This window comes from Canis aureus, chromosome 19, assembly GCF_053574225.1.
Source record: "Canis aureus isolate CA01 chromosome 19, VMU_Caureus_v.1.0, whole genome shotgun sequence".
NCBI classification, from domain to species: domain Eukaryota; kingdom Metazoa; phylum Chordata; class Mammalia; order Carnivora; family Canidae; genus Canis; species Canis aureus.
Window position 1 is genome coordinate 49,464,610 of NC_135629.1, and position 133,946 is coordinate 49,598,555.

A 133,946-nucleotide genomic window follows, 5' to 3' on the forward strand; every position below is an offset into this window, starting at 1 on the left:
TAATTCACAAGAGCAAAAATGTGGAAGCAACCCAAGTGCCCATCAACAGATGAATGGATAAACAAAATGTGGTGCATTCATACAACGGAATATGGTTCAGCCTTAAAAAGGAAGAGAATTCTGACCTAAGCTGCAATACGGATGAACCCTGAGGATATTATGCTGAGTGAAATAAGCCAGACACCAAAGGACAAATACTGGTGATTCCAGTTAGAGGAGGGACTTAGAGTAGGAAAAATTATGGAGACAGGGAGTAGAATGGTGGGTGCCAGAGGCTGGGGGAGGGGGAATGGAGAGTTAGTGTTTCACAGGACGATCACACAGTCCTGTGACTGCCCCTGGACGCTTAGAGATGGTGAAGATGGGGTGCCTGGGTGGCTCAGCCATTGAGCATCTGCCTTTGGCTCAGGGCATGATCCTGGAGTTCCAGGATGGAGTCCCGCATTGGGCTCCCTGTGGGTAGCCTGCTTCTCCCTCTGCCTGAGTCTCTGTCTCTCTCTGTGTGTGTCTCTCATGAATAAATGAATAAATAAATAAATAAATAAATAAATAAATAAATAAATAAATAAATAAAATCTTAGAGAGAGAAAGAGAGAGAGATTGAGAGAAGATGGTGAGGCCCTGGTGGCTCCATCGGGTAAGCTTCTGACTCTTGATCTCAGCTCAGGTCTTGATCTCGGGGTCATGGGACTCCTCATCAGATCTGTGTGCCTTTCACATATCCCCAGCTTCTCAAGAACTTTCTAGGGATGGGAAATCCCCTTCCTGCCCAGATACGGAACCACAAAGCATTCCTCTTTGCCAGCTGAGGGTGAACTTGGAGAACTCAAGAACCTGGCTTGAGCCTCATCCACTGGGGCTCCCGTGTTGCTGCTGCTTCTTCTTCTTCTTCTTCTTCTTCTTCTTCTTCTTCTTCTTCTTCTTCAATTTTATTTATTCATGACAGAGGCAGAGACACAGGCAGAGGGAGAAGCAGGCTCCCTATGGGGAGCCCAGTGTGGGACTTGATCCCAGGACCCTGGGATCACAACGTGAGCCAAAGGCAGACGCTCAACCACTGAGCCACCCAGGCGTCCCTCCGTTGTTGCTCTGCAGCTGCCTGGACACCCATGCAGGGGCCTGGGCATTCATGTCAGGAGGGACTATCAGCCCTGGGGACCCTGTCCTGTATGAATCACACTTTGGACGTGTCTCTGACAGCCGTCCTCCCATCCTTTGTTCTTTACCCATGGATTTATGAGCCACTACAGCGCCCAGCAGGCCCCCACTCTGCCCTCCTGCCCTTTATGACACTGAGAAGCTCCCAGCCCAGTTGTGGGCTCGATGTTCTTCCATTCGCCCAGGTACAGATTGCTTGTGTTCCTCCAAAATTCCTATGTGGCAGACCCTAGTCCCCAGTGTGACTGTGTGTGAAGATGGGGCCTTTTAAGGAAATGATTAAGGTTACATGTGGTCACAAGGCTGGAGCCCTGAGCCCATAGGACTGGTGTCCTTATAAGAAGAGCAGAGACCAGAGATCCCGTGCCCTCTCTGCACACATCCAGAGCAACAGCCACATGAGGACACAGCCAGGAGATAACTATCTGCCTGACAGGAAGAAACCCCTCACCAGGAACTGAATCTGCCAGGCCCCTGACCTTGGACTTCCCGCCTCCAAAACCATGAGTTGTAAATCTGTTATTTGTTTATGTATCTGTTGTTTGTAAGCCAGTCAGGCTATGACACTCTGTTGTGACAGCCTGAGCTGAAGTAGGATAGTGACAGCTCCTGGCTGCTGGCAGCCGTGGGGTTACCTCACCTCACCCTGTACTAGTTTCCCTGGATGCGGCCCACACCTTCACTTAGGCCTTGCTCCACTGTCCCCTTTTGCATGCACCACCACCTGTCGCCTATCATCGGTCTCAACCTTGGTTGAAAATTGGGATCATCGGGGATCCCTGGGTGGCTCAGTGGTTTAGCACCTGCCTTTGGCACAGAGCGTGATCCTGGAGACCCGGGATCAAGTCCCACGTTGGGCTCCCTGCATGGAGCCTGCTTCTCCCTCTGCCTGTGTCTCTGCCTCTCAATCTCTCTCTCTCTGTCTCTCATGAATAAATAAATAAAATCTTAAAAAAAAAGAAAAGAAAATTGGGATCATCAGGGGAGCTTTATAACCATGATGACCTCTGGCCCCAGGCCTAGAGGGAGTGGGAAGTAATTGGGTGGGTTTGGCTTTAGGGAGTGTTCAAACTTCCCTGGGTGACTCCACCATGTACACAGAGTGAAAAATCACTAACCATGGCAATGTTTCCTAATAGGAGGCAATTGTGACCTCCCGGGGGACATTAAGCAATGTCTGGAGACATTTTTGGTGGTCGCAATATGGGGCATAGGTTTTATTTATTTTTTATTTTAGTTTTTAGTTTTTAAAGATTTAGTTATTTATTCATGAGAGACACAGAGAGAGGCAGAGACACAGGCAGAGGGAGAAGCAGGCCCCCCACAGGGAGCCCAATGTGGGACTCCATCCCCAATCCCAGATCTCAGGATCACACCCTGAGCTGAAGGCAGAGACTCAACAGCTGAGCCACCCAGGCGTCCCTAGGGCATGGGTTTTATCAACATCTAGTGGGCGGAGGCCAGAGATGCCCCTAAACATCCTACGAAGAACAGGATGGAATGTGCAACGAAAACTGACCCAGCTCCCAGTTGTTAGTCCTGCCAAAATCAAGAAACCCTGCCCTAGAGGTACACAAAGCAAGGGTTCCCTCTGCCAAGGCGCACAATAGCCTGTCAGGGGCAGGTGCTATTCTACTCCCATTTTGCAGAAGGAAACACTGAGGCCCAGAAAGGGGAAGTGACTTGGCCTGGCTCAGACAGCAGAGCTGGGTGCTCACACTGCTCTTTAGCACAAAAAGCAGAGAAGACGCCCCTGACATCGTACGGAGGAGGAGAATCACAGGATCGAGGAGAGCGTTGGTGAAGCCCAGTGGTTGAGCATGCAGATCCAGTGGCCAGCCTGTCACCCTCTGGCTCTGTCACTTTAGGCATGGGTGAGCTGGGAAGGTGCTGGCTACTTAGGGGGCAGGGCCAGCAAGAGGGTGAGATGAGGTCCACTCGGAGCAAGTTGGGGAGACTCATGTATCATCTGGGAAAAGAGTGTGCCAGGCTGGCGGAGGGAAAAGCGAGTGTGGTGGCCCTGGAAATAGAAGGAGGGAGGGAAGGCCTGCCTCCTCTTCTCCCCCTCTCTCCTTCCTGAGCTAGATTTGGAAAAGCACCAATTCCAGGCCTGCTGATGACACACAGTGGCTCCCAGGAGCTGATTCTGCACACCTCTTCCTGGCTTAGGGCTTAGGGACACCACATTCAGGGCTCAAAATCCACCAGGGTGGGAAAAACTTACACCATGGAAATTGGCAAACCTTGCGAATCAGGTCCCCTGGCACCCACTGGTATCCCAGCACCCTGCAGTTTACAGCCCTCTGCACAACCCCCCCCCCCCCCGTCTCTGTTCTGGCTGCTATAACAAAATGCCATGGGCTGGGTGGCTTATTAGCAATAAGTGTGTATTATAATAAGCTGGGGGAAGGGGCTGGAGCTACAGGATCAAAGCACTGGCAGATACAGTGTCTGGTAAGAGCACTCTCTTAATAAATGGTGGCCTTCTTACAGCGCCCCCACGTGGCACAAGGGGGCAAGGGAGCTCTCTGGAGTCCGTTTTATTTATTTATTTTTAAGATTTTATTTTAGAGAGAGAGAGAGAGAGCAGGGGGAAGGGCAGAGGGAGAGGGAGAAGCAGACTCCCCACTGAGCAGGGAGCCCCACCACCCTGAGATCGTGACCTGAGCAGAAGGCAGATGCTTAACCGCCTGAGCCCCCCAGGCTCCCTGGGATCCCTTTTATGAGGGCCCCACCCTCACGATCTGATCGCCCCCCAAGGCCCCACCTCCTCATACCATCCCTTTGGGGGTTCAGAGTTCAACATCTGAATTTTGAGAGGATGCAAACATTCAGCCTGTAGCACTGGCCTCACCCCTAGGAGGTGATACCACCTTCCCAGCTCGAAACTGACCTCTGTGGGAGAATTTACACTATGGAAATCGCAAACATTGCAAATTCCAGCTGGTTTACCTGCCCGGGAGGCGGGGACCCTGAGGAGGACCCCTCCCGGCTGACCTCTTCTCCGCCCCCCCACAACCCTTCAAGACTGAACAAAGCCCCTCGCCCCCAGGGAAGGCAGGTGGCCAGTCTGGTGGAGGAGACAGAAGACCAACATCGCATGGAAGAGTGACAGAAGTCTTGAAGAAGACTGCAGTGGGGTAGGGAGGAAGTGAGGGAAGGGGGCTCCTCTTTAGATTGAGGGGGTGGGAAAGGCCCTCTCCGTGGCTCCCTGTGCAGCCCCTGCATCCTCCTGCCTCCTGCCTCCCCCATCAGTCCCTTGAATGCCCTGAATCTTTTTTCTTACAGCTCCCCTCCCTTCTCCCCACGACCCTGCCTGATGCCCAGGGTCTGCCCTGCTCCTAGAATTTTCATCATGCAGAAATTTCTCAGCTTCAAGCTCATTTCTGCTCATTGAACTCATCTTTCACCCGAAACTGGCTTTGCCTCCGGCTCTGGGCAGCTTCTTTGCTCCTGTTAGAGAGGTGACAGGGGCAGTGACTTGGAGGTCACCCTGCCCTTCTGCGAGCTCCATGGTCACCACTCACTCTGGCCACATCCATCCCAATGTAGGTGCCATTGAGGGTGGCAGCTCCACCCACCCCGCCCCCAGCCCAAGGCTGACCCAAGGCTTGTCTGTCCCAGCATGAAGGTGGGTGAGGGAGGGTGCCAAATGCGCATCCAGTGGTCCCGCCTTCCTCTCTCTGCCCTCTCTTAGTTTTTCCATCTCCTCACTTCAGACTCTCCTGGAGGAAGCTCTAGAAAGAATTTCCAGACACACAGGATGAGGCAAAGCAGCCTCTCTCTTGCTCCTGCTCATGCCAGCTTGGGCCCAGCCCCACTGAGCTTGGATGAAGACCACTCCCATCCTCCCAGCAGTTGGGGGCCCCCCCAAAATCTTAGACACCAGCTGCGTCCCCACCCCGCTGTGCCCCCCCACCCGCCCGCCCCCCAATTCTGGGGGCTGGAGCCAGAAGCCATGTCTTCTGTTTATAGACTGAGGAGGGGGAGAGGGGTTGGCAAGTTTTAAAAGCTCATTAAGGCCTGAATTCTTTTTATAGATGAGGTTTCCTGCGACGTTTCTTCCCCCCACCCCCTCCGCCCCTCCCTGCTTTCTGAATGCCGTATTTATTTGAGTTAGAAAAATAATGAGGTCCCTGAGGTCGTACACAACACCTCGGCTCTCTAATCAAAGTATTGCTGTGGAATTAGAAATATATAGAAATCTCTGCGTGTTGGCCCGCGGGCCACAGGCTGCGGTCGCGGGGCGCGCTCACCCAACGCCACCCAAGCCCCACCAGACTGTCTTTGGGGGAGGGATATAATTAGCTGTTTTCCAGCAAAGTCTCTGCGGCGGAGAGTAGGATTGAAATGCCCACGGTGCTCCCCGGTGGGGGCCGCGGCCGGGGCGCAGCCACTGGAAGAGGTTCCTGGCTGAAGGGAAGAAGGGTGGAGGGCTGGGGGCCGCCAGGCCGACTGCAGGGGGGGACACACCGGAGGCCGAGGCGCTCAATCAAATATGCAAAATGAATCAATGACCGAGCAGTGACAAGGACTGGTCCGCCTGGCCGGTGCTGGGGTTGGAGGCAGGGGGCTTCGGGTTTCCGAGGGGCGGCTCTCTCTTTAAATCTGCCCAGCTCAAAAGCAGACAGATTGGGGAGCTTGTGGGGAGCTGAGTGGGGGGAAAGGGGGGGGATGTCCGGCCCACTGCTCGCCTCCGCCCCGGCCTCCCCGGCCTGCCTAGACCAGAGCGGGCAGCCGGTGACATTTACAGAGTCTTAGGGTGGCTTTGGCAGAGGGGTGGGGGGCGCCGGCGGGGGAGCCAGCAGTGTTTGCAGAGCCTCGGTGTGCGCGTCTGTGCGTGTGAGTGTGGGGGACAGTCGTGACCATGTGCGGCCACATGTGAGAGTGAGAATGTGTGACTGGGAGAGTTTGTGTGGATGGGGGTGGGGGTGGGGGGTATGGGGGTGTGTGTGGGTGGATGTTGGAGGGTTTGAGAATGTGTGTATGTGCGTGTGTGTGGCTGTGTGGGAATCAAAGTGGATGTGAGGGTGTGTCATGGGGTGAGGGTGTGAACGTGTGTGCAGGAGCACATGGAGGTGTGAGAACATGAGGGTGTGTGTCTGGATGTGACTGCGGGTGTGTGAGTGTGTGTTTGGGGGCCGGGTAGCATTCTCCCTCAGGCCGGACATGCACCCCAGCATCTCAGGTGAGGGCCCCTCCGTCTGTGCCACCCCACTGCCCCTGCTCCTTCCCCCCAGTCACCCTGGGCTCCCGACAACGTGCTAGCTCTTCCTTGGTGCAGCCTCTGCAACCTTCTTCTGTGTGTTTGGACTTGCACTTCACACGAGAGGTCCTGGGGCCTGTCCACCTCATCCTGGGGCAGGAGGGTTGGGAGGCTGGATCACCTCAGAGTCCTCTGCTCCCTGGAGGTCCTGGGTGGGTGGGTGGGGGGGTTGGCTGGGGGAGGAGGAGGCCCAGAGAGGCCGCAGAGGGTGCAGGGAGGTGGAAAGGGGATCCTTCCACCCCTTAGTTGACAGACTCCTCCACTGCCCAGAGAGGACCAGAGTCCTGCAGGGAAGCTCTCAAGTGGCTCTGCTGTCCTGGCTTCTCCTGCCCATCTCTCCCCCGCCCCTCCCCCGTGGCGGCACCCCTAGCTGGAAGTAGCTGGAAGTACAGGGCTCCCAGTCAGGACTCTGTTGGCATTGGGACCAGATCCTTCTTTGCGGAAGGGGGGCCATCCTGTGCCCTGAAGGGTGTTGAGTGGCCTCCCAGCCTCCGCTCACCAGATACCAGTGGCACCGCTCCCCCCAAGTTGTGACAACCCAATATATCTCCAGGCATTGCCCCTGGGGGGCAGAGTTGCCCCCGTGAGAACCCTGGGCTCAGGGGACAAGCGGGCCTTGGATGGGCACCATGATGCCAACCCTTCACTGTCTCCCACTGCCCTCAGAGATCTCTGGTGCTTTCTTTTTGCCACATTCTCCCCCTCAGCCCCTGGGGCAGGAGGGCCAGTGGGGAAGCAGAGAAAAAGGGGGACACGGATTGTGGGGGGGGGACTGCGGGCTCAGGACTATCAGAAACGGGGTGGGGGCAGGGATCGGGGCTCCTTTCAGATGCCCGGGGCTCTGGCTGGTGCTGAAGGAAATGATTTCCACCTGCCTTCTCAGCAGCGCTGCCCCAAGGCTGCAGATTAAGAATCAATTAAGAGCGGGAAGAAGGATTTGCCAAGCAGAGGCGGTGAGAGCCGGGGGCTCTGGGCCGCAAGATGGATGGGGGTGACTGGCAGGGGCGGGCTCGGTGGGCCCAGGGGCTCAGAGGGAGGCTCCCTGAGAAGGCAATCCAGAGTAGGTGGTAAAAACAGGGCCCGCCCCCTAGGTTGCTGTGCAAATTTAAACAGGTACAGCTCTAAGAATAGTGTCTGGCTAGGTGTTTGCTAAATAAAAATAAGATGAAGATGGGGCCAGGCCTCCCCTAGCTGCATGTGGCTGGTGGCCCCTGCAGGGAACACTGCTGGTGCCGCCACCCAAACCACATCCCCCTTTCTGGGCCAGCACACTCGTCTTCTGCCCGCTTTGGGTGTTGGGTGCTGATGACTCACAGCTGCCTCTTCTCTGGAAGTGTCTTGTCCTGAGACCCCCACCCCCACCCCGAGATGCCAGGGAGCTATTCCCTCCCACTAGGTGCAGCCCACAGCCAGTCGCTGTCTGATAGGGGGCGGCTAAAGGCCAGCCCCCCTGCCTCAAGTTGGAGCAAAAATATTATGCAGTTCACACCCCACCCCAGTGCTCCATGTAGGATCAGGCTGGGGCTAGATCCAGCTGAACCCACGTCCTGGCTGAGCCCCTTCCTTTGCCCATCCTGCTTCCCTCACTCTTTCTCCTGAGAGTTCTCCCCCCAAAATCACGGACATCAAGTCCCTGTCTCAGGTTCTGCTTCCACGCAGCTGCTGTGGACTGAATATTTGTGGTCTCCCCAAGCTCATAAGTTGAAACCATACCACCACCACCCCCAGCTGCCAACACGATGCTGGGATTAGGAGCTGGCACCTTTGGGAGGTGATTAGGTTTAGATGAGATCATGGGGGGGGGTCTCCATGATGGGATTAGTGTTCTTAACAGAAAAGGTAGAGCCCCCAGCTCCTGTGTGCGCTGGCTCCCTCCCTCCCTCCCTCCCTCTGCCATGTGAAAACACAGAAGGTGGTTGTTTATAAGCCAGAAAAGAGCTGCCACCAGAAACTGAATCTGCTGGCACCTTGACCTTGGACCTCCCAGCCTCCGGGAGGGGGAGAAATAAATGTCTGGTGTTGAAGCCGCCCCCCACTGTGTCCCTATCCATGGTGTTTTGTTATAGCAGCCCAAGTTGAGATGGTCACCTTCATAGTAGGCAAACGCTGAAATTCAGCCTTAAAAACTGAACCCCATTCCCTATGAGCTCCAAGCCAACCTCCCCCTGCCCCCACAATTTGAACTCCTGTTTCAAATCATATTATACTCCTGTCCCCCTAGCCTCGCTTCTCTAAATTCCCCCGTGTCCTCAATGGCCTAGATGATCCTTTTTTGATTTCTAATTATTTGATCAGTAGTGTATTCATATGTTCAAAAAATTTAAATACACAAAGAGGTGTTCTTTGAAAGGTTTCCCTTCTTACCCCCAGGCCTCCACTGGCCCAGTTTGCAAACCCTCAACAGATGCCCATTATTACCAGAATCAGATGTATCTTTCTATAGTGTCTTTATGAAGTACAGTCTCATATGAATATATCTTTCTGTCCCCTTTGTACAGGAGAGGTAGCAGACTCTACGTTCCATTCTACATGGAGAAATCTTTTAAAAGAACAAATGAATCATGGATCATGGTTTATGGTTCTCCTCTGTTCCAACTTCTATGTCTCGATCTGGGCATTTGAGGCAGGGCAGTTCTTCATGATGTGTGACTGGTTGTCACAGTGCAGGATGTTATATGTCCCTGCTTCCATATCCAAATGCCATAAGCAATCCCAGGCAGTGGGATTACACTTATTGGGACAACACTAAACTCATGCATGTTTCTACCCCCAACCTGAGGGGGGGAGGGGTGTCCCTCACTGAGAACTACTGTAGCCCTACCTGACCTCTCTCTGGCCTTATTAGCCTCATCACTGTTCTTTGAATACCCTAGGTGTGCTCCTACCTCAGGGCCTTTGCACAGATCTTTCCTTTTCCTGGGAACCTTCTTCCTTAGTTACCCCCATGGCTAATTTCCTTCTGATCTCTGTTTAAATGTCACCATTTGAGAGAAGGCTTTATTGACCACACATTTAAATAAACTCCCTCACCCATCATTATTTATTGCTGTCATGACAAATTACCCTAAAACATAGTGGCTTCAAACGACAAATATTTGGGGTGCTGGGGTACCTCAGTTAGTTAAACATCAGACTCTTGGTTTTGGTTCAGGCCCTGATCTTAGGATCGTGAGATCAAGTCCTGACTCAGGCTCCATGCTCAGCGCAGAGTCTGCCTGAGATTCTCTCCATCTCCCTCTGCCCCACCCCTGCTCTCATGCTCTCTTTCCCTCTCTAAAATAAATAAATCTTAAAAAAAGATATTTATTATCTCACAGTTTCTGAGGACCAGGAATCTTTTTTTTTTCTTTTAAAGATTTTATTTATTTATTCATGAAAGACACAGAGACATAGGCAGAGAGAGAAGCAGGCTCCATGCAGGGAGCCTGACATGGGACTTGACCCCGGGACTCCAGGACCACACCCTGGGCTGAAGGCAGGCACCAAACCACTGAGCCATCCGGGGATCCCGAGGACCAGGAATCTGAGAGTGGCTTAGCTGAGTGGTTCTGGGTCAGGGTCTTTCATGAGTTTGTCAACAGGATGTTGTTGGGGCTACAGTCATCTGAAGGGTGGGCTTGGGCGCCTCTTCCAAGATGGCACACCTACATGGTTGTTGGTGGTGGAATCCTTGGCTCCTCCCTATGCAGGCCTCTCCAAAGGGTTACTTGCATGCCCTCACAACTCGATGGCTGGTTTTCCCTAGAGCAAGTGATCTGAGATACAGGTTGAAGCTCTGCCATATTCTATCACTTGTGTCACACTATTCACTAGACGATGGTCACTCAATTCAGCCACACGCAAGATGGGGGGTAGATGGGGCTCTATTTCTTTTTTTTTTTTTTTTTTTTATTTATTTATGATAGTCACACAGAGAGAGAGAGAGAGAGAGGCAGAGACTCAGGCAGAGGGAGAAGCAGGCTCCATGCACCAGGAGCCCGACGTGGGACTCGATCTGGGGTCTCCAGGATCACGCCCTGGGCCAAAGGCAGGCGCCAAACCTCTGTGCCACCCAGGGATCCCGGGCTCTATTTCTTGAAAGAAAGACTATCAAAGAATTTGTGGATGTATTTATTTTAAAATTCTTTTTATTGTGATATAATTGACATAGAACATTTCATTTTTAAAAAAGATTTATGTATGTATGTATGTATGTATGTATGTATTTATTTTAGAGAGTAAGAAAGAGCACAAACGGTGGGGGCGGGCAATACAGAGGGAGAGGGAAGGAGAATCTTAAGCAGACTCCATGCTGGCCGTGAAGCCCAATGGAGAGCTTGATCTCCAATCCTGAGATCACGACCTGAGCTGAAACCAGGAGTTGGTCACTCAACTGATTGCCCCACCCAGGTGCCCCATAAGATTTCATTTTAAGTGTATCACATAATGATTTTATATATATAGATATGTCATGATCACCACAATAAGTCTAGTTAATACCCATCAGTACACATAGTACCAATTTTTTTCTTACGATGAAAACTTTTAAGATCTGCTCTCTTGGCAATTTTCAAATGTGCAGTACAGTATTGCTAACTATAGTCACCATGCTACACACTCCAACCATGGGGCTTATTTATAGTATATCTGGAACTTTGTGCCTTTTTGGCACCTTTACCCGTGGGCGAAATGGGCGTGGGTGGACATAACCACCACACTCTGCCGTATTATTTCTTCTCTTCTCATGTTGAAATGATATATATCTCTCGTCTCCTTATCTGTGGGCTCTCTCATCTATAACTACCATGTAAGGTCCCCAAGAGCAGAAACTCTCCTCTCTGTTCCCCAGGACAGAGCACCTGCCGAAGAACGAGGTTTTAGCTTGGCCTTCTCCGAAGCAGAGCCTGAGGTGAGGATTCAAAGGCAAGTCGTTTATCTAGGAGGTGACCCCAGGAAACGCTAGTGGGGGGAGCAGGGAAGGGAAACAGCTGGTGATTGACAGGTGTGTCATGTGTCATCAAGCCAGTTGCCACTGGGGGTGACAGATGCTTACTTGTGCTGGGGGCCCCTGGGAGGCAGTGTTGACGTTGCCAAGAGATGGAGATGGCCCATTTGCCCACGGAGTCCTGGCAGGAGAGGGAATCTGGGGTAGGGGGATCATTTCAACCTACCATGCTCAGGCCTGAGGGGCCTTCAAAAGCTTTGGAGAGAACCCTCTGGCCACGAGCTGCTGCAAATGGCAGCAGCTGGACCACAGCAGGAGCCCCCTGAGATGGTGAGGCTGGAGGGGTATGAATGGGGCATCTTCTGCTACAACTATTAGTTGAATAATTGAGTACAAATTTTTCAGTAGTTCCCCGTAGCCTAAAGGACACTTTGGAGCTGGCACATAAACCCGCTGTGACCCAGCTTCATGTCCCAGCTACATCAGGGATGGCAAGCTCCAGCGTCTACAGAAGCCACCGGGGGGGAAAGACAAAGGGCAAAGCCAGCTGGGGGCGAGAAACATGTAGTCCTCCTGCATTTCTTTCATTTTTCCTTTGTGATACAGAGATGGGAGTATGGCTAGAGCTTGCTCTATCAGCTTGCTTTATCAGGGAGAAGCTGCAAACTGTGAGCAAAATGGTACAATGGTTGGGAACCCTTGGCACGGCATTGGGGGGCAGTAGGGAGTGGTGCAGACTGTGGCCAGTAGGAGAGCACATTCCCATTAAGCTCTTGTCAGTTCCTGCCTTGTGGGAATGCAGGCCCTGGGTTACCAGATTTTTTGGGTCTTCTTGGAAGGGCAGATATCTGGATTTTTGTGTAAAATCATTAATTATTTAAGCTTTGGGGATTAATCCAAATCTTTCTTAAAACAGAGCACACCAGTGGGCTGGTTTTTGACCAGTTGTCACCCTCTGCACTGCCCTTATGGAGCAAGTTACAGCTCCAAGAACCTGGCATATCCTTTAAAAACCCCAAGCCAGGGTGCCTGGGTGGCTCACTGATTGAGTTCTGACTTTGGCTCAAGGCGTGATCCTGGGGTCCTGGGATCGAGTTCTGCATCGGGCTTCCCACAGGGAGCCTGCTTCTCCCTCTGCCTATGTCTCTGCCTCTCTCTCTGTGTCTCTCATGAGTAAATAAATAAAATCTTACCAAAAAAAATTACAACAGGCCCTGATGTGTGTAGCATCTGCTAGTTTCCATGGTGTAAATACTCCCACCATGGCTGACTTCAGGCCATGAATGTGACGTCACTTAACATAGAGTAGGAGAGACACGTGGGCAACATGAGCCAGCTCCAGCTCAGCAGCACCTATGTTTCTATCTTCCGCCTAGTGATGACAGCCTCTCTTGCTTCAGTGACAAAACAGAAACCCCCTACCCCCCACATCCTTTCTCCTCAAAGTGGCCAGAACCATCTTTGTTGTTGTTGTTTTTTAAGTTCTAAAAATCTTTTTTACTGGAACGTGGCAAACATACCACATAGTGTGCATAGCATAAGCATACAATACAATGACATTTTTTTTTTAGCAGGCTCCATAGCCAGCACGGAACCCAATGCTGGGCTCAGCTCAGGGCTCAAACTCACGACCCTGAGATCAAGACCTGAGCTGAAATCGAGTTGGATGCTTAACCGACTGAGCAACCTAGGAGCCCCCAGTGCAATGAATTTTCGTAAAATGAATGTTCCTGTGTTACCAGCACCAGATCAAGAATTCCCAGCCCCCAGAGACCCCCTCTATCATATTTACTTCCAGCCACTACCCCCTTGCCTAAGGATAACCGTTATCCCAATTTCTATTGTCATAGAATATTTTTGACTGTCCTAGAATCTCATATAAATGGAATCAGAAAATATTTCTTCTTCTGTATTTGTTTCTTTTCTCCAATATTGTTTGTGAGATTCATCTGTGTCATTGCAGATAGCAATGGCTTGCTTTTTTGCTGCCACGTAGTATTCCCATGTCGGACTATCCCATGATTAGTGTGTCCATTCTACTCTTATGGGAAGTTGGGTCATTTCCAGGTTGGGACTATTTACCCAGGAGCAGAATTGCTCAGTTGTGGAGGGGGGGAGTGTCAGCTTTCGTAGATGTAATGAAACAGTTTTCCAAAATCTTTTTTTTTTTTTAAAGATTTTACTTATTTATTCATGAGAGACACAGAGAGAGTGGCAGAGACATAGGCAGAGGGAGAAGCAGGGTCCCTGTGGGGAGCCCGATGCGGGGCTCGATCCCAGGACCCCAGCATCATGACCTGAGCCAAAGGCAGATGCTCAAGTCCTGAGCCACCCAGGTGCCCCAGTTTTCCAAAATCTTGTCATTTATGGTTATATTCTTAAAACGTATATCAGACCAAAAGCCTTTAATGATTCCCTGTGGCTTTTCAAATAAGGTCCAAACTAACTACCATGACCTTTGGCCTCTGCTGGCCTCTTCCACTCCGACTCCAGGTCACATTCCCTGACTGTGCCACATTCTGGCCTATCTTGGGGCCTTGCACTCACTATATGCTCTCCCCAGAAGGCCACATGTCTTTAGTGCTCACCAGCTAACTTCTATGTCCCCATAACTCAAATCAAGTACAGTGTCTTGAAGACCTTTCCCGACTTCCCTCCCAATCTAAATGAGCTCCCTGGGTTATTCCAGTCGCTTCCTGTTCTCTTCTTTCAAGGCATCTATCATAGTTTAAGAATGACAAATTGGTGTGATTTGGCTATTTATTTCATCTATGCCAAGGTATCAGTCATGTTCTATTCCCTAACCGGGGTTGCAGGGTATATGGGTGCTTGTTTATGAAATTATACATTTCAAAATATACATATATATATATATATATATATATATATATATATATATATATTTTTTTATTTATGATAGTCACACACGAGAGAGAGAGAGAGAATGGCAGAGACACAGGCAGAGGGAGAAGCAGGCTCCATGCACCGGGAGCCCGACGTGGGACTCAATCCCGGGTCTCCAGGATCGCGCCCTGGGCCAAAGGCAGGCGCTAAACCGCTGCGCCACCCAGGGATCCCTTTTTTTTTTTTTTTTTTTTTTAATTTATTTATGATAGTCACAGAGAGAGAGAGAGAGAGGCAGCATTTCAAAATATATTGAACACACAAAGAGCCCTTAGGCTCCTGTTAGGCACTGTTGGAGGTATTTTTAAAATATTAATTTATTGAAACGAATTAATTTCATTTTTCAAATATTAGTGAAAATTAATTTCAACTTTCAAAAGTTAATTTATTTCATTGGATCCTCAATATAGCGAGGTGGTTATTATCCTATTGATAGATAAGAATACAGAGATACAGAAACACCATTCCCCTCAACCTCTTCAGAGGCTCAGAATCCACTCCTTCATCCTCCACCTCTGATTGTCTGATGCAGGACAAGAAAAGATAGCGGAGGATTTGGCAGGATAATTTAGGGTCTGGTGCTGGAAGTAGAAGAGTCACTTTCTCTGTATCCCATTGGCCGGAACTGAGGCATGTGAGCCTGCCCAGCTACAAAGGAGGCTGGAAATGCAATCTCCCTGTGTGTACAGGAAGAGGAAATGGGTTTGGTAAGCCATGGGGCTTCGTAGCCACCATATTTCATGAGTGCCTACTAAGTGGTAGATACATTGTGTGTGTGGGTTTTTTTAAATTTGTGAAAGATACAGAGAGAGGCAGAGACACAGGCAGAGGAAGAGGCAGGCTCCCTGCAGGGAACCCGATGTGGGGCTTGATCCCAGGACCCCAGGATCACAACCTGAGCCAAAGGCAGATGCTCAACCACTGAGCCACCCAGGCGCCCCTAAGTGGCAGATATTTTATCTATGTCCTGCTGTTCAGTGCTGGAAAGAAAGAAAGAGAGAAAGAGGGAGTGGGAAGGAAGAAAGGAAAGAACAAATACAACTTTAAAAATAAAATTTTAGGCCAGCTGGGTGGCTTAGCCAGTTAAGCATCTGCCTTCAGCTCAAGTCATGATCCCAGGGTCCTGGAATCGAGTTCCTTGCTCAGTGGGAAAGCTGCTTCTCCCTCTCCCTCTTCCTGTTCCCCCTGCTTATGCTCTCTCTCTCTGTCAAATAAATAAAATATTTTTAAAAAATAATAAAATAGCCGTGGGCTCAGGTTGTGATCAGGCCCCCCCACCATGTTGGGCTCCCTGCTCAGAGGGGAGTCTATTTCTCCCTTTTTCTCTTCCCCTCCCTATCACTCATGCTCTCTCATAAATATATAAAATCTTAAAAAAAAAAAAAAAAAGAATTTTAAATTAGTAAAAAAATTTTAGGAGTGCCTGAATGGTTCAGTAGGTTGAGTGTCTGACTCTTGATTTTGGCTCAGGTCATGATCTCAGGGTTGTGAAATGGAGCCTGGCACCAGGTTCCACACTCAGCAGGGGTCTGCTTGAGACTCTCTCTCTCCCCTTCCCTCTGCCCCTCCCCCTGCTCTGTCTCTCTAAAATAAATAATTTAAAAAAATATTTTAAAAAACAAACTGGTAAAAATTGTTTAAAATTCTAAATAGGGGATCCCTGGGTGGCCCAGCAGTTTAATGCCTGCCTTTGGCCTGGATTGTGATCCTGGAGTCCCGGGATGGAGTCCCATATCGGGCTCCCTGCATGGAGCCTGCTTCTCCCTCTGCCTGTGTCTCTGCCTCTCTCTCTCTGTGTCTCTCATGAATAAATAAATAGAATCTTTAAAAAAATAAAAAATAAAATTCTAAATAGATAATATTTTAAGATAAAGCATAATAAATAAAGTGATCAAACAATGTGTATGCAAGGAGAGAGTGTGTGGGGTATGGAGTGGGGATGACCCTGTCCCTCTATATGGGGCCAATAGTCCTGGATGGCAGATCCCATTCCCTGATGAAGCAGATTCAGTCAGCGAGGTGAAATACCTACTGTTCCCTGGCATCCATTCTCCTCTTTCCTTTTGGGTATTAGGATCTTCTCCATTTAGCTGGGCACATGGCTCCTCTCTTAGAGACTACATATCCCATATCCCAGTCTCCCTGGCAGCTAAGTGTAGCCATGTGACTAAGTTCTGGCCAATGGGGTGTGAGCATCGGTGATGTGTGCAATTTATGGGTATGTCCTTCAAGGAAAGTTTTTGCATTCCATTTCCTTCTCTCTGATGGTCCTCAAAACTCCAGAAGGAGCCCATAAGTGATGTGGATGGCCAAGCTGTCCCACCAGCCCTGGACCTAGGCTAACCTCTGGACACTTACATGAGCAAAAAATAAACCTTCATCTTGTTAGAGCCACTGAAGTTTCAGGCCTCTTCGTCACAGCATCATGGCTTGTGCAGGACTAACGCAATACCAGCTCCCTCCAGGCTGCTTGGTTGCCGACCTAGCTCCTCCATTCCCGTCACCGCAGTACCTCTCTCCCCCTTGTGACTCTGATGTCCTGAACAAGAATGCACAAATCTCCCTAGATTGTGTCCTGAGTAAACATCAGTACATGAGAGATGAGAACCAGATAGACAGGTTACGTTCAGACTTCATTTGTTCAAGATCCTATTGCTCTGGGCTTAGGGTGCCTTCTGTTTCAGCCTGTAGGGTCTAGGCTCGTAGAAGTCTGATGTTTTGGTTTCCCTGGCATCCCTTTCCTTTTCTAGGGTTTTCCTTGGAGGAACCATCTCAAATCCACTTTTGGTTGGAACACGGAACCCCCTGGCAGGGTCAAAACCCCTCACCTCCAGTGATGAGCATGTGGCCTAAGATGGGCCAGTCGGAACATTTCCCCCCTCCTGGTTGGTCCAGGGATGGATGTGACCCAAGAGGAGCAGTTGAGAGACAGTCCTTAGACTTTTGCTGCAATTGTTGGGAAAGAGGTACTTTCTGTCAGGGTTGCTAAGGTGTTGGGACGTAGGCCAGGAATGCAAGGGGCCATCTCGCCACTACTTGTTGAGAACTGGCCCGTGAGAGAGGCTAACACAGAGGAAATATGAGTTACGAAATGGACAGAACCAGACTGCTGGTGACATCATCGAGTGCCTGGATCCAGCCATGCCTGAAGTTATACTGCTGTTGTACTTTTCCAATCGTATGAGCCGATGTTTTCTCTTTTTAAGTAAGCTATGGCAAGTAAGGGTTTTCTTTTTCTTTTCTATTTTTTTTTTAAACTAAGGGTTTTCTTATGTGCAAACAAAAAATGTTTTGGCAGCTGCAAAGACTTCACCTCTGACCTCACCCAAGGGTGACAGCCCAGTGTTTACTCCATCAGACTGATCATCCTCCTCCCACTCCAGGTCTTACCTTCTATCAGAAGAGAAGAAGAAAAGCCCTACTCAAGCTAACTTAAACAATAATAATAGTCACCATTTTATAGAACAATAAGTTCAGAGTCAGGGCAGCTCCTGGGTTGATTAATTCAGTAGCCTGATGGCATCATCAATTCAGGTTCTTTCTGCCCTCCCTGCTTGTTAGCTTTGTCCTAAGGTAGGCTCTCCTCGTGGTCTGAAGACAGATTCTAAAACTCCAGGTGTCATGTGCAGAAATAACAGATTTCAGCAGCAGAAGAAACCATCTCTTAAATGTGTCTCTTGTCCACAGGAAGGAGCCCTTTCCTGGTTCTCCCTAACTTGAAATGCTGTCTTGGTTTGGGGTTCCTTCAGAAGCACACACTGCTTGCACAGTTTGAGTGCAAGCAGTTTATCTAGGGAGTAAATCCAGGCAACACTGGTGGGGAGAAGCAAAATGATATAGGAAAAGGAGGGCAATTGATGCAAGTTATAAATAAGCAGTTACTGCCAAGAGCACCTGGGGTCCAGTTCCACTGGGGAACGCTGCAGAGACTATGTGGACATATATATCTTAGGTGTCGCACCCAAGTGGAACAGGACCTACAAATGCATCCTCTAGTTGGCATCTTTTTTTCTTTTTTAGATTTTATTTATTTATTCATGAGAGACACAGAAAGAGAGGCAGAGACTTAGGCGGAGGGAAAAGCAGGCTCCCTGCAGGGAGCCTGACACAGAACTTGATCTCAGGACCCCAGGATCATGCCCTGAGCTGAAGGCAGACGCTCAACCACTGAGCTGCCCAGGCATCCCAATCTCCAGTTCCCATCTATCATGGACTGAGGGCTGTTCCCAGGGTCACCTCCGACCTGTCCCCCGTGTGGATCAGGAGAAAATCCCCAGGTGGAAGGCTTCAAGTGATTAAGAATGCTGTCAGCATACACTTGCCCGGTGGTCAGCAAACTCTGCTAATTTCCCAGATAGAAGAGCTTTTGGCTTTTCAGGTGGGCCAGTCTCTGTTGCCACGAAACCACTCTGCCCTTGTAGCGCAAAAAGCAGCCTGCAGAAGATATGTAAACAAGTAAGCATGGTTGTGCACTGATAAGGTTTATTTACAAAGACAAGAGGCAAGCCGAACTTTGCCCGCCCCTGCGCAGGAAGAGGGAAGAGGTGCACGGAGCTGATGTAGCAGGATGCCCACAGCTTCAGGACCGTGCCCCAGCCAATCATCAGTGAGGGGAAGGGCCCACCACTCACCCTGCAAGTGGATTGGCCACTACATCTTCCGAGATTGTTGAGGGTCAGGGGTGTTCAAGGCCAGGAGGAGACGCCAAGGGCTCGCAGTGTGGAGGCCCACTGAGCAGGCACTGGACTCTGAGATTTGGTTTGGCTTTTTTCCCCGCACAGATGGTGGATGCCTGGAGCAGGAGCCTGAAACTGGTGCCCTGACCCAGGCACACGCCTGTCCATCCCGCTCAGGTGGGGCTGGCCAGACACTGGGTCCGCGTGGGTTTCCCAAGGCGCAGAGATGGGAGAGGAATTGGAGTGTGGTCTTCCATCTCATTAGCTCAGGTCCGGGACTTCCCGGCGGAGCGTTCCAGACAAATCCTTTCTTGCTCTGAAAGCACATCTTCCAATACTCTACAGTCATTAAACAGAATGAGGCGGGTCTGGATGTGCCGATTTGGGGAGGGTGTCCAAGCTATATAATTAACTGGAGAAAAAGCAAGTGTGGAACAATGCGTCTGCAATGATCCCCATTTGTGAAAGGCAGGGGATATCCATGCAGATGCTGGAGCGTGAATACAAAATTTCAGGGCGGATACACCAGGCAGGTCTTAGCAGGGCTATATAGAGGCCAAGCGAGGAGCAGCACAGCAAGGGGTACTCAAGTCAACCTGCTCCCCCTCATAGGCCTTGCGTTCTCCTCATTTAATCATGAGTGCCTCTTGCCTTTCTGAGAAAAGAAACTCTGCTCATTCTCCCACCCGTTCATGCTTTGTTGCTGTAGAGATTGGAAGGAGGTGAAAGAGGGAATTCCATAAACTGGGTTTCCCCAAAGCAGGCCCTGAGACAGGGATTTCGATGCGAGCAGTTTAATCTGCAAGGTGATTCCAAGAAACACAGCTGGGGGCAGGGGTGAGGAGTGAGGCAGAAAAGGGAAGGCAACCAGTACAGGGTGTGTTCTTTTTTTATGATTTTATTTATTTATTCATGAGAGACACAGAGAGAGGCAGAAACACAGGTAGAGGGAGAAGCAGGCTCCATGTAGGGAGCCCATCATGGGACTCAATCCCGGGACTCCAAGATCAGACCCTGGGCTGAAGGCGGCGCTAAACCACTGAGCCACAGGGGCTGCCCCAGGGTGTGTTCTTGAGCAGGTTCCCAATGTGGAAACTGGGATGCAGTTCCTCTGGGGACCTCCAGGAGGTGGCAGAAGGCATATAGTTCAGTTATTTACTGGGAGAGGGAGCTGGGGTATTTATCCCTCCAAATTCTGCCTCTTGGTGACTGTAACACTTTCTGCCTGCAGACCCCGCATGCTTGTATTAAAGCTTCAGGCAGGAACACCTGGGTGGCTCAGTGGTTGAGCATCTGCCTTTGGCTCAGGGTGTGACCCTGGTCCCAGGATCGAGTCCCGCATAGGGCTCCCTGCAGGGAGCCTGCTTCTCCCTCTGCCTGTGTCTCTCATGAATAAAATATTTTTTAAGGGCAGCCCTGGTGGCTCAGCGGTTTAGCACCACCTGCAGCCCAGGGCATGATCCTGGAGACCCGGGATCAAGTCCCCACGTCAGGCTCCCTGCATGGAGCCTGCTTCTCCCTCTGCCTGTGTCTCTGCCTCTCTCTATCCTCTCTGTGTATTCTCATGAATAAATAAATAAAATATTTTTAAAAATATTTTTTAAAAAGCCTCAGGCAGAGAGATGCAGGGCTGTATGGACCAAGGGGATGTAGAAATAGCACCAACCATACTTGCTTTCCTGTAATACAAAACAAGAGTTTGGAGTTGAGCAGATGAGATGGTTGGATTTTATGTCAACGTGGCTGGGCTGTGGTGCCCAGATATTTGGTCAAACGTTATTTGAGAAGTTTCTGAGAAGGGGACTTTCTGAGAATGAGATTAACATTTAAATCAGCGGGCTTTGAGGAAAGCGGATTGCCGTCCATCACGCAGGTGGGCCTTATCCGATCAGTTGAAGGCCTCAAGAGAACAAAGACTCATGTCCCTGAGCAACACAGAGTTCTGCCAACAGACCGCCTTCGGACTCAAACTAAAACTCTTCCCTGGTTCTCCCGCCTTCTGGCCAACTCTGCAGATTTTGGATTTGCCAGCCTCCAAAATGGCAAAAGCCAATTTCTTGAAATAAACCTCTCTCTCCACATACATATGAGAGAAGTCACTCTGTAAGTGACTTGGTTTGAGTTTAAAATAAAGGAAAGTCAATTTTGTAAATAAAGTACAAAGGCATGAAGGGGAGCTCCTGGCAACTTGGTGTGTGTCTCCCTAAGCCACAGTGGCAAAGGCTTGAGCTGCAGGGAATCAAGTGCCTTTTGGTTTTATGGTTGTCTTTTTTTTTTTTTTTTTTTTTTTTTGGAGTGTGGGATACGGGCCTTAAGTGGCTCCTTCTTTTGCTTGCCATGAAATATCTGTTGGGATTTAAAAGTGGTCCGTTGTGTTTCTACCAGGTAAATCTGTCAGGCTGTACCTGGGGTGTGCCTGATGAGGTGGTGTGCAGGACCTGGAAACAAGTGACCCAACTTTAGGGGATGTCAGGTTGCCAACCTGGGCTGCTTTGCCCTCACACCTACTCTCCATTGTTCCTGATCTGCTTCTGTTGGGTGTGGATCTAAATATTCTAGATCCAGTGCCCCCCAAGCACCCCACCCCTTCCTCTCTCTGTGCCCTCTCTCTTGCCCTCTTGCTCTGTCATCTGCCGGCTGGACAGAGAGAGGGTCCCGCGGAGGGCTCTGGAGCCCTGGAGGGAGGTGGGGCCACCGCACAGAGGCAGGCTGGGTTTCCAGGCGGAGCAGAGCTAGGTGCCATGTGAGCGAGAAAAAAGTCTGAAGTGTGTTAAGTCACCAGGTTTGGGGATTGCTTGTCACAGCCACTGGGGTGTACTTATTCTATCATTTGAATTTGCTTAATCCTCCAAAACAGCCCTCTGAGATAGGTTCCATTGTTATCCTTGATCCATAGATGAGGATCTGGGCACAGAGAGGGCCAGCCACATATCCAAAGTCACACAGGAAGTGAGAAAGCTCAAATTCTAACCCACACCAGTGGCCTTCACAGCTCCCTCTGACCCTTCACGGTAGCGCTCCAGAAGGTACGACTGGGGGCAAAGACATTTCCCCTCCCTCGGCCCTGACGTCTCTCCCCCTACAGTGGATTTCCTATTCCCGTGTGTGTGTTGGGTGGGGGGGGGGGGGTTGTGTACAGTCTCAGATCCCAGCCTTGAGCCTGAGCATGTCCTCTGTCTTCTAGCTCAGATGTGGCCTGACCTGCTCCTCTTCTATTTTTTTAATAAAATTATTTTTTATTGGTGTTCAATTTGTCAACATACAGAATAACACCCAGTGCTCATCCCATCAAGTGCCACCCTCAGTGCCCGCCACCCAGTCACCCCCACCCCCCGCCCTCCTCCCCTTCCACCACCCCTAGTTCGTTTCCCAGAGTTAGGAGTCTTTCAGGTTCTGTCTCCCTTTCTGATATTTCCCACTTATTTTTTCTCCTTTCCCCTTTATTCCCTTTCACTATTTTTTATATTCCCCAAATGAATGCGACCATATAATGTTTGTCCTTCTCTGATTGACTTATTTCACTCAGCATAATACCCTCCAGTTCCATCCACCTTGAAGCAAATGGTTCTGCCCCTCTTCTAAAAGGAGCCCACCCTGGGATGCCTGGGTGGCTCAGCCGTTGAGAGTCTGCCTTCGGCCCAGGGCGTGATCCTGGGGTCCTGGGATCGAGTCCCACATCGGGCTTCCTGCATGGAGCCTGTTTCTCCCTCTGCCTGTGTCTCTGCCTCTCTCTCTCTCACTGTGTGCCTATCATAAATAAATAAAAAAAAAATTTTTTTTAAAAATCTTTAAAATAAACAAACAAATAAAAGGAGCCCACCCTGAGATGACACGTGAGGGACTTGGTACAGTGCCAGCACCTAATAAACTCTCAATAAACGCTTGAGATCATTATCGTAGATGGCGGTGGGCCCTGGCCAAAAAGCAGCTCAACTCAATGGCTAAACTGGACAGGCTGGGTTCAAATCCCACTGCCACCTTTTACTAGCTGTGTGACCCTGGGTAAGTCACTCTACCTCTCTGTGCTTCAGCTTCTCCATCCATAACATGGGACTAATAATGCTATCAATTTCATAGGGTTATTGCAAGAACTAGGATATAAATAAGAGGCTCCAGCAGTGTCTGCCACTGATGTCAGGTGTTCCTGTTGTTCTTTCACTTCCCCCTATCGGGTCTCATCTCCAGGTCCCTAGGCATGGCAACAGCTGGTTCTCTGACCAGAGCCTCCCCAGGCTGCCCACTACCTGCGGGACTCCCCTGCCTTCCCCCTTTCCCTGGGTCCTGGCTGCACCTGTCCCAGCCTGGGTTCCAGCGCCATCTCGTCCCCTCTCATCTGCCCCTCAGCCCCAGGGTGACCAGAACCCCTGCCTCGTGGGACAGCTTTCTAGCACTTTCCCCTTTTTAAGAGATTGACTGCAATTTCTATAATAACATCACATTAGCTAGAAATTAATGTCCTCATTAAGACAGCAATTAGGCACATTAGCGCGGCAATAAAAGAGAAGCTTATGAAATAATTGCTGGTTCCGAAATGCCTTTAATTTAGTGTTTTATATTGCGCCATGTTATTAATTTTTTCCCTCGGCAGAAGATAATAAGAGAAACATTTGAATTGTGGGAAGGTTTAAAATAAAAAAAAATTTTTTTTTTAAAGGCAAGCGATGTTGATGCCTTTAGACAGATGATGTTTCTTCTCCCCAAAGCCCCCAGGGATCCCCGAAGCCATTGGATGGTGGTGGTGATGGAGGTGGGCGGAGGCCGAGCCTGGAGTCCAGAGGAGGCCAGAGCTGGGCAGTCTGATCCCAGAAGCACGAGGAGTGGTGCCAGGTTTCTTTGCCCTGGAAAACAAATACCTGTTTGTTTGATTTTTTCCCCCCAACAGTTTTCATCTCCAGAATTCAAGTACTTTTAGCAAATGTTTCCTTGGTACTGAAGTAGCTCTATCGCTAGCATCCGGAGGTTGCCAGCCCGGTGGAGAAGATGGATATATAAATGAGATAATGCCCAGGTAGACTGGGAATAGCAAGATGCTGCAACCGGTAATGAAATCATGCACCTGGGACATGCTCATCCATGGATGAGGAAATCACTGGGGAAAAGGCAGATGAGGCGTGTATCTGTGGAAGGTTCTTCTGCACCCATCTGAGCCCCAGGTCAACCTTAGCATCCCTAAATGTGGCACAGCTGGACACAGTGGCTCCTGGCGGGAGCAGCACAAGTACCCAGCACCACTGAGTGTCCTTGCCACAAGTCTAGAATCTTCTGTAGCTATCCTGGGGCAAGTTCCCTCCAGAGGCTGACCTGGAGACAAGGGTTGGAGAGCAGATGTAGTTTATCTGGGGAGTGGCCCTCAGGGAAGCATGGGGTTGGGGACCAGGGTAAGTGAGACAGGGAAGGGAAGGAGACATGGTTTCAGGCAGTGGTAAGTGCTGTGAGGAACAACCACAAAAATTAGAGGAAGGAGCTGATGAGGCACCAGACAGCAGTGGCATGCTGGTCTGAGGTAGGGATGGTCTCTCTCTCTCTCTCTTTTTTTTTTAATTTAAATTTCAGTTTGCAGGGGATCCTGGGTGGCTCAGTGGTTTAGCATCTGCCTTCGGCCCAGGGCGTGATCCTGGAGACCCAGGATCGAGTCCCGCATTGGGCTCCCTGCCTGCTTCTCCCTCTGCCTGTGTCTCTGCCTCTCTCTCTTTCTCAGTGTCACTCATGAATAAATAAATAAAATATTAAATAAATAAATAGATAAATAAATAAATAAATAAATAAATAAATAAATAAATTCAGTTTGCCAATATATAGTATAACACCCAGTGCTCATCCCATCAAGTGCCCTCCTCAGTGCCCATCACCCAGCTACCCCATCCCCCTACCTGCCTCCCTTCCCCAACCCTTTGTCTCCCAGAGTTAGGAGTCTCTCATGGTTTGTCTCCCTCTCTAATTTTTCCTGCTCAGTTCCCTTCCTTTCCCTTATAATCCCTTTCACTATTTCTTATATTCTATGTATGAGTGAAACCATATGATGATTGTCCTTCTCCGATTGGCTTACTCCACTCAGCATAATACCCTCCAGTTCCACCCACGTCGAAGCAAATGGTGGGTATTTATCCTTTCTTTCTTTTTTTTTTTTTTAAAGGTTTATTTATGGGCAGCCCTGGTGGCTCAGCGGTTTAGCACCGCCTTCCGTCCAGGGCGTGATCCTGGAGACTCGGGATCGAGTCCCATGTCGGGCTCCCTGCGTGGAGCCTGCTTCTCGCTCTGCCTGTGTCTCTGCCTCTCTCTGTGTCTCTCATGAATAAATAAATAAAATATTTAACAAAAAATAAATAAAGGTTTATTTAATTGAGAGAGAGAGCATGGGGAGAGAGACAGAGGGAGAGAATGTCAAGCAGACTCTGTGCTGACCGCAGAGCCTGACATGGGGCTCGATCCTAGGACCCTGAGATCACGACCTGAGCTGAAACCAAGAGTCAGACGCTTAACTGACTGCGCCACCCAGGAGCCCCGTATTCATCCTTTCTGATGGCTGAGTGATATTCCATTGTATATATAGACCACATCTTCTTTAGGGAAGGATGATCTCTTAAAGGGGGGGGACACTGAGCAGGGACACATGAGGCTGGGGGAGGACCCCTGTGAAGATCTAAGGGAGGAAGTTCCAGGCCAGGAGGAGCACTGGAAGAGGGTACAAGCTTGTGAGGATCAGCTGATGTGACTGAAGGAAGAGAGAGGGGAAGAGCGGAGGCGATGTGGCTAGAGGTCAGGAAAGGAAGGAAGAGGGAAGAATTTATAAAAAAGAGAAGGAGATGGTAACCACATGTGGGCCTGTAAGATTTTTTTTAAAGATTGTATTTGTTTATTTGAGAAAGGGAAAGCGAGAGCAAGCACAAGTGGGGGCCTTGAGTGGGGAGAGGCTCTGCAGGGAGCCAGACACGGGGCTTGATCCCAGGACACTGGGATCATGACCCCAGGGGAAGGCAGATTCTTAACTAACCGAGCCATCTAGGTGCCCCTCTGGGCATGTAAGATTTGAGTCCAGTTCTGTGAGCAAGGGCAAGTCACACCTAAGGCACCCATGTGCTGGTTGGGCCCTGTGTCAGTTACCTATTGCCCACTATGCTGCATAACAAACAAGTCCTGTGGCTCAACCAGTCAGCCTTAATTATGGCTCCAGCTGGACAGTTCGGTCTTGGCTAGGCTCGTTCATGAGTCTTTGGTCCGCTGTGGGTCTGGGAGAGACTCTATTCACCCAGGTTGGACTCTGTCACCTGCTTGGGACTTGGCTGGCCATATGTTGGTCTAGGATGGCTTCAGCTGGGATGACAGGGCCCCCCTTGATGCCTCTCCTCCTTCAGCAGGCTAGCCTGGGCTTTAGCCGGATTTCCAGTGAGCAGAAACATGCAGCATCTCCTGAGCCCCAGATTCAGAACTGCCCAGGCACTTCTATAGCATTGGATTGGCCAAAGCAGGTCACAAGACAAGCCCAGATTCAAGAGGTGCAGAAATAGGTCCCGTCTCCTGTGGAAGGAGCTACTCAGGGCTGAGGTATAGAGTGTAGATGGTGAGGGCATTGAGCTGGGTCCATCTGGCAGTCATTCTATACCAGCTCCATCACTTTTTTTTTTAAAGATTTTATTTATTTATTTAATAACAGAGAGAGAGAGAGCATGACATGGGACTCGATCCTGGGTCTCCAGGATCATGCAGTGGGCTGAAGGCAGGCGCTAAACCGCTAAGCCACCAGGGCCGCCCAGCTCCATCACTTCTTCGGAATTTTTGATAATCACTCTCTGACCCTCTCTGGCCCCCAAGTCAGTCTATGGTCCTTGACTCTATCTCTAGCCACTCTAGAATTCTTCCTACCCATGTTTGCTCTCTTAAGGTCCCAAAGGACCTGTAGTTTGTATTGTCTAAAACCTCAAATTTCTGACAAGACTTGCCTTCCTTCTCTGCTTTGGGGTGTAACTGGAACTGAAATTTGCTATTGAAATAATTGGCTCTCTTTAGAATGAACCAAGAGTCAGTGTCAGCTACAGCAGGGCAGAGGTTAGTCCATAGGGTGCCCCTGAGCAAAAGAGAAGTAGGCATTCACAGCATGGTTTGACTTCACACTGTGTCCCTTTGTGCAGTGTCCAACCTGCCCAACCATACCAGCCTACCCTGATTATGGGATTGGAGAGGAAAAGGGAAGAGAAAAAGAAAGGGAAAGAAATTCCACTGGGACCCAGGGCACTATTTAACCTTAGCACTCTGGCCAGATGAAGAACCTTCCTTAAATGGATGAGGGACCCAGTGGGGAGCTGCAGCCCAGCAAGCCAGAATGTGTATTCAGATAGGCAGTCTCATCTCTTGTGGACCAAGGCTGGACCAAGCCCTATGAAGGAGAAGGATCAGAAGAAGTGGAAGAGGATAGGAAGGTCCCAGTTGAACCCACCCATCTACTTCCCCATCTCCTGCCCACCCCCCCATCCTCTATCCTGAGGAAATAATGTGCAGCTGGGTTCTTGGTTGCCATAGTGACTGCCACAAAGAATTTTGGGGGGAAAAACACCCCGGGGGCATGAAGAAGCAATTCGCTCTCAGCTCTGGGAGGCAGAGGGTGGGGGGAGGAGACCAGGATCAGAAGCTCCTGGGGAGAAAAAGCTGAGAAAGCCTTGCCAGGGTAGGTGGTGTCAGGGAGCCTGGAACCTTCCGTGTCTGCCACCCACCCCCCACCCTCCCTGCCAGCTATCCAAAAGGAGAATGGGTGGAGGCAACCCTGGCTCTGGTGCAGGGGCTTCTAAATCTAAGCCCCCACTTCTGAGGCCTACCTGGGCAGCTGCCAGCCCCCTACTCTGGGTCCGTGGGGACGGGGCCTCCATATGGATTTTTTTTTTTTTAATTTCCAATTCCACCTTGGGATAAGGTGCTCACTGGGGAATCTCACAGGCCTGGCACCCCTCAAATCCCTCAAACTCAAGAAAGCGCCCAGCCTCACTGCCCAGCCCCTCCCCCCTCAGCCTTCAGGCTGTGATAGAAAGGTCTACACGACCTGGGGTGCAAGGAGGAGGGTGGATTTAAACCCCCAGAGGGACCCTGCAGCCCGTTTTTCCTCCCTCTAGCTTCTCTAAACCTCCAAGAAAGCAGAGAAGGCACAGTGTGGTGGCAGCTGCGTGCTTTTTTTTTTTTTTAATCTGTTAATAAAACGCAAGTGAATCAAATCCGCTCCAAGGGAAAGGGTGGGGGGCGGCCAGGCAGGGGCCGTGGTGTTTGCAGAAGTTGGAAATTTAATAAGAAGGGAAAATAAAAATAGCCACTGTGCTGAAGACACAGAGAGAGGGTTGGGAGAAGTCTGAGGGTGTGGGACTCCAGGCTGGGTGGAGACCCTGCAGAGGAGGGACGGTGGGGCGGGGGCTGCGGAACATGAGGGTCCCCAGAGTCTGAGAGGCAAGGGAGGCCCAGCCAGGGGCAACAGGACGGAGGGGCTTGGAGCACCACCCACAGTGGCCCAGTTTCCTGGCAGATCTTCTGCAGGGGTAAGCAGGCCATAGAGGTCAGGGACTGGCAGCCTGAAAGCCCAGGTGAGGAGGTGCAACTCCCAGTTACGTGGTCTTTGAGCTGGTCAGGTACGTATGGTACCGTCAGGGCTGCCATGAACAGCTGTGCAGGTTGCTCATTGCACAAGAGTGCCAGACAGAAGCCAGAGCAAGAGCCGATCTCCTCTGTTCCCCTCACCACGCCCTTCATTGGCCCAGAGGAAAGGGTGCCTTTTAAAGATCCACAATAGAGGTGGAAACAACCCAGATGTCATCAACAGATGAATGGATGAGCAAATCCATACGCTGGAATATTATTCAGCCCTGACAAGGAGAACTACTGGCACGGGCATGTGCTCCAAGGAGCATGAAACTTGAAAACATATGTTCAGTCAAAGCCAGACAGGGCAACCCGGGTGGCTTAGCGGTTTAGCGCCGCCTTCAGCCTGGGGCCAGATCCTGGAGACCAGGGACCCAGTCCCAGTCAGGCTCCCTGCATGGAGCCTGCTTCTCCCTCTCCTGTGTCTCTGCCTCTCTCCCTCCCTCTCTCTGTCTCATGAATAAATAAATAAATAAAATCTTTAAAGAAAACAAAAAACAAAGAAGCCAGACACACGGGCAGCCCGGGTGGCTCAGCGGTTTAGTGTAGCCTTCAGCCCAGGGCCTGATTCTAGAGACCCTGGATCGATCCCACGTCGGGCTCCCTGCAAGGAACCTGCTTCTCCCTCTGCCTATGTCTCTGCCTCTCTCTCTCTCTGTGTCTCTCATAAATAAATAAATAGATAAATAAATCATTTTTAAAAAAGAGAAGCCAGACACAAAAGATCACACATGATTCCTTTTACTTGAAATATCCAGAATAAGTCAGTCCATAGAAAAGAAAAGAAAGCAGATTAGTGGTTGCCAGGGGCTGGGTGGGGGCAAGGAAGACTGAAGAGTGATTTAATGGGTATAGGTTTCCTTTTGGGGTGATGGGAATATTCTGGAACTCGGTAGAGGTGGTGGCCGCACAACGCTGTGAAGGTACTAAATGTCGTTGCAGTGTATACTTTAAAGTGGTTGATTTTATGTTAGGGGAATTTGAAAGAAAGAAAAGATGAAAAAAAAAAAAAAAAGAAAAGATGAGAGAAAGAAAGAAGAAAGAAGAAAGAAGAAAGGAAAGAAAGAGAAAGAAAGAAGGAAGGAAGGAAGGAAGGAAGGAAGGAAGGAAGGAAGGAAGGAAGGAAGGAGAAGAAAGAAAGAAAGAAAGACAGACGCCTGGATGGTTCAGCAGTTAAGCATCTGCCTTCGACCCAGGGCGTGATCCTGGGGTCCGTGGATCGAATCCCACGTCGGGCTCCCTGCATGGAGCCTGCTTCTCCCTCTGCCTGTGTCTCTGCCTCTCTCTATCTCTCTGTGTCTCTCATGAATGAATAAAATCTTGAAAGAAAGAAAGAAAGTCAGTCGGTCCACATAAAGATGATGGAAGAAGCTGGTCCCCGCACAAGACTGATCACACCCCCTGTACCCCCAGAAAGCCCAGCATTGCTGACAGGCCCAGGCCACAGCAACCTTGGAATGCATTCATTCATTCAACAAATATTTTGGGTGTTTACTTCGTGCCAGCTGCTGTGCGGGGCGGTGAAGGAACACACCTCTGCCCTAGGCTGACGCTCCAGCGGGGCAGACGGACCGATGGACCCAGCATGCACAGACTACAGCTGCGCTGGCCACGGTGGGTGCGCACTACGGAAGCAATAAAACAGACGGCTGGGGCAGGCAGGGGTGCTGCAGGCGCGGTTAACTGGGTGACGTCACTGAGGAGGGGTCTTGTGGACCAAGCTCTAAAGCAGGCAAAGAGGAGTCCTGTGGTATGTGGCAGAGGAGCGTTCCAGGCGAGGGAACAGCCAGTGCAAAGCATTGAGCCTTGTTATCTGAAATGAGTACCACTAAATGTGGGTTGCTCAGCGGTAGTTAAGGTTCTGCTAGAGGCCTTTTTAAAAAGATTGTATTTACTTATTCATGAGACACAGAGAGAAAGGCAGAGATAGAGGCAGAGAGAGAAGCAGGCTCCCTACAGGGAGCCCCATGAGGGACTCGATCCCAGGACCCAGGGATCACATTCTGAGCCAGAGACTCAACCACTGAGCCACCCAGGCATCCCAAGGCTTTTTTTTTTTTTTTTTTTTTTTTCCAATTCTGTCTTGGGTGAGGCACCAGCTGGGAGATGGCACAGGGACACAGGGACAATCCCCATAAATGCCCCCCCCACCTCTGTGTCTGTGCAGAAACCAAAAGTCTTGGGCTTCTATGATCCCCAGTGAGTGCTAGGAGCGGGACCGCAATCACAGCAGCACATCCTAGAAAGGACTTAGGAGCCAGATACTACCATCCTATTCACTCAGGTAATCCTCACAGTAAACCGCAATGGCATAAAAAATATTACCTCCAGGGCCCAACGGACGGACTCTTGATCTCAGGGTTGTGAGTTCCAGCCCTGCTAGGTGGAGAGATTACTTAAAAAAAAAATCTTTTAAGGGCAGCCCAGGTGGCTCAGCGGCTTAGCGCCGCCTTCGGCCCAGGGCGTGATCCTGGAGTCCTGAGATCGAGTCCCACATCGGGCTCCCTGCATGGAGCCTGCTTCTCCCTCTGTCTGTGTCTCTGCCTCTCTCTCATGAATAAATAAATAAAATCTTAAAAAAAAATTTTTTTTAATGTTATTACCACTATTGTCCAGGTAGGGAAACTGAGGTACAGAGCGATGAAGTGGCTTGCCCAGGCTGGCAAGGGGCAGCTGGTGGATTTGAACCCAGGACGGCTTTCCGTGGATCCAGGGAAGCAAGGCCTGTGAGTTTCCCCCGAGGCCCCACCGGCAGGGTCTGGAGGCCGTTTCAAAGCTGCCTCTGCTCCCGGGGCTCACCGCCCGGCCCCACAGAGGGTCCCAGGTGCTAGGGTGTCGGCCCTGGCAGGTGATTGATGGTTTAATAGCTCGGGCTGGGTCCCGGGCCCGGTCGCCCACGCCGCGACGGGCAGCTCCCAGCAAGAGGTAGATATGGGATTATTTGATTATGGTAAAGACAACAAAAATTTCAGAGAGAGAGATGCACAGAGCAGGTGGGGAAAAGGGAGCTGGTCTGGCTGGGCCCGGATGGGAGGGAGGAGGCAGCTTCCCAGTCCTGCTGGGGGTCAGGGCCCTGGCAGCCTCAGCCCCTCGCCAGCCTCAGCTGACTTCTTGTCTTGAGAATGGAGAGGCCGAACGCCAGGAGCAGGAGCGAGAGCATCTGAGAGCCTGACGCATGGGGGGGGGGGGGGCGCGGGAGGGAGGCAGGGGCTGGTGGGTCAGGGGCCCGAGAGGACTGGGGGCCCTACGCACCCAGGTCAGAAGCCTCAAGCCGTGACTGCTTCCTGTCCCTCTGTCTCTGTCTCTCTCTCCACTCACATCCAAACCTTGGACTTCGCTTCTCCCCCTCCACGGCCCACCTGGCCCAGCCCAGCATCCTCTACCTGCACCTGCAGCCGCCTCCACCCTGCCACCTCCCCCCCCCCCCCCCCGCGGCCTCACCTGGAGGTCTATTCCCTCTTGGTCCCCAGGGGGCGCTAGTGAACACCTGAGCCGGGTTCTCTTCTGCTCAGAACCCAGGCGGCTCCCACCTTGGCCTGGTTTCCTGCTGCTGGGGTCGGGAATTCCCACAAATGTAGCCACTTGAACATACGTGGATCATCTCAGGTTCTGGAGGTCAGTCTGCTTTAGGTCTCCCTGGCCTAAGATGTCAGCTGACCGGGCACCTGGGGGGCTCAGCGGTTGAGGCCATGATCACAGGTCCTGGGATCGAATCCCACTTTTGTCTCCTCGCAGGGAGCCTGCTTCTTCCTCTGCTTGTGTCTCTGTCTCTCTCTGTGTCTCTCATGAATAAATAAATAAATAAAGTCTTAAAAAAAAAAGGTGTCACCTGACTGCGAGGCTCTAGGGAAGGAGTCCTTACCTCATTCGGGTGTGGGGAGAGTTTAGTTCCTAGGGATTGATTGTAGGACCTAGGTCCCCATTTTCTTGTTGGACATCAGCTGAAACAGTGGCCTGCACTCATTGGCTTCTGGCCTTTCCCACCAGCTTCAAAGCCCACCAGCAGAGTCCTCGTCCCAAGGCATCTCTCTGACCCCCCCTTCTGCCCACCCCTTCTGCATTTAAGGACTTATGTTATTAGATGGGGCTTGCCCCATAATCAGGACAATCTCTTTGTCTTTAGATACTTAAAACCTTTTTTTTAAAGTTTATACAACTTTTTTTTTTTTTTAATGATAGTCACACAGAGAGAGAGAGAGAGAGAGGCAGAGACACAGGCAGAGGGAGAAGCAGGCTCCATGCACCGGGAGCCCTACGTGGGATTCGATCCCGGGTCTCCAGGATCGCGCCCTGGGCCAAAGGCAGGCGCTAAACCGCTGCGCCACCCAGGGATCCCTAGATACTTAAAACCTAATGACATCTGCAAAATCCCTTTTGCCATGTGAGGTTACATATTCACAAGTTCTAGGTATTAGGATGTAGACATCTTTGGGCGGCCCTTCTGTCTACCAACCCCACTCACAGCAAAACCCCGAGTTCTTCTGGAGGCCACAGGACCTTGCACACCCCCATCCCCTCCTTGCCCTTGTCTTCCCACTTCCTTCCTCTCCTTCCCTCTTGCACATGGGCCTCCTCACTGGGCACATCCCTGCCTCAGGGCCTTTGCACAGGCTATTTCCTGGGCCTGGATTATCTCCGCCCGGGTATCTGCAAGCCTCCTCCCTCACCTCCTCTAAGTCTCCCCTCCCATGTCCCTTCCCCAGGAAGCCCTTCCCTGGCCCCCTCCTCCCTCCCCCATTTATAACCACTGCAACCCCCATCACTGCTTCATCTTTCCCCATTGTGCTGGCCTCTCTGGGATAGACCAAGGATATTTACTCCCTTATCTTGTCTCTTGTCTGGCTCTCCCATCCTAATGTCAGCTCCACCAGGGGGGGGTCCCTTGTCCCTGCTGTTCTCTCCTGACTCTACTGTGCCTCCCCACCCTCTGCCCCTGGCCCCCAGCCGTTGCTCCATAAGTGTTTGTCAAATGAATGGAGGGTGGGCAGGCCGGACCCCAGTGGGAAGAAGGGGCAGGTGGAGAGAGGTCAGTGTGAGAGGGAAGAGCAAAAGACCTTCTAGAAGAATCTTAGAGTCAACAGGACCCAGTAAGGAATATGAACCAGCACAGAGCCCGACTTCTCATGGGGTGGGATCAAATGCAGTTCTAGTTTGGCTTCCTGCTGCTCCTCTAACGTGCTTTCACAGGGGGGAGGTGGTGGCAGGGGTGTTAACTGGATAAACTCTTAGCTTCCTGACTGTTTCACGCATCTCAGATCACAGATGCTCTTGTGGTCGCCTTAAGTCACAGGCAGCTTAGGCACGATGCAAAGCAAGAATTGTCCAGCTCTGAGCTCGGATGGTGGTTTAGACCAAAATATTCTCCCCATTCCCCGGGGCCCGGTTCTGGGGCCCATCCTTCCCTCCTTCCTTCCTCGCCTTTCTTATCACACTTAAAGAAAACCAGAGCTGGACAAATGTTAAAGCGATGAAGATAAATTTTGTTTTTTAAAAGCCTTTGCAGTAGGGGGGAAAGAGAGCTCAGTGAAGAACCGGCTCGGTTCTGATTTACAGCCAAGGAGCAGGGTCGGGGGCAGGGATGGAAAGTTACTAGGAGCAAACGTCAGGAGGAGGGGAAGGTTCTAGCTCCACTGACTTAGCAGGATTCTTACTAAAACTGGATTCTATAAGGAAGGACACAGAGAAGCCCAAGGTTGAGGACGGAGGAACATTTAGGATCTGAGCTCAGGGAGGGAAGGGAAGTGCGTGTGTGCGTGTGTGCCCCCCCCCAAGGTCAAGTGGTGGTCCCCCAAAGGATGTGCCCCACATCCTCATCCCTGGAACTTCTGACTGTGACCTTATTTGGAAAAAGGGTCTTTGCAGATGGGATTAAGAATCCCGGGATGAGATCATCCTGGATGTCTGGGGGAGCACAAATCCAGTGACGAGTGTCTGCTATAAGGGACAGAAAACGAGAGGGCAGAGACAGCCCTGGGAAAGACCCTGAGAACACAGCAGAAATTATGGCAGTGCAGCCACGAGCCAGGGCGTGCCTGGGGTCCCTGGAACCGAAGGAAGCCAGGGAAGAGTCTGTCCTGGAGCTCTTGGGGGGGGGGGCTGGCCTAGCCCCCACCTGCATTTCACATCCCCAGCACCCAGGGAGAGTAAATTCCTGCTGTTGTCCTTGAAGTCTGTGGTCCTTTGTTGTGGCAGCCCCAGGACACCAGGGGGCAGCTGGTCCTGGTGGAACTGGTTCCGCTGTCGGGATGCGGAAATGGGCCATTCCCCGCCTCGCAGGTGTTGGGGCCCAACCTTCCTTTTGTATAAGCTTTTAAGGAACCCTCTCACCCAACCCTGCCTCTCCCTTAGGACCTGCTCCCTGCTCCGCCTGACTCCCTCCCCTTTGAAACCAATCGTCGGCTTGCAGTTGGAGTCTGAGCACCTCCTCCAGAAAGCCCTCCTGGAAGTACCCTGTCTTTTGATCAACCAGAGCAGCCATCAGCCCCTTTCTTCTGCCCCCCACAGGCCACGAGGTCTCCAAAGTCCAGGGGACCCACGGTAGATTCTCCAGGACATCCCACTGGATATCCTCCTTCCTTGGCTTGAGGGGAGAGGGACCCCTGCTCTGTCCCTTTTCTCTTAATGAGGGACAGCATGAAGCTCACGGCACAGGGGCCTCTGAAGAAATCCTCCTCATAACATTCTTTCTAAACCTGTCTTCCCCCAAGCCCTTCAGACCCTAGTGGGGGTGAGAGCCGTGAAATCCATCGTGAGCCATCGACGTTAGAAATCTTCACTGTGGGGACGCCTGGGTGGCTCAGTGGTTGAGCGTCTGCCTTTGGCTCAGGGCTCAGGGCGTGATCCCGGGGTCCGGGATCGAGTCCCACATTGGGTTCCCCCCAGGGAGCCTGCTTCTCCCTCTGCCTGTGTCTCTCATCAATCTATCATCTATCTATCTATCTATCTATCTATCTATCTATCTATCTATCTATCTTTTTTTTTTTAATCTTGGAAAAAAAAGAAGTCTTCATTGTGGTCTGATGCCTCTCACTAGCCACTGTGCCTACTTTTGGGGGGCCTGAATGAAAACGTCCATCTTCGCACCCAACCCTGGGGCCACTGATGTTGCTCCTTATATATTCCCAGCTCTCCACCTTCCAGCACCTGATGGGCGGCACTTCCTGGTTCCCCTGTGATTGGCTGGAGCCATGAATCCTGGCCAATCAGCTGCAAGCAGAAGCGATGACGTCACTGCGAGGTTGGCACTTTCCATTACTGAGGCAGAACCCTCTGTTCTCTCTCTCTGCTGCAGTGACTAAGAACATTCCAGATAGTTGCTGCCTCATCAGCCTGTGTCCTGCCATGAAGACGACCCCAACAGAGGCCCCAGGTGGTCCCAAATGGTCATGAAGCATGAGCAAGAAATAAGCTGTTAAGTCGCTGAGATGTTGGGGGTACCCCCCGCATGACCCGGTATCTCAGCAGGTGTATTAGTGTTCTATGGCCCCTGTAACAAATTACCGCAAATTTGATGGCTTAACACATTTATTTCTTTACGGTTCTGGAGGTCAGAAGTCTGAAATTTGTTTCACTGCACTGAAACTGGGGTGTCACCAGGACCCTGTTCCTTTGGGACGCTTTAGGGGAGAGTCTGTTTCCTTCTCTTCTCTGCTAGAGCTGCATCGCTGGGTACCTTGGCTCACGGCCCCTTCCTCCACTGCAAAGGCTGCGGTGTAGCATCTTCTAACCTCTCTCTGCCTTCTCTCTTTTAAGGACCCTTGTAATTGCATTTAAGGCCCTATCAGATAATCCAGGATAATCTCCCATTTCAAGAGCCTTAACCTAACCCCTTGTGCAAAATCTCTTTTGCCACAGAAGGTCACATTCACAGGCTCCAGAGCTCAGGGGTTAATATCTTTGGGGAGGCCATTGTTCAGCCCACAACAGTCTCACCAAGAAGCAAGGATTCAAGTGTAAATCATTTATTTGGGAAGTGACCCCTAGAAGGAGAGTGAGGAAATGAGGAACCCAAGAATGGGCGCATTGTTGAGATCACTGCTGTGAGCAACTGAGGCCTAATCCTACAGGAGAACTCTGGAGGACATTGTAGACATGTGCAGTAAAGGATTGACCTCATCCAAAATGAGAGGTGTGATCTCTGCCTTTTGCTCCTGGGAGGTGACCTCTAAACCTTGGAATACTTGGTAAGAGTATCTTTGTTTACCTGGGGCCTTGGGCCAGACAGACTATTCTAACAATGCAATTTATCGTGGGGGCCTTGAGCCACCCACTGTCAGCTCAACCTCTGGAGGGACTGTTCAACCACGTCTATATGACATAGACCCCATAAAAACTCTGGACACGAAGGCGGGGGCGAGCATCGCAGGTTGGCAGTACACCATGAGTGTTGTCGTGCATTGTTGCTGGAATAAGTTAGCGCTGTTCACACAACTCCACAGGGAGGGGACCGCTAGAAGATCATGCCTGGTGTTTCCTGGATTCTGGCCCATGTGTCTCTTCCCTTGGTTGATTTTAATTTGTATCCTTTCCCTGTAACAAACCATGATGTTGAGAATGAGAGCTATCAGTGAGTCCTAGAGAATTGTTGAACCTGAGATAGTCTTGGGAATCCCAAATTCGCTGTTGACGGTAGAAGTAAGGGTGGTCTTGGGACTTTTACACCCTATAAGAACACACAGCAGACTTGTTCCACTCAAGGCAGGGGGCATCTGTTGTGTTTATCCTGCAATTCTTATCTTTCATTTGCCAAAGCTGCTCCTGGGGGCATTAGCTCCCTGGTGCTTTCTCCTGAGAAAAAGTCCTCAAGCAGAGATGCAGGTTCCAGCAGTACTGTCACAGCAAATGTCATGGGACAGGTGCAGGGAACCTACCATGTTTGCTTCATCAAGCCTGTCCTGATTGATACTCTGACATTTGCTGAGAGCTGGGCATTGTCCAAGCTCTTTATTTGCCTCTGGAGCCTCAAGATATCTTTCTTTTGGGACCCTGGGTGGCTCAGCAGTTGAGCGTCTGCCTTCAGCCCAGGGCATGATCCTGGCGACCCAGGATCGAGTCCCACATCGGGCTCCCTACATGGAGTCTGCTTCTCCCTTTGCCTGTGTCTCTGCCTCTCTCTCTGTGTCTCTCATGAATAAATAAATAAAATCTTTTTTTTTTTTTAAAAAAAAGATATCTTTCTTTTCTTTTACGTTTTCCTTTTTTTTTTCTTTTTTTAAGATTTTACTTATTTGACAGAGAATGAGAGAGAGAGAGAACAAGTTTGGGGAGCTGCCGAAAGAGGGAGAGGGTGAAGCAGACTCCCTGCTGAACAGGGAGCCTAAAGTGAGGCTCCATCCCAGGACTCTGGCATCATGACCTGAGCCAAAGGCACAGGCTTAACCAACTGAGCCACCCAGGCACCCACCCCTCTCTTCTTTAAAGGATACTAATCATATTGGATCAGGTTCCCTCCCTTATGACCTCATTTAACTATAAATATTTCCATAAAGGCCCAATCTCCAAATCCTTTCACACTGGGGGTTGTGGATTCAACATAGGAACTTGGGGAGGACACATCCAGTCCATAGGATCACAGAGCTATTTAGTGCTGGAGCTGAGATTCCAACCCTGACTACACGATCCAAGCTCTCCCCACTGCTCCTTACAGCCAACAGAGAAGGGAAAAGCCTGCAGAGGGGAAGAGAGATTGGATAAGGGAGATCAGATGGGAGCCATGGGAGGCCTGGGCTATCCTCAGGAAGCCTGGGGCTGGGGACACCCGAATTTCAGTCCTCTCAGGGTGCTAAGAGCACCCTAAGGTTTAGCAGCTTGAGTGACTGCTTTAAAACCTAAATTGGACCTGGTTGCTTCCATGGTCAGAATCCTCTATTGGTTTCTTAGAAAAAAAATCTGGGCTCCTCCCCACATCCTATAAGCCTCTGTCACCTCCCTGCCCTCATCCCTTACCACTATCACCCTCTCCCACCTCACTCCACCCTCCTCAATGTTTCTCAAACACACCAAGCAAGTTCCAGCCACAGGACCTTTGCATATGCCTTTCCTCCCTCCAGGAAAAATCTGCCCTCTGACATTTGCATGGTTTGCTCTCTCTCCTCACTCAGGTTTCTACTTGGGGCATAGACTATTTCCCAGTGTCCCTTTTCTTGTCTTTTTTTTGGAGATAAATTATTTTTTATTGTGATAAAATACACACACTCTAAAGTTTATCATTATAACCATTTCAAAGTACACAACTCTGTGGCACTAAGTATAGTCGCAACATTGTACAACCACCACCACTGTCTAGTTCTGGAACTTTTTCATCACTCTCAATGGAAACCCCAACCCCATTAAGTGGTCACTCTTTGCTCTCCTCTCAATTTTCCTTGTCTCTTGTGTTCATAGAACAAGAGATTTTTAAGTTGGGCACATGGTGACCCAGGAAAGAGACTTCATTTCCTGGCCTTCCTTGAAGTTATGCCATGTGACCTTGTTCTGGCCAGTGGCAGGTGAACAGTAGTGACCTGTGCACATTCTGGGCGATGCCCCAGAAGGGGAGGAGTGGAGGGATGGAGCCTCTCTCTGACCTTTCTCCTCCCACTGGCTAGAAAATGCTCATGCTGGAGAGTCACCCTGGTCCACCCTAGAAGTAGCAGAACAGACGACAGAAAGAGCCTACATCCTCACCACAATTCAGCCAACCACCCCAGCCCTGGACCATAACCCTCAGACTATTAAGTAAGTACTAAATAAAGTTATCTCTTGGGACACCTGGCTGGCTCAGTTGGAAGAGTATGCAACTCTTCATCTCGGGGTTGTGCGTTCGAGTTAAGAGATTACTTAAGGGATGCCTGGGTGGCTCAGCGGTTGAGCTTCTGCCTTCAGCTCAGGGCGTGATCCCAGAGTTCTGGGTTCCGGTCCCACATCGGGCTCCTGCATGGAGCCTGCTTCTCCTCCCTCTGCCTGTGTCTCTGCCTCTCTCTGTGTCTCTCATGAATAAATAAATAAAATCTTTAAAAAAGAGAGAGATTACTTAAATAAGTAAAGAAACTTTTAAAAAAGTTATCTCTTGTTTGAGCCACTGTAATGTCGGATTTCTGTTCCAGCAGCCGACATGATTATGCAACTACAAATTTGGTAATAGAATCTAGGATACCTGGCATTATCTTAGCAGGTGGGGAGCTGGTGAGGACTCACACATGACAGGCTGGGAAGCTGGTGGCCCTTGTTGTGCAGGGACAACACAGGTAGCCGGCTGCTATAGATGGAATGTGTGTCTTCTCTCAAATTCAGATGTTGACACCGAATCCCCAGTAGGATGGTTATTGCAGGTGGGGCATTTGCGGGTGATAAAATCAAAAGGATAGAATCCTCACAAATGAGATCACTGCACCTATAAAAAAGACCCCAGAAAAAAAAAAAGACCCCAGGAAGCTGGCTTATCCCTTCCGCCATGTGAGGACCCATTGAGAAGACAGGATCCCTGAACCAGGAAGCAGGTCCTCACCCAGCACCAAATCTGCCCACTTCTTGCTCTTGGGCTTCCAGATCCTAGACCAAGAAACGAATGCCTTTGGCTTATAAGCGATCCAGTCTATTGTGATCTGTCCGAACAGCCCAAATGCACTGAGACGCCTGGCGTCTGTGAGATCCTTGAAGACAGCCTGTAGCTCTCGGGAGACCAGTTGTATTTGCAGAACACAAGCCATGCAGCTGCTACGTGCATCAGAAATGACCTGTGTTCTTTAAGCCACAATAATACTTCCCTCTGATCGGCATCCTTTCAGTTCCTCAGTTCAGATGGCAAGAGTCTGGATGTCAAACTCAGGTAGTGATGGAGGCCGCATGGCAAACATTTGGACAGTGAGGGGGACCTACCCTCAGGGGCCCTGGCGCTACAGCAGCCTAACATTTGCCTTAACTAACACCCACAGAAGAAAAATGCTTCCTTCATCAACTGCTCCGGGGATTGCAAGAGACATACACATAAGGAGACAAGCATGTGCCTAGCACACGGAAGGCGCTCAATAAACGTTCACTGTTACCCCGCCGCCACCTCGGGTTTGGGGAAAGAGACGCCCCTCCCCAAACTGCTGGGGAAGCTCCCATGGTACGTTTTTTTGTTGCCAGACAAGAAGCCTTGTCCCCAGACTGGTTTCCTCTGCAACCACAGCTCCTGTCTGGCAGCCCCTGGTCCTGGTACCTCTGTTCCCTCCCGGTTGGCTAGTTCCTTTGCACCTGCCCACCTGGCTTCCTTCAGTGCTCCTCCACCAACCCCCACAGCACACCGCCAGCCACCAGCTGCAAGGGGTCGGGCCGTTTCCTTGCAAAACTTTTTATGATCCTCCCCTGACTACTAAGTGGTTAAAAATATCCACTCCGCCCAGGCAATTTTGCTAAGCTGGTGTCAGGGGGAGAAAGGGAGACGAGGGAGAGCTCACAAATGAAGCAAATTGCTGAAAATCGGATTTTTACTGTCTTATCTAGGAGCCACATGAGAGGAGAGGAGATTGCAATTTCTGCCGGAACTTTCTCACATCCCTGCGTCTGGGGCAAGCAAGTGGCGGAGAGCAGGGGAGGAGCGGGCTGGAGGAGCCTGGGAGGAAGAAGAGAAGGAAGACAGGGGCTGAAGAAGGAGGGAGTGGGGAAGGAGGGAGGGAAGAAGGAGGGTGAACAGGAGGAAAGGACAAGTGTGAGAAATTAAGGGCAGCCCTGAGAAAGGCTGGGAGTCCCCAGGGGGCTCAGAAGCCCAATCCCAGCCAGGGGCTCCTGCAGGGGCTCTAACTCCTTCAGATCCCCCCCCCCCCCACACACACACACACAGAGTCTGACTTTAATTGCCCAGCAAGGACAAGTGTCCTTCTAAGGAGGAGAAAGGAAAACAGACACGGGGTAAAGTCCACATGCAGACGTGCAGATGGAGCCAGACACTAGAGTGATGTGGCCACAAGCCAAGGAATGCCGGGCACCCCCAGAAGCTGGAGGAGTCAAGGGGAAGGTGGCTTTGGAATGACACCTTGTTTGTGGCCCAGCAACAGTGACTTCAGACTTCTCACCTCCAGAACTGGGAGAGAACATGGACATTGTTTTGAGCCCCTCGGGTTATGATGGTGGGTCTGTCACAGCAGCCCTAGGACACTCCTCTGTGCCTACAACACTGAGCAATTGGTCAAGTGGAAATGCACCAGGGGCTTAGGAATGTGCCCGGCACTGAGTCAGGAGGCCCTGGAGATTTGTTGAATGGGTGAGGAAATGTTCAGTAAGCACCTATCATGTGCCAGGTGCTGTGCTATGCACTGGAATAAAATGGTAAGCAAAGCCCAACCTGGCCTTTAGGCTCCTGGCAAATAAAACCTAGTTAAGGGACAGATGTGGATCAAATCAACACCCTGATAAAATGTAGTTACATACCGAGAGACAGGCTCCAGAGAAAAGAACCAATTCTCAAAGATACTTCTTCTTTTTTTTTTTTAAGATTTTATTCATTCATTTGAGAAAAAGAGAGAGACAGAGAGAGAGCATGAACAAGGGGGAGAGACACAGTGAGATAGAGAAGCAGACTCCCCGTGAAGCTGGGAGCCTGACATGGGGCTCAATCACGGGACCCTGGGATCATGACCTGAGCCAAAGGCAGATGCTTAATCAACTGAGTGAGCCATCCAGGTACCCCTTGAAGATACTTTTCAAAAAGATTTTATTTTATTTATTAATGAGAGACACAGAGAGACAGAGACAGAGACATAAGCAGAGGGAGAAGCAGGCTCCCTGCACGGAGCCCCATGCGGAACTCGATCCCAGGATCCCGGGATCACAACCACTGAACCAAAGGCAGACGCTCAACCACTGAGCCACCTAGGTGCCCCGAAGATACTGTAAAAGCAGAGTGGAGGGCACCGGGCTGGTTCAGTCCATGGAGCGTGCAATTCTTGATCTCAGGGGTGTGAGTTTGAGCCCCATGTTGGGTGTCGAGATTACTTAAAAATAAAATCTTCAAAAAAGAGAAAAATGGAGTAGTATCCAGTGAGCAAAAGAAAAGAGCTATCAAACTATGAGAAGACATGAAGGAAGCCTAAATGCATATTGCTGAGTGAAAGAAGCCAGTCTGAAAAAGCTACACACTGTGATTCCAACTATATGATATTCTGGAAAAAGCAAAATACAGAGACAGTCAAAAGAACCATTGTGGCCAGGGTGGAGGGGGGGGAGGAGGGAAGAAGGGAGGATTAATGGACCATGGGGGATCTGCAAGGTGGGGAGACTATTCTGTATGATACTGTGATGGTGGATCCATGAAATCTTGCTGTTGTCTAAACCCATAGAACATGCAACCCTTAGAGTGGACCCTAATGTAGACAGTGGACTGAATTGATTTTGGTTCATTTATCATAGTAAATTTGCCACAAAAATGGAAGATGTTAATGATAGGAGAAATTAGGGACACCTGGGTGGCTCAGCGGTTGAGCATCTGTCTTCAGCTCGGGTCGTGATCCTAGGGTCCTGGGATTGAGTCCCACATCAGGCTCCCCACAGGAAGCCTGCTTTTCCCTCTGCCTGTCTCTCTCTCTCTCTCTCTGTCTCTAATGAATAAATAAATAAAATCTTTTAAAAAATTATAGGAGAAATTGGTGGCAAGGAGGGAGGGCTATCAGGAAACTGTACTACCTGTACCATTTTCCTGCAAACCTAAAACTGCTTTTAAAAATATAATCTAGGGCAGCCCTGGTGGCCCAGCGGTTTAGTGCTACCTTCAGCCTGGGGTGTGATCCTGGAGACCTGGGATCGAGTCCCACATCAGGCTCCCTTTATAGAGCCTGCTTCTCCCTCTGCCTGTGTCTCTGTCTCTCTCTCTGTGTGTCTTTCATGAATAAATAAAATATTTAAAATATATATACATAATCTAGGGGCACCTGGGTGGCTCATTTGGTTGAGGAGCCAATTCTTGATTTCGGCTCAGGTCATGATTTCAGGGTCATGAGATTGAGCCCCATGTTGGGCTTTGCACTGGGGGTGGAGCCTACTTAAGATTCTCTCTCTCTCTGGGACATCTGGGTGGCTCAGTGGTTGAGCATATGCCTCAGTGGTTGAGCATATGCCTTTGGCTCAGGTCGTGATCCTGGGGTCCTGGGATTGAGTCCTGCATCGGGCTCCCTACAGGGGGTCTGCTTCTCCCTCTGCCTATGTCTCTCTGTGTCTCTCATGAATAAACAAATAAAAATCTTAAAAAAAAAAGTTTCTCTCTCTCCTTCTCCCTCTGCTTCTCTATCCTCTCTCTCTCCCTCTCTCCCTCTCTCTCCATATATATATATATATTATATATATATTATATATATATAATATATAATGTAAATATATATATATAATGTAATGTAAATCCATTGATTAAAAGAAATAAAACAGTGACTTCTTGGGGCTGGATCATGTTCCAGTCTATGAGTAGCCTCTGATGAACGGAGAAAACTGATTTCTAGAGCTGCCACGAGTGCATTAAGCATTGAGCTTCCAGCCCCTGTGGCTGGCAGCTGTGAACCTCACACTTCTGGTAGGCTAGGGAACTAGCCTGGCCTGCTTCCTTGGTCAACCTTGAGAGTCTATTTCTAGGATCTGAGACTCTCTTGGCAAGAATCATCTTGATCTCTCCTGGATTAGTAAGCCAACGGGGCCTCAATTTCACCATCTGTAAGTGGGGATGTAATATGTAATAGTTATCACAGCCTCGATTATGCTACATAACAAACAAGCCCAGATTGCTGAACTGGAAAAGGCCTTGTTTCTGGAAATGGGACTCTTAAAAGATACGCAGTTATGATACGGCAGGCCCAGGTTTGCAGCAGGTCAGCATGGCGGGGACAGATATTTCTGAGTCTTGGCCACAGAAGCTGCCAACACGCAGATGCCGACACTTTTGCGAACGCGGCTGCTGGCTGCCCGCTCTGTGCCCAGAGCCAAACACTGTTCTGTCCTTCTCTCTGCCCCACATTCCTTCAGAGCTGGAGGTTAATAAACTCATCACTGATGAGCAGGGAACATGTCTGCAGAGGTTTTAATTACAGCAGAAAATTGGCCCAATTGGTATTTAATGTAGAATAAGTGTCGAGTTAACTGGTCAGGGCAGGAGGAGCTGAGGTTTGCATGGAGGTGTCCTCAGCCCTGCCTGCCTGGTTTTCCCTGAGAGTCTCCAAGGGCAGGGGGTGCTGTAGTGCTGGCTCTCTGGGGGGCTGCATTGGGACCTCAGACTCCCCAGGAGGGAAAAGGAAGAAGCCTGAGGTGAAGAGGTAAGAAGACACTTCTGAAAGCTCAGCTCAGGGCTCCGCTCTCTGGCCTCAGGGCTTTTCTTCTTTGCAATGTTTAACTTCCCTCTCTTCCGGGCAGCCTTGGAGGGAGTTGCTGGGGCTCCAGTGGACAGGGTATAGGAGGGGCTGGGGCACGGGGTGGAGGGAAATTGATCCCCAGGAGTGGGGTGTGGGTGGGAGGGGCAAGGCTGAGCTGCAGGAGCTAAACTTTCTAAGTGAAGAGTGGAAGAGGAGAAAGTTTTCCGCTTCTCCACCCAGCCTCCCAGGTCTGCTGCAGGGGAGCTAGTGCAGGCAGCTAGTGCAAGGAAGCTAGTGCAGGGAGCTAGTGCAGGCAGCTAGTGCAAGGAAGCTAGTGCAGGGAGCTAGTGCAAGGGAGCTAGTGCAGGGAGCTAGTGCAAGGGAGCTAGTGCAGGGAGCTAGTGCAGGGGAGCTAGAAGAGCCAGGGCTCAAGAGAGAGAGAGAGAGAGGAAAAAAAAAAACCTTTATAGCCCCAAACAGAGGCAACAGGCTAGCAGAAGCCAAGCCCACTCAGAATCCACTAGAGTTTATGAATTTCCTGAGACAACTGTGTCCAGAGAGACCCTTTAGAGATAAAAGCACAGGAAGCACAATTCTCGGCCAGCAGCACTGACAGGCTCCACCTTAACAGGCTGTCGTAAAAATGAAGCAAGGTAGTGAATGTGAAGTGCTTAGGGCAGTGCCTGGCATCCATCGAGCACAGAGCCCGCTTTTGTTCCTGATTTTGTGTTTTACTAGGAAAGGTGACCCTACTCAGATCTCTGATGCTGATCGAGCAGGACCAAGATGGACCAGTGGCTGGAAGCCTGGAAGACGTGCTCTGGGTACGCTCCAGGTGTGCTCTAGGCATGTTCCGGGTGTGTACCTGGTAGGACATCCAACCACTGACACACAGGCCAGGGCGCATCCGTGCCTGACCCTGAACTCAGACAATACCACAGAGCTCCATCATGCCTTCCAGGGAGGGAGATGTGAGCTGGAGCCTGTCCAGACCCTCCAACAGGCACCCTCTGTCCCCAAAGTGACCTACCTTATGCCCATGCCATCCATGTCACCCTGGGTGAGCGCAAGTGCTCATGTCAGCTCCAGCATGCAGCCCGGGACCTCCAGAAGGTAGGATGTCCTCCAGCCGGCCACCACCCCTCGTCTGTTGGCTGATAACCCTTCCTCTTGGCATGGAGGAGCACTGCACTAACTCAGAACCACTTCACTAACCCAGTTCTTGACCCAAACAGAGGAGGTGACGAATAACAGGCGAGGAAACAGACGCCCAGAGGCAAAGTCCCTTGCTCAGGGTCTCCCAGCAAAAAAAGTGGTGGAGGCAGGATTCAAACCCAGGCTGCTCTGTCTTCTCAGCTTTAGAATGTCACCAGGCCTCCTCTCTGAGTCTGTCTGCGCCCCCCACCCCCCAAATCCCACCAGCCTCCAACAACCTTTCCCTCCTGGCCCCCGCCCCTGGGAACCACGTAGCTGTGCACAACCCCTGTTTTCCCCACCATCCAAACAGAGCCCACTTCAAAGGTGAGAACTGAAGGCTCGCAGGAGCCCAGGGAGCCCCCTGAACAATCGACATGGCCCAGGGGCCGGAAAAGCACTGGCTACTCCGGATAAAGCCGGGAGCCCTGCGCCGACCCGGGTCACCCCAGCAGAGCCCAGCCAGGCCCGCGGCGCCAGGCGGCCTCTCCCAGCAGCTTTGGCTTCTGCAAGGAGAGGGGGGCAGCAAAGCAGGGCCCTTCGCCAGCTCCCAACACCTCCTCCAGCCCTCGATGCGGACGGTGGGGGTACCGGTGCCCAGGAGGGGCTGTTTCCTAGGTTTCGCAGGCACAGCGGTAGATTCCCAGACCCGAGAATTGGAGGGTGGGGAGCAGTGGGCGGTGGGGAAGAAGCGCGGGCCTGCCCACCCCCACCCCCACCCGGGGGACGTCCCCGGGGTACGCATCGCGCTGTCCATACTCCTATGATGGGCAGAGATGTCCCCCAAAGCGCTCCGGCTTCCCAGCCCTCATTCGCTGCGAGCTAAGCCCTGCCTGGGGCCTCCCTGCCCAGCGAGGGCAGGAAAGGCGAGTTGAGGAGGATTTAGAGACCCGCCCGCCTGCTGAGAGATTAGATGAGATCAATATACAGAGGGCCGGGTGCGATCCCACTGAGGGCTCCTTAAGACCCGTGACCCTGAGAGGTAATTAACAGGCTTGCTGGGGTCGGCCAGACCCCTCACCTCCACCTCGACCTTATTTGGCAGCCCCTACCACGCCGGGGGCTGGGGTCCTCGCTCCCTCTTACCCCTCCACGCTAGCCCTGCAGGTTCAGAATCGGGGTCCTGTCTAGCTACCTCTCCAGGGACCCTGGAGGGATCATTGTCGGAGTCTCTATCACTTACGGAGTGCTTGCTATGTGCCGGAAGCTGTCTAAAGCTTTATAGAGCTTTGATTTTTTTCACCGCAGTTCTAGAAGGCAGATTGCTTTCATGAGCTCTACTTGGCAGATGGAGAAACAGAGGCATTGGGAAATGAGGAGGCTTGTCTAAGTAACTATGAGTCTGGGGTTCAAATCCAGACATTTGGGGGCCAGACCTTAGGCCGCTAACCTTCTGGACTATAATTTCCTTTGCTCTTCCCCTGACATCCCCCCACACTCCCCCAGCTGGTTTTAACTCCTAGACAAGGCCAACACCAATAACCCCAATGTATTGTTCCCCCGGTCATTTTTTTCCAACACCTTGAACCACCTGAACCTCATCGGAGCATCCAAATGCAAAGGGAAAACTCTATGAATGGAAGCACGGGGCAGACAAAGTCCATGCATCAATGAAAGCATGTGACCCAGACAGTCTGAAGGCTCCAGAAAGAGGGGGGATCCCATTAATCTTGTCTTGAGAAGCATAATGTCTGGCATATAGTGGGCGGCCAATATATTTTTGTTGAGTTGAATCGGATCGCTGGTCATGGCTTTTACTTACAGCTCCTTCACTCCTAGTTTAGACACAGTAACAGGATCAGCTACGTTAAATGCGCACAGGGAGCTCCTTGAGGTGGACGGTCCAACAGTGCCGAAGGCAAGGAATGGGAAGAAATCCTGCCTCCGCCGCTTACTAGCTGTGCCTTCATTCTTCCTTCTGTAAAATGGGTTATTGTGAGGGCGCCCAGTAAGTCCTAGATAAACATTAACTTGAATTTTTTAGGGGGCTAGCAGAAAAACGATATAAACAGACATAAGACCTCACAAAAGCATGGCAGCCTAGGAGCAACCTTGCCAGGTTCTGGGACTGTAGAAATGAGAGCAGAACTTGTTTTGGCCACAAAAAGGATGGCTGAGATTCTGTTATCTGGAGAAAGCCTGAATGGGGATTTAAAGATCTACCTGTAACACCGATTTATGTAATAAGAGCTGATGTTTATCAATCCTGGGCATTGATTCAGCAAGCCCATGAAGCGGGTACTATGATTATTGCATTTATAGACGAGGAAACAGAAGCTCAGCGGGGTTAAGAAACTTTTTTTTTTTTTAGATTTTTATTTATTTATTCATGAGAAACACAGAGAGGGAGGCAGAAGACACAGAGGGAGAAGCAGGCTCTCTATGGGGAGCCCTATGTGGAACTCGATTCCAGGACCCTGGGATCACAACTGAGCCAAAAGCAGATGCTCATGGGGATCCCTGGGTGGCTCAGTGGTTTAGCGCCGCCTTCAGCCCAGGGTGTGATCCTGGAGACCCCGGGTGTGATCCTGGAGACCCCGGATCCAGTCCCACGTTGGGCTCCCTGCATGGGGCCTGCTTCTCCCTCTGCCTGTGTCTCTGCTTCTCTCTCTCTCTCTCTCTTTCTGTGTGTGTCTCTCATGAATAAATAAATAAAATCTTTAAAAAAGAGAAAGAGACATGAGTTGGGCTCTATGTTCAGTGGGGAGTCTGCTTGGGATTCTTTCTCCCTCTCCCACCCCTTCTGCACCCCACCCCATGCTTCCTCTTTCTCTCTCTCTCTCTCTCTCTCTCTCTGTGTCTCTTGTGAATAAATGAATAAAATCTCAAAAAAAAAAAAAAAAAAAGCAAATGCTCAACCACTGAGCCACCCAGGTGCCCCAGGGAGGTTAAGAAACTTGACCAAGATCACACAACAGGTAGCAGCCCGGCTGGGACTCAGCCTCAGCTCCCACAAAGTCCCGCCCCAAGAAAGACTAGAAGAATCAAGAGTGATTTCCCCAAGGCTGGAAATTTGGGAGAATGTTGTCTTTTGGTGCGCTGAGTGTGTTTCCTGCTTGTGCTAGGAACAATAATAATAAAGCTAAATATTTTTAAATTCTTTCTAAATATAATCCTTTAGGTAAGAGGAAAAGCTCAAAAGGAAAAACCCTTTGTGGTTAGGGTCCCCACGGGAAGTACTTTGTTAAGTAGGTTACTTGAGGTCTGTTATAGAAAGAGAGAAGCTATAGCATACAACCCTGGGGCCCTGTGAGGTTGGGAAGCCATTACCACCCACCCCTAGGAGCTGTGGTCCTGCTCGGGTGAGTGACTACCTTGCAGGACAGACTCCCCTTCTGCCCTCTATCTTCTACCAGCACCTCCTTTTGGCTAAAGCCAAGGAAGCCAGAGGACCAGGGAGCCCCCATTCCCCCTAGCACACTGAGAGGGGTGGAGGAAGGTTAAGGACAGAAAGCTCCTTTTTTTCTTTCTTTTTTTTAGAGAGACAGAGAGGGGTGGGGAGGGGGAGGGGCAGAGGGAGAGGGAGAGAGAGAATCTCCATGCTGGGCATGGAGCCCAACACAGGGCTTGATCCTACAACCCTGAGACCTTGACCTGATCTGAAATCAAGAGTCCAGTACTTAATTGACTGAACCATCCAGGTGCCCCAATGAAGAGGTCAGTCTTGAAGGCCACATGAAAACTATCTTATCCTACCCTCCTTCACTTAGAATTCAGAACCAGCCGGCTTTTCCACTGGAACACCTTGGGAGAAATATATATTCTCTTGGACAAGATGGTACAAAGACTTTGGCAAGAACAAAAATTTGGTAACAATCTAAGGTATAGCCATGGAGAATGATGAATTATTAAGTGAATTATGGCCCCTACTATGGGAAACGAGTCCAAAAAAAAAAAGTGGTGCAAAAAAGCACCCAAATCTATTGGGATGGTAGTACATCAAATTGTGCACCTCCCCCCCCCAAAAAAAAGCATGCCCAAGTCCTCTCCCCCACTACCTGTGAATGGGACCTTATTGGGAAATAGAGTCTTTGCAGGTGTAATGAGGTAAGGATCTCAATCATTCTGGATTTTAGAGTGGGCTCTACATCCAGTGATGGGGGTCCTTACACAAGAAAGGAAAGGGGTTATGGGAAAAACACAGGGAAAAAGGTCAAGGAACATCAAGAGCCCTGGGAGCTGAAAGAGGCCAGGAAAGATCCTCCCCCAGAGCTTTCTGGGGGACTGTGGCCCTGCTCACCCCTTGATTTCAGACTTCTGGTCTCCAGAACTGGCAGAGAGCACATTCCTATTGCCTGATGCCTCCCAGTTTGTGGTGCTGCTTTGCAGCAGCCAAAAGAAGCCAATACAGTGATGCAAGTTTCAGAACAATGTGTGCAGTGTGATATAATTTATGTTAAAACTGTAAGAAAGCATGTAATGTGGTGGTCAATGCCCCGCCGATTGCCCTGGGGCCAGCTGGGGTCATCTGATGCTTTCGTGGACAGTTTCCATATAGGCTTGTAGCACCCCAGCCCAAGCAGCCGCATCCCCTGGGGGGCTCTTCTCAGGGGTGGGAAGGCTGTTACTGGCCCCAGGAGCAGCCTTCAATCAGGGAGGGATGGGAGCTGGTGGATGTGCCCCAACTCCCTCACCTGGGGGGGCGGGCAATTTTGACATCTTCAATCCACACGCAGAGTCTTCCAGATGTCCCCAGTAGGACGGAGCCCCCAGTGCCCACAGGGTCACCTGCTCGTTAATGCCCTACTCCGGTTGGCTTCCTACATTCCCTGTTGTATTAATTATCTAATCCTGCTTAACAAATTATCCAAATTCAGTGGCTTAAGATGATGATCATTTATTATCTCTCATGTTTCTGTGAATCAGGAATTCTGACAGCGTGTCTCTGCTCCTCAACGTCGAAGACTGGGGCTGGAGTCATCTGAAAGGGACCACTCCTTGCATGACTGGTGGCTGACTCTGGCTGTTGCCTGAGGACCTAACTGGAGCTGTTGTCTATACCACCCACATGTGGCCTCTCATGCGATCTGGGCTTCCCTACAACATGGCTGGGTTCCAGGGGCAAGCACTGAGAGAAAGAGAAGAGGAGGAGGAGGATGGATGGGAAGATGAGGATGGGGGGAGGAGGATAATGGGGGAGGAGGAAGATGGAAGGAGGAGAAGGAGAGGAAGAGGAGGAGGGGAAGGAGGATGGGGAGGAGGAAGATAGGAGGAGAAGGAGGAGGGAAATGGGGAAGGAGGAGGATGGGAAGAAGAGGAAGATAGGGAGGAGGGGGGAGGAGGAAGAGGATGGGAAGAGGAAGAGGATGGGGAGGAGGATGGTGGGGAGGAAGACAATGGGGGGAGAAGGAGAGCTGGGGAAGAGGATAGGGGGAGCAGGAGGATGGTGGGGAGGTGGAGAATGGAGGGAGGAGGAGGGAGAATAAGAAGGAGGAAGAGGAGGGGAGGAGGGGAAGAAATGAAAAGCAAAGCAAGAGAGGAGAGCCAGGTGGAAGCCATCCTACCTTCTGTGACCCAGCCCCCGAAGCCTGTCAAATGGCCCCCTTTGTACTCTTTGGTCGGAGCAGTCCCAAGCCCCGCCTAGATTCCCGGCGAGGTGCGCAGACCCCGCCTCTTGTAGGAGGAGCCTCAGCTTATTGTAAAAAAGAGCCTGTAGGATGGGATAAACAGGAGTGGCGGTCTTTGGAAATCACAATCTGCTCTTTTGACTTCCCGAATCCCCTACAGGTGTTTCCTCTACAGGTGTTTCCTCGGATCACCTGGGACCAACGACTTGCCCCCAAATCCTTGCTTGGCTCAGGCGTCCTTGCTTTGAGGAAACTCAGATTAAGACATCACACAAATACTGCATTCATATAGGTGGGTATAGGTGTGTGTAAATACTCAGGATAAATTTGGATCCCTGGGTGGCGCAGGGGTTTGGCGCCTGCCTTTGGCCCAGGGCGCCATCCTGGAAACCTGGGATCGAATCCAACGTCGGGCTCCCGGTGCATGGAGCCTGCTTCTCCCTCTCCCTCTCTCTGTGTGACTATCATAAATAAATAAAAATTAAAAAAAATATATTCAGGAAAAATTCTATAAGGATGTAGCCCAAACAACAACAGTAAGACCTCTAATGAGGGAACAGGGATGGTGGACAGGAGGGTTTGGTTTGTTTTTAATATCTAGATTTGATTTATTCTTATTTTTATTTTTTGACCCAAGGAGGGATTTCCTGCATCCCCTGTGCAACAAAACAGAGGGGCAGGACCAAGAAGCACTCGCGACTTACTGCTTATCATAACATTAGCCCTGAAGCAGCTATGACTCTCTTGGAAACATACACAGGCAGCAGAAAGACGGGAGATAGAGGATTCCCTCTCTGCACCCTCAGCAGGGAACCACTGACCCATCTTACAGCTGAGCCAAGGGCTTGGGGTGGCTCAAGGGTCCAGGATTTCTGAGAGACTGGAGAATGCCCTCTCTATAAGAATACTTGAGCCTCAGTTACCTAATCTATGAAATGGGTATGATAATGGCTATCCCACAAAGCTGTGGGTTTGTGAGGGTTACATACATGATCACACATGAAAGTGACTGACACAGGACCTGGCACCTAAACACAGTAACAGATGTCTTGAGTAACGATAACTCTACCCCAGAAGTGTTTTGAAGCACTTTTTCATGTGTGAATCACATAAGTCCTGACAATAAGCTATGAAGTAGGAGCTATCATTGTCTTGATTTTGTAAAAGAGGAACCTTTCTGGTAAGGCCACATAACAAGGCTGCCAGACCCTTGTCCTTCCTTTCCCTCGGACTCCAAACGAGGTATCCTTTCTACCCATCACCTCACATTTCCTGTGCAAAGAACGAATGAGCCAACAGGAAAAGAAGCTAGAGAAAGACTGCTTTCTTGGGCTTTTAAAGGGCTGGGAAGGCTGGTATAACCCAGGGAGCAGATATCCCTCCCCCTTCCATCCTTAACCACAGTCTGGGCTCCACCCAGACCCTCCTCTCCAAACCAGGGGTTTGGGAGGAGGCTGCTGGGGCAAGCATCTCCTTTAGGATCAAAGGAAAGGGGTTCCCCCTCCCACGACTCCCATGTCACTTTAAAGGGGGAAAAGCTCCCCATGCAATGAGGCAGAGCAGCGGGTTCCTGGGGGCCTTGCAGCCCTGTTGCCATAGCAACCAGACTCACTCGCAGTTTCTGGTACAGGAGGTGGCTGGGCCCACAGCTTGGGTTGGAGGGGATGAAGGGGTAGGAAGGAGACCTCAAGGGCATCCCCTTGCCCTCAGACTGGACCGCCCACACCCCAGTGCCAGAGGAGGCTAGGAGCCCTCATCATCCCAGAGACACAGGGAGGGGCACTCCCATCCTTGAACTTCCATCCTGAATCTGGGGCAGCTGTTTAAATTTTCCAACTTTTGTCACTCTGGAAGACTATTGTGAAGCCTCAGAGGAGGAACATGTCAGGATTCACGTAGTTTATGGTCCATACACAGCTTTAGGGGGACATTTTCTTTTTCTTTTTCTTTTTTTAAAAGATTTATCTATTTGAGAGAGACAGAGACAGAGATACCAAGAGAGAATATGAGCAGTGGAGAGGAGAAGGAGAAGCAGCTTCCCCCGCTGGACAGGGAGTCCAATGTGGGGCTCGATCCCAGGACCATGGGATCATGACCTGAGCAGAAGGCAGAGACTGAACCAAGTGAGCCACCCAGGCTCCCCTAGGCGACATTTTTTTGGTCCCCCCTCCCCCTTTAATTGAGGGATTGGATAAGGTGAAGTGCACAGATCTTAAGTTTCAGCTCAATGGATTTTTATGCATGTATATACACCACTCAAACCAAGAGAGAATAGGTCTGTCCCTTGAGAAAGTGCCCTTATGCCCATTCCTGGAAGTCCATATCTCCCAATCTGACTTTGTCATCATGATGAATTTTGCTTGTCCTTGAATTTCACATAAATGCAACCATACTGCACACCCTCCTCTGTCTGGTGTCTTTCACATAACACTGAACCTGTGGGAATCATCCTTCCCATCACAAGTATTATTACTCTGCCCTTTTCCTTTTTTTTTTTTTTAAGATTTATTTATTTATTCATTCAGAGAGAGAGAGGCAGAGACACAGGCAGAGGGAGAGGCAGGCCCCATGCAGGGAGCCTGACGTGGGACTCGATCCCGGGTCTCCAGGATCACACCCCGGGCTGCAGGCAGTGCTAAACTGCTGCGCCACCGGGGCTGCCCTCTGTCCTTTTTCTTTGTTGTGTAATATTCCATTGTAAGAATGTGCCACAATTTGCTTATTCATTCTACCATTGATGAATATTTGAGTTGTTTGGAGATTGGCTCTTGTGGTAAAGCTGCCGTGGACACATACATGAGCACAGTGTACATTTCTATTGGGTGAATACCCAGGAGTGTGCCTGCTGGGTCACTGTGCGGGTGTGTGCATTTTTAGGAAACACCGCTAAACAGTTTTCCTAAACAGAGTAGCTTTGCCATTTTATATTCCCAACAGAAGCTTATGGAAGTTCCAGGGGGGCCTGGCTGACTCAGTCGGAAGGGTCTGGATCCTAGGTCCAAGCCCCAAGTTGGGTGTAGAGACCACTAAACAAAAATTGAAAAAATAAGAAAGTTCCGGGATGCCTGGCTGGCTCAGGTCATAAAGCATGACTCTTAACCTCAGGTTCGTGAGCTCAAGCCCCATGTTAGGCATGGAGACTACTTAAAAAAAAAAAAGTTCCAGTTGTCCAAATCCTTGCCAACATTTGGTACCATCAGGCTTTTTCATTTTAGCCATCCCAATTGGTTGTGTTGTGGTATTTAGTTGTGATTTTATATGCATTTCTCCAATGACTGATGGCATTGAGCATCTTTTCATATGCTTATTGACTACTTTGATACTGTTTTGCTAATTGTTCAAGTCTTCTATCATTTTATAAATTTTGTTGTCTCTTCCTTACTCATTTGTAGGAGCTCTTTATATATTATGGATATGCATCCTTTGTCAGATATACCTATTACAAACATCTTCCTTCTGGGAGAATATTTCAAATTATCTCCCCACATTCTGGACTGGGAAAGGACACAAGAGCAAATAACCACGAATTATTCTTTTTCTGTTCCTTCTTCATGAAGAAGGCAGGTGCCCTGTTTTATTGAATGCTTGTGACATGCCAAGGACTTTCCATCAGTTATATCAGTAAATAGTTATAACATTCTTATTTAATTCATTTATCCAACCTATATTTGAAAGTCAAATAGATGCCAGATATTGTGGGATGCACTGAGAACAAGAGTCAAGGTCTAAAAACAGACTGTGTTCCAGTAGGGGGTGGTGAGGCTGACTGTAAACAGGGAGACAGACAATCAAGGCCCTATCAGAGGGGGAAGTGCCAGAGAGTTGGTGGATGGAGTGACTGGGGGTGATTACGGACTAAGTGATAAGGAGCTGGGATGCGAAGAAGGAGGCAGAGCTAGCCATGTGACATTTAGGGGGAAGGGTGTTCTGAGAAGGGGAACAGCTAGTGCAAAGGCTCCGTGAAGCCGAAGTGCAGGAAGCAATGGGGAGAAGGATCCCGAAGAGGCTGAGTGAGGGGGTTTGAATTGAATCCAAGAGCCATGGGGATGGATTACAGTGTTCTGAACAGACTGGCATCGTGAACTTCTTGTCTTTTCAAAGATCCCCCTGGGCACCTCCAAACACTGATAGGAATAAAAGCAGAAGCTGGAGTCCAGGGCAGAAACAACAATAATACAGGTGAGCCATGATGGGAGCAGGACTAGGGTGGGGATCATAGAAGTGTGAAGAAGTGGGTGATGTCTAAGGAACATTTTCTTTTCTCTGTTTCCTTTTTTCTTTTCTTTGAATGAAGTATTACAAGGATAAGGTAAAGTACACAGATCTGAAGTTTCAGTTCAATGAATTTTTATGTGTATATATCTATGTATCCACCACCCAAACCAAGAGAGAATATGTCCGTCCCTCCAGAAAATGCCCTCGTGCCCATTCCTGAAAGTCCATATCCTCCAATCTGACTTTGTCATCGTAGATGAGTTTTGCTTGTCCTTGAATTTCATGCAAACACAACCATACTGCGCGCCCTCTTCTGTCTGGTGTCTGTCACCTAACACAGAACCCAGGAGAACCATGCTTCAGGTTGGTTCTAATTGAAGATGGTTATTATCATCCTCAACTTAGAGGCAACTGAACCTCAGAGAGGTCAAGTGACTTGCCCAAGGTCACACATCTAAGACATGGGGAAAGGGCCTGAAAATCCGAGTCTGACTTTTCAATTCTATGAAAGATGCCATGTTGTGGGTGACATGGCCTTAGACAACCTAGAGATATGGGGATTCCAGAAGGTGGGAGGCAATGGTGGAGGGAGGACCTACAGGCCCGGAAAATCTACTTGTCTTTATGGTGGTCCCTACTTGCTCTGGGCTGCAGGAGAGGCAAGCAGCAGGCTGCAAATTGAACTGAGACCCAATGGGGCCTGAGGTGCCCCCCAAACCAGCCTGGGCCCTGTATGCCCAGCAGGACCCATTCAGAGAGACGACAAGGATCCATGGGCCCTGGGGAGAGCCAGGAAGCCCTGGGTGGTTGTTGAGTGTGTGTGTGTGTGTGTGTGTGTGTGTGTGGTGGGGGGAGCTGCGGCTGCCAGCCCCATTAGCACCACAGTCATTATCCCAGATTTATGTGTGTATGATTCTTCTCCCCCCACCCCGATCGCTCCAGCTTCTCCCCTGGCTGCAAACCCGACTCCCCCGGAAACAGCCGTGGAGCCGCCTGCCACCGGGCCATTAGCACGCAGGGAAGGGGGTGTGGGGGGAGCGAGCAGTCAGCGGGGAAGGGAGAAGGGGGGGCCCGGGAGAGGACGAGGGAGGAGGAGGAGGAGGAGGGAGGCGGGAACTGGAAAGGATGGGAGTTCGGTGGCAAGATGGGGGAGCTGAGAGGAAGGAAAGCTCGCGGGGAGGGAGAGCGGCCCAGGCGGGTGTGCGCGGGGGGAGCGGGCGGCCGCGGGGAGCGCGCCCCGCGCGGGGGCTCCCTCCAGGGCCTGGCTCGCCGTCGGGGGGCGGCCCCGGGCCGGGGGCGGCGCCGCAGACCCCCCGGGCCCCTCCTCCCCTCCTCCCGCCGCGCCCTCCAGCCCCTCGGGGGGCGCACGAGAGGCCCCTCGATTCCGCGGGAAATCAATGTCGCGTTAACGCGAGGCTTCCGGGCGGGCGGGGGGCGCGCTTCATAAACGATGCATTGTTCCCCCCGCCGCCCGCGGCGCCCGCCCGGCGGCCTGCAAGATGGCGGCCCCGGCGGAGGGCGCGGAGGAGCCCGGCCCGCCGGCCCGAGGGGGCGGGGGAGAGCGCGGCCCCTCTCCGCTGCCGGGGAAGGTGGGGACAGAGGCCGGGATGAAGGAGAGAAGGCGGGGAGGGAGAGAAGAGGGGGCTGGGAGGACGGGAAGGGGGAGGCGGGAGCCAGTCGGAGGGGGGAGGACGGGCTGGCGGGGGGAGGGGAGGGGAGGGGAGGGGAAGGGGAGGGCTGGGAGCCGGGAGGAGGGCGGGGAAAGGCAGCCCGAGGAGGTGGCACCGCGGGAGGCTGGAGAGCCGGCCCGGGAGCTGGGAGGGGGCGGAGGTAGGGGGGAGGCTGGGAAGAGGTGAGGGGGAGAGGAAAAGGCAGTGAGCGGAGCCTTCAGGAAGGGAACGGACCTCCCCCCACCCCGAGCTGTCCAGGGCTACACCCCCCTCCGGCCGGGTCCCTGGCCCGCTGTCTCCTGCTTCCTGCGCACCCCCCTGGAGATGAACCGAGGAGCCCCATCCCCCCAACACGGAGGTGGCTGCACCCCCTTGGCCTGGCTCCCCACCCTCTTTCCTGCCCTGGTACCAGAAGTGCCAAACTGAGAGGGAACACACCTCCCCCATTTGTCTTCTTCTGGGCAGATGGGCAGCCTCCTCCCTCTGCTTTGCTTCCCAGGCTTCTGACAACCTCCCTCCCCTATGGCCCGGCTGCCCTGCCCACGGGTTGGCATGGGGCAGGACCCCCACCGTGTCCCAACTCGGGGCCTCCAGTGTGGACCCCGAAGAGCCCCCCCCCCCCCCGTCCCCGCCCTCCATTAGCAGGATGTTTAGGTACATCCGCATGGGTCCTGTTTTCTGGAAAGGCCTCGTGATGCACCAGAGAGGGGAAACTGAGGCAGAAGAGAGCTTAGAACCCAGTGACCTCCTTACTCCCCAAAGGTCCTATCCTTGGCCCCCCAACCACCCCGAGTCCCTCCTCTTTCTTGCCTACTCCCCCATCCTCCAGCGGCAACCACGATGAGAGTTTCAAGCCCCCCCCATTCCAACCTTCCTGCTTCACCATAGGGGAGCTCCCAAACGCCTGAAAATATCTTTAAATTAGGAAAAAGAGCTAAGCCGCCAGGGTCCTTTGGTCTATTAAAGGAGGAGCAGAGGCCACCGGCGCCCCCACCCCCTTTACTCTGGTTTTGCATTTGAAGCCCTGACGGCGGCTCCAGCTGGAACAATGATGGGGCCTGCCCAGCCGGCCCCAGCTGCTTCCTTTTCAGTGGCCCTGTGCCCCCTGCCAGGTGTGCCAAAATTAGGACGGCTCCCTTCTTGGGTCCTTTTCATCCCCCCAGGGCTGCTGGGGCCTCTGAGGCGCTAATGAAGCCCCTGTAGCTGCCTGCCTTTTGCTTCGCAGAGCTGGCCTGGGGGAAGCCAAGGCAGGGCTGTGCCTGGAAATCTGTCCTCGAAGAACTGTCCCCAGGAACTGTTCATGTCCCATGCTCAGTCAGAGTGTTCTTGCACTACCCTCCTCTCCCCCTCCCTGCTCCTCCAATCCCTTCAAGTCCTGGTGATGGTCACCTCCTCCAGGCAGCCCTCAAGCCTGCTGGCCTTTGCTCCTCACTGTTTCTCTGGTGGGGCAATGGGGTCAAGGCTACCTGGGCCTCACCTCTTTCTGGCTGTGTGGTCCCGGGGTGGCTCAGTTAACTGCTCAGAGCCTCAATTTCTCCATCTGTCAAATGAGGATAATAACAAAAGCCTGTGTCATGAGTCTTTTATGATGCTGAAAGGGGGTGATATGTGTAAAGTGGGTATGACAGCCCCTAGTCCAGTTGCTCTGGCCACGCTGGCCCCCACTGAGCCCCCAAACACACCCGTGTCCCACCTGTGACTTCCCACTAGTTCTTCTTTCTAGATATCCGTACAGCTCCTCCTCCCTTTATTCCCATCTCTGCTCATTTGTCCGCACCTCAGAAAGAACTTCCCTGGCCACTCAGTCCTCCTCACCTGTATTATCACCCGACATTCTATTACTTACTGGATCTCAGGCTCTGGAACCTGGATTCAAATCCTAGTCTCACAGTTACTGGCTGTGTGACATTAGGCATGTTACTTCACTTCTCTGAGCCTCAGTTCTGTCATTGGGATGGATAAGTGACTCAGTGAATGGGAAGCCCTCAGAGCAGTGCCTGGCCTACACTAGGGGTTGTTCCCAGAACTAATATTCCTTTTTTTTTTGTTTTTAAGATTTTATATATTTATTCATGAGAGACATAGGGAGAGATGCAGAGACATAGGCAGAGAGTGAAGCAGGCTCCATGTGGGAAGCCTGATGTGGGACTCGATCCTGGGACTCCAGGATCACACCCTGGGCTGAAGGCAGGCACTCAACCACTGGGCCACCCAGGCGTCCCATAATATTCCTTGTATTATTTCTGGGTACCCCCTTTCCCTCCTTCCCTCCTGAGGGCTAAGACTTCGGGGGCGATGTTCAGTTCATTCACCATTGTATCTTCAATGCCCAAAAGGCCTGGCACACAGTAGATGCTCAATAAATATTTGATAAATGAGTAATTCAATGAGGTTCTACTGGTTCTGTCCGAGCCTCAGGTTTCTCATCTGTAAAATGGGTTGCGAATAGCATGTGCCTCATAGATGTTCAGGATTCTGGGAGATAAATACTGCAGTTTCTAATTTTTATTTCTTTTCATTTTTTATTTTTAAGGATTTTATTTATTTATTCATGAGAGACACAGAGAGAGACAAAGAGAGGCAGAGACACAGGCAGAGGGAGGAGCAGGCTCCATGCAGGGAGCCCGATGTGGGACTTGATGCAAGGACCAGGATCATACCCTGGGCTGAAGGCAGCACTAAACCGCTGAGCCACCCAGGCTGCCCTATCTTTATTTTTTAAAGATTTTATTTATTTGTGTGACAGAGACAGCAAGAGAGCACAAGCAGGGGGAACGGCAGACAAAGGGAGAGGGAAAAACAGGCTGATGTGATGCGGGGCTTGATCCCTGGACCCTGGGATCATGGCCTGAGCTGAAGGGAGATGCTTAACAGACTGAGCCACCCAGGCATCCCTGGTTTCTAATTTTTAGAAATTCAAACTGCGCCCACAGCATAACGTGTAGTCTGTTGAAAGCCTCCATATACCTGGCCTAGGCAGGGAGGATTGTGGGAGACACGTTTTATTGCCACCAACACTCTCTCTTGCTTTCTTCCTTTGCAAACAGCGCTCGCTTGTTGAGTGGCAGTGTGCCCTGCTCCGTACAGTGTCTCCCAGCCCGCCTTGCTTCTAGAAGTAGCCGAGTGGCACACTCTTCTGGTTCCGATGAGGCCCAAGCAGAGGTCTGTCAGCAGGGGGTTTCGGGGACAGGTAGGCATGTTATTATCTGAGCTTCAGTTGCTTTGGCTGCAAAATGGAGATAAAATAACGACTCAGTGTGGTCAGGGTCTCATAAGTGACCCAGAGAGATAGCTAGGTGACCTGAGGAACTGGATGGTACTGGCCCCCGTGCCGTGTAGCTGCTGGCCTCTGGCAGCACCGGGTGCCAACTCCAGACTGTTCACGGAGGGAAAAGCAACTTTTTTTGTTGAAGCCACTACAGCTAGATATTTTGAGACTTGCAGCCCAGTGCACCCTAGAATGATGATATTGAATTTCTCTGGATCTCTAAAAGTGCTCCAGGCAGTGTAGCAGTTCGTTGATTTTTTTTTTTTTTTAAGTTAGAATATAGAATGAGGCTTGGGCACTGCCACATAAAAAAGTGCAGGAGTGGATGCCTTTAGCTCGGTGCGGCCCAGAATGAAACTATAAGGAAAGGAGAATGTTATGGGGTGCATTGTGTCTCCCCCAGAAGATAGAGGTCTCGACCCCCAATACCTCAGAATGTGACCTTATTTGGAAATAGGATTGTTGCAGATATATTTAGTTAAGAAGGGGTCATACCAGAGTAGGGTGAGGCCTTAATCCAGTATGACTGGCTTATAAATCTATTCTGGAAAACAACACACAGACACAGATATGTGAGGGGAGAATGCCACATAAAGACGGAAGCAGAGGCTGGAGTGATGTGTCTACAAGCCAAGGAATACCAAGGATGGCTGGCAGCCCCCAGAAGCTAGAAGCAGCAAGGAAGGATCCTCTTGTAGAGCCTTCGGGGGAATGGGGCCCCTCTGATGGATTTCAGACCTCTGGCCTCCAGAACTGTGAGATGAGACCTGTCCTTATAAGGCTCCGGTTTCTGGACCTTGGTTGTGTCAGCCACAGGAAATTTATACAGGAGAGATGACAGGCAGCAAGACACAATGCCCAAGGCTCCCTGGAGCTTCCGGTTACCTGACCTGGAGCAAATCATTTGCCCACTTCTGGCCTTTGCATGCTTTAGCACCCTCTGCAGGCCCAGGGCACAAACATGAACAAGGAGTGTCCTCCATCAATGGGCATCATCTGGAAGCGTTTCCAGTTGTCCAGAATCTCCCCCCAGAATTAACACCTCTTGGCTGCTCTGTGCACATTGAGGTGGCTGCTGTCATTACCATGGATTTCAGGTTATCGGTGCCCTTGGCCCAGAGGGCAGGGAATGGCCCGTTCACCGTGCAAGATAGATCTATGTTCTGGACAAAGCCTATGAGTGTAAGTTGGTTTAGGGTTCCAGGCACTCAACAATGCCCTTCTGGTTAAAGCTGGAGAATTGGGGCACCTGGGTTGCCCAATCAGTTGAGCGTCTGCCTTGGGCTCACATCATGATCTCAGGGTCCTGGGATCGAGCACTGTGTCAGGCTCCCTGCTCAATAGAAAGTCTGCTTCTACCTCTCTCTCTCTGCCCCCTCGCCCCCGCTTGTGTTCTCTCTCTCCCTCAAATAAATAAAATGTTTAAAAAGAGAGAGAGAGAGAGAGAGAGAGAAAGGAAGAATGAATTAACACATGAGATACAGGAGCTGAATCTCAATGAACACCCCAGTGCTAGCATTGAAACTGCCTGGGTCCAAATCCCAGCCCTGCCCGGGACTGGCTGAGTCACCCTTAAGCAAATGGCTTTGTTGCTCCATGCCTCAGTTTTCCTGACTGTAAAATGGGGTAATGAAAACCCTACCTTGTAGGGCCACTTGGAGTATTAAGTCTTTAATCAATTTCAAGCCCATTTTTATGTGGGTGGTGTAAGAGAGAGGAGTCTAATTTCATTCTTTTGCATGTAAACATCAAATTTTCCCCAGCACCATTTATTGAAGAGATTATCTTTTCCGTATTGAATCTTCTTGGCTCCCTCGTCAAATATTAGTTGACCAGATATGCATGGGTTTGTTTCTAGTCTCCTAATTCTTTTTTTTTTTTTTTTTACTGCCAGTGCTGTACTGTTTTGATTAGTACAGCTTTGTTATAATGTGGTTTGAAATCAGGAAGTGTGATGCGTCCAGTTCTGCCCTTCTTTCTCAGGATTGCTCTGGTTTATTTCAAGGATTAAATGAGATGATGTCTGTCAGATACTTAGAAGTCAGGGGCATACAGTAAGTGCTTAATGAGTGTAGGCCCCATGCATGTGCAGGCAGTGTTGGCTGAGTATGTCCATGGAAGAAGAAGTAAGGCCAAGGAGCTGCCTCCCAGGGCCTGAGGGTCAGTGCTGGTGGCCTAACACCTTCCACTTGCATGAATCCCTTCCTTATGCAGGTGACAGAAGAGCAAAGGGCTGACTTCAGGGTTGGAAGAGAGACCCAGACTAGCCTGACTTGATACCTGAATTTACTCCATCATTATTGAGCACCTACTGCATGCCACCATCTGATTTATGATTTGAAAGCCTTCTCTGACTGTGGAGAACCGGCTGGATGGAGATTGGTGGGGAGGGGTGTCCCTCGCTCCAATGAAAGTGAGAAGTGAGGATAGCTTGACATGAACTAGTAGCCGTGCAGATGGGGAAGGGTATATGGATTCGGGATAGGTTGGGAGTTGAAGTTGACAGGGATTGTTAATGGACTGGATGTGAGGGGTAAGAGAGAGAGGAGAATGTAAAGCAACTGAGTAGACAGTTTACCAATCCCGGCCCTCCCTACATCCCCATGGCACTCAACATTTCCAGGTATTTATCACCATATAACAAGTTACCCCAAAAACCTAGTGGCTTAAAATGATATACATGTATTCCTTCACAGTTTCTGTGGGTCAGGAATCCAGGTATGGCTTTAGTGGGGTGTCTCTGGCTCAGGGTCTCTGAGAGAACTGCAACCAAGATGGTGGCTGGGGCCATGGTCTCATCTGAAGGCTCAACTGGGGGAAAATCTGCTGCCAGGCTCACTAGTTACTGGCAGGATCCAGTTCCTGACTGACTGTAGGTCAGAGGGCCTCCTTCAGTTCCTCGCTCTGTGGGCCTCTCCACAGGGCAGTTCACAACATGGCACTGGCTTCCCTAGAAACAAGTGAAGAAGAGAGTGAGAGAGAGCACCCAAGATGGAACCCACAGAGTTTTTGGAACTTAATCTCAGAAATGACATGCCATTACCTTTGCCACATTCTCTTGGTTAGAAGAAAGTCCTGGAGTCCTATCCACACCCAAAGAGAAGGGATCACACAGAGTCGGGATCATTGGAGGCTATTTCGAGGCTGCCGCCTCACCATGCACATCAATCCAATGGCTTCATACCACCAGCACCTATAACTCTTCGCCTGGGGGCTCTCTCTGGCTGCAGAGGCAGCTCAGGCTTGTCTGGGGCAGCCAAAAGTCCTGGAGGATCCATTCCCCCCGCTAGCATACCTCATCCAATGAAGGCTGGATGTGGGTGGATAAACAACCCAGCTCCCTCACCGCTCACACGAGCTAATTCTGGGGTGCGTGTGCCATAAGCCTCCATAGAGATTAAACCCAAGATATCCCAGGTTGACCTGCTTGTGGATACAGTCTTTGCTGGGTGTCCTCCTTCCCTACTTCACCTCCCCTCTCCGCTACCAATGCTTCCTGCCATTGCCCGCCAGGTAAAGCACTTGCACTCAGATTGGGGTGTCTCTTCTGGAGATCCCAACTGTGTTCCTTTCTCAGGCCTGCTGTAATAAGTTACCACAAGGTTGGTGCCTTCAAAGAACAGAGGTGTATTGTCTCACGGTTCTGGAGGCCAAAAGTCTAAAATCAAGATGTTCGCAGGGCTATGCTCCCTCTGAAGGCTCCAGAGCAGGATCCTTGCTTGCTTCTCTCCTGGCATCTGGGAGCCACAGACATTCCTTGGCATTCTTGGGCACATGGCCACATCCCTTCAGTCTTCAGCTCTGTCTTTCCCGTGTGTCCTCTCCTCTTAGAAAGACACTTGTCATTGGATTCAGGGCCCACCCTAGCTCTAGTATGATATGGCATGGCTGTTAGCTAGTGACAGCTGCGAAGACCCTATTTCCAAATAAGGTCTCAGATCAGAAAGCTCCCTCGCCCTGAATGGCATTCTCTCCTGCAATTCCATCCATCTATCCTTCCAGTCTCAGTTTGAGGGTCCCTCTTGCAGTTCGGGGTAGGAGGCATGGAAGCCTCAGTTATACCAAGATCCTGTTACCCATTCCCGTCTCACCCGATACTCCCTTGTGAATGGTTTCCATTATTGTATTACATAGTTTTGCATTTTTTTTTAATGTTGCTCTCCCCGCTTCTAGAATGTGAGCCTGGGAAGGGCAGGCCCCGGGAGACCACTGTGTCCCTTTGTACCTGGTTCAGGCATGGTATATAGTAGGCGCTCAATAAATGTGCCTCTGCGGTTTCCCAACAAATTCTTCTGTCTGGGTGAGGGGGATGCACTGGGCCTCAGACCAGCATCACCCAACCAGACAGGTCACTTGGTGTCTCAGCAGGATGTTCCAGAATCTTCTTGCATGTACACGCGTGCGCTCACACGCACGCGCACACACACACACACACACTCACATATACACAGAATGAGCCCTCCCCTCCTTCCCCGTCCCCAATTTCTCGACGGAATATTTTTTCCTGGAGCAGAAAATGAACCATTATTAAAACAACACGGCTACCGGCGGGAAAACCCATTTGCAGCGATTTATACCGCGTCACCGCGGCTGCTGAGAGGAAATGGGAGGAGAAGCGCCGGGTTTAAGCACTGGGTGAAGAATCGTGTTCCATCAGAGAGAGAACAGATGGGTGTTTTTTCTCCTCTCTCTCCCCCTGCTTAGACTTGGTGCTAGGAATCCATGTCAGCCGTGGGTTTTTTCCTGGTGGTGTGATGGGGGTGACAGGGGAGTGGGAGGCCGGGCCAGGCTGCTGGGTCCCAGGGGGAGGAGGGGCCCACTGTGTCTCCTGGGCCTGCAGGGCCGCCTGACCTGAGCCCCTTTTGCTATCATCACCTGGGATTTCCCTCCCCCTTTATTTCCTCCCCCATCCAAAGGCTGGTCCCTCCAAAGCAGGGCCCTACCCTGTCCCTTCGTCCCTGGCGTGTGACACACGTAGTTGCTGACATGTCTGCGGAAACGGGCTAACCCACCAGTACCAGTGCATCATACCCTGACATTATTTATGCATCCACCCTCCCCACCAAACTGTGAGCACACTGAAAGAACGGGGGCTCTTTCATTTGTTTCGTTCGTTTACCCACCCTCCCCAAAGAAAGCCTGATCCACGGCCAGCTTTGGGGTGATGGGGAGAAGAGAGGAACATGACTGAGTCATGTATCTGTTTAAAAGCCATCGGTGGCTTCTCTCCTTCCAAACTGAAACCTGTTAGCTTGGCTCCAATGGCTCTTCCCAGTTTAGACCCAAAACACCTGTTCACTTCCATCCCCAAAAATGCCCGGCCCCTGCCCTGACCCCAGGCACCCATCAGCTCTCTCTCTCTTTTTCTAAAAAAAATATTTATTCATGAGAGACACACAGAGAGAGGCAGAGGGAGAAGCAGGCTCCATGCAGGGAGCCCGACGTGGGACTCGATCCGGGGACTCCAGGATCACACCCTGGGCCAAAGGCAGGCACCAAACTGCTGAGCCACCCAGGGACCCCCAAACCCAGTTCTCATGTGGTCCTCATCTCACCCAGAATGCTTTGTGTCGCCACCTCTCTGAACCTCTGGATTTGGGCACCTGGATGCCTTGCCCACTCCATGTCCACCTTCTGAGCCCCGGGGTTGGACACCCAGAGCCCAGACCAGCCCACCTATGTGCTGGGTCCATGCAGGATTTTAACAAATTATAGTGAGTTGCCAGTTTTTAAATAACAGGTAACTGTTGCATAAAAATCTGGATTCCTGGCTTTCCATCAAAAGATACTGCCGCTGAGGAGCTGAGGTCACATTCCCAGCAGGGGGTGTTCAGCAAGCAAGGGTGGCGCCCTGAGGAGAGGGCACTGGTTTGCTGGTTCTGGTTCTCACGTGGTGAGTAGTTAAGGGGACTCTGGACCCAGACTGCCCAGGTTGGAATCACTCAGCCTTCCTGTTCTGGAACCTTCCACTTGCTCACCTGGATCAATTCTCCTCACTTCTCCATCCAGCCTGGTGTCCCAGGAGACTGGGCTTTGTGGACTTCACTGACGGCTCCCAGGTCCTCTGGCTTGTGCTGGCTTCAGCCATTGAGGACTCCAGAGGTAGGGGAAGCCGGAAGCGAGGGTATTTATACCCACTATGAATGTATCATGTGTTTCCTGCCAGGGGTTACATGAGTCAATATGGTATAAGAAAAGGCTTAGTAAGTGTTGATAAATATTAACAATTATCATCATTCTTCACCACAGTCCCTACCACTCCTTACTGGCTCCCCGGCCCCGATGTTGAGTGTCAGCTGTGCCATGGCTGACACGGTTGGTCTCAATTTGGCTGTTTGGTGTGTCTGGATTACCTGCTGTCGCCTATGGGTTGTGGCTCAGCTCTGTGTCATCGCCTCTGCTGTGAGGGGTTCCCAGGAGGCCCTCCACCCCCCCGCATACCCATCTCTGTCACTCCTCTCCAGTGACGGAGGTGTCAGCATATGGGAGCGATCGATTCCTGGGCTCGCCCACTGCACCGCAAGCCCCTGTTGGGGCTTCATACATGTTTGTGGCCTGTATTCCTTGCCTAAGGCTGCAGTATCAAAGTACCACAGACAGGGCCACTTAAAACAAGGAATTGATTCTCTCAGTTCTGGAGATAAGAAGTTTTTTGTTTGTTTTTTGTCTTTTAGAGATTTTATTTAAGGGCACCTGGGTGACTCAGTGGTTGAGCGTTTGCCTTTGGCTCGTGTTGTGATCCCGGGGTCCTGGGACCCAGGCCCGTATCGGGTTCCACATGAGGAGCATAGGCCTCTCTCTCTGCCTGTCTCTGTGTGTCTCTCATGAATAAATAAATAAAAGCTTTTAAAAAAAAAAGATTTTTTTATTTTAGAGAATGATTGCGAGTGAGCATGGGCAGGAAGGAAGGGCAGAGGGAGAGGGAGAAGCAGACTCCCCACTGAGCAGGGAGCCTGAAGCAGGACTCGATCTCAGGACCCCGGGATCATGACTGGAGCCGAAGGAGCCCAGAAGTTGATAACCAGGTGACCACAGGGTTAGTGCTCCCTCCACGGTCTCTAGGGGAAGGTCTTCCCTACCCTTTCCAGCTTCTGGTGGTTCTTGGCTTGTGACCACAGCATTCTAAGCTCTGCCTCTGCCTCCATGTGGCCTTCTCTGTGTCCTCTCCCCTTCTCTTCTCTCAGGACACTTGTCATTGGATTCAGGGCCCACCCTGATCCACGATGATCTCATCAAAAGATCCTTAATTTAATTACATCTACAAAGACCCTTTTCCCCAATCGGGTCACAGTCACAGGTTCTGGGTGGACATATCTTGCGAGGGCCACCACTCAGTGCAGTACAGACTCCACGGCCTTCTGGAGTCTTGCCTTGCTTTCTTCTCTCTTCGCTCACTCAATCTTTGTTTTTGTTTTTTTTTTTTTTGTTTTGTTTTGTTTTAATTTTTTTTAATTTATTTATGATAGTCACAGAGAGAGAGAGAGAGAGAGAGAGGCAGAGACACAGACATAGGGAGAAGCAGGCTCCATGCACTGGGAGCCCAATGTGGGATTCGAACCCGGGTCTCCAGGATCGTGCCCTGGGCCAAAGGCAGGCGCCAAACCGCTGCGCCACCCAGGGATCCCATCACTCAATCTTTGGAAGCAAGTGGATGACCAGACCTTGGACACCCACCTTTTGCCCCTTGGCCTACAGTTGGGGATGAAGGGGGGTGTTTTCCTCGCCAGGAGGGGAACAGAGGCCCCAGTGCCATCTGATGGCCCTGTTTCCAATGCAGGCCGGACCCTGAGGAAGGCTGCTTCTCTGTGGGCTGCCAAAAGGCTGGAGTGAGCCCCCGACCTTCCCCTGAGCTTGCAGAGAACACCCGACGAGCACCACCGATCATCCCTTTGGCACAAGGCTGGGCTGAGTGGTTGTCATTTCTCCTTCAGATGCCAGAACTCGACACTCCAGTCAACAGTCTGCAGGGCCGGCCTCTGACCTGCAGCCCATTTCTTTCCAGGCCTGACAGGTTGGGTTGAGAGGGAGCGCTCCCCTGAGCTGAGGCAGGCTTCTTTGACTCCAAGCTACTTTAGCCCTCGCTCCCCAAGAATGCCCACAGCCCCTGCTCCACCTTTCTCCAGACAGTGATGCCTCCCTTTCCTCTGACACAAAATGGCCAGCTGGCCGAGGGCCCTGTTTTTACAGCTCATGTGAATTAACTTTTTTTTTTTAATTTTTATTATTTTATTTTATTTTTGTTTTATTACTATTTATTTATTTATTTATTCATGAGAGAAAGAAAGAGAGAGAGAGAGGAACAGACACAGGCAGAGGGAGAAGCAGGCTCCATGCAGGGAGCCTGACATGGGACTCGATCCCAGGCCTCCAGGATCAGGCCCTGAGCTGAAGATGGCACTAAACCGCTGAGCCACCCAGGCTGCCCAATTAACATTTTTAAAAAATAATTTATTTTTTAAGGTATAATTCACCCCACATTAGAATAACCATTTTAAAGTGTACAACTCAATGCGTTTTTGCATATTCAGGTGTTGCGTAGCTATCACCAGTATCTAGATCCAGAACATTCTCATCGCCCCAAAGAAAACCTTATACCCACGAGCAGGCACTCCCCATCCCCCTCCTCCAGCCCTGATCAACCACTGATCTAATTTCTGTCTCTCTGAATTTGCCTATTCCGGACATTTCTTATGAATGGAGTCATACAATCTGTGGCCTTTTGTGTCTGGCTTCTTTCACTTGGCATAATGTTTTCAAGGGTCATTCATGTTGTAGGGTTAACTCTTTTACTGTGGAGCACGTACTTCTTAAGAATATAGCTTAAGAATACCAAATTAAAAAAAAATATATGTTCCATCCTTGTCACCACCGCCTAGCGCAAGATCTAGAATATTCCAGCCTCTTGTAGGCTCCCTGAGGCCACTTTCCAGTGAATGGCCCCATCCCCAAAGCATCACTTTCCCAGTGGCCCTCACCTTAAGTGATTGTACCCCACCACTCAAGGGAGACATGCCACAACTGGGGATCTGCTCTTGGCATCTAGTCGGGGGAGACCAGGGATGCTTCTCTGCATCCTCCAATGCAGGGCGTAGGTCTCCCACAGCAGAGAATCATCCAGGCCCAAATGTCAGTGGTCTACACTTAGGAAAACTTGGGGTTCCTGGACCCCATAGATTACTTCTGCCTGTCCCTGAATGTCATGGAACAGGACCATGAAGTGCACCCTAATTGTGTCTTATTCTTTTCCTCAGTGTCATGTCCTGAGATTCATTGTGCGTAAGGCTCTCCACGCGTTCCTGGTTCGGTCTTTTTCATCACTGCATTGTATTCCATTGTGTAAATAGACAGTTATTTCCCTTTTGCCAGTCGATGGCACATGCTGGTGCCTAGGGTCTGACGATGATGAATGTGTCTCTTGGTCACAATAAGTGCCTGTCCCCAATGGGAATAAACCCAGGAATGGAATTGCTGGGTTGGAGCAATTTAACCTTAGTAGACCAGTCGGTAATAGTTAAAGCTCGGGGGATGTTGCACAAAAATCCTGACTTCTGGCTTCTCTTGAAGAATCTATTCTGGCAACTCCGAGCCTGACTTTGCACGTGGTAGCACTCAGCTGGAGTTAAGTAGTAGCAAGTGGCTGCTGGCTTAAAAGGGGGGTGCGTCTCCAGCTCTCCACAGCTGCCACCCTCCCTCCTCGCTGCCTCACACCTGCCTCATTTCTGTGTTTTTGTTCCCGGGTCTGCATTTGGCTTTGTGGCACCTCTCCTGGATCCATGCAAGGTCAGGAATCCCTTTCTACCCTCCTGTGGCCATGGCCTTGACCCTCATCTCCCTTCTCAATTCCACTCCATCTCACAAAGCCTGTGGTCCCTTTAGACCTCTATTTTTCAGCTTCTGGGTTCTTGCTGTCTGATTAGGGGTCACTTCCCCAGAGCAGCCTTCTCTGAGCCCTCTGGCTGGGGAGGGCCTCTTGGGGGTACTCTCCCACAGTCCCCACTGGTCTTCCATGGCTCACATTTGTACTGACAATCTTTTGTCAGCTCCCAGCCAACTGCAACTGCATCTGTCTTATTCACTGCCATTTGCCCACCACTGGCTCAATGCACAGGGAATGCTGGCCATGGGGCATGGGGCATGAAGGGGAGAGAGGGAGAGCCCTCCTGCCAGATGGAAAAAACCACTTACCTGGCCATACCCTCTGCAGAAGCAAGCTGGGCTCCCAGGATGATCTGAGCGGACACACCTCATCCTCAGAAGCTCTTTCCCCATGGCTGGCCCAAGGGGTCAGGGCCTGAGAAGTCTCTCCCCCAACCCAGTCCATACCAGTCCAGGCTGGCCAAGCGCAGGGCCCCCTCCCTGGGGTCCTTAACTTCCCACAGGTCGTCCCACCCCCAACCATTCCAGCTGTCCCTAAACACTGTCCAAATGTCCCCCAGTCAAGTCCCCAAGGCAATAATTCCTTCGCTTCTCGGACTCAGACTCCTCACCTGCTCACCTGTCTCCTCACCCCCCACCCCCCCACCCCCGCTTTGCCCTGCGCGCCCGGGGTGGTCCCCTCTCAACTCCGCTCTCCCATCGGAGCCCTCAGATCTCCCCTGCTCACACCTCCTCTCCCCAAGAATCCTGACTCCTCCTCCCTCATCTTCTCACACCTCCAACCTCCCCTTGGCTCGCTTTCTCCTTCCTCTCAGCAGCCCCCACCTCAGACACGCTCCCTTGGTTCCCACTCGGTGCCCCCAGCCTCCAGCTCCTCCGCCGCCTCGGCGCTCTTCCCCCTCCTCCCCCCGCCCCGCGGCCGCGCCTCCCGCGCACCTAGGGGGGAAGGGGCGGGGCCTCCTCACCTGGCGGCCGCAGAGCAGCGGGGCAGCGGCCCCTAGCGGCCGGGGAGGGGAGCGCAGCTGGGCGCCCCTCCCAGTTGGTACCCAACTGGGAACCCACCACCGTTCCCGCCAGCCCGCTGCTCAGGCTGCACCCCCCTTGCTTCCTTTTCGGGACTGAGAGGGGTGGGGCGCCTACAGTTTTCAGTGGTGGGTCAAGAGGTGACATTTTATCAGTCCTGATTGGGGGGGGGGGCAGTGCAACAGTTAAGGGGTTCTATTGGCTCCACCTCTAAGCTATGCCTCAGATCTGACCACTTTGCCCTAGCATCCTGTCCCAGGCCTCTGTCGCCTCTCACCTGGACTGATGATGGCAGCCACCTCCCCGCATCTCCTGGCTCCTTCTCAAATCTCACCTGTAACTTTGTTTTAACAGATGTAAAATCCGTATAACAGAATGAACCACTAACCATTTTCAAGTGAACAATTCACTGGCATTTAGTACATCTTAGACCACCACCTCTATCTAATTCCAGATCTTTCCATTCCCCCAAAGGAAACTTGTACGCATTAGCAGTTTGTGGCCAACCCTCCCCCACCTAGACCCCGGCAACCATTAATCTGCTTCTGTCTTTATGGATTTAGCTCTTCTGGATATTTAATATAAATGAAATCTTACAACAGCTGGCCTTTGGTGTGTCTGGCTTCTTTAACTCAGCATAGTGTTTTCAAGAGTCATCCACTTTGTGGCATGTGTCAAGACCTCATTCCTTTTTATGGCTGAATAGTATTCCCCTGCGTGGAGATCCAACATTTTGTTTATCTGCTCACTCTTTGATGGACATTTGGCTGTTCCCACCTTCTAGCTTTTGTGGATAATGCTGCTGTGAACATTGGTGTACTAATATCTATTTGATACCTGCTTTCAATTCTTTCAGTATACACTCGGGGGGTGGAATTGCTGGGTCAGATGGTAATTCTATGTTGTTTTTATTGGGGAACCACCCCTATTATCTGCTAAACATTGAATAGCAACACGCCATTCCCTTGCTCGTAGCCACCCCTCTGTTGGCTCCCCCTGTCACTGAGAATCCAATACAGATCCTCCTCATGGCCCTTGAGGCTCTGCCTCCTGGTCCCACCATGCTGGCCCTTGTGCTCTTCAGATAGTCCTGCCTGTTGCAACTGCAGGGCCTTTGCACTTGCTGTTCACTCTTCTTGGATCACACGTGATGGGCACCTCAGCTTTCAGGTTTCAGCTCAAATGTCTCATCCGAAGAGAGCCTCATCCAATCTGTCCCATTATCTCCCCACCTCACCTCCTCTTTCCCCCTCATTCCCTCCCTCCAGTCACACAGGCCATATCATAGATCCTTTGCCCACCCAGCATATTTCTGCCTCAGGACCTTTGCTCAGGCTCTTCTTCCTGCCTGGAACACCCTTCCCCCATGACTCCTCCCTTGCCTCTTTAGGTCTTTATCCAAATCTGTTTCTTAGAGGAGGCTTCCCTGACTTCTCCTGTCTAAAATTGCAGCTACCACCATGCCCCCTGCCTTTTTTCCTTAATCTTTTCCATAGCACTATCATCTGACATCCTATATCTTTTGCCTGTCTGATTTCTCATCTATCTTTTTTATTAGAATGTCAGCCCAAGAACAGAGAATCTCTTCTGCCTTGTTCACCACTGTGTCCCCAGCAACTAGTACAGTGCCTGGCATACAGTAGGTGCTCAGTAGACATTTGTCAACTAGCTAAATCCTCCCACCCCCAAAGACAGCAGTTGATGTTAACTCTGCCCACACTCTATCCTCCTGACCCAATTCTGAGACCTTATTTTACCTTGCTTTTCACTTGAGTGAGGGTATAGGATGGGATGGGGTTTGAACAATGCCCAAGGTGTGGTACAATGAGCCCCCAGGAGGGCCAAGGGCACACGGAGCCCCGCCTGCTTACCCCTCAAGGCTTGGACACCTGCCATCCACTTCTCCAGCACCCTGCTCACTTTCCAGGGCTAATTCCAGCATGCCTCCTGTGTCTGCCTTACCTACTGGAACCAGAATGCCCCTGAGAGAGCTTTCAGTCTTGTTCTGGGGGCACTAGGGCTTCCTGAACGCCTAGCCCCATGCCCACACTAAGGGCAAGAAAGTTCCTCTGCACTCTGTGTTTGAGGAATAAATGGAAGGAGGGAATATATGAACCGAATGGTACAATGACCTGCAGGATTGGGCATCCTGTGTTGAGTGGGCTCTAGGAAAAGGCCCAGCTGGGCGCATCTGGCAAGTACTGGAGGCCTGGGCATTGGTCACTTCCTCCTGAGTCCAGGAGCGCCCTTTCATCCCCATCCACTGTCTCCCCCGACGTCTCTCACGTGTGTTATAAGGTCTGGCCTGGCACTCAGGACCTCAGCAGGCACTGAGGACCTAGGGAGCCTGAGGCAGGACACAGGGACCGAGGGCTCCAGGCCTGAGGCCAAGGTTGCAGGCATTGGAAACAGGAGGGTGGAGGAGCGGGGAACCGGACATGGGGGTCCGAGGCAGGGCACAGGGTGGGGACGTTTGGCACGGGTGAGGTGAGCCATGTCTGAAGCCGAGGTGCCCTAGGTGCTAAGGTGCGCAACATGCAGGGTCCCCCAGATGGGAGGATCAGAACGTGAGTTGCTCTCGGGGCGGGACACCCTGGGTGCGGGGGTTTTCTGTACATTAAGGGTGCACGGAACGTGGGGTACCGAAGGCGCGGGGCACGCTGGGCAGGGGTAGGACGCCCGAAGCGAGGGTCACCCCCACCCTAGGGAGTGGGGGTCCGGGGCGCCGGTACCGACCCCGCACGGTGCAGGGCACGCGGCGCCGGCGCCGGGGCAAGACTGCGCGCTCGCGCGGACGCTTGGGTTCCCGGAGCCGAGCAGTTCTCGCCGCCTCCATTGCGGCTGCGCAGCCGGGGCTTGGCAAGGGGGGGGTCGTGAGGGATCCTTTGCGCCCCCACTCTCTCTCCCCATCCTTTGCCTCCTGAGCTCCTTGCCCGCGAGGCCAGAAGACCGGGATGGAATGGCGCTGGCTAACGTATCCGGGCTGAGAGCAAGAGCAGGAGAACGAGGAGGGGCTGGGAGGGGGTCCTGGCTGGGATTTTTTCAAACTGAGCCGGGAGTCCCTTAAAGCATGCCACCCCTTCGTTTTTTTACAAGTAAAAGCCGCCCCTTCTCACAGTACCCGGAGAACTCAAGTTAGAACTACCTCACCTCCTAGGCAAGCTCAGAGAGTCCTAGGGTTATTCTGCTGGTGTGGGGGATGGGGGTGGGGGATGGGGAGTGGGCTGCTCAGGGCCCAGGTGTGGGGGTGGGGTGGGGGGAGGAGGCTCGGAGCCAGAGGGCCCTGGAGATGTCCAGCTGTCTCTCTAAGCTGCACATTCTTTCCCCTTCCCATCCTGCTGGGTTTATAGAACGCTGGCATTGTTCCCCCCACTCCCCAGCATCCCAAAACCTTTCCTGGGTCCCATCAGGTGCTGCTGATATATCTCAAAGTGGGAAACTGAGGCATCGGGCGGGTGAGACACACCCCCTTCCTCATCCGCACCCCCCACAGTCCTGAAGCCAAGGAACCACAGATAGGTGGAATCCTTTCTCCACCACTCTCTGCTTTCATCACAATTTTCTCTCAGATCCAGTCGTTGGGCCTCACCACCCAGATTCAAGGCCAGAGCGCTACAGCCATGGAGTCCTGGGCATGAAGGGGGAACAGGCCCACCTACCCTCTCTCCCTTGTTTTAGGAATTTTATAGGGCCTGATGTGTCCCGGAGGTTCTGACCTATGAAAATCCCTGCCTGGTCCTGGAATAAAGGCTCTCCATAAAGGGGGGCAGGGAGGGAAGCAATAGGTTGCTGTGGAGGTTGCCCCCTGTCACTCAGCAGGCCTGGAAGTCCACTGTCTCTGTGTTTCCCCATGATATGCTTCTTGGAGGGTTCTTAGAGGCTGGGTCAATTTGCTTACAGATGTTCCATGTAGGCTTTCTTAGATACTCAGAGTTCCCATCCAAGTCTGCCCCAAGTTTTGTGTATTTACCACCTCAAACCCTCCCACTGCTCCTTCCACCATTCATCACCTGTTCTGCAGAGCCAAGTTTGGGTGGCAATGCATTCTCTTTCCTGAAGACAGACACGGGGAGTTTGCCCTCCTCTCCTTCCTCAACCTATTCCCTTCCTCTCTAATCCAGATCCGGATTTGTCTGCCCTACTTCTCCACAACACAGCCCACCGTACAAATGCCCACTCTGGACCCACCAAGATTCAGCCAGGACTTTGGATTTTGCTTGCGCTGGCTGCTTTACTATTTAGGCCTCCATTGGCTGGACTCCCTTCCCCGAGGTTCCAAACCAGGGATTTGCTCCTCCCCATCCAACACTCCGGAGTTGCACCCATCTTTCATAAAACCGAGCGAGCGGCCAGGCTTCCAGGTCCTGTCTCCTGAGATCCTAACCGGATCTTACCTCTCAGGACCTTCCAGTAGCCCTCACCCCTCCAGTACCCCCCACCTCCAGCCCCCACCTGGCACTGAGTTATCTATTCTGCTGAAGTGCTTATTTTTGGCCTGGGGCCCGGTTTTATAGCCCCCACTGTGGGTCTTGGCAGTGACACTCTGGTTCTGGGGATCCGAGCCAGGTTGGGCAGCCTTCCCCACCCTGGAGAGGGGGTGCGGGGCTCCCTCTGCAGCTTCAGCCTGAAACCTGCCCCTCACCTCACTCGGCCAGATGCCTAGGAACCCTCTGGTTCCTTGCCCTACTTCTGCAAGTCCGCCAGCTGCAGTGTAGTGGCAGGGCTGTGGAATTCCGTACCGGGTTTTAGCTCCGGCCGAGAACCTAAAATGCAATTTTTTTCTCTCCGCCCTCCCCCCTCTTCCCCCCCCCCCACTCCGCCTCCCTCCAAGTCCGCGTCCCCTCCCAAAGCGAGACTTTTCAGGCGTTTATAGATACAACCTCCACCTCACACTCCCCTCCCCGCTCCTGCTGCCCCGTCAGCTCCAAGCCCTTGTCTGGTCGCCCAGGATCTGCTCCTGGGGTCTTGTCCTGTCCCGCATATTCCAGTCCAGGCTTTGCATCCCTCCCTCGTCTTTTATTGTAGGTCTGGTCTCCCAGGGTAGCGGCCTCCTCAACGCGTTCCCCTCGCAGCGCCCCTGGATCCTGAAGCCGCTTTTACCAGCCGGCTTCGCTGCAGCCAGCGCTCCGGATCCCTCCGTGCGAGAGTCCAGCCCTCCTTTTGCCCCTCCCTCTTGCACGTCTCTGCCAGAAAGGCTGGGGCAGCCCGTGCCGCCCCGGCCACTCAGCAGCCCCCTCCTGAAGCCCCCTGCGAGCCCAGGTCTAGGAATTCTAGGCCGGGTCTTGCTTGCTCCCACTGCATTAGGCATGACGCATTACTCCGTCTCCCGAGGATGAATCCGGCCCCAAATTTGCGTGCCCCGGGTGCATTTGGCCCTGTCGCAGCTACACCGCCGCCGCCCCCCTTCCTCCCATCTCTGTCTAATCCAATCCGGGTTTTGCATACCCCTTGCAGAGCTCCTCCATTTCTCCCTCCGCCGGGCTCGGCGCCTCTCCTTTACTTAACTGGCGGCGAAATCCTCTCCGGTTCTTCCTTGCGCCCGTCTCCCTTCCCCCACTCCCCGTTCCGACGCAGCGATCCAGCACGTCGCCTTCCCTCTCTCCGCTTTTCCAGAGGGGCCCGGAGGAGGCCAAGGGGAGGGAGTCCAGGCCGGGTTTTCGGTTCGGCCCCCGGTGCGCTCGCGCTGGTGGCGGCGGCCGATCCCCGGCGGCGGCTCCGGGCCGGGTTTTGCGCGCGCCCGCCGCCCCCCTCCCCGGAGCGGGTGCGTCGGGGAGAGGGGCGAGCAGGCGGCTTGTCATTGCTGGTGCCCGGCGCCGGCTCGGTCCGCGCGTCCTGCGGTGCCCACGGGCCCGGCCCGGCGCCCCCCCTCCGGCCGCCCCGGGGGCGCGACGCCGCCGCGCCCGCCTCCAGCCGCGCCCCCCCAGCTCCGCGCCGCCCGCCCCCAACCCGAGCCCCCCGCGGCCACTGCGGGGAGCCCGAGCCGTCGGCGCGGGAGCTGTTGGCGCTGCGGCGCCTCCGCCCCGCCGTCTGCCGAGGAGGCCCCGGCGGATGGGGCCGCGCGGGCCCCGGAGCGGCGCCGCCGGGCGGCGGGGGGCTGCAGGGGCGCCCCGGCTGGCCCGTTAACCCCTCGGCCGCCGCCGCCGCCGCCGCCGCCGTCGGAGGGGGCTGGGAAGTCGCCTGGGCGCACACGTGCCGCCTCCGTCGGGGCCGCGGAGCTGCGGGGGAGATGCGGGCCGCTGTCGGCGCCGCCTCGGGGGGCTCCGCCTCGCCCCAGCCCCCGGAGCTCTGACGCCGCCCCCGCCCCGCCGCCTCCGCCGCCTCCCTCCCCGGGAGGGGCGCGGACCCGCTCGCCCCCAGCCCCGAGCCTCCGCCGCCGCGAGGGGGCCGCCTTTGGAGCTGTGTAATCCGCTCTTTTTTTAATTTTTTTTTTTTTTTTTTTAATTTTTGGTGAGTGGCGGCGGTGCTGGGCCGGGGGAAGGAGGGGACACGGAGGCCGCCCTCGCCCCGCCACCCCTCACCCTTCTCCCCCCCGCCCCGGTGCCGGGAGATGTGCCGGGCGGGGGGCCGGGGTTCGCGGAGCCGCAGGAGAGACGCGCAGGGCCGACCCCAGAGCGGCGCGGGACAGGTGAGTGTCTGCGGGCCCAGGGCGAGGGGGACGCCGCACCTGGGCCAGGTGTGCGGGCTGGGGCGGGGGGGGCGGGGGACGGCAGCGAGGCCTGTCCGGGCCGCGGAGGGGGAGGGGACGCTGGAGCCGCGACTCCCCGCACCTGAGCGGGAGGGGAGTCGGGGGCGGCCTGCGCTTCGTACCCAGCGGCTCCCAGCGGCTCGGGGGTCAGGAGGGGCGGCCCCCAGCGGGGCGCCGGGGACGCGGGGGTGCGGATGGGCGGCCGCGGGGTGCCGGCGGGGGGAGGGGACCGCGAGTGTGCCCGCGCGTGGCTGCGTGTGCCCGCGCGCGCGCCAGCCTTTGTGGGGAAGCGGCGCGGCGGTGCCTGCGTGTCCCCGGTGCGTGTGCGCGCGGGTGCTTGGCGCCCTGTTTGTGTAGGTGTCTGGGTGTGAGCGGAGAGGGTGCGTGTGCGCGCCCGCGCGGGCCCCGGCCCCCGAGGAGCCGCGTGGGGGGCTGGCAGCGCAGGATGCTGGGCCGCGGCTTGTTTTTCCCCCGGAGTCCGAGACGCGGTCCGTGGGGAGGGGTCTGTCCGGGTGTCCGGCCGGCTGCGGCCGGGGGCACGGCTGTCGGGAGGTGCGCCCGCGGCAGCGTCCCCGGCCTCCCGCTCCCGCCCGCTCGCTCGCTCGCTCCCGGTACCCGGAGCATGGGTTAAGCATGGGATGGGAAAGCTGTGGGGCGTCCTCCACCCCGATTCGGGCTGTGCGGGGGAGAGCCCTCCTCGCCCCGCGGTGTTCACGGGGGGGAGCTGTGGGGGTTCCGCCGGCACCCTCGCGTCTGAGGGTCCTGGGACAGAAGTCCGGACCACAAGAGGGCGGAGAGTGCTGTGGGTGCCCAGCCTCGGCCGGGAAGCGTCCCTGCAGGCACCGGCCCAGCGCGCCCCTGGCTCCCATCCGAAGACAGCACCCCGCCTGCACCCGCGTGGCCCCGACCCTACCCGGCCGGTCTAGGTCAGCACCCAGCCCCATCCTCGCCCAGCACCTCAGTGCACCTTCAGGCCCACCAGCGCCGCCCCCGGGACCCTCCCCGCCGGCCGCCGCGCAGGCGTCCCGCGTCCCAGCCTCGGGGCCGGCCCCCTCCCTCCTGGCGCCTGCGGGACCCGGCCCGGGGTCTGTGTGCCCACATCCAAACATGTGTGCGCCTGGGGGAGCAGGGGGAGGGGTTCAAGATGGCTGCCAAGATGGCTGGTCGCCTCGCCGCCTCTCTCTGCCTGTTCCTCCTTCTCTCTCTCCCTTTTCTGCTTGCTCTGTCCCCTTAGCTGCTACAGGAGTCACCGCAGAGAAGGCTTTGGACGTGCGGGGACAGGTGTGGGGGGACTCCCCAGGGTGATGTCTGCTCCAGGCCTGTTGACCTCGATGCTGCTGCCTCTTGGAGAGAGGCTGTTGGTCTCTGCCCTTCCTTCCCGCACCCCAGGGGCCCGCCTGAGCTTGTAACCCGACCCTAGACCCAGCTCCTCCAGCCCAGCTAACAGCTTGGGGGCTCCCTGCCCCCCCACCTGCTCTTCTCAGTCTGGCCCCCTGAATTGATCGCTGGGGTCTTGGGGTGCCCCACGGAGCGACCCCATCTCTCACCCTGTCCATCTGCCCCGCGGCCAGGGCCTCAGGACTCCTGGTGGGCCTGGGTCAGGCCCCGGGCCTGTGGGGGCAGGTGACTTCTCCTTCCTCCCCTCTCCCCACCCACTAATGCCAAATTTATTACTTAAAAGTAGGATGAAAACAGGGAGAATAAGAGAAGGAATACAACCTTCATTATCATATCGAGAAAATTATCCGTGATTTTCCTAACTAGCAATTTGCCTGCCATGCCGTTCAGAACTGACTTGCCCATTAATTACAGAGATGAAAAATCATCTGGAAAGCGGAAAAGAGAACTAATTCGCTCCCTGGCTGGCGGCAGTGGCACCCATGCACCGAGCCACATACGTGTATGCTCACATGCGAGCGCCAGCCCTCCTGCTGGTGTGGCCGCCTCCCTCCTCTCCCCCAGTGACCTCCCGCAGGGTCTTAGCCCGCCCCACCCTTGTCACCCCTGCTCTCCAGTGCCCCCCTCGGCCATCCCTCCACGGGGCGCCCATCCCAACCCCTGCTCTTGGGGAGCTGGCTTAAGGCATGATCACCCCTGCTCATGCCTGCTCTTAGGCTTGGAGGCTACCCAGGGCTAGGGAGGGTGGGAAGCTGGGGACCAGCGTACCTGGGCCCTGGTGCCTGTAGGGAGGAGGTGGAAGGGAGACTCACGGAGCCCTGTTTCTATTCCCAGCGTGCCCCCGGGGAGCTCCTTCTCCTGGGGGGCCTAGGAGAACCCTCCAGACACGTGGGGGAGGGGCCGGCAGGTTCCCTGGCTGCTCTGGAGTCTGCATCAAGCGGTCTGGATTCCTGATCCAGGTACCTCCACCTGTGAGAGCCACCTGCGTCTGGAGTTTGCAGCTTCCCTGCACCCCCAGGCTGGTGGGAGAGCAGGAGGTGCTTCAGGCCCAGTGTAGGCATCTGGTGTGGGGGGGTGCTGATCTCAGGAGGTTATGCTGCTTGGCTAGAGTGGGTGCCGCCACTGATGGGGAAGAGCAGGAGTGAGACCCCTGCCATCCCCACCTGCTGGCCGAGGGAGCTGGTGCTCCAAGGCTCTGCTCCCTCCTACCTCTCCCGTAAGCTATGTGGCCAAGGACAAGGCTCTGGTTTCTATGTGGGCTCCTCTCAAGGATCCGATTTCCAGATGCCAGACGCTTCCCCTCTCCCAGACCCCTCTTTGAGGGGTGGGGGTGGGAGTTCCCTGGGTCTGGAACCTGACCTGGCTGCAGTGACCCTGGAGATGCCTGAGTAAGCCAGCCTTTCTCTTAGGCTGGGTCTTGGCCACCGCCCCCCCATGAAAGAAGAGAGCAGGGTCCCAGGATGGGAGGCTGTTAGAACAGCCACAGGGGGTGGGGGGGTCTCACTGCCCCCCAGAATCCAGTCCTCTGTCAGATATCTCAGTGCATTCTGGATGGTGACCTGGCTGAGCCTGTGTGTGACCACATGTCCAACAGGCTAGTCCTAGGTTGGTAGGGGTCTCCCGTGTGCTGGTGCTGTGAATTTTGCAGAGTGGGTGGCCCTGCGTGTGTCTGTGGCTCCACACAGGAGTGGGGTCTGCATCTGTGCACTTACCCAGGGATGTGTACATGGGGCTCCTTGGAACGAGGCTGGGTGTGCTTCTTCATGCGATCTGTGAACACAGCCATGTGCCTTCTCTACCAGGCACTGTGAAGACCACGCTGTAGGGACAGTGCCCTAGTCTTGTCCTCATGGAGCTCAGAGTCTGGTGATACATAGCAATTTCAGTCAAGGGGCTCGTATCATAGGATTTGGGGAGAAAGCTTACATGTCCTCTCAGGAGGGGCAGCCCCAGAGGTGGAAGGTAGTAGTCCCTGTGTCCAGCGACTACAGCAGGTTCAGGTATTGGGGTGTCTTAGGGTTTGGCCCTGCATGATCGTCCCCACCACCTTATCCCCTCCATTCTCTTGCTGCTCCACCATCATGCTAAGCACAGTTCTACCCCAGGGCCTTTGCACTGGCTGTTCTTCCACCTGAGACTCTCACCCAGACATCTTTGAGGCCTTTGCTCAAATGTCACCCCCCCCCCCCATAACCTTTACCCCATGCAGCCTGTTTAAAATTGCAACCTCTCACCTACCTCCTGACTTTTCCTAACACGGATGGCTTTTTGCATCCTGTAATTTCTTAATTTATTATGCCTGTGTTTATTTATCATCTGTTTTCCCAACCAGGATCCGGGTGCTTAGGGAGTTTGTTACTCAGTTTGCTTTTGGATCCAAGATGCCTAGACCTGGCCCACAGTAGGTGTTCAAGAAATCTTACCTGAGTGAATGGGAGGGGGTCTGTCAAAGGACTAAAGGCTCCCAGGTGAATCCTCCGGCCGTGCATAGTGAGGGCTCCCCATGCACCTCGCCCCTCTGAGGGGATTGAGGGCTGCCCCTGGGGGCCTGACCAAGCCAGCTCTGCACCTGTCTGCCCTGCCCACCTGTGAGTGCTCTCTCTGAGGTAGCCTTGTGGGTGCCTCAGTGGGTGACGGTACCTATATGGAGCCACCTGCCCATAGAACTGTGTGCACTCTGGGGTTTAGAGCCTGGCATGGGAAACATAGGAGCCTATGTGGGGGACAGGAAACCCAGGGTCAAGGCCTGAGCAGCCCCTCCTCCTGCGGCACTGACCCAGCCTCTCCCTCTCATGGGGCGAGACCTTCACGCTTGCTCCAGTCTCCGTGGGCCCTGGCGAAATAGTTGAGCAGGAGCCCCCTGCTTCCCCACCCCCAAATCCAAAACTGGGGGAAGATAAAAATTTCAATAAATAGATGTCAAGGCTAAAAATAGCCTTGCCCCCCAAAGTTAAAAATAGCCAGCGTCCTTCCCTCAGAGGAAGTCAGGAAGGGGCAAGCCAGGAAGCTGAGCGGGTGCCGGTGTCCAGCCACCAGAGAGGTGGTGCAGGCAGGGCAGGGCCCAGGACTGGCTCCCTTGGCCAGGCTCTCCCAGCCACAGCAGTCTGGATACTGGGGCCAGTCACTCTTTGTGGGGGCTGCTCCGTGTACCATAGGACCTGGGGCAGCGTCTGTGGTCTGCACCCTCTAAATACCAGTAGCATCCCTCCCACTCCCGGATGAGACACCTAAAAAGGTCCCCAGACATTGCCAAACAGCCTGGGGCAGAGAACAAAACCGTCCAGTTAAGGACCACCGCTCAGGACCAGGGATCGGGGCCTTTCTCTGCGAAGAGCCAGGTGGTAAATCCCGGAGCCTGGCAGGTGGCCCACCGGCACTCATGCGTATTTTCCCTCTGCCTCTCCTTCACAGCCCTTTAAAAGTGGCGAGAGCACTCTTAGTCCACTGGCTGCATAGACAGTCCAGGACGGGGCCACAGGTGGACAGCTCCTGCCCCAGAGCGCCCCCCAGTTGCACTTGGTTGTGGAGGTTGAGGCACCTGTGGGTGCACTGTCTTGAGCAGAGGAGCAGCCCCATATGGGGCAGACTTAAGGACATGGCAAATCTGGTACAGTCTGTCCCTGTCACCTCCCTGCTCTCACATCTTCCCACTCCCCCAGGCTCATTCCACCTTCCTCACTTGTCCTCAGACACGTGCTGGCCAGCCCCAGGACCTTTGCACAGGCTGTGCCTCCTGACAGGAACTTGTTTCTCTTCCTTGGACACCTGTATGGCTCCTCCCTTACCTTTGTGGGCCTTTGTTGAAGTGTCTGGTCTTTCCAGAGCAGCCTTTTTTTTTTTTTTTTTAAGATTTTATTTATTCATGAGACACACACACACACGCATGCATGCACACAGAGCGGCAGAGACACAGGCAGAGGGAGAAGCTGGCTTCATGCAGGGATCCTGATGTGGAACTCAATCCTGGGACTCCAGGATCACACCCTGGGCCAAAGGCAGGTGCTAAACCGCTGAGCCACCCAGGGATCCCCAGAGCGGCCTATTTTAAATTCCATACACGCACCTACATTGCCCACCCCCACACACACCCCAGAGATCCCATTCCTTCACAACACTAGGACTTTATAAGATTGGCTCTTTAGTGTTTCTTGTGTCTGGCTCATCCACAGGTGTCTGTCCAGCTCCTAGGTCAGTGCCTGGTACCAAGGAGCCCTAAAAAGGACTTGGGGGGCTGCCATATGTTATGTCTAGCCCCTTGGCCACCACAGGAGGTTTCCATCCCATTTCCCTGGGGAGAGACAGAATTCAGGGGGAGAACATGGGGGCCTCACCACACGGCCCTAAGCGGGCAGAGCTGGAATTTGGACATAGGACCCTGGGACTCTTCCCTCTTGCCCTGCTGGGCGTCCTCGCCCCCTCCATCAGGTCTCTGTATCCCCCACCCTGCCCCTTCGCTGCCAGCACCCGGAGGCCCCGGGACTCCCGCCACCTCCCACTCTCTGCCTTGGGCCCTGGCTCCTACCGCTCTTTTCAGCTGTGCTCCCATCATGCCCGATGTGCAGGGCTCTGGGATGGGCAGTGAACAGTGTCAAGTGGAAACGAACCATGGGCCTCCCGGTGCACCAACCTCCTGTGGTGAGCAGCTTAGAGGAGGCACCTGGCCAGTCTATAAGTCAGGGTGGGCTTCCTGGGGGAGGTGGCCTCCCAGCTGCAGCCTGTACAGGGAGGGAGGGATAAAGTGGAGGGGAGAGAGAGTTTGTGAAGAGAGGCCTGCCCTGAGGCCAGAAAGAAGGTGGTGGCTCAAAGGGGAAAAGGTAAGACGTGTTAGGGCCAGGCTAGTAGAGAGGAGGCTGGAGGCTGATGGGGCGGGGGAGGGGGGGTGGGGGTGGGGCAGAAGAATTGGGTTTGTGCCATGAGGCGCATCCGTGGGGCCAGGAAGGCCTATGGAGGGGTCACGGCCCAGCAGACCGGATGGGAATATTCCGCATGAGTCCTCTCTGGCTGCTGGGTGGGAGAGAACCACACAGGGAAGGAAGGGGGGCCAGGAAGCCAGCGGGAAGGGGAGGCCCAGCGGGCTGTCAGAGTGAAGGCTCCGGAAGGGGCCCCGAGACGTTAGAGCTGGCCTGGTGTGGGGGGTTTTCAAGACAGGAGTTGACATGGTTTGCTGGGTGATTGGTAGGAGAGTGAAGGAAGGAAGCAAGGACCAGACGGCAGCTGTGCCGGCTGAGTGGACAGGGAGAAGAAAGGGCTGGGGGTGGGCGCGCCCTCTGCTCTCAGCAGCCCCCACCCCATCCCCCCAGCCTAATCTCCGTTGGCAGCAGCAGGAGTCTCTGAACTTCCGAGTCAGGCCACGTCCCCCCCCCCCCCCCTCAGAGCCCTCCTTGGCTCCCGCCTCACTTGGAGAAAAAGCCTGTGTCCCCCCCTCCACTCACAAGGCCCTGCTAGCTCTGTCCTTTCACCTCCCCTTGCCCTCACCTCCTCGCACTCTTCCTCCGTGCTCGCTGGGCCGCAGCCACGCTCCAGCAGATTCTACCTCAGGGCCTTTGCACGTGCCGTTCCTGCTGCCTGGGATAGTCTTCCCCCAGGTACCTAGAGGGCTCACCTCCGTGCCACTTCTCCGTGACACGTGACACGTCTGCCCCTGGGAGAGGTGTTCCCTAACCGGCCCTTACATCTGTACCTACAGATACACCTCCCCACACACCCCTCCTTCAGGCCTATTTTCCTCCCAAGCACTCGTGACCCAGTGGGAACTAGGTAACTATCCACTGAATGGATGACCTGTTCCCTGGGTCTGCTTTGTCTTTGTTCATTAAACAAATTAACAAGTACTTGTTCTTGCCCAGGGCTGGGCACGCAGCAGAGAGCCAGACCGACCATGATGGAGCTTTCCCTGGGAGTCCCCAGCTGGTGGGAACTTCCAACAGACGTTCAGCAGCAGAGCCCAGGTCCAATCAGGGAAGCAAAACGTGGCAGTCCCTTGTGCCGTGAGTGGTTGTGGGAGAGACTGACGCCGGCAGTCCCGGGGGCAGAACCCCTTGAGGGGAAAGTGGGGCAGGGGCAGGAGCCCTGGCACTGTGTGTGTGAGAGAGGGAGAGGTACGTGAGCCCAGAGCCTGAGGGGCCAGCTAGGGCCTCCGAGACAGTAGGGAGCCATGGAGGGTTGTAGGCCGGGAGGGACAGGACTGGGTTTTCATCTTACAAAGCTCAGCTTGGGCTGAGTGGAGAGCCGGTGGGGTGGGAGTGGCAGGTAGATGGGGAGATAGATGGGCAGACGGGGAGGAGGCCCCGGGGACGGGGGTGGGGGGGTGGAAGCTGCTGCTTCGAATGGCCCCCACCCCTCTGTGGCCCAGGGCCACTGGGCAACCAGAGTGACTCTTGAGAACTGACAAATCAGACAAACCCCACCCAGTGGCACTGACATCTAGTGGGAGAAAGATAACAAACAGATAAATAAAACGCACGGCTGGCATGCCAGTGGTGGGTGCCACGGAGAAAAAAGCCAGGATGGGATGTAGGAGTGCTGGGACCAGCAGGGCCTCTCCCAGCGGGTGACGTTGGGGCAGAGACCCTGAGGAGGCGAGGGAGAAGCTGTGCAGGTACCTGGGGAGGTGGGAACAACAGTGCAAAGGCCCTGAGACGGCACTGTGCCTGATGGTTTCCTCCAGGAAATAGGGGGCTGAGTGCAAGGACAGCGGGAGGAGCTGATGGCAGGGATGGGGCAGAGAGTGTGCAAGGCCCGTGGGCCCCGGGGGAGGACTTGGGCCTTTGCTCTAAATGAGATGGGAGTCCTAGAAGGTTCTGAGCAGAGGAGGAATGCACCCAGACCCAGGTGCTCAAGGGCACCCTCTGGCTGCTGTGGGAGGACCAAGCTTTGGGCAGCTATGGGGTGGGGAGACCTGAGAGGTGGGGAGGAGAGGAGGGAGGGACCAGGTGGCAGGTGATGGGGCCTGGCCAGGGACGAGACCTGGGAGGGAGAGGTGAGCAGATTCTGTAGGAGGGGCTGCTGGGGTTAAATGTGGGGGTAAAAGGAAAAGAGGGGTCTGGGAGGAGCACCTGGGAGGACTGGCTGCCCTTCGGGGGGATGGGGCTGGAGTGGAAGGTTTGGGGGAGGACCCTGCCCTCTGAGCTCACAGTGCCCTTCCCAGGGGAGGGCTGTGTGCTGGGCACGGTCTGGGCACCTGCTCTGCCTCTGCAAGGTTTATCTCTTAGCCCCCAGAGGGGAGATGGGGAGATGGAGAATTAGGCCCAGGGAGGCAAAGAACGAAGCCTGAGGCCACACAGCCCATTCCCACATGGAACCTAGTCCTTGTACCTTCCCCTGGGGCTTGCTGCTTCCTTTTTCTCCCTTGCCCAAGGGCTTCCTGGAGGAGGCGGGCTTGAGGAGCTGGGCTCTCAGGCTGCTGGCCTCAGGGACAGAGGCAGGAGATTCTTGTGCAGAGGGGCAGGGCCAGGAGGGGCCCAGGGCACACCTGTTGGTGCCCCCCCACCCCACCCCACCCCCGCCCCAGGCATTCAGGCTTCCACCCACGGGAAGCAGAGGGTTACCATGGCAACTGTACTCTAGGGCAGACTAGAGGCGCCCCCTCTCCTGCAGCAGGTTCTCCTCCTGTCACCCTCCCCTGTCCCATTTCAGGGCACCTGAGGACAGAGCTTCGGCCGTGTCACTCACCCCCAGGACCCCTGCTACACGCCCCCCCCCCCCACTTGACACTGCCATGGGCCCAGGAGCAAACTGAGGCAGGTGTGAGTGGGCTGGTGGATTGCCCCCGCACCCTGGGGTTGGACCCGCCTCCCTGGGAGGGCAGCAAGCCCTCGTTCCCCTAGTTCAGTTAGGGTCACCCAAGTGTGCTGGGGCTTGAGGTGGGAACAGACACAGGGGCAGGCTCACCTGACCCTGGGGGTGCAGCATCCTGGGTGTGTCCACATGCAGGAGGGGACTCTCCCTGCCACCAGGGGCTCCCCAGCCCAACCTACGGGGCCAGCCTGCCTGGGTTCAGAGTCCCCTTATCAGTGGGCGCCCCTGGGACCTCTCGTCCCTCCTCTATAAGATGCAGGTCTGTGCCTCCCCTCTGTTCCCGCTGCTGCTGCCCCATGTACTGAATTCCTATGGATTAAATGAGCCGTGTATATACAGACAGTGCTTGGAATGGGGAATGGGGCACAGAAGTGTCAGCCGCTGTTGCTGGCATCCTGGAAGATTCTGGGACCAGAGGTGCAGCAGGCCTTCCCTTCCTATAGTTTGTGAAAGACTCCCCAAGGTTTTGCGGCTCAGGCCTGTCCCCATCTCTGCCTCTCAGCCCATGCGAGCTGACCCCCTGTGTGAGTTTGCTGGGGCTGCTGTGACTAAGTACCCCAGACTGGACAGCTTTGACAACAAAAGCTTCTTATCTTATTTCCGGAGGCCAGAAGTCCAAGATCAAAGTGTGGGCAGGGTTGCTTCCTTCTGGAGGCTCTGAGCCGGTCTGTCCCGTGCCTCTCCTGCAGCTTCTGGGGGTTCGCTGGCCATCCTTGGCTCTCCTTGGTTTAGATGCATCGCCCCGATCTCTGCCTCCATCCTCCCATGGCCTACTCCCTTGTGTGCGTGTCTCTGTCTAAATATCCCCTTTTCATAAAGACACCAGTCATACTGGACTAAGGTTCACCCCTAATGACTTCATTTTAACTTGATTACCTTTTTTAAGACCAAAGAAGGTCCTGTTCTGAGGTGCTGGAGAATAGGACTCCAATGTATCTTTCTTTTTTGGGGTATTCAATCCATAAGAATCCCTCCTAAGGCCGCAGGGATGGTCAGGCTCAGGCTTCCAAGATATGGCTCCTCCCTACCCACATCTGGCCTTGTCTCCCCACTTAGGTGGGCATCAAGCGACAGAACTGCCCAGGGTCAGGTGGGCACAGAGTCTGGCCAGGAAGAGGCCACAGAAGTCACAGTGGCTGGTTCCTCATACTCAGCCCTGAGCTGGGGCCAGGCCTGGGGGTGCCTGGGGCTTCCCGGGGGAGCTGCTCCGGGGAGAGGTCCTGGGGGGAGTGGTGGGCAGCTGTGGGGAACACTCCCTGCACCCCTGAGGCAGTGGTGCCTGGGCTGTGTGGGTCAGGCCTGGCCCCGGGTCGCAAACACCTATCTCCGGCCACCCTCAGCACGGTCACCTTGTGTTCATTAAGTAAATATTTGTGTGAGGACCTACTAGGTATCTAGGTGCCGGGACATGGCCTTGGCAGCTTCCATTTTTCTGGGGATTACAAAGGAAATCCCCAAGTCACAAAGCAGTGACGTGATGGATGGTGATGGCGGTGACAGCTGCAGCAGAGGACATTTTGCAGTCACTACATGCTGGCCACGGCCCTGAAGGTCTCATGGTGTCCCCATTTTACCAAGAGGAGGTGACGGGGGGGTAGACAGGTGGACACTGACCGCAGCAAAGTCTGAAACAGGCTGGTCAAGGCCCACGGGCATCTCTGAGGAGGGCACATCAGAACCGAGATCTAAGGGACATGTGGTGGGAGCCCATGTGGCCTCACAGGTTGGGGAGCAGGAGCCACGGCAGGGGAGGACGAGTTGAGATGGCTTTAAAAGCACCCCCCCCAGGGGTCCCTGAACAGTGAATGGCTAAACCAGATGTGCTCTTGTCCACGGGGGAATATTACTCAGCTGCGAAGAGGAACGGCGTGCAGACCCAGGCTGCGGTGTGGACGGGCCTCGAGGACCTCACGCCGAGTGAAAGGTCACAAACAAACAGATAAATACTGTCTAATTCCACTTAGATGAGGTCCCCAGAGGAGTCCCAGTCGCATAGGCGGAGGGTAGATTGGTTGTTGTGGGGGGAACGGAAGGGACCGCTCCTGAGGGCAGAGTCTCTGGAGTGATAAAGTTCTGGAAAATTGGTGGTGGTGGTGGCGGCGGCGGCGGCAATGGTGGTGGTGGTGGTGATGGCACAGCATTGAGAATGTAATTAATGCCTCTGAATTATAAATGTAAAAACAGTTAAAATACCACATTTTATGTTACATTATCTATTATACTATAATTTTTTGACAGCATCTCTGGCTGCCGGCGGGGAGCCCAGAGTGTGGGAGCAAGAGGGCTGGGGGCGCTGCTGGGAGGAGGTCGGGGCTGTCTGGAGGGCAGTTGCTGGGGATGGACAGATGCTGAGATGTTCTGGAAGGTACAGACCTGGGACTTACTCCTGAACTGGGCGTTGGAGCGAGGGAAAGAGGAGCCAGGGATTTTTACTCCTGGGGTTGCAGCCCAAGAGGATCTGGGAGAACGGAGGGACCGTGGACCCATACAGGAGGGGCTGTCAGTCTGGACAGGCTGACGGTGCCATGGAGACCTGACAGAGGCGTAGACGGCGAGGAGAGAAGCGGGGTGGCCCCCAGTGTGGCAGTTGTCACACTGTATAGACAGTGTCTGAAGCCAGGAGGTCAGTTAGAGCCCCCGGGGGGAATGCGGGTGGGGAAGAGGCCAGGGGGCTCCACCTGAGGTCCCAGCGTCAGGTCCTGGGTGCAGACCCGAAGAGGGAGGGGAGCCCCTCCACTTAGATGTGCGCGCCCTGTGCCCTGACTCATCCGGTGCCGTGGACAGCTCCCTTGGGTGGCTCTCAGGCTGGCCTGTCACGTGTGCACACTGTTGTCCTTACCAGAACTCTGCAGGTTTGAGGCGCAGAGGGAACTGGGGTAGAGGTGGGGGGCGGGACCTGGCTCAAGTTCTCAGCAGTCATGAGTGGCCGAGTCGGATCCACACCCTGTGAGCTGGCGCCCCCAGAGCCTGGCATCCGGCAGCCTTTCCAGCATTAACCAGCGCTAACTAGTAAGCCCCCCAGGGACAGCCGGGGAGGGGAACGGCCATCAGCATGGGGTCAGTGCTTCTCCTGAGGCTGACGGTGGCTGGGAGCTGATGGGGTGGTGGGGGGTGGGGTGTTAACAAGGAAGCCCCGGCCCCCCACAGTAGAACATGATAAAATGCTTCGAGGGAAACCCAAAGTGCCACAGGCCACGTCTGGTCGGGGTGAGGCAGTTAGAGGGGCGCTTCATGAAGGTGGTGGGGGCCGTTCGAGACCACACTGTCCTGTCACCTTGCATGTGGTGAGAGGAGTCTGAGGCCTGGAGGGGGGGGGGGTCCTGCCCACGAGTGTGGTGCTTCCACCTTTATTTCTGGAGAACCTGTCAAGTCCCTGCCCTCAAGAAGCTCATGGGCTAGCAGGGAAGGTTGACAACAGACCTGCTAGCGTAATACAGGTAACTCCAGATGTGCTTGAAAGCTGTATGTCAAAAACGGCAACAGGATGGCTAGTGGGAGCAGCAGGAATGTTTGGGGAGGTCAGGATAGGTTGCTCGGCCGCCCGGTGTGGCCTTGGAATTGAGCCCTGAACGGGAGAGGCCAGAGCAGGTGTACGGGGATCCTGGGAGAGCATTCCAGGCAGCGCGCAGCCTTGGCCTAGTGGGGCAGGGGCGGGGCAGGAAGCCAGAGCATCCTAGGGACTGCAGGAGGCTGGTTACAGAGCAGGGTGGCATCGATCACCTTGGCCTCTAGGCCCTGGTGAGGAGCACAGACCCCAGCGGAGAGCTGAGGGGGAGGTTACCACTCAGATCTACGTCATTCAGTGATCCCTTAGCACTGAGCTGAGGACAGGCCAGGAGGTAGGGAGGCCAAGACGAGCGTCCGGGTACGGCAGGGTGGTGGCTTGGTCCTGGCCGCTGGCACCGGGGGCCCCAAGCGGGCAGGTTGGTGAGGTACTCTGGAGGCCGAGCTCTCAGGACTGGCTGATGGAGCTGGTGAAGGGCGGAGGTGTGGAAGGGTGAGCAGTCGAAGAGCATTCCTAGGTTTAGGGTCTGAGATTCAACACTCATTGCTGTGCCAGGCCTGTTCTAGAAGCTGGGGCTGGGGCTGTGAGCAAAGAAGTCCAGTGATTCCTGTCTGTGCAGGGGCTGTTCTGTGCAAGAAATAATAGTTACTTTGTTAAAAAGTATCTTATTTATTTGAGAGAGAAAGAGAAAGTGCTGGAGGGCTCTATCCCAAGACTCTGGGATCATGACCAGAGCCAAAGGCAAACGCTTAACCCACTGAGCCACCAGGCGCCCCTAATTAGTTACATTTGCACAAAGGCCTAAAGGAGATGAGGGGAGCAGCCTTGAGGATAACTGGTGGGCAGAAGTGCAGAAGAACTGACAAGTGCAAAGGCCCTGGGGCCAGGCTTGATGTGGTCAGGGAATGTCAGGGAGCCAACTGGGCTGGTGGACTGGCTTTCACTCGGTAGGGGGAAGAACAGTAATCGTGGGGGGAAGAACAGTAATCGGGCCCCTGTTGAGAGATTCCAAACAGAAAATAAGAGATGGGGAAGGTATCCGCTGGTCAACGGCATTGAAACTCTGGGACAGACTGGGGTGAGGCGGGAGAAGACAGAGTGAGTGGGTGTGTTCACACACTGGAGGGCCTGTAGAAACCCGGGTGCCGGCCCTCCCCGGAGAATGTGTGTTCGTAGAAGTTCCTGGCCAGGCTGGTGCCGCTGGGCCGGGGCCACCGCTGAGAACCGCAGTGCAGATAACGCAAAGGGCCGCCGACAGGAGAGATCTGGGTTTGCAACTCGGAGAGCATCCAGGGGAGCCGGGATGGGGGGGAAGGGAGGAGCAGCCGGGAGGGCAGGAAGTGGGTCAGAACCCAGCCAAGGTGCTGCACTCAGGGACGGGGACCAGGACAGGGACTGGGACAGGACGGGCAGGTGGCTGGGAACATTGCAGGGGAGGGCACACAACACCAGCTGCCCCCCCTCCACCCCTTGGGACCGCACCCCCTCCCTTCCCCCGCCTGCCTGTCTCCAGCTTACCTCGAGGGTCCCCCGGAGGGGAAGGAGGGGACTCAGTTGTCCCTCGTCCCTGATCTGTGGCGCCAGCCAGCTGGATCCTAATTAGCTACCAGAGCGGGGGAGACAGGAAGCAACGGCTGGGGCGGGGCCTGGACCTGCCCTACCGGGAGGCTGCCACTCAAAGCTGCCAGTCAAGGCCAGGATGCCTCGGTACCCCCACCCCTGCGCCAGGTCCCGGAGACCAGTGGGCAGGGGTAGGATTTGGGGATGGAGAAGAGGCTTCCAGAAGGCCTTTATCTCCCATGATAGGGGGTCGATGCCCGCTGGGTGCAGGTGGGCCCTTCACAGCCCTGACATCCCTGAGAGCTGCCTCTGCTACCTGAGAGGGGCTGTGGGACCATGGGAGGTGCTTCCAGGAGGTTCCCTGTGGCCCACAGTACCCGGATCGCTGGGGCTGTCCACCAGCTGCGGGTGGGAGTTAGCAGCGTTGGCTGGAGGGCCTGGAGGGGCGTCAGCCGCTGCCCCAGGGGTGCAGCCTGTCACATGCAGCTGGCTCCAGGGAGGTCTGCTGACCAGCCCCTCTCGGGACCATGGGGACCGTGGGGTGGAAGCGCTCAGCCACTGGCCCAAATGCCCCCCCCCCGTCCTGGGCCTGCTGGGGGCTGCCCCGCCTCACTTTCCCTGTTCTCCCCAGGCTGGTGGGCCGGGCCGTGGCGCCCACCTGCTGATGCGGGGCAAGGCCCCCGACACAGGACACTGAGCGTCCCGAACACACCCCCGGCCGCCGCCATGGCCCGCCTGGCCGCAGTGCTCTGGAGTCTCTGTATCACTGCTGTCCTGGTCACCTCGGCCACCCAAGGTAGGTGCTGCCGGGGCCGGGGAGGAGCCAGGGCTCCAAAAGGCTACTGGGAGGGCGGATAAGATGCTGAGATACCTCCCATCTGCTCGGTGAGGAACCACGGTCCCTACCTCGCCCCAGACGGCGGCGGAACCAAACCAGAAGAGGACTTGGTAATCGCACCCCCCAGCACCCTCCAGGGGTCTCCAGACCAGCCCCTCACCCCCAACACCCGGGGTGGCAGGGCTCAGCCCTCCAGGGAGGCTGTGGCCTCCCGGGACCAGGACGGGCCTTCCCGGTGAGCCGATCCTCCTCTGTCTTATGTGTGTGTCTTTCTCTGTGATTACATCTCTGAGGCTCTCACTGGGAAGAAGGCTTAATTAAAGCATGCCCGCTGACGTTTATTTAAAAACAACTAATTACCGGGCTCGGCCCTATGCCGGCCCCAGGATCCTGCACATGCAACAATTAGTGCCCCGAGCCTGCCCGCCCACCTTCACCAATTACTCAATTATGGTCCCCATGGCGGGCCCAGGCGGGGGCAAGGGCAGGGCGAGAGGAGAGGCAGGAAGAAGGGGCCTGCTGGCCTTGCCCCTCGCCCTGGGACATGCCCCCAGCTGGCGCTGTCTGGAGAGCAGTTCAAGTGGACTCTGCTCCCCAGTGTCCTTCACGTAGCCCAGTACTCCGAAAGCCACAAAGGTGTAGGGGGCATTGTTCAGCCTGACCCCAGGGCCTTGGCACTACTCTGGCCAGCTGGCACCCTCTGCTTCCCCAGTGCCCATGTTCTCTGCCCATCCAGGTCCTGCCCCACCGCCCCAGCTGGGCCAGGAGGGGCCGCTTCCACCCCCAGACCCATCTGAGCCAGCCCTCCACCCCCGGCCTCCCTCCCAGGCCCAGGAAGGGCTAAAATTAGCTGTGGAAGCAGATGGTGCTAGAGGAACACATGTAATACTTTCCCCCAAGTGAGACTCAACTCACCCCAGAAAACCCCAGGGGCCTAGCTGCCATCCCCTTGGGGCCCCCTACCCGATATTGGAGAGAACAGATCTCTGAAAGGGGCCTGGTACTTCTCTCCACCCACGAGCCGCAGTGCGCACACTAGAGCCTGTGCGGTCACTTTGTGCATCCCCACTTTGCGCCAGCACCCTGCAAGACCTAGCTGGGGCAGTATCCGGGTAGGTGGCTGACCTGGCAGGTGTGGACCACGTGGAGCCCCCTCTGTCCTTCAGAGACCGGCTGCCTCAGTGATCTTTTTTTTTTTTTTTTAAAGATTTTGTTTATTTATTTGAGAGGGAGAGCGAGAGCATGAGTGGGAGGGGCTGAGGGAGAGAATCTCAGGCAGACTCCCCGCTGAGCATGGAGCCTGATGCGGGGCTTGATCCCAGGACCCTGAGATCATACCCGAGCCGAAGGCAGACACATAACCAGATGAGCCCCCCCAGATGCCCTTCAGTAATCTTAGGGATAGTAGTACTTAGCACCCATCATCCCTGTGGACGGCCTGCACCTGCTGCAGCTCTCACAGTGCTGGGAGGTGGGAGTGGCAGCTCCTTGGAGGAGGAACTGGGGCCACAGAGGTGGTCAGTTACTGGACGAGTGTCTGGCTCCTGAGTTGGAGCGTCTAGCCCCTGAGTTGGAGCTCTCAGTCCTCACATGGCCCAGGATGGGGACTGGCCTGTGCCAGTGCAGCTCCATGGGGAATGTTCTTTCATTGTTGCCCTGACCCTCACCACGCATGGCACCATGCTGAGTGCTTCCTTTGGGAACATTCTATAGTGTGTGGAATCCTCGAAGCCTAGCCCTGGGCTATCAGTGCTGATCTTACAGATTGGAAACTGAGGCCCAAGGAGGCTAACACATTGGCTGTCCAAACTGAGCATGCATCAGAATCGTTGGTGGACACACAGGTTCGAGGTTCCTGCTTTCACCCTTGAGGTTCTGATGCAGCAGGCCTGCGGGTAAGGAGCCGGAATCTGCCTTCCTAACCAGCCACCACGTGATGCTGGCGCTGCTGATCCACAGGCCCCACTGAGAGCTCTGGCCCAGCCGACATGCCTGGCCTCTCAGCTGCGGAGTGGTCAGGCCAGGCGTGGTTTCTTTCAGAACACGAGAGCATTTCCTCCCATGCCCTCTCCCCTCCTTAGGTGGGGTGGCATACCCAAGACTACCCTCACTTCTGACACCAGTTGTGAGTTTCTAGACCATTCTCAGATTTCATGATTCACTAGAAGCATTCGTAGAATTCTGAGGCACTGTTCTACTCTTGGTTACAGCTTATTACAGTGAACAGTTATAGGTCAAATCAGCCAGAAGAGGTGTGTGGGGAAGCTTCCAGGAAGGTTCCATGCACAGGCCTCCCAGTTGTCCCATCACAGTGGAGCTGTGGGCAGCGTCACCTCTCCCAGCAGTGCTGTGTGACAATGTGCATGGTGTACTGCCAACCTGGGATGCTCCCCTGAGCCTTGAGGTGCAGAGTCTTTACTGGGGTTTGGTCACGTAGACACGGGTGACCACCCATGTGACTGACCCCTGTCTCCAGCCCTTCCAGAAGTCGCGGATACCCAGAAGCACTTGATCACATTGTTAATGTGCTCATTTGCTAGGGCCTCTGGGACAAAGTATCACAGACTGGGTGGCTTCAACCACAGAATCGTACTGCCTTACAGTTAGTTCTAGAGGCTGGGAGTTAAAGATTAAGGTGGCGGCAGGATTAGCTCCTTCTGAGGGCTGGGAGGGAAGAGGCTATTCCAGGCCTTCTCCTGGGCTTGCAGCTGGCCATCTTCTCCTTGTGTTTCCACGCGGACTTCCGTTTGTGTGTGACTCTGCATCCAAATTTCCCCTTTTCATAAGGACACTGGTCATATTGGATCAGGGCCTACCTTAATGGCCTGATTTTAACTTGATCACCTCTGCTTCAAATTTGGTCCCACTCCAAGGTCCTAGGGATTGGAACTTCAGCATTTGTGGTGGGGAGGATGCAATTCAACCCATCACAGTTAGTGTAGACCCCCTGGCCTGGCCCAGGGCCCCCAGGTAAACAAAGATGCCCATCAGGCAGGATACTCCCGGTGCTTTGAAGCACCTCCCAGGAGCCAAGGGCAAGGACTTGACTGCACAGGCAGGCACGTTGAAAAGCCCATTTCACAGATGAAAGAACTGAGGTCCATACAACCCACATCCTGGATACAGCCAGGCTGGAGGGGGCACCTCCTCAGCAGGATCTTCCCTTCCCATAGGCCTGAGCCGGGCTGGGCTCCCATTCGGGTTGATGCGCCGGGAGCTGGCATGCGAAGGCTACCCCATAGAGCTGCGGTGTCCAGGCAGTGACGTCATCATGGTGGAGAATGCCAACTACGGGCGCACAGATGACAAGATCTGTGACGCTGACCCTTTCCAGATGGAGAATGTGCAGTGCTACCTGCCCGACGCCTTCAAGATCATGTCGCAGAGGTGAGTCCTTCCCACCCTCCCCGGCTCCTGGGAGGAGGGCTGGAGGCAGCTCCCGGGGTCCCTGGATAAGTGTCCTCCACGTGCCCCCTGGCCAGGGCACCTTGTTCACCCTCAGTCTTCCTTCTGTGCATCCTGCATGTTTCCTGAGCACTTGCTAGGGGCCAGGCCCCACATAGCCAGCCAGGAAGACCCAGCCCCTCTTCCCCAGCAGCCCGTACCCACTAGGCACCTCCAGAAGCCCATTCCAGGATTCCTAGGGGTGGCAGTTGAGGTCTTGCAGTATAAAAGCAATTGCAGGACAGGGCAAGTGTCATGGGAGCTGAGGGAGAGCCCAGAAGTCACACAGGCTTCCGTGAGGAGCTGCTGTCAGAACACAGATGGCGGAAGTGCACCTGAGTGTGAGTGTGAGAGAAAGGGAGCGCCCGAGTGTGCAAGGCTGTGTGTGAGTGCGGGGAGATGCTAGGCAGAGGCACTGTGGGTGCGAAGCTGCAAAAGCCTTCCTCGCACCCACTGCCTGTCCCCTCAGAGCCAGTCAGCTCTTCCTTCCAATTACACCAAGACTCAACCACTGCTTCCGCAGCCAGCTCCCCCTTGGGGTTGCCGGCCACAGGCTGTTCCCGGCACAGCAGCCAGGGGGCGCCCACCTCACGCAGGGCAAAGCCTGTGAGACCCCTGAGGCCCACAAGGCCCCGCGACTTTCTCAGGGCCCTCACCATCCCTCACCACCTCCCACTCCCCCTCCCACACTCGGCCACCCTGCCTGCTCCTTACTCACATCAAGGCATCGTCTGCCACGGGCCTCCACTGGGTCTTCGCGCTGGCTGTTCCCCCTGCCTGGAAGGTTGTTCCGACACCCGCCTGGCTCCTCCTTTTTCTTCCCCATGGATTTTCTTCTTTTCTTTTTCTTTTAAAGATTTTATTTACTTATTCATGAGAGACACAGAGAGAGAGAGAGAGAGAAAGAGAGAGAGGCAGAGGGAGAAGCAGGCTCCATGCAGGGAGCCCAATGTGGGACTCGATCCCCAGATCACACCCTGAGCCAAAGGCAGATGCTCAACCGCTGAGCCACCCAGGCGTCCCCCCCCACCCCTTGGTGGATTTTCTTACCTAACCTCGCAGCGAGGACTGTCTGACCACGCTCTGTAAAATTACAGCCCCCCTCCCCTGACTTCTTAGGCCCTTTCCTGCTTTATCTTCTAGCCCTGACTGCCATCCATAGATGGTAGTATATTTTGCTTATTTGTCATTTGTCTTCCCTTGCTTGGCTGTCAGCCCCATGGGGACTGGGCATTGTGTCTGTCACTGCTGTGTCCCCAGCCAGATACACAAGCAGGCACTCACTGAGTTTCTGCTGAGAGGGCAAAGGTCACTCTGGGACCCAGAGCATGGAACTTCAAAAGGAAACAGGACCGGAGCCAGTCCTTGAATGTCGGCAGAGGATTCTAGAATAAGTCACTGGGCAGGGTCACAGAGAGCCTCCAGAGAGTTTTGGGAAGGGTGAGGTGTGGTCAGATGGCTCAGACGAGTGGGTCAGGCTGGAGCCACCTCATGCCCTGCCCCCACCTTTTCTCCCTCAAATATGCACCCCTCCCCAGTCCGCCCCTCCTCCCCCTCCCCTATCTGACACCCCTGCATGAGCAAGCGGCCCTGGTTCAGCTTCCCAGCCTTTGCTTTGGCTGTGCCCCGTCCTCCTCAGGCATCCATTTCCTCCTACCTCCTGCCTCCACTTTCTCCCTGCCCACCCCATGCATTCAGCGCCCAGCACCGCAACTGGCCTGGTTTTGGTGTTCACAGGTTCTCGGTTCCAAGAGGGGGAACGCTGACCAGTGTGGTTACGGGGGCCCAGAGTGAGAGGCCACTGCTCTGCTACCTTAAAGCCTGGAGGGCGAGGCTCTTCGTATTAGTTGGGGTACAGCTCTGCTGCCCCGATGGGGACACCCCAGAATAGGTAGAGTGACCTAAACCAGATTGGAGGGGAGAAGATGACCCTCAGCCCTTGCTTCCCTGTGTCTCTGCCTCCCCGTACGCAGCCCTTTTAAAGGCTCCCTAGGGCCCAGTCTCACCTCCCCGGCCGGATCTCGCTCACGTGTACTGCTGGCTGCAGAGGAGGCTGGGACGTGCGGCGTCCAGCAGTTGGCTCTTCCAGATATTCAAGTGAAATCCACATACTGTTATGTGAATAGCACCTGCTTCTGGGTCCGTGGGGAACGTAGCTAGGGATGCAGTTTCTGGGTTCCAGGCAACTCTCTACTTAGCCTTCTGAGGCCAGGGCTCAAGTATTTAAAGAAAGGGGTCGAGGTGGGTGGGAGGGAGCAGCTCCTCACTAGTTAACGTCTTGCCCTGCCCTGCCGAGACCTGCCCAGAGACCTGGGTCGTAGACACAGACAGCAGAGGAGAAACATCCTTTTGTTCGTAGGTAGTCTTCCCTTTATATGTCAGCGAGGCCCCTAGAAGCTGGTGGGGACTTAGTCCCCAGGGGGGGCCGAGAATGGCTTCGGCGTCAGATGAAGACACTGCCCTGGTCCTAACAGCAGATCCTCGCAGCAGCAGTGCTACCCAGAGGGTGAGACGTGTCTAAGACACGGCCTGAGGTGGACAGAGGGCCTGTGAGCAGATCCCTCATTAGCAGCATGTTTGCAGAGACACCTGTGTGTGGCTTCACATCTTACTCTTCAGTGAACTGGGCGGGCCTTCCTGCCCATTTAGGAAAAATGCCAAGGACGAAATTGCATCAGTGACACCCAGACGGGATGTGAGAACGGGCCGCTGGGGAAGTGGTTTGTGGGGTAGAGGCCTGGCCCAGCCCTGAGCCTGATGCCCTGTGGGGGTCAGTCTGGTAGGAAAGAGCTGGCAGGAAGCAGAATAGGATGCCCACACAAGGCCCCTGGCCCCAGCACGGTTTGGGGGTACTCATTCCTCTCCTGACCCTGGATGCCCCCACCCCCCGTTCTAGGCCAATCTTTTCTCAGCTTGTTGTTTCTTCTCTGCAGGTGTAACAACCGCACCCAGTGCGTGGTGGTTGCTGGCTCTGATGCCTTCCCTGACCCCTGTCCTGGGACCTACAAGTACCTGGAGGTGCAGTACGACTGTGTCCCCTACAGTGAGTCATCTTGTTCCTCGTGCGCACTCGGGCCCTTCCCCTTCCTGGAAGCAAGTGAGGAGGAGACACCTTGACCTCACACACGGCCAAGTCAGGACCAGGCACACAGGGGCAAGCAGGCCTGCTCCCTCCCTCACACATTCTCTCCTCCCCGCTCCCGACCCCCTCCCCGCCCTCTGCACAGACTCTGCACCCCAGAACACTGCTTGCTGCACTTACGGGTCCTCTGGCCCCCTGGCCCTGGCTGCCCTACCACCTCTCTGCCTCCTCTTCTCACATCCCTTCCCTTCCTGACTACTCCCTTACACACCTGCTCTTCCCTCTCACTTCCCTTCTTCTCTCAACTCCCTCTCCTTTCTCTTGTCCCCCTCACCAATCACATACTCCCAGCCCTGGAGCCTGACTCCAAACCCATAGGCAGATGGCCCTCTGAGGCCTGGCGGCGGATCTGGGGTGAAGGGCTAGGGGCATCTTGCACAGATACCTATCTCCTGGTTAATGTGCCCATTGCCATGATAGCACTTCCTGTCTGCAAGGGAAGTGCTGCCATGTTGGACGAGGGCAGCCCCCCCAGGAAGCCTGAGAAGGGTGATCTGGGGAGCCAGGGGCCTGGCTTTCTTGCATCTGGCCAAGGGCAGCAAACAAAGACAGGGTCTCTCCTCCTCAGCACTCTGCTCTTAACATGGCCCTTCTTTCCTGCCCTCACTGCCCCTCCCCTTCTTCCCATCATCCATTCCCCTCCTTTCCCTGCCAGCTTCATGTAGCCAACCTGGAGGTAGGGCCTCCGGGCAGATGGGGGAGGAGGCAGGGCCACCAGAGTGTCTGAGTGCGGGGGGGCAGGGGCAGGGGAGCAGGAGGCCCTGTGACTCTCCCTCCTCTGCCCTCCCACCCAGCCTTCCCCCTCAACCTTCGATTTCTCCTTGCAGGTGATGGCCTACGTGCTGGGGGAAACAGGATCACTTATGTGCTTCCATAACCTTCTTTTACTCCTCACCCTTTCCTTTCAGCAGCTGAGGCCTCCAGCCGCCACCTGAGGGGGATTGCCCATCTGATCCTCGAAGCCTCCCCACAGCACTGGGGACACTGCCCACCCACCCCCGTGGCCGGGGCAGCAGGAAAGGGAGGCGGGAGGCAGGGAGCACTGCACAGCAGGGAGATCAGGCTGGGTTTGAGGCTCGGCCTGGCTCTTGGATTTTCTGACTCTGAAACTTGAGCCAATGACTTAAACTTCTCTGAGCTGCTGCATAAGGAGGCGAGAGGCCAGGAGAGCATGCGTGTGAAGCGCCTGGCCCGGGGCTGGCTACAGAGCCCCCTCCTTGTGGCAGAATGCTGGGTGTAAACTCCCCCCCAGGGCAGAGGCTGCATCCTCACCCCCTCAGTGCCCAGACCGGAGCCTGGTTCAGGACGTGCTCAGTAATGGGGTAGGGGTGTCCTTCCAAGGGGCTTAGCCTGTGTCTTCATCTGTGATGGTGGAAGGGGGTCCCTCCCAGGGGATGGTGCCAGAAGTAGAGAGGATGTGAGAAGAGCTCCTCGTGCTCCCCACGCCATAGGTCTATACGAAAGAAAGTGCTGGCTTCTGCCAGCTGCACAGCCTCTGTTGTGGTGCTTCACTGCGCTGAACCTGTCTCCCCGTCTATAGAGGGTTCTGGAAAGACTGCCTGGGAAGTACCTAGCTTGGTTCCTGGCACTTAGTCATTTAGGAAGTGCAAGGCACTTGGTGGTCATTGCTTTTGTTGTGACTACTTGTAGTGATTTTTACCAGTTATCACTGTTGGTAATGAAAGATAAAACTAATGATAGACGCGATCACGACTCCTGAGGTAGAAGTCGAGGGCAGGAAAAACATCTCCTGGTCCAAGTGGAGTCCAGAGCAGTTAGACACCGTGCGAGTGAAAAAGTGGGGAAAAAAGTGAGAGGGCATAGGGAGGAAAGAGGCGTAGGGACCCCCTGAAGCTGACCCCCCCGGCCCCCCCCCGAGAGTGGGCTATGGGGTGCCACCCACGGAGACCAGGATGGCCAGGGGACGGGCAGCCCCAGTCAGCCTCGAGAGAGCTCCAGAGAGCTAGCTTGAGCCCCCGGGGGGGCAGGACACAGTTATCGTGTCTGGGACACAGTTGGGGCCATGGGTGCCCTCAACAGGCAGAACCCAGGGGTGCCGCTCCTGGTTCCTAGGGTGATGGGAGCCAGAGTACAGGGAGGCGGGGCACTCACTTGTCCCCTACTAGTCATGTTTGCTGAGCACTTCCTGGGTGCCAGGCCCTGGATGAGGCACTGGGAAGGAAGCCAACTCTCCCCTGTGGAACTCCCTGCTTGTGCCTCCAGAGAGGTGGCAGGAGAGCAAGGGCCTGGTCAGAGGGTCCCGAGGGGCCAGGGACACAAAGCCTGACGGGGGAGCAGCCTGGGCTGCCGTCCTGCCCTGGGCTTCAGAGGCTGGGGTGACCCCAGTGCTGGTGTGGGCGAGTCAGGGGCGGGTGCAGGGGCTCACCATGGGGCGGGGGCAGTGGGTGTGTGGGACTCCCACCCGCACACACCCACAGACACACACACACCCAGACAGGCCCGACTAACGCTGGATTTGCCTTGCAGCTGAGCACATTCTAACCGAGCCCCCTTCCTCCCCTAGGTGCGCCCAACCATCGGGCAGCAGGCAGGGAGCTCCTGGCTCCTGGGCCCCCCCGGGGAGGGGGGTGCTGGGCAGACAGACCGAGCCATGGGCTTGCCCCGGGGGAGCGTGGGAGTGTGGGAGCGTGTCTGTGCCCCCACCTGCTGTCTGTGACGTTCCCCCCCCCCCAGCCTCTTCCTTCTCTGCCTCTGTCTCCCCCCGGCTCTCCGAGGCCCAGGGGCTCTGCCTGTCTGCCTCTCCGTCATTCTGTGTTCCACTCTGCACCCTCTCTCTCTGTGTTGGCTTTTTCTGGGACATGAGGGCTTGGGGGAACCCAGCTGGACTCTAGCAAGGCCAGCACAGAAAGGGAAGGAGTTCAGCATGTTCTCTCAGCGGGGGCACCCAGGCCCCTGGAGCCACTGAACCCCCTCCCCCTGGGCCCCTGGTTCTCACAGGAGGGCAGCAGGTGGGTTGTGCGGTGGGGGGGACCCACGTGGCTCTTCCACCCTCATCACTCCCTCCCTGGTGCTCCCCTAGGCAGAGCCCACCTTCCAGCTGGAGCCCCCCGCCCCCCCCAACACCCACTGCACTGAGGGCGCCCCCCCCAGGGCGCTGTCCCCTGCCTGTCTGTACACCCCACCCCCGTGTCTCTCTTGGTCTCTGTCCTCCGTGTGTCCCCCTCCCTGTGACTGTCTCCCCGATACCCTCCCCAGAGGAAGGGACCTGGGGGCGGGGGCTGAGCTGATGCTACGTTTGGGGTTGGGGAGCCAGGATGAGGAAAGAAAGGAAAAGGGGGCATGTTGCCAGATAAGAAACGAAAGCAATTTAATCTTTTTTTTTCTCTTTTTTTTCTTGCACATTTTTTTTCAATTTGTTTTCTCTCTCTCTTCCGATGCTTAAAGTAGAAGTGGAGCAGAAAGGTAAACGCACTGTTACCAATGCTAACCCCTAACTCACACTTTGTTCTTACCTGTACCATACTTATGTGACCCGCCCTCCCCTCTCGGCCCCTGTTTCTCCCCACCCCCACCCCGGGTGTCCTCCCGGTGGGGCCAGCCCTGGTGCCGCCCCGGGCAACTCCACCCTCCAGACACCTGAGGAGGCTCCTCTCTGAGCACGGGCAGGACCTTCTGTCTCTCTCTCTCTCTCTCTCTCTGCCTCTTTATCTCTCTCTGTCTCTCCCTGTCCCTCCTTCCTAGTCCCAGCCCTTGCGGGGGGGACCTTCTCTCATACTTGTTTTGCCTCCTTCAGGAGAAGTGTGTAAGCATCCAGGGCGGGAGGGGAGGGAGGGCCCCCTCTCTGGCTCCTGCCTTGGGGCGGAGTGCACCGGTGAGCCGTCTTTCTCCTCTTCTTCCCCACTTTTATACCACATGTCTGGCTCAGGGGAGGTGGGGTGGAGGGGACACCTTTGTTTTCCTTTTGGGGAGCAGATTCCTTCTATCTCTCGGGCTCCTGGTGGCATAAGTTCCTTCTGGTTTGGCGTTTCCAAGGCCCAGAGCTGTTGGAGCACGGAGCACCAGTTTTCCCCACCCTCCACCCCCCTCCTTGACCAGCCGGGGGCCCAGCCCTGGGGAGGGATGCAAAGCTGTCTCCGGCCCTCCTGCCAGACTGGGGGCGAAGGGGCGGGGGGTGGGCCTCACGGCGGGGGGAGCGCGGGGTGGGGGAATGTTTTCTCTGGTTCTGTAACACTTGCGAAGCTGCAGTCAGGGTTTCTTCTGGGCTGTTTTGGTTAGAGGACCAGGGAGAGGGGGGTTGGGGGAGGTATAGGCGGGGTCTGGGGACTTCCAGGAGCACCGTAATTTCTTGCAGGGTTAACTTTCTTGCAGGGTTAACCTTGGGCGGGGATGGGGAATGAGAAAACTCCATGGTGGGTGGAGCCCCCCCCCCCATTTGGAGATAGGTGGGACAGTGGGTGGATGATCCAGCCTACCCCTGAAATTTTGGGGAAATTGACAGCTCTGAGGCTGGCCAAGGGGCAGGGCCCCTGATGAGCCTTCCTTGCAGGATCGCTCTTGCCTTGAAATTACGGTGGTCTTTGGAGCATCCCCTTCGAGGAAGGTGGGGCGGGGTCCCTCCAAGCTGCTCCCCTCCCCCTGCCCTCCCTCATCTCAGAGAGGCCTGGGCAGCCAGCCCAGGCCCCTGACCCTCACTGCCCCGCCACTCTCTCCCTCTCTCTCTCCCTGAGTCTCTCGCACCCAGCACCAGACACTCTTCTTACAGGCCCGGTGGTGGTTTGGATACTGCAGCCCTGGATCTTTTCTCTTCAAGGGGGGGGAAGAGGGGAGGGAAGAGGAGGTGTTGGGAGCTTGGTGCTGGGGAGGGGTCCTTACTGTCAAAGGCCCCAGGCAGACCCTTCCTCATCTTCTCCCCCTTCCCCAGGGTAACCTCTAACCACGTTTTCCTCCTCCATACCCTTCTGACCAGGTCAGGCTCTGAGACCTCCCACCGCCCCCTCACACACACATATCTGCTCAGGGGCCACAGAACTGGCAGGGGTCCTGGCTTGGGGACAGGGGAGACCGGGGCATAGAAGATAAAGGCAGAGGCCAGGTGTGCTGGGCACAGGGTGCAGGCCAACCCCTCAGGGCACTGGGGACAGGGAGATAGCGGAGCCCCAGGATGCAAGCCAGGATCCCTCTGGTTCCTGCTCACTTCTGGGCCCCAGGCTCCCCACCCCGTCCTAAAACACTGCGCTCCTGGCCGCTTTGCACACTGGGGCCCTTGGGCCTAGCTGTCCCTGATGCTGTGAGGGGAGGGCTGGATATCCCCCACCTAAGCCTGTCAAAGAGTGAGGCTGGAAGTGCGGGAATGAGGAGTGGTGCCTGTCCATGACCCTCTTGCCACTGGGGCTGACCTCCGCCAAGCCCACACCAGGTCCCAGCCCTCCCTGATCCCCTTGGGGCCAGCTGCTTTGGTGACCGGCCAAGCAGGAGCAGAGAATTCACTGCAAACCCTCACCCTGGCCTGTCTGTGGGTTCAGCTAGCGGGGAGGTGAGAGGGAAGCCCAGCCATCTTGGATGGAGGGGTATCTGGACATCCCCACTCCCAAGTCCAGGCCCCTACTGGGTCCATAAGGGGAGGCTAGGCACAGGTGGCATTGGGATGTGACGGGGCAAGGGTGGGCAGGCCAGCGGCGGCCAACGAGATGCAGTTGAGGTTTTCCTCCTTTTCAGGGAATGGGGGGGTGGGGCGGGGCCCCCCACCTTTCTGACATCAGCGCTGCCTTGGTCCCTCCTCCCGAGCCGGGGATGGTTGCAGGTAAATCGGGGTCCGGGGCAGGGGAGGTGGGGGGGCCTGGCTGGGGCGGGCTGGGTCTTTATCCTAGCTCCTGGTTCCCTCCCTTGCCCCCTCTGAGCTGGACCTGGGACTGCCCCCCCGAGGGACCCTCAGTCGGGCCTGGGCCTTGGAGTGAATTCTCTGCTCACCCCTCTCTCCTCGCCAGCACTAACCCTTTCTTCCCAGGTGGTCTCCAGCGTGCCTCCCTTGGAGCCAGGACCTCGCCGAGGCCCCCCACCTTGTCTCTCTTCCCTCCACGCAGCTCTCCTCCCCCAATCCCCAACTCTCCCGGGGAGCCTTCTCCTTTCCCATGTCCCCCAATTTCCCCCCACCCCTGTGTACCAGTGTCAGTGTCTGCTGCTGAACAGACCCCATGAGAGACCTTGCCGGCTGGGAGCAGGGCTGGGCACCCTCAGAGGGGCTGGACTTTTCCAGAGACCCTCCCTCACCTGCTGATTGCATGGGTACTGGGTATAGGAGGGCCACAGGCTGCATCAGGGACCTTGAGTGCCTCCTCCACCCTGGAATAGGGGGGCACTCCTGACAACCCATAGTGGGTACGGAAACATCACTCTACCTTGCAATTTTTGCAGGGGGAGGGGGGAGGAAACAAATGTGCCACAAACCTGTGTCCTGGTGTTGTTGGTGAAATATGGGACCCTCAACTGTAGGTCTTCCATAGAGGGCTGTGACAGATGGCAAAGGAGCAGGGCACTGAGTCCCTGGAGCCTCAAAGCCATGAGTGGCAGCAGTGAGGAGATCTTTCCGCCCCCACTTAAGGCACATGAGGAAGTCTGGGAGGGCTATTGCCAAACCCTTTATCCCCAGCCTGTGGGGTCTCTAGCAGCCAGGGAAGGAAAGAGGGGCACCACCTCCCCACCCCCACTAACCCTGCTCTTAATGGCCTCCAGGGTTGACATCTCCAGGGAGAGGGGCAGCTGGGCAGGGCAGGGGTCCCAGCCCGGAAACCCCCTTCCCATCACCAGCCCTACCAAGCAACCGTGACTGCAGCAGCAGGAGGGGACAGCCTGGCTACCCCAGGCCGCGTGACCAACTTGCCTCTCTCTCTCCCCCTCCCCTGCCTCTGCTCCTCCTCTCCCCATGTCCTCCCCGCCCACCCACCCGCCCGGCCCAGTCTTCGTGTGCCCAGGGACCCTGCAGAAGGTGCTGGAGCCCACTTCCACACACGAGTCGGAACACCAGTCTGGCGCATGGTGCAAGGACCCGCTGCAGGCAGGCGACCGTATCTACGTCATGCCCTGGATCCCGTACCGCACGGACACGCTGACTGAGTACGCCTCGTGGGAGGACTACGTGGCCGCACGCCACACCACCACCTACCGCCTGCCCAACCGCGTGGATGGCACGGGCTTTGTGGTCTACGACGGTGCGGTCTTCTACAACAAGGAGCGCACACGCAACATCGTCAAGTACGATCTGCGCACACGCATCAAGAGCGGGGAGACGGTCATCAACACGGCCAACTACCACGACACTTCGCCCTACCGCTGGGGCGGCAAGACGGACATCGACCTGGCTGTGGATGAGAACGGGCTGTGGGTCATCTACGCCACCGAGGGCAACAACGGGCGCCTGGTGGTGAGCCAGCTCAACCCCTACACGCTGCGCTTCGAGGGCACGTGGGAGACGGGCTACGACAAGCGCTCAGCGTCCAACGCCTTCATGGTGTGCGGAGTTCTGTATGTGCTGCGCTCAGTGTATGTGGACGACGACAGCGAGGCGGCTGGCAACCGCGTGGACTACGCCTTCAACACCAATGCCAACCGTGAGGAGCCCGTCAGCCTGGCCTTCCCCAACCCCTACCAGTTTGTCTCCTCCGTGGACTACAACCCTCGCGACAACCAGCTCTACGTCTGGAACAACTATTTTGTGGTGCGCTACAGCCTGGAGTTCGGGCCGCCCGACCCCAGTGCCGGTAGGGATGGCTCCCCACAACTCCACCTCCTGGGCCCCCGGGGTGCCAGTGGGGAGGCATGCTGTGCACCCAGAGCTGGGATCTGGAGGACAGAGGCTTGCAGCGTGGGACAGAGGCTGGGCTAAGCGTTTCACAGTTAACCTGTTTGGCTGTCACAGTTTATGAGGCAGGGAGCACTACTGCTGTTTTACAGGTGAAGAAACTGCAACCCTGGGAGGGCCAGGGAGGGGAGAGGTTAGGTTAGTTCTTAGACAACCTGGACCCAGGACTCTGCACTCCTGACTGCTAGGTTCCACCGCCCCTCTCCGGGGCCTGTGCACTTCTAGCCCTGGAGCCCTCAGCCAGAACCCAGGTGGAAGCCCCGTGTCAGTGAAACAACAAAGCCGAGCCGCCAGTATTGAGCGTGAGCGTCCCTCTGCAGTCTCTGTTCGCCCTCTCAGCTGCCCTCGGCCAGCTCTGAGCAGCCCCAGGGCGCTGAGGAGCCTGACCCCATCCAACCTCATTTACATAATGGGGAACTAAGGCCTGCACAGGGAAGGGACTTGGCCAGGTTATAGGGACCAAAGTGAGAGTAGAATGAGGACAGGAGGTGGCTGTCCACTCCCCTTCCTGGCCTGTTCTCTTTGGTTATTCTCAGACCTCAGGCTACACTCAAGTGAATTTTATTGCTTTTTGATGCTTTAGATGGTCTTGGGGGCAGAGAGAAGCCAGGGGAGATCTCCCAGACCCAGTGGGGACCAGCAAATCCTCCCACATTGGGAAAGATGCTAGAATGCCAGGGACCCCATGCCTGGGCACACCATGGCAGGGCCCTGAGCATGGTGACCCTGTCTTGTATACCCTCTTCCCTTCCAGGCCCAGCCACTTCCCCGCCTCTCAGCACGACCACCACAGCCCGACCCACACCCCTTACCAGCACGGCCTCGCCCGCAGCCACCACTCCGCTCCGCCGAGTGCCCCTCACCACACACCCTGTGGGTGCCATCAACCAGCTGGGACCTGACCTGCCTCCAGCCACAGCCCCAGCTCCCAGCACCCGGCGGCCCCCAGCCCCCAATCTGCACGTGTCCCCAGAACTCTTCTGTGAACCTCGAGAGGTGCGGCGGGTCCAATGGCCAGCCACTCAGCAGGGCATGCTGGTTGAGAGGCCCTGCCCCAAGGGGACCCGAGGTGAGTACAGAGGCTGCTGTCACCTCACTGTGGCTGGCTTGGGGAGTGGCTAAACCTGGTCTGGCCAGGGAACATCCCACCACTCAGTTTAGCCCATCTCCTCTGCCAGTGTGGGGGCTTTCTGAGGGCAGGGGTTGTGCCTGACATCTGCAGCTGTGTTCTCAGAGCCCAGCAGAGCTCTCAGGGCACGGGAGCAGCTCAATGAGTCCCCCTGCCCTGTCCTCTCTTGCAGTGCCAGGCAGACTATGAAGGGAGCCCACAGGAAGTGACCTGGGCTCCCAGCCTCAGGCTGAGATGGAATAGGCCCCCGGTCAGCCAGTGGCCCTACAGAGAGCAGCTGAAGTGCCAGAGGGGGTGGGGCCAGGCCTTGTGCTCCAGGTGGAATGATCCAAGGGGAGGGTTTGAAGAGGCTTAAGGGAGAAGGGGCTTCCAAGATGGACTTTGCTAGAAAGTTCCATTTCTGGTAGGCAAAGAAGGAAGAGGAGCCAAGAGGGGGAGCTTAGAAGTGAGGGGTAGCTCATGTCACCTCAGAGTGACACCTCTCTTGACTGTCCGGCCCTCTTCATGTCTGGTCTTCCGTGTTTCCTTCATCTCTCTCTTCACCTGCCTGTTCCCCTCTCTGTCATCTTTCCCTGCTGTGGCCCCTTTTTCTCTCCTTCCCTGTGGCTCCCTTCTCTGTTCCTGTCTGTCCCTGCAGGAATTGCCTCCTTCCAGTGTCTACCAGCCCTGGGGCTCTGGAACCCCCGGGGCCCTGACCTCAGCAACTGCACCTCCCCCTGGGTCAACCAGGTGGCCCAGAAGGTACCAGCAGCAGCTGTCCCTCCCAGATTGGCACAATTGCTTGCACACTGGGCCCTGGGTGGCCGGGCACAAGGCACTCTCGGGGCAGTAGAGCAATTGGGGAGACAGACGGGCAGGTCTGGGAGCCAGGACTGTGTGGGTCCCCTCCCTAGCCTTCAAGAGAAACAGAGATGGATGGGGAGGGAGAAGGGGTCAGAGAGATGGATGGGAAGGGGCCAAACAGCCTGGGAATGTGAAAAGAGAGCATGTGGGAAGGAAGATGGTCTCTGAGATAGCAGGGGGTCCTTCCTCCCACCTCATGCAGATCAAGAGTGGGGAGAATGCAGCCAACATTGCCAGTGAGCTGGCCCGTCACACCCGAGGCTCCATCTATGCGGGTGATGTGTCCTCTTCTGTGAAGCTGATGGAGCAGCTGCTGGATATTCTGGATGCCCAGCTACAGGCCTTGCGGCCCATTGAGCGCGAGTCAGCTGGCAAGAACTACAACAAGGTGGGGCACGGCAGTAGGACCAGCAGGGTTGGGGGGCACTGCCCTTGGGGCTCAGGAAGAGTCCGGCCTGGTACCTCCAGGCTAGGCTGCAAAGCCAGGCGGTCAGAGAGGAGAAGACTGATCCTAGGCACACTGGATCTTCCAGAGCTGCCCTGGACGGTCTTTGGGGTTGGCGTCCCTTAGGAACAGGTCTTGTTCAGGGCCCAGCCCTGGTGTGGTGGCAGCTGCAGAAGAGCACGCTCGGGGCCCTGACAGCACCTCCATTTCTTTTCCCAGATGCACAAGCGGGAGAGAACTTGCAAAGACTACATCAAGGTGAGGCCCAGAGGGTTCCTGCTGGCCAACGAGGGGGTGAGGCAGCCCTCATCACTTGGGCACGCCCCAGGCGGCACTGGGGATGGAGACTGAGAGGAGAGTATGCAGAATCAGTCCAGCCCAGGGAACTGGAGGATGTGGGGGGAATCACAGTGTCACCCCTCGCCTGTGCAGGCTGTGGTAGAGACAGTGGACAACCTCCTGCGGCCAGAAGCTCTGGAGTCCTGGAAGGACATGAATGCCACAGAGCAGGTGCACACAGCCACCATGCTCTTGGATGTCCTGGAGGAGGGTGCCTTCCTGCTGGCCGACAATGTCAGGGAGCCTGCCCGCTTCCTGGCTGCCAAACAGAATGTGGGTGAGTGCTGCGGTCATGCCCACGGCAAGTTCAGGTGTTGATCTTTTTTATTGCCCCCTTAGCTGTTTGAGAGAGAAATCTCAACTGAGCACTTGCATGAGTGGGAGGAGAGGGAGAGAATCTCAAGCAGATTCCATGCTGATCACAGAGCCTGATGCAGGGCTCAGTCTCAAAACCCTGAGATCATGATGAGGTGCAAATCTTGAACTGTGGGGCCTGCCAGCCAGAGATGCCCTAGCCTCGGGCCTCTTGCCATGGCTGGGCCCCTGGACTGGGGACAGGCCCCAACCACATCTGTCCTGCCATCCCCTGTCCCCACAGTCCTGGAAGTGACAGTCCTCAACACAGAGGGCCAAGTGCAGGAGCTGGTATTCCCCCAGGAATACCCGAGCGAGAACTCCATCCAGCTGTCCGCCAATACCATCAAGCAGAACAGCCGCAACGGTCAGTGTCCAAGCCCCGGGCTGGCATCCCTGCTTCACATATGAAGAACATTCATTCTTAAATTGTATTGGGTTGAAGAATCCAAGAAAAGGGTGGGACCCAACAAGAGTTGTTCTCCACTCAAGCTACTGTAACATTTCAGGGGATTTGTGGGGCATCCCCAAAACCCCAGAACGTAGGACACTTTGTAGTTTGCAGGGTTTACTCCTGTGCAATGGCAGTCGATTCCCATAGCTCAGGGAGATCTGTCCCATTTGAGACTAAGGCTCAGAGATGTAGGGGATCTGCTGAAGGTCACACAGCAAGTGAGGTGGGGGCTGGAGATGCAGTCCCTATGTCCCTGGCATACTGCCTGGCCATTTGGAACTGCCTACAACTAAGCTATGGTACGTAGAGGGGCTCCACAAGCCCCCCTCACCTGGGCCCATAGCCTGGCTTCAGAGGTACCGGTGGCCAGTGTGGCCGGAGGCATGCTGGCTCAGGACTGACCACATACCCCACTGTGCCTATCCTCCCCAGGTGTGGTCAAAGTTGTCTTCATCCTGTACAACAATCTAGGCCTCTTCTTGTCCACCGAGAATGCCACAGTAAAGCTGGCAGGTGAAGCAGGTACAGGTGGCCCAGGTGGCGCCTCCCTGGTGGTGAACTCACAGGTCATCGCAGCGTCCATCAACAAGGAGTCCAGTCGCGTCTTTCTCATGGACCCTGTCATCTTCACCGTGGCCCACCTGGAGGTGAGCTGAGGTGTTCCCTCCTTCCCCCCTCGGGAGTCCCACCATCTTCCGTGTTCCCAGGCTGTATATTCTCCCTGCTGTGTGTTCATCCACCCCAAGAGCAAGTTATGACCCCTCCCTGGGGCATCAGTCCCCCAGCCCCCACCTCAACAGCTTGGGCCATTTGTTCCCAGAGATCCTAGACTGTCATCTGGAGCCCCAGGCACTTTTCTCATGCTTGTCACCATCCCCATAGCTGGGTGTGGGGGCTGGAACGGGACTCCCTGGATCTGACTGCCCGGCCACCACCACACAACAGGCCAAGAACCACTTCAATGCTAACTGCTCCTTCTGGAACTACTCGGAGCGTTCCATGCTGGGCTACTGGTCAACCCAGGGCTGCCGCCTGGTGGAGTCCAACAAGACCCATACCACGTGTGCCTGCAGCCACCTCACCAACTTTGCCGTGCTAATGGCTCACCGTGAGATCGTAAGCTGGCCAGCGCTCCGCTCCTCTGGGCAGGCCCACTTGCTGGCCTGGCTTTGCATGGCATCATAGAGAGCGCTGCATGGGCAGTGCCAGGGAAGACCAGCTTCATGGGAATTGGGGGGTGGCACCAGTCTTGCCCGGGGCATGAGGCCACATGTCTGGTTCTTTTTTGGTCATGGTCCCAAGGCACTCTGGAGAAGCAAGTTGGTGTCACCTTTGTCATCTCTCCACAAGCCTTCCAGAGCATGAGGAAGTGAGCGTGCCACCTGCAGAAGGGTGGGGGCCAGCAAACTGGGGGGCAGAAGGCCAGATGGGCAACACTGGTGGTGCTCGTGGCCTGTGGCCCTGCCCGTCCCTAGCACCTGGCTGAGCCTGGCCATGTGCAAGGCCAGAGGTGCTGAGCGAGCTCCCCGCTCCTGTCCCCCAGTACCAAGGTCGCATCAATGAGCTGCTGCTGTCAGTCATCACCTGGGTGGGCATCGTGATCTCCCTCGTCTGCCTGGCCATCTGCATCTCTACTTTCTGCTTCTTGCGGGGGTTACAGACCGACCGCAATACCATCCACAAGAACCTGTGCATCAACCTATTTCTGGCTGAGCTGCTCTTCCTGGTCGGGATAGACAAGACACAGTATGAGGTGGGCCAGGACTCGGGCAGAGGCAGGTAGGAGAGGTGGCACTAGCCCAGGCAGCCCCTCACCTGTGGTGCCCCTCCCTGCCGCCCCCAGATTGCCTGCCCTATCTTCGCTGGCTTGCTGCACTACTTCTTCCTGGCTGCCTTCTCCTGGCTGTGCCTGGAGGGTGTGCACCTCTACCTGCTGCTGGTCGAAGTGTTTGAGAGCGAGTACTCCCGCACTAAGTACTACTACCTGGGTGGCTATTGCTTCCCAGCCCTGGTGGTAGGCATCGCGGCAGCCATCGACTACCGCAGCTATGGCACCGAGAAGGCGTGAGTGCACCCCCCTCCCCCACTCTCCAGGTCTCTCCTCCTGCCTGGCTCCCTGCTCAGCAGAATCCCTTGGGCCAGGACCCTAGGCACTGGCCTTCCTCCTCCTGAGATCGAAGGCTACAGCCTGCAGGGTCCCTGGGGGCTAGGATGGGAGGGAAGGGCTTTCCCGCCTCTGTCTCCCCAAGCCCTGCTTTCTTTATAGCTGCTGGCTCCGAGTCGACAATTACTTCATCTGGAGCTTCATTGGACCAGTCTCCTTTGTTATCGTGGTAAGTGGGAAGGTGGTACCTCTAGTTCTATATCTCCTTCCTTCACACAAGCTAGCCTTGACCCCGGAGCCCTGCCCTACTCTCCCCAAGCCCTGAGAGGGCTGGTGTGAAAACCATCGAAACGGAGCAACTAACTAAGAAGACAAGAACGCAGCGGGTCTGTAAAGCTCCAGCACCAAGGCCTGTCCATCTAGGAACTGATTTGAGCCCCTGCCTTGTGTCAGGCTACAGGCCCTGTCCTCTCGCCACTAGGAGCCACATTAACAGACAGTTGTTACCAGTCAGCAGGCACCTGAGGGCAGGTACAACAGCAGAGGAAGCCCTGAAGAAGGGGGCATTGAGGCTGAGACTTGGCCAGGAGCTCACTCTGGGAGGTGGAGGGACCCCAAGGGACCTCCCGCAGCCTAGCCTCTCTCTGTCCCTCCCCCCCAGGTGAACCTGGTGTTCCTTATGGTGACCCTGCACAAGATGATCCGGAGCTCATCTGTGCTCAAACCTGACTCCAGTCGCCTGGACAACATTAAGTGAGCACCCCTTCCCCACACCCCCGCCTGATAGCTCCATCCATACCAGGCCTGGTCTCTCCCAGGGCTTCCTAAAATGTGATGCACTCACCTCCAGTACCACAAGATGATTTTTAAGGACAAATGTGTTTTTATTGTGCTTGTTCATGTACTTAACAAGTATTAGAAAACATATTAACATATCCAATCTGTGCTTTGGGGGACATAACTGCTTAGGGTGAGGCCAAGTTAAAAAGGTAAGTCCAATTCAGTGCAATTTAAAGAGAAATGAGCAGCAAAAGGTAGTTTAAGGATCTGGAAATTCGGCCCAAGGCTGAAGGCAAATGACTGACCTTTGCAAAACCCCAAACCCCAACCTCAGGCCCAGGCTGGGTCAAAGTACCACTGTAGGTGATCCGCCCAAGGCCTGTTTCTTTGCCAACAGCATCCAGACCCCTCTGAAGAGGGACACAGCAGGGCAGAGAGGTTTGTCCACTGGCAGGGACTTTGACATCCCTGTCCTCTCTCCCCTCCCCAGATCCTGGGCCTTGGGGGCCATTGCGCTGCTTTTCCTCCTGGGCCTCACCTGGGCTTTTGGCCTGCTCTTCATCAATAAGGAGTCCGTGGTCATGGCCTATCTCTTCACCACTTTCAACGCCTTCCAGGGGGTCTTCATCTTTGTCTTTCACTGCGCCTTACAAAAGAAGGTGAGGTCAGGAAAGGGGTCCAAGTGCCTGCCTTCTGCAGTGGAGTCTGTCTGCTGTGAGGGGAGCACGAGCTTGGAGTCAGGGAGGACTTAAGCAGGGGTAAAGAGGGTTCTGGAAAAGAGCAAGATATGACAACCTGGGGAAGCCAGAAAGCAGGGAGGATTTGGGGAGCTGGGAGAGCAGGGTTGTGGTAGCAGAGGACCAACCCCCCACCCACCCACCTATGATATGGGGGCACCAGTCAGGTGTGTGGGAAGGAGAGAATTGAGTATCACCCAGACAGAAGGCTTCCACTTCAATAGTTACGAGATAAACTGTAAGTTTTATGGTGATAAAGTTTCCTTTTTAGCCTCCTTACTGGAGCCCACAAGCTCACACAACCCTACCCAGGCCCCACTTCCCTTTCTCCCCTTCAGCCAAAGCAGAGGAGAGCTCTGCTTTCTCTCGAACAACTAGATAAGACCATCCTCAGGGCATATTCCTGCTCCTCTCTCTACAAGGTCTCCTATCCTATTTACTTCAGATCTTTGCCGAGATGTTTCCTCAATGAGGCTTCCCGGTCTATTTAAGATCACAACCCCACCCCCAGACACACACACATCCCCACCCACCAACACTGCCTAACCCCATTCCTGGCCACATTGGTCTGCACAGCACCTGACAGCATCAGACCTACACAATGGGATCTTGTTTGTATCTACACATCTCTGTCTACCAAAATTAGTTCTCAGAGGTAGGGCTGTGTGAATGACTTGTTCTGTATCGTCCCTGGGGCCTTAACTATGCCTGGCACATAGCAGATGCTCATTAAAGACCTGTTGAGTGAATGAACAAGAAAGTGACATGGATGTAGAGAAAGGGGGATGGGCCTGAGCAAGCAGAGTGCCTGCCTGACCGGCTGGCTGTTGTGAAACAGGAAACGATGTTTCTGAGGCTTGCAGGGGCACCCACTGCCAGCTGCCTGTCCTCCTCCTCCCCCAGGTGCACAAGGAGTACAGCAAGTGCCTGCGTCACTCCTACTGCTGCATCCGCTCCCCACCCGGGGGCGCTCACGGCTCACTCAAGACCTCAGCCATGCGGAGCAACACCCGCTACTACACGGGGACCCAGGTACCTAGGCAGGGGCCAGGGCACGGAGCAGGGCTCCCTGGGGCTGAGTACTGGATCCCAGGGCCTAGGAGACAGGGCAGCGCTCAGCCAGGCCCAGCCCAGGTCTCAGAAAGATCCTGGAGGGTGGGCAGCCCAGGGGTGGGGGGCTCACATCCAGGCTGTGTCTCCAGAGCCGAATCCGGAGGATGTGGAACGACACCGTGAGGAAACAGACGGAGTCCTCCTTCATGGCAGGTGACATCAACAGCACCCCCACTCTGAACCGAGGTGAGATCACGTCCCTTTGCTCTTGGCTCTATCCCTCAGGATTCCTGGGCCAGTGTCTCTGGGCCACTTTGTGACCCCTGATGTTCTGGACAGGTACCATGGGGAACCACCTGCTGACCAACCCCGTGCTGCAGCCCCGTGGGGGCACCAGCCCCTACAACACCCTCATCGCCGAGTCAGTGGGCTTCAATCCCTCTTCGCCCCCTGTCTTCAACTCCCCAGGTAAGCGCACTCTGGTACAGGAAGATGACAACAGCCCGGGTCAGGGAGTGTGGTGGGGTCTGCATCCTGACAGTCTCTGCTTGGGGCATCCTATTACTTCCTGAATTGGAAACTGGGCTTGACTTTCCAAGCACACTCTCACTTTCTCTCTCTTCCCTCCTGGCCTGCACCAACAGGGAGCTACCGGGAACCCAGTAAGTGTGACTTGCGGGTAATATTTCCGAGGCAGAATTCAGGTGCCCCCTCCTCCCAACCCCCCGCCCCCCATACAGCTAGAGGGGGTTATGTTTGGCCCTCAGGTAGGCAATGAAGGTGAGGGTCAGAGCACAGGAAATGGAACCTGGTCACTAGGCCTCCTCACTGCTGAGATTCTGAGCCTCCCAGCTGAGAGGAGACCTAGGGGGAACTGGTGTGTGTCCCCACTTCCCACCCCCATTCCACCAACTTGATATTGGGCTGGTGTCCTCAATGCCAGTGAGGAAGAATGGGAATAGGAGATCCCAGCCCTGGGGGAAGCAGGCACCCCCTCTCCCATGTGCCTGTGCCCATGCCCTTGTGGCTTCCCAGCCTCCTCCTGAGCCAGCCCTCTTTTGTCGGCAGAGCACCCTCTAGGAGGCCGGGAAGCCTGCGGCATGGACACATTGCCCCTCAATGGCAACTTCAACAACAGTTACTCCTTGCGAAGTGGAGATTTCCCTCCAGGGGACGGAGCCTCTGAGCCACCCCGAGGCCGGAACCTGGCCGATGCTGCTGCTTTCGAGAAGATGATCATCTCAGAGCTGGTACACAACAACCTGCGGGGCAGCAGCAGTGGGGCCAAGGGCCCCCCACCACCCGAACCCCCTGTGCCACCTGTGCCAGGGGGCGGTGGGGAGGAAGAAGCAGGCGGGCCCGGGGGTGCTGACCGGGCAGAGATCGAACTTCTCTACAAGGCCCTGGAGGAGCCGCTGCTGCTGCCCCGGGCCCAGTCGGTGCTGTACCAGAGTGATCTGGATGAGTCGGAGAGCTGCACTGCGGAGGATGGGGCCACTAGCCGGCCCCTCTCCTCCCCTCCAGGCCGGGACTCCCTCTACGCCAGCGGGGCCAACCTGCGGGACTCGCCCTCCTACCCGGACAGCAGCCCCGAGGGGCCCAGTGAGGCCCTGCCCCCACCCCCACCTGCACCCCCAGGCCCCCCTGAAATCTACTACACCTCGCGCCCACCAGCCCTAGTGGCCCGGAACCCCCTGCAGGGCTACTATCAGGTGCGGCGGCCCAGCCACGAGGGCTACCTGGCGGCCCCGGGCCTTGAGGGGCCAGGGCCCGATGGGGATGGGCAGATGCAGCTGGTCACCAGTCTCTGAGGGACCTCATGGACCAGGGGCTGGTGGCCCAGGCCGGGGAGGGAACCCTGGGTGGGGCTCTGGTGGGAGAGGGAGACTCATGGAAGCAGTGGCTGGTGGGCCACTCTCTCCAGGTGCCCGTCAGCCGTGGGCCCTCTAGGCCCCTCAGGAGCTCTGCCGTGGGGGCCTGTGGTGCAGGGTTCACAGACAGGGTTTCCTACCAGCCACATGCACCAGCTCGATTTGGGGGGAAGTGCAGTAAGGAGAAGCCAAGAGGTCCCCCAAGGGAGTAAGGAAGGAGAAATTGGATGGGTGCAGCCCACTCTTTACTTACCCCCCTCTCCCCCACTTTCCTGACCCCTGGAGGGAAATGAGGGCTTTGGTTTCCCTGGGCCAAGGGCCCTACTGAGTGGAACCTGTCAGCTGCTCCTCTCTCTGCAGCTGGAAGTGCTGCCAGCTACAACAGGAAGGAGCAGTGGGAGCAGACAGACAGGTCCTCCTGGAAGACAGTTCCCTGCTCCTGGAGACTGGGGCCTCTGGCCCAAGAGAAAGCCCCAGGGCAAGAGGAATGGGCGGTTGTGGCTGCTGGTTTAAAGGTGGAACTTTCTTTGAAGCTCCTTCCCTCTGCTCTTCGTCCTTGCCTCCCTAGCAAGCCTGCCCATCAGCCTCCTCAAGTGCACCCAGTGACCCCCTCCCTTGGGGTGACTCCTGATGAAGCACAACTCCCCACAGGGCCCCCAGCCCACAGGGGTGGCCATATCTGGGCAGTTCCCAGTCCTGTGGGCTCGGCTATCTGGGGAGCAGATTTTGGGTCTGGATATCCCTGGGGAGTGGGTCCTGGGCTTGGATCTTTCCCTAGGGGGCCATCTTACCCCTTCCTCTCTTCTCCTCCTCCTCCCCCATTGCTGTAAATATTTCAACGAAATGGAAAAGAAAAAAAAAGACAAAAAAAAAAAAAAAAGAAAGAAAGAAAATCTCATCACTTGAAGCCACCGGGAGCCTGTGGCCAGCCAGCTCGGGGCTTTCTCCGGAGCAGAGTGGCGCCGCTGGGCCCTGGCAGCCAGGACTTCTCTGTGTTTGTGTGCATCCCCAGCCGGGGTGGGCGGGCCGCCAGAGCAGCTTTTTACAATCCAGAGACAGAAAACAAAATCTAGAAGCAACAGCGAAACAAAGAACCTGTTTCCTTCCCGGCACCGTTTCTGTCGCCTCTTTCCCTGCTCCGCCTGTTCCCTGGCATCAGTCAGCCCTCCTGGGGCGCGTACCTCACTGCCTGCCCCAGGACTGGGGCCTGTCTCCCCCCTCCCCTCCCCACTGGCCCAGGGGAGGCACCCTCACACCCAAAGATGCTTTTGCCAAGATGGCTGCGCTGTTCCTTTGAGTTCCTGCTTCTTGTATATTGCTTCTGGGACTCTGGGCTGAGGAAGAAGGGACTCCCCACCTAGAGCAGGTGATGGGGAAAGGGAAGTGAAGGCAGCATGTGGTGGTTGTGACGGGGAGGCGGGAGGTGGTGAAGTTGTCTCTCTTTGGGCAGGGGGCCCCCAAAGGTGAGTGATCACCTTCCCTACCCTACACCCTCCTGTGGGGGAGGCAAAGCCAGGTACCAGGGCCTGCAGTCAGGACACCCTTGTACCGGGGGCTCTACCCCAAACCTTAGACTCCGGAAGCTCTGGGCTGGGGATGTCTCCTGAGTACCTCTTCCAGCACCCACCTCTCCAGCCTCTCACCCTGGCTTCCCACCCCACCCTCCAGCTCTTTGAGAGTAGGGTAGTCCCATTGCCACAGTAGCCCAGCCCTGCCATTGCCATTCTCCCAGGGGTGGCTGTCCACCTCTACTCTGACCCCTTCTTGTCTCTTTTGCCCCTCCCTCTTTTCTCACAAGTGCCATGAGTTTTCAAACATCTTCGGGTCTCAGCCTGCTGCTGCCATAAACTTCTTTGGGTTAAGGGGGGCGGGCTCTAGGGAGGAACTGGGGGGAAGGGACAGGTAGGTGGCTGGAGGAACCCTTTTTGCTGCTAGAAAGCCCCTCCCTTCTAGGGAGCTGGGGCTGGCTTGTCCCCATCAGTTAGGGGAGAAGGGGTCAGACCAAAGATGGTGGTTTGTCCCATGTAGGGAGACAGGTGTGGGGAGAAGGCAGGGTGGGGTCCCATCTCTGGCTTTTTCAAGTAGGAAGGCTTAACCTCTTTCAGCTGAAGACCATGGGTTAGTCTGGATGGGGAAGAGAAACAAGGACAGGGAGTCTTGCTCAGAATTCTGTGGCCTTCCTTGGCGTCACTAGACCAGGAACTCCACTGTAGGAAGAGGCAGCCAGGGGTCTGTGAAGAGCTGGCGAGAGGAGGGACGATGGAGTTGGCCCGGCATAGTCCAGGTAGAGCCAGAGGCTGCCTCTGACACCAGCAAAAGGGCAAGGAGAGCAGGCTTGGTGGGAGAGTTCTCTGGGGGGACTGGAGGCATCCGAGGAATCTGCTTCCTTGTCCCTGACCAGCCCTCCTATCTCTCCAGACACTGACAATCAAAGGGAGAGAGGGTGGGGCAGGTCCCTAGGTTCCCATTCTGGCCAAAATCACCAACGTGGATTCCCAGGCCTCAAAGCTGCATGGCAGGGCCCCCTGGTGGGGTTGGACACCACTGCAGCCTAGTGCAAAGCCACCCCAAGAGCCCAGGTGTCCCCTCACCCCGACCAGACCTGGTGCCTTGACACCCCACCCCAGCTGGGACGGTATAGAGAAGGAAGGGTCTTGGTTTCCTCTCCTACTCCCTTCCTTGGGCTCCTGAATTCATTTGCTTTTAAATCTAATATTTTTCTCAGTCTTTTTTTTTGGGGGGGGGGGGGTGTTTTTGTTTGGTTTCCCTTGCCTTCCCTTTCTGTCTCCACCTCTTTCCCTGTGTTTTTCTCACTGTGTTCCTCTTCTTTCACCCGCGATTTCTCTGTGTCCATTTGGGCCTCCTCCCCTCTCTCCCATGCCCCCCAGTCCCTCCTTGGTCTCCTTTTCGATATGCCAAACCAATTTTGGGTCGAGTGCATTTAACGAGAACAAAACAAAAGGCTCATAACAAGAACGTTTCAGAAAAAAACAAAGTTTTAAAAAAATTGTTGAGTCAAAAAAAAAATCAAACAATAAAGAAATTAAGATTTCTTGGAATAACAAGAGTGGTGTGACTCACTGGGGGGTAAGAAATGGGTGAGTGGACCTGCTCGAAGTATCCCCATGAAGCTGACATAGCAAGGAACCTGCACTGCAGCATTTTGAACCATGGCAGAGGCCTGATGAATCACAGAATCGTTAATGTTTGCAGAGAGCTTTATAAGTTTCTAGGCCTGGCTGAGCACTTCAGGTGCAGTTTCTCTTTGAATTCTCATAAATGTTCTAGGATGGAGGTTATGAGATATCCATTTTCTAGATGAGGAAACTGGCTTACCGTGCCTACATGCATGCCCAAGTCTCCCTGGGCCAGGCCACTGTCATGTCGAGTCTCAGAGAAGCCCTTCAAGCTGTATTTAGAGCAGAGCACAGCACAGTAACTGTATGCTGTGCCTGTCTCATTCCAACTCCCTGACTCCCACACGCGGCTAGAATGGTGCATTTTCAAACATGACAAGGTGGAACTGCATCATGTGTATTTCACATTCTCAAATATAGCTGCCAGTGCTGAGAGAGAGGAATGACTACTCAAACAGTGTAAGCATCTCTCTCCATGCTTCTCTGCCTTCAACATCTGCATCCTGAATGCCATATTCTCCTAATTATCTTTCCACTTCTCCAGCCACTCCTTCCCAGTCTCTGCAGCTGGCTTCCTTCTCATCTCTCCACTTCTCAACACTGGTGAGCCCAGCTACCTAGACTCACTCCCTGGGAGATCTCAGCCTTGCAGCATGGTTTTATTTCTTTTATTTATTTTTTGCAGCATGGTTTTAAATAACTATAAACTGATGACTCCCAAATAGCTCCAGCCTGAACGTTCTACCCTCAAGTTCCAAATTCATACATATCAACTACCCACTCCACATCTCCCCCTGGGTGTCTGGTAGGACTTCAAACTTAACCTGTCCAAACCTGTCCCCCCAGCTCCTCCCATAAGCTCCCTAACCTCAATTAATGGCAAGTCTATCTGATGATTCCAGAATAAAACCCTGAGGTTCCCTTGTACTTATATCATTGTTCAACCCCCATCTAATCCGACAGTGAATGCAACAGTAGTTCTAACTCAAAAAATATCCATAGTAAACTAGTTCTTACCACCTTGGTTCAAGCCACTGTTGTCTCACCAAGACCGCTGCAACAGTCCCCAACTAGTTCCCTTTGTCTTTCAGGCTTTTCTCAAAACAGATTCGGAATGATCTTGATAAATATCTTGTCCTTCCTCTACTCAAAACTCTCCAATATACTCCCCTCTTGCCCAAAGGCCAAGGTCAGCCCAACAGCCTACAATGACCTATAACACTCTACACATCAATCTCATCCCCATGGCTCTCCTCCTTCCCTCTACTCTAGCCACAGTGGGTTCCTCACTATACACAAACGTGCAACAGCACCTGCCTCAGAGCCTTTGCACTGACCATTCCATAGCGTTCATTTATTCTTCTGCAGGGCTTATGAAAATCAGAGCTTCCCAGGCCCCTCCATTTAAATTGCAATTGGCCCCTCCAGAATTCTCTACCCCACACATCTTGCTTTGTCTCCCATAGCACTCCTATCTAGCAAACTAAGGAATTTTTGGCTTTTTTATTATCTGCCTTCCCAACTAGACTGTAATATAGAATGTTTTTTTTCACTACTGTTCCCCAGTGTCCAGCACAGCATCAGACACATAGTAAGTGATCAATAAGTATTTGTTAAAGGATGAAAATATGAAATGAGCAGAAGACCCAGAATGAGTCTGAAACAGGAGTTACAAATGATGGGAACTATGAATCTGCCACTTCCTCCACTGCTCTCAGTTCCAATGTGCCCCTCACAGTGCAGTGCTAAGGTTTAATTTAGCATAGTCCTGAAACCTAAGTTCAATATTTTAGCTGGTACCCAACCCAAGAAAAGGCAACCTGTTCCTATGCTGGAAGAGAAGCTGATTCTCTGGACTTACTGAGAGATACTCTGTGGGCAAGTTTTGGGGACTTCAAAGGATAATAAATTTAACTATATATGATTTTTAACTTCATGCTCTAATTTTTTTTAAAGATTTTATTTATTTTTTTATGAGAGACACACAGAGAGACAGAGGCAGAGACATGGGCAGAGGGGAGAAGCAGGCTCCAAGCAGGGAGCCCAATGTGGGACTCGATCCTGGGTCTCCAGGATCACACCCTAGGCGGAAGGCAGGTGCTAAACTGCTGAGTCACCCAGGTGTCTTTCATGCTCTGATTTTGAAATCAAATCTCTGTATGAGATTCTACAACATGACCTCTATATCCTTTACTCTCGCCAGCACTGCACACGTCCTTCTCTGCTAGCACAATCTAAATCTGTTGTGTCGGATGCCTAGGACCCTTGGGTGGTTGCTAGTGGCACACGTACATACCTGGGGCAATCACTTGCATGTGCCCAGGAACAGTAACATGAGATTAATCACTTAAAGTTCTTTCCTACATTTCATCTCATTTAATTATCACAAGGTATGTATTATTATCCCTATTTATCAAATGAGGAAACTGAAGTTAGAGCAACTAACTGACTTCCTCAACAAAATTACTAAGCAGTTCAAAGGATCTGCATCTTGTAGATGCTTTCCATGCCCCAATTTAATCCTTTCAATGATGCGACGAGGCAGTGTTAGCCCCATTTTATGGCTGTAAAAGCTGAAACTCAGAAAGGTTAGAGAATGTCCACACATTCACTCAGCTAATGAGAGTGCTGAGCCAGGCCTCCATCCTGGTCTTCTGATCCCAGGGGTTGCTTCTAGGGATGTCTGTATTCAGCTGCAATTGCCCATTCCCCATCACTGTTCACCCATCCCACGCGGCACACAATAAAGGAGGCTGACAATCTGGCTCCCCACACCAAAGGAGATGCCCACTAACCATGCCACACCCCAACAGTCCCCATGCAGCTAGTAGTAGGACTGTTCAGAGTGGGAAGGCCTTAATGCATAACAGAAGATTCGCTTTATTTTTTTTAAAAAAGCTTTTATTTATTCATTCATTCATTCATTCATTCATTCATGAGACACAGAGAGGCAGAGACATAGGCAGAGGGAGAAGCAGGCAATCTGTGGGGAGCCTGATGCAGGACTTGATCCCAGGACCCCAGATCATGACCTGAGCCAAAGGCAGATGCTCAACCACTAAGCCACCCAGATGCCCCAGAAGATTTTCTTTAGACTCTCAAAAGACTAAAGGCACTGGGGACCTCTGTCCTTTAGAAAACCTCCTCCCTGCCACAAACTCCTGGGAAGGTCTGGGGGAGCCAGGCTGAGGTTAGTCCTCCATCCCCACAATATCCACCAGCTTATTTTGCTCTTCTCTTACCCCTTCAAACCAGTCATGGAAACCAGCAGTGATGATAGGCCCCTGCTGGGTTCTTCCTCCCCCATTTATATCATGTTCACTTCATTAGGATTCTCCTACCAAAACCCTTGCAACTGCTACTCTTTTCTATCTGTCCTGCCCCTTGTCTCCCACAGCCCTCCACCTCCATCTAAGTGATCCCACCCTCTCACACCTGAAGCCCTCATTGTATTCCAACCAGTCCTCTCCTGGGAATCATTCCTAAGGAATCACACATGCACATGATGACTTATAAGCAAGAAGGTTCACTGTGATCAGGCTTCTGCAAGTGAAACACAATGAATAAAATTTCAGCATAGAAAATCATTACACAAATCATGCACACATCAACAGAATGCATGTAGCCATTAAAAACAATGACGCAGCGCAGTCTGGGTGGCTCAGTGGTTTAGCGCCGGCTTCAGTCCAGGGGTGATCCTGGAGACCCGGGATCAAGTCCCACATCGGGCTCCCTGCATGGAGCCTGCTTCTCCCTCTGCCTGTGTCTCTGCCTCTCTCTGTCTCTGTGTCTCTCATGAATAAATAAATAAAACCTTTTTTTTTTGGGATCCCTGGGTGGCGCAGCGGTTTGGCGCCTGCCTTTGGCCCAGGGCGCGATCCAGGAGACCCTGGATCGAATCCCACATCGGGCTCCCGGTGCATGGAGCCTGTTTCTCCCTCTGCCTGTGTCTCTGCCTCTCTCTCTCTCTGTGTGACTATCATAAATAAATAAATAAATAAATAAATAAATAAATAAATAAATAAATAAATTGAAAAAAAAAAAACCTTTTTTTTTTTAAAGATTTTATTTATTCATGAGATACAGAGAGAGAGAGATAGAGAGAGGCAGAGACACAGACAGGCTCCATGCAGGGAACCTGATGCAGGACTTGATCCTAGGTCTCCAGGATCATGCTCTGGCCTGAAGGCGGCGCTAAACCACTGAGCCACCCAGGCTGCCCAATAAATAAAATCTTAAAAATATATAAAAAATAAAAACAATGATGCAGAAGAACATTAAATGACATGGAAATATATTCATAAAAAGACTGTGCAAAATGTTAGACCATAAAGACAAGGTAAAGTATGACCCCACCTTTTTAAAATGACATATATGCAAAAAAGTGTATATACTGTCATAGAACACTGTTTGCATATGTGTGCATGTTGCCTATGTATGTGTGCATATTGTGGAAGTAATAAAGTGAAACCTCACTTAAAATGGAGTCAAGAGGCCAGAAGGGGGAGCTCGCATACCCCAACACTAGTAGTCCTTTGCAGACCCAAGAGGAAGAGAGACACCTTGCAAGTGAATGCTACTTTACTCCCCCAGCAGGAGGAAGATTTTTCTCCCCCATTCCCCAACAACTCTCGCCACTGCACAGCAGCCCACGAGAGACAGACAACTCAGCCAATAAAAAGCCACCGTACCTGAAGTTCCCAGTTCACTCCAACGGACTTTGGTTTAACAGCCTTTCCAATTTCCTTTTCTCTATAAAAGAGTATACCTCTCCTTTGTTCTCTAGAATTGCCTCTGGTTACGGTTTTGTCACAGCTTGCAAGTTCCAAAATGCAATTCTCTTAAACCCACTTTTGCTGCTAAAACTGGTAGTTTTATTTTTAAGGTGAACATTACATATGTGCATATACACACACACACACATAGAATATGCAGAATATAAAGCTACACATCAGAATATTAACAGTGGATAACTTTTACTCTCTTGCAATTCTCTATTTTAAAAAGATTTCTTTAAGCCTATCACTTTATTTTTACTTATTTATTTTTAAAGAGAGAATGGGAGGGGGGCAGAGGGAGAATCTTAGACTGTGCTGAGCACGGAGTCTAACACAGGTCTCAATTTCCCAACCTGAGATCATGACCTGAAATCAAGAGTCAGAAGCTTAACTGACTGAGCCACCCAGGCGTCCCCCATATAGTATTGTTGTAATAGATAGAAGTATTTGTGTGTCCTACTTTCTGTGGAATAACAAAAACCAAGAATAACTGATACCTCTGAAAAAAAGCACCAGGTGTTAGAACTAGCCTTACAAAGATTGGTTCTAATGTGGTAATATTTAAGAAAATGTGGTGTTATTAGGCAGCCCTGGTGGCTCAGTGGTTTAGCGCGGCCGTCAGCCCAGGGCATGATCCTGGAGACCAGGGAACGAGTCCCACATCGGGCTCCCTGCATGGAGCCTGCTTCTCCCTCTGCCTGTGTCTCTGCAAATAAATAAATAAAATCCTTTAAAAAAAAAAAAGAAAAAGAAAATGTGGTGTTGGTATAGGAAGAGACAAGCCCACAGAAGAGACCTGTGACTGGATGGAAACTTGCTCTAGACAGAGGTTACAAATCACTAGGCTAAGGATGGATTCATCCAAAGGCTCTCAAGAGTTTTGGTCTTGGTATTCCTTTACCCTCTTAAATTTAATGGGCAGTGTTTGGGGTGACTAGGTAGTGCACAGAGGATTTGGGGGGACAGGAAAAACACTCTTAAGACTATAATGAGGGCAGCCCAGGTGGCTCAGCGGTTTAGCGCCACGTTCAGCCCAGGGCCTGATCCTGGAGTCCCGGGATCGAGTCCCACGTTGGGCTCCCTGCATGGAGCCTGCTTCTCCCTCTGCCTGTGTCTCTGCCCCTTCTCTCTCTCTCTGTCTCATGAATAAATAAAATCTTAAAAAAAAAAAGAAAGACTATAATGATGGTCGTCTGTCATCCATTTATCCAAGTCCATAGAGTGTACAATACTAAGAGTGAACCCTAATGTAAACTACAGGGACTTTGGGTGATAATGATGTAGGTTCATCAACTATAACAAATAGACCACTCCAGTGGGGGATGTCAACTGGTAGGGGAGACTACACATGAGGGAAGGCAGGGCAGGGGGCATATGGAAAAGCTCTGTACCTTACTCTCAGTTTTCCTGTGAACTTGAAATTGCTCTTTAAAAAAAAACAACAACAACAAAAAACAAACAAGCAAAAAGGGGCACCTGGATGGCTCAGTGGTTGAGCACAGGCTGTGATCCTGGCATTCTGGGATCAAGTCCCACATCAGGCTTCCCACAGGGTGCCTGCCTCTCCCTCTGACTATGTCTCTGCCTCTGTCTCTCATGAATAAATAAATAAAATCTTAAAAAAAAAAAAAAAGAAAAAATTAACTCTTAAAAAAATTAATGAGGACTCTAAAGAGCTGTTCAAAGGGACAGGGATTTTATCTATGTATATTTACTAAATTAGAAATTAAAACTGGTGGAACGCCTGGGTGGCTCAGTGGTTAAGTGTCTGCCTTGGGCTCAGGACATGATCCTGGAGTCCCGAGATCAAGTCCTGAATAGGGCTCCCTGCACGGAGACTGCTTCTCCCTCTGTCTGTGTCTCTACCTCTCTCTCTGCCTCTCTGTGCCTCTCATGAATAAATAAATGAAATCTGGGCAACCCCGGTGGCCCAGCGGTTTAGCGCCACCTTCCAACCACAGCGTGACCCTGGAGACCCGGATCGAATCCCACATCGGGTTCCCTGCATAGAGCCTGCTTCTCCCTCTGTGTCTCTGCCTCTCTCTCTCTCTGTACCTCTCATGAATAAATAAATAAAATCCTTAAAAAAAATAAAAATAAATTAAATCTTTGGCAGCCCAGGTGGCTAAATGGTTTAGCGCGGCCTTTGGCCCAGGGCGTGATCCTGGAGACCCAGGATTGAGTCCTATGTAGGGCTCCCTGCATGGAGCCTGCTTTTCCCTCTGCCTGTCTCTCTCTCTCTCTCTCTCTCCATGTGTATCTTATGAATAAATAACATATTTTAAAAATAAATAAATAAAATCTTTAAAAAAAGAAATTAAAACTGGCAATTTTAAATATTTAAATTAGCTAATACATCAGATGTTAACATAAATAACCTATCTTGTGAGAATAACTATACATTTTTAAAAACAAAGTAGTGAGGTACACCTGGGTGGCTCAGTTGGTTAAAGCATCTGACTCTTGATTTCAGCTCAGGTTGTGGTCTCAAGGTCATGGGACTGAGTCTTGCGCGGGGTCAGCCGTGCTCGGTGCAGAATCTGCTCGGGATTCTCTCCCTTTCCCTACGTCCCTCCCCAAAGCCTGCTCACACGCAAACATGCTCTCTTAAAATTTTTTTATGAAAAAATTAAAAAAAAAAAAAACAAAAAACAAAGTAGGGGGGCAGCCCTGGTGGTCCAGAGGTTTAGCACTGCCTTCAGCCCGGTGTGTGATCCTGGAGACCCAGGATCAAGTCCCACATCGGACTCCCTGCATGGAGCCTGCTTTTCTCTCTGCCTGTCTCTCTGTGTCATGAATAAATAAAGTCTTTAAAAAAAAAAAAAAAAGAAAAAAGAAACCAAAGTAGTGAAAAGAATGGCTTGTACATTTTGTAAAGCTCCTATTATCTGGCTTAATCAAAGAGACCTGGATTCTCACACAGGCTTCTGCAATCAATCTGTTGCAATATGCTGTCTTGATTGAAGTACATGAAGAAAATCCAGCCTCAACAGATACATAACTGGAGGAGGGAGAAGTGCTATAGCCTTTCAGCTATCTGGAGATATTCTACTTTGTTACTTATAGCAAAACTCAAAAAGTAGTAGTATGTTCAAGTTAGTTATAATATGGAATATGAAACTGTATCAGTGAACTTCTCACACTGGTTTATACTGAACCCCACCGTCTATTGGAAAATACTGACCTACTGAATTACTACATTTCACTATACAATATTTTTTAAATCTTCTTTGTTAATATCACCACTGATCTCATCAGAAAAATCTTTCACTATTGAGTTGTCAGGCTAATGGTGAAGAAAAGTTTTCCCAAAGACTATTTGGCTTTAAAGCTCGAATTTTATCAATTGGCAAGAAACCATCAGTTGTCCTCGAAGTGATCAGCTCACTTCTTTCATTTCTGAGAAAACATCTGCCAAATACCCTGATTAACTGCAGTCTATCATTCTTTCAAGTAAAACGGTGTTCCATGAAAAAAAGTTACTAATTTCACTTCAACTTAAACAACTGTACAAGTGCATTACCTCAACTACCATCACTCTTCAGCAAGCAGAAGTGCTGTATGCAAACTTCCCATTTCACCACAATGAATATTAGACTTCCTCACAGGGCTGTTTTAACACAGGTTATTACTTTTCACTGCTTCTTCAAGGACACTCAAGTGAAATTATTTGAACACTGAATGTGTAGCAACAGTGAGGAATACAATGACAACTACTACTACTGTTTGGGGACACTGCATTGCTTCCTGCTAAGGCACCAGCAGTTTTACCCAACCACTGCTTTTGTACCAGTAGGACACAGGACAACACAGCGCACATGAGAAATTCAAGTAACACTTTAGAATTATTATGAAAATAGTTTATCTCCTGAATCCGCAGGGGATCACATTTTGAAAACCACTGAACTACTCAATAAAAAAACCAGGGACAACTGGTTTCTGTCTGGAAAAAAACTAAATCACAGTCCTACTTCACATCAGAAACAAAAATAAATTCCAGGTAGATTTTTTTAAAAAGCTAACTATTGGGACGCCTGGGTGGCTCAGTGGTTGAGTGTCTGCCTTCAGCTCAGGGCATGACCCCGGGATCTGGGATCAAGTCCCATATCGGGCTCCTTGCACACAGCCTGCTTCTCCCTCTGCCTGTGTCTCTGCCTCTCTCTCTCATGAATAAATAAAATATTTTAAAAATAAATAAATAAATAAAAGCTAAATATGAAACGTAAAATTTCCAGAAGAAAACACAGTAGGAAATCGTATTGACCTCAGGGTTAAGGTTTCTTTTTTGTTGTTTTAAGATCTTATTTATTTATTCATGAGAGACACACAGAGAGAGGCAGACACACAAGGAGAGGGAGAAGCAGGGCTCCCTGCAGATAGCCCGATGCAGAGCTTGATCCCAGGACTTGGGGAATCACACCCTGAGTCAAAGGCAGACACTCAACCACTGAGCCACCCAGACAGGCATCCCAGGGTTAAGATTTCTTTAGCAAAGCACAAAAACTACAAACTATAAGTAGACTGCTCACTCTGATGACAATAACGTAATAATAAATTCTGATCAAAAGATATCGTGCAAATGAAAAGGCAAAGTGTAAAAAGAACTGCACAAGTTAAGATGAAGACAATGCAGCAGGAAAATGGGCGAAGATATGAAGAGGTAATTCACAGAAGACAAATGGTCAATAAACAGATATAAATAGTTCAACCTCACCAGTAATCAGGAAAATACTAACTGAAACCTACTCATGTACACCCTTCAGAAAAACAAAAATGTAAAAATCTGACAGGACCAAGTGTTGATAAGGACACAGCAATAGCAACACTGCTGGTGGGAGTAAGAACTTCAACAATCACTTTCAAGAGCAGACACAGTGTCTAGTAAGATGGATATCCCCATAACCAAGCAACTCAATTCCTAGATATGTACCCTAGGGAAATTCCTGCATGTGTGCACAAAGAGACATATATAACAGTGACCACTGAAGCACTGTTTGTTGAGAGTAGAAAACTAGACACAACCTAAATATCAAGCAAGAGGTAAATAAATAAGTAAAACACTGTCCGACAAAACTTTCTGCGACCATGAAGCGTTCTCTGCCCATGCTGTCTAATATGGTAGCCACCAGTCACAGGTGCCTAATACACAAAATGTGGCAGAGTGACTAAAGAATTGAAATTTTTACTTAATTTTGATTAACTGAAATCTAAACAGCCACATGTGGCTAACGGCTACCACATCAGACAGCATGGCTATAGCAGTGAAATTAAGTGAATTCGAGTTACATATGTGTAAATGTAGATACACTGCAAAAGCATTACATTGGACAAGAAAAACAAGTTTCAGAAGGTAATGGCTGGGACTAGAGTGAAGCAAGCAGTGTAGAGTTTAAACTTTAGGAGGCACTCACCCTCAGGGTTGTACACCAGGTACAGGATGGACACTTGTGTGACCCCGAGAGTGAACGCTTCCATAAATTTTGGGCCCCAAGTGCCTTGCTCGTCTCACCTTGTAAGTAGATATTCGGTATGCTGTGTCAGGTGTCCCCAAGATCATCCTGGGTTCAATGATTCACAAGGACTCACAGGATTTAGCAAATAGCTGACACACAGCTATATGGTTTCTTACAGTGAAAGGGTACAGAGCAAAGTCAGCCAAGGAAAAAGGTACAGGGTGCAAAGTCTATAGGAAATCAGGCACAAGATTCCAAGAATCCTCTCCTAGTGAAGTCATGTGGGATGCACTTAGTTCCTACGGGAAAGTTGTGATAACACGTGTGAACTGTTGCCCACTAGTGGAAGCTCATTAGAGACTCAATGCCCAGAGTATTTTGGGGGGGCTGGTCCAGTACCAAAATTCCAGACTCCAAAAGGAAAGGAGGTATTCAACCACACTGTACAGTTTAGGCACCATGAGGTGCTCTTATCATTTACAAGATGACAGAAACTTGGGATCCCTGGGTGGCTCAGCGGTTTAGTGCCTGCCTTCAGCCCAAGGCATGATCCTGGAGTCTCGGGATCAGAGTCCCACATCAGGCTCACTGCATGGAGCCTGCTTCTCCCTCTGCCTGTGTCTCTGCCTCTCTCTCTCTCTCTCTCTCTCTCTCTGTCTCCCATGAATAAATAAATAAAATCTTAAAAAAAAAAAAAAAAAAAAAAGATGACAGGAACCCTCCTGAAATCCAAGTTCCTCGAGACCAGTGAAAGGCCAACCTCACAAACAGGCCTTTCTAAGACAGCAGTCCCATGCCTAAAATGTTAACTCTTTTTTGCACAAATTTATATAAGATTGTAGAACACGATATATAACCAAAAAAAAAAAAAAAAAAGAACACGATATATAATTCTACATGTTGTTTAAGGACACATGTATATAAAGACATACAAATATACACAGAAAAACAAACACCAAATCTAGAGTTGTAATTACATTTGAGGAAAAGGAGAAAAGACCGAGGCAGGGTTACACAAGACCTTTCAACTGCATCTCTAAATGTTTGACTCCTTAAGCTGGTTAATGGGCAAAAATGTATTTTGTTGTGCAAAAGTTTGTTTCCACATTCAAGGTACTATATTAAGCCCTTTATACAAATTAATTTGTTTAAATACACTTAGAGGTCAATGTGAGGCAGCAGAGATCTGTGCCCTCAACCAGTTGTCAGTCTACTGAGGGATGATGAGAGAGAAGCATAGTCTAAAACCAATTTAAGTACTGGATCTGAATGCTACTAAGATAATAAAGCAGGGTGATGTCATTAAGGAAGGGCTGCTTTAACTAGAGTGATCTGGGAAGGCTTGAGGGGGACTTTTGAGTAGAACCGTAAGTAGGGACAATGAGACAGCCATGCAATTGTCTAAAGACAGCACATTCCAGGCAGAGGGAACAGCAAATGCAAAACCCTGGGCAGGAATCAGCTTGGTGTGTTAAAGACAGTAAATAAGGCCAGGAAGGCTGGAGAGTGGTGACAAGGGGAAGACTGGTAGATGAGGCCTGAGAGGTCAGCTGAGGTCACCATGCAGGGCCTCCTAAGCCACAGTAAAGATCTTAGGTTTCATTCTAAGTATGATAAGCCTTTGAAGGTTTTAAGCAGGGTAATGACATGATCTGGTTTACAATAGAAGATTATTCAGCCAGCTGTATGGAGAACTCATTACAGGCAGAGAGCCATTTTCTTCATCAGCACCCAAAGTGCTTGTGGCTGATGAGCTTCTCAGGGGGTACAAAAAGGTTGGGGAGGGGTGCATGGGGGGGGATTCCACAACGCAGAAAGAAAACCACAAAGTTGGAACGAATAAGTATTTAATTAAATACTTAGAAAATTACATCATGGCAACTTCATTAAATTTAGTATTCACATAAACAGTTGAATTACATTTGGAAATAACTTGAAAATTAGATTTTTTCAGTCACAAAAACTCACAAGTATGCCCAACGGCTGCCAAGAAATCATAGCTAATCATAAACGGGGATCTTCCTAAAGCCAAATCACCTCAAAGGAAAAACTGTCAATATTTTTAACCACAAAACATTTTTTTAAACTTAATGTGAAATGTAGATATCCTCCCTCCACCCAAAAAAGTGCCTAGCATCATGAGGCTTTATGACTATACCACCACCACAGAGGTGGCCAGGTAAGAAATGCAAGTGGCTTGAATTGGTGCTGTTCAGGCCTACACTCTAAGACAGAACTGGGGCCAGGGGACCCTTGCAAAGGCTTCTCTGAGAAAAGCACATGTGAACAGGTAGATCTGAATGACAAGAAGGCACCAGCCATGCCAAGAGCAGGGAGAAGAGGTTCTGGTAGGGGTTCCGCACTGGAAATGCCAGGTCAGATTTGTAAGGAACCAAAAGACAGTTTGGCTGAACTGAAGTGGGAGGCAGGGGGAGGAGTGGGCAGTAAGAAACATACCACGTAGAGTCTGCAAGACAATACTGACAGTATTCCCATCCAAAGAATAGAAAACTCATAAACTCACATTTAAGAGTGATCCAATTTGTTTCAGTCCTACACTCTCCAGGAATACGGCAGCCACTTGCCACAGGGGTTTATGAACACCTGCATGCAGATGGTGCCACTGCAGCACAGAACTTGCCCCC

General features: G+C 53.3%; 1 protein-coding gene and 2 long non-coding RNA genes across 8 annotated transcripts; 1 reads left to right on the plus strand and 2 right to left on the minus strand.

Annotated features, from left to right (window-relative positions):
- Positions 1–55,159: 55,159 nt before the first annotated feature.
- On the minus strand, positions 55,160–77,361 carry LOC144290435 (uncharacterized). Its single transcript, XR_013358090.1, has 4 exons — positions 77,085–77,361; positions 60,440–60,698; positions 58,950–59,012; positions 55,160–56,133 (listed from the first exon to the last, which is right to left on the minus strand). It is a non-coding gene; the product is annotated as an uncharacterized LOC144290435 (long non-coding RNA).
- On the plus strand, positions 55,503–120,998 carry ADGRL1 (adhesion G protein-coupled receptor L1). 6 transcript variants are annotated; one of them, XM_077859667.1, is made up of 24 exons: positions 55,503–55,766; positions 93,216–93,380; positions 96,596–96,809; positions 99,800–99,909; positions 103,414–103,431; positions 106,923–107,723; positions 108,579–108,893; positions 109,591–109,694; positions 109,999–110,184; positions 110,461–110,499; positions 110,674–110,857; positions 111,179–111,301; positions 111,821–112,035; positions 112,334–112,504; positions 112,932–113,141; positions 113,232–113,452; positions 113,655–113,721; positions 114,154–114,245; positions 114,763–114,931; positions 115,913–116,041; positions 116,212–116,308; positions 116,402–116,530; positions 116,707–116,724; positions 117,131–120,998. In XM_077859667.1, the coding sequence occupies exons 2-24, from the start codon at positions 93,311–93,313 to the stop codon at positions 117,871–117,873; spliced, it is 4,425 nt and encodes a 1,474-aa protein (XP_077715793.1). In that variant the 5' UTR covers positions 55,503–55,766; positions 93,216–93,310; the 3' UTR covers positions 117,874–120,998. The 6 variants fall into 6 exon arrangements, with proteins under 6 accessions (XP_077715793.1, XP_077715796.1, XP_077715797.1 ...); XM_077859666.1 differs by lacking the exon at positions 55,503–55,766 and adding an exon at positions 77,944–78,264; XM_077859668.1 differs by lacking the exon at positions 55,503–55,766 and adding an exon at positions 77,944–78,264 and having other exon boundaries at positions 103,417–103,431.
- LOC144290436 (uncharacterized) lies at positions 80,044–87,217 on the minus strand. Its single transcript, XR_013358091.1, has 7 exons — positions 87,037–87,217; positions 86,186–86,324; positions 85,198–85,797; positions 84,245–84,437; positions 81,435–81,585; positions 80,491–80,691; positions 80,044–80,150 (listed from the first exon to the last, which is right to left on the minus strand). It is a non-coding gene; the product is annotated as an uncharacterized LOC144290436 (long non-coding RNA).
- Positions 120,999–133,946: the final 12,948 nt, after the last annotated feature.

Bases quoted from the DNA above. Each gene is read 5' to 3' on its own strand.
- ADGRL1 (XM_077859667.1), top strand. From the start codon at position 93,311: ATGGCCCGCCTGGCCGCAGTGCTCTGGAGTCTCTGTATCACTGCTGTC. The intron at 93,381-96,595 runs GTAGGTGCTGCC...CCCTTCCCATAG, and splicing joins GGTCACCTCGGCCACCCAAG to GCCTGAGCCGGGCTGGGCTC. The intron at 109,695-109,998 runs GTACCAGCAGCA...CACCTCATGCAG, and splicing joins TCAACCAGGTGGCCCAGAAG to ATCAAGAGTGGGGAGAATGC.